This window comes from Salvelinus alpinus, chromosome 3, assembly GCF_045679555.1.
Source record: "Salvelinus alpinus chromosome 3, SLU_Salpinus.1, whole genome shotgun sequence".
In the NCBI taxonomy this organism is placed as follows: Eukaryota; Metazoa; Chordata; class Actinopteri; order Salmoniformes; family Salmonidae; genus Salvelinus; species Salvelinus alpinus.
This window is the reverse complement of record NC_092088.1, coordinates 19,275,111-19,397,006: the sequence shown is the minus strand read 5'-3', so window position 1 is coordinate 19,397,006 and position 121,896 is coordinate 19,275,111. Positions and strand designations below refer to the sequence as shown.

At 42.7% G+C, this 121,896-nt stretch overlaps 2 protein-coding genes across 11 annotated transcripts; both read left to right on the top strand.

Annotated features, from left to right (window-relative positions):
* The first annotated feature begins 325 nt into the window (after window positions 1–325).
* pemt (phosphatidylethanolamine N-methyltransferase) lies at window positions 326–101,406 on the top strand. 10 transcript variants are annotated; one of them, XM_071391816.1, is made up of 8 exons: window positions 376–629; window positions 8,693–8,800; window positions 36,179–36,294; window positions 62,445–62,590; window positions 77,035–77,146; window positions 95,579–95,626; window positions 95,881–95,955; window positions 100,899–101,406. In XM_071391816.1, exons 1-8 carry the CDS (start codon window positions 555–557, stop codon window positions 100,951–100,953), a joined length of 735 nt encoding a protein of 244 aa, XP_071247917.1. In that variant the 5' UTR covers window positions 376–554; the 3' UTR covers window positions 100,954–101,406. The 10 variants fall into 10 exon arrangements, with proteins under 10 accessions (XP_071247920.1, XP_071247926.1, XP_071247917.1 ...); XM_071391817.1 differs by lacking the exon at window positions 95,579–95,626 and adding an exon at window positions 93,731–93,827; XM_071391821.1 differs by having other exon boundaries at window positions 388–624.
* An 11,237-nt stretch (window positions 101,407–112,643) lies between these two features.
* Window positions 112,644–114,329, top strand: LOC139570191 (dexamethasone-induced Ras-related protein 1-like). Its single transcript, XM_071391815.1, has 2 exons — window positions 112,644–113,062; window positions 113,289–114,329. Exons 1-2 carry the CDS (start codon window positions 112,789–112,791, stop codon window positions 113,813–113,815), a joined length of 801 nt encoding a protein of 266 aa, XP_071247916.1. The 5' UTR covers window positions 112,644–112,788; the 3' UTR covers window positions 113,816–114,329.
* The last annotated feature ends 7,567 nt before the right edge of the window (window positions 114,330–121,896 follow it).

The window sequence follows — 121,896 nt, the reverse complement described above, 5'->3', positions numbered from 1 at the left end:
CGTGACTAATTTCCATTGTGGTCTCATTCATCCTGTGTGCCCATTCATTTATAATCATGGTTCACTGTCTACTTTAAATGAATGTAGTGTCAAAGCCTGTTGATTTAGCCTGCAAGCACTAACGGCAGTAGGCTAGATGGCAGTAGTGAGATCCAGATAATGTTTTTGAGTAATATCAATGCATGTTATACAGCAACCTGTTAGACTGTGTCTGCCTACAGACCATTTCAGTAGGCTACGCGTTATACAATGCGTTACATACTAAAATGTTGGTCATCGCAACAGTGATTCTGGTAAATAAATGGCCTACCTGGTTGTGTCTCGCGGTTCTGTCTGTCGTTGCTCAATGATGATGACCTTTGAACCGCGTTACCCAGAAAACACCGCGCTGTCGGCTTCAGTAGGTTAGAGTTGGGCTGTCGTATCTGTCTTACTACTAATCTTGGTTAAGATGTTGTCTTACATTTGGGTCAGTTATTGTGAAATGCGTTGCTATCAGCACATATAAAGCATTCACGTTCTCAGTCAGTCGTTCTTTCTACCGTGGTGTGTGTATGAGCGGCGTTGCCGACAAGACAAAGCCCGTGCTGGATTGTTGCGGAGGGCTGAATAACGTGGATTACAGTAAGGTACACGAGTGAGTGGGTGATACATATGGTACTCGTGTGTGCGCATGACATTCAGAGAGAGCAAAAATTGGGATGGTATACTCTACAACTAACTATCGTTGATTTGTTGTCACATGTTCAAATCTTTGAAGCGTCATTCGCCACACAGTAACCCGTTTTAGACAAAGAATGTATCGAAACGAATGAATTGCCACGCAACCGCTATAACGTGACATCGACCGTTATTATCTATGACAGAGACAATGTGCAGTGCACACTGCGCAGTGTTGCATTCCGTGAGTGTATGTGAGATGTGACCGAGTTGGTTTAGCAACAACACAGTGCATAACACGTTTAGGTAGTAGGCTTCAGTGTCGCCATGGTGTAGCTGCTGGAGAGTTGTGGGTCTGACAGCTCACAAATAATATTATAGCCTCTGCTTCTGAATATTGCTAGAGCCTGCATGGCTGGACCGTCTCTGGGTATCACTTTGCAACCTGGACTCCGGGGTTAGATGTAACATAGTAAATCAGGGACACTCAAACTAGAATGAAATGTTACATTTAGTAAGCTATGTATTAAAGGTAACGTGATATTTTCTAAATTACAATTTGTACAATATGTTACACATTTTCAATATGTATGATATGTTACAAACTCCAATTTGTTGTGGCTAATGCTAATGTTAGCTAGGTGGCTAACATTTATTGGGTTAGGGAAAGGGTTAACTAACATGCTAAGTAGTTGCAAAGTAGCTAAAAAGTAGTAAGTAGTTGCTAAAATGCTAAAGTTGTCCGTGATGAGATTTGAACATCCAACCTTTGGGATGCTAGACGTTTGCATTATACCCTCACCCGTCCATCACGAACAACCATCCTCCTGACGTTTGCGTTATACTCCCCCCCGACCTTCTGTCTATTGTTACGTTTGGTATGGTTACATGTCATACTAATTTGAGGTCATGAATTTTCGTTTACGATGCTACGTCTAGCCTATGAGACCAGCCTGCACTTTAGCCTTTTTTATTTTTTTATTTAACCTTTATTTAACCAGATAGGCCAGTTGAGAACAAGTTCTCATTTACAACTGCGACCTGGCCAAGATAAAGCAAAACACTGCGACAAAAACAACAACACCGAGTTACACATGGGATAAACAAACGTACAGTCAATAACACAAACAAAAATCTGTATACAGTGTCTGCAAATGAGGTAAGGCAATAAATAGGCCATAGTGGTGAAGTAATTACAATTTAGCAATTAACACTGGAGTGATAGATGTGCAGATGAGGATGTGCAAGTATAAATACTGGTGTGCAAAAGAGCAGAAAAAACAAATATGGGGATGAGGTAGGTTTAATGTCTACTTATAAACTGGCTACCTATTTAATCATGTAACCACTAGCCTCTTACATGATTAACAAAGGATTAGCCTACTGTCCTTCATAGTACAATGGTTTTGAATCTTGTTAATGACCACCAAGTGATATCTAGACTAATGCTTTACAAACAACCAGTGGATAAGAAATATCTGATAATGGTTTGGTTATAAGCAGACCTTGAACTGAAGTATTAGCCCACCTGCTTAGACCATCGTTTCCTACAACATGTTGGAAATGTAGGCTACATTTATTAGTGCAAATTATAGCGGGTGTTTAACAGAGATTCAAACCAGTAACACTTGCAGGTGGGTACACATGGTCAACTGATGTACTGTAGGCTACTTAATTCAGTATCACCACAGAGTAGGCTTGGACATGACCAGTTCAAGTGGGTTGCTGGCCTTTGCAGGCTAGGTCATTGTGTCTATGTGGGGGCGTCAAAAGCTCTTTTCAAAATGAAAAATAAAGCGTTTGCCTTGTGGTAATGGAACTCTAAACTTGACTGAACCCTGGCCCCTCTCCTCCGCCATTCCAAGCCCAGTTCAAAGTCGGGTATGTCTAAAAACAACAAGTATCAGGTGAGGAAGGCACTATGCCTCACAGTGTGGGGAAACCCAAACAAGCAGCGACGTTTGTTCATGTTTGAATTGGAGGTGGACATGGTGTCACTACTCTGTCGTGCAATGGTCTTGGGTTTGCAATAAAAAAAATATATACAGTACCAGTCAAAAGTTTGGACACCTACTCATTCAACGTTTAAAATAATAATAAAATGTGTGTATATTAACTGGTGTGCCTTGTTAAAAGTTAATTTGAGGAATTTCTTTCCTTCTTAGTGCATTTGAACCAATCAGCTGTGACAAGGTAGGGGTGGTATACAGACGAGAGCCCTGTTTTGTAAAAGACCAAGTCCATATTATGGCAAGAACAGCTCAAATAAGCAAAGAGAAATGACGGTCCATCATTACTTTAATACATTAAGGTCAGTCAATCCGGAAAATGTCAAGAACTTTGAAAGTGTCTTCAAGTGCAGTCGCAAAAACCATCAAGCGCTATCATGAGGACCGCCACAGGAAAGGAAGACCAAGAGTTACCTCTGCTGCAGATAAGTTCCTTAGAGTTACCAGCCTCAGAAATTGCAGCCCAAATAAATACTTCACAGAATTCAAGTAACAGACACATCTCAACATCAACTGTTCAGAGGAGACTGCGTGATTCAGGCTTTCATGGTCAAATTGCTGCAAAGACGCCACTACTAAAGGACACCAATAAGAAGAGACTTGCTTTGGCCAAGAAACACGATCAATGGACATTAGACTGGTGACAATCTGTCCTTTAGTCTGATGAGTCCAAAGTTTAGAATTTTGCTTCTAATCGCCATATCTTTGTGAGACGCAGAGTAGGTGAATGGATGATCTCTGCATGTGTGGTTCCCACACAACACATTGAATTATTGAACAATTCCATATTATTGAACAATTACATTTCATTTATTTTCTTAACTAGTAAACCTACACATTCTGAACAATTATAGTTTAAGCTGTGTATTGGTAGTTAGTTAACATGCTACCTAACTGATCAACAATAAGAGGTACAAGCTAATAACAAGGCATGTATGCTATGTTTTTGAACAAGCAACTTAACTTCACTAGGGTAGGGGGCAGCATTCGGAATTTTGGATGAAAAGCATGCCCAAATTAAACTGCCTGCTACTCAGCCATAAACGCTAGAATATGCATATAATTAGTAGATTTGGATAGAAAACACTCTGAAGTTTCTAAAACTGTTTGAATGATGTCTGTGAGTATAACAGAACTCATATGGCAGGCAAAAACCTGATAAAAAATCCAACCAGGAAGTGGGAAATCTGAGGTTTGTAGTTTTTCAAGTCATTGCCGATCGAATATACAGTGTCTATGGGGTCATATTGCCCTTCCTAAGGCTTCCACTAGATGTCAACAGTCTTTAGAACCTTGTTTGATGCTTCTACTGTGAAGGAGGGGGGAATGGGAGCTGAATGAGTCAGAGGTCTGCCAGTGTGACATGAGCTGATCACGCACGCTCACGTGAGAGTTAGCTTGCGTTCCATTGCATTTCTACAGACAAAGGAATTCTCCGGTTGGAAAATTATTGAAGATTTATGATAAAAACATCCTAAAGATTGATTCTATACTTCGTTTGACATGTTTCTATGAACTGTAATATGACTTTTCGGCTGAACTTTCGCCTGGACTTGCCTGCGCCTCGTGAGTTTGGATTGTGTACTAAATGCGTGAACATAAAGGAGGTATTTGGACATAAATGATGGACTTTATCGAACAAATCAAACATTTATTGTGGAACTGGGATTCCTGGGAGTGCATTCTGATGAAGATCATCAAAGGTAAGTGAATATTTATAATGCTATTTTTGACTTCTGTTGACTCCACAACATGGCGGATATCTGTATGGCTCGTTTTTGTGTCTGAGCGCTGTACTCAGATTATTGCATGGTGTCCTTTTTCCATAAAGTTTTTTTGAAATCCGACACAGCAGTTGCATTAAGGAGACGTGGATCTAAAATTCCATGCATAACAGTTGTATCTTTTAGCAATGTTTATTATGAGTATTTCTGTAAATTGATGTGGCTCTCTGCAAAATCACCGGATGTTTTGGAACTACTGAACATAACGCGCCAATGTAAACTGAGATTTTTGGATATAAATATGAACTTTACCGAACAAAACATACATGTATTGTGTAACATGAAGTCCTATGAGTGTCATCTGATGAAGATCATCAAAGGTTAGTGATTAATTCTATCTCTATTTCTGCTGTGTGTGACTCCTCTCTTTGGCTGGAAAAATGGCTGTGTTTTTCTGTGACTTGGCTCGGACATAACATAATCGTTTGGTGTGCTTTCGTCGTAAAGCCTTTTTGAAATCGGACACTGGCTGGATTTACAACAAGTGTATCTTTAAAATGGTGTAAAATACTTGTATGTTTGAGGAATTTAAATTATGGGATTTCTGTTGTTTTGAATTTGGTGCCCTGCAGTTTCACTGGCTGTTGACGAGGTGGGACGCGTCCCACATACCCAAGTGAGGTTAACTCAAATAATGATGTGTGCGCTAGGCAGCTCTCTCCAGGTTGTTGTGCTTCTTGGCTGGCTAGCTGCTCAATGGTTTCCTCCAGATATTGCCACTGTTCTCGCTCACACTGCAGTGCACACTGCCACCATCAGCTGTGTGTCTCCGCCAGTTCCAGAAAGTCCACTCCTTGCATACGTACTGTAAGTATGATGAATCATAGATTGGCAATGGAATCCTCATCTTCACTGTCCAACTGCATTGTCACGGAGCTGAAATCCAGCAGAAGAGAATGGAGTGGCCTTTAAGCTGTATGCTGCTATGGTGCCAAACTGCTGCAGAACTTCACTTGGTAGTTTATGCTGGTAACAGGTATCACCAGCCAGCTTCAGTCCATACCGCACCAGGAGTATGGACTTGAGAGTGTGCAGTGACATTCTATTTCTAAACTTTGACTTGACCACACTCATTTGGTTGAACAGCCATTCAACCTCCGCATTTGGGTTTGGCAAGGAGAGGGCAGCGAGTGCAGCTTTGCACAGTTCTTCAAATGGATTTGACCCGGAAGAGTCCGTGTAGTTATTGACTTCACTCCAAAACTCGACTGTATTTTCAGTTGAGTCCCACCTAAACCGATGGATGTTTCTCCATTGGGAAACAATTATATAAATTGTTTGGAGCTAGTACCCCAGTAACTACACTACTTTAATAATTTCAGTGGTGCCTTTATTGTGAATTAGCGTTTCCTTAACACTGAACAAGGCCATGTGTTGCAAGGCTTCTAGGTTGTCTGGGAGCGTTGCTTGCAGCTCCTTGCTTAAAACAACAATGTAGTTGATGCACTGTCCCCGAATGACCTTATTGTCCTCTGGCGCAAGACTGAGTTGGTACACCGTGCTCTCGAAAAGGTACCCAAGGTATGGTGATTGACTGAGATGTCCATCAATGGCATCCTTCAGCACATCAATTTTTGCCGTAGGGTTGACTACTCTGCTGCAAATTGATGTTAAGAGGTGTACCAGATTGTCCAAAAGCTTGACAGGATCTGTTTTCTCTCCCTCAAATGACTTCACTGCAACTTGTACGTCAGACAGGATTGATTTCAAGAATGTCAGGTAAACATAGTTGGTCTTGTACATGTAATGGAGCACATCCGCCATGTAGCAATGCTCACTGGCCTTGGTCAACTCAAAGTGGAGTTTCACTTCTTCCCACTGGCTCAATATACGAGTTACAGGCTCAATCGATAGCCAACGTGTGGCACACACTTTGGTGATCTGCAGGGGTTTCTGGCCATGGCAGAACACAGACAAGCCTGTTTTGCAGGAAATCACGCACAGAACAAGCAGTATGGCTGGTGGCATTGTCATGCTGGAGGGTCATGTCAGGATGAGCCTGCAGGAAGGGTACCACATGAGGGAGGAGGATGTCTTCCCTGTAACGCACAGCATTGAGATTGCCTGCAATGACAACAAGCTCAGTCCGATGATGCTGTGACACACCGCCCCAGACCATGACGGACCCTCCCTCTCCAAATCGATCCCGCTCCAGAGTACAGGCCTCGGTGTACCGCACATTCCTTCGACAATAAACACGAATCCGACCATCACCCCTGGTGAGACAAAACCGCGACCCGTCAGTGAAGAGCACTTTTTGCTAGTTCTGTCTGGTCCAGCCATGGTGGGTTTGTGCCCAGAGGCGACGTTGTTGCCGGTGATGTCTGGTGAGGACCTGCCTTACAACAGGCCTACACGCCCTCAGTCCAGCCTCTCTCAGCCTATTGTGTAAAGTCTGAGCACTGATGGAGGGATTGTGCGTTCCTGGTGTAACTCGGGCAGTTGTTGCCATCCTGTACCTGTCCTGCAGCTGTGATGTTCGGATGTACCGATCCTGTACAGGTGTTGTTACACGTAGTCTGCCACTGTGAGGATGATCAGCTGTCCGTCCTGTCTCCCTGTAGCGCTGTCTTAGGCAATATATTGCAATATATATATATTGCAATATATTGCCCTGGCCATATCTGCAGTCCTTATGCCTCCTTGCAGCATGCCTAAGGCACGTTCATACAGATGAGCAGGGACCCTGGGCATCTTTCTTTTGGTGTTTTTCAGAGTCATCAGAAAGGCCTCTTTAGTGTCCTAAGTTTTCATAACTGTGACCTTAATTGCCTACCGTCTGTAAGCTGTTAGTGTCTTAACGACCATTCCACAGGTGCATGTTCATTAATTGTTTATGGTTCATTGAACAGGCATGGGAAACAGTGTTTAAACCCTTTACAATGAAGATCTGTTTAGTTATTTGGATTTTTAGGAATTATCTTTGAAAGACAGGGTCCTGAAAAAGGGACGTTCCTTTTTTTTCCCTGAGTTTATATTCATTGGGTTTGTCTCGTCGAACCCATACTATTGCTGCTGCAGTCAGCCAACAATGATTTGCAATTTGCTGAAATTGCTGCTGGCCTGCTGCTGCCTGTGCACGTTGCTGTGCACGTTGCTGCTGCTGCTGTGCACGAGCTGAGCGCCTGCTGCTGACTTCACTCTCAATGCACTTTTGCAGCCAGGCACGTGTGATGTGACTGTGTGACAGAGAAAACCGTTTTTGTTTTCTTGCTTGCATTTTAACATTTGAGTCACTTTTCAAAAGTTGCTAAAGGTTCCAAATACATTTTTAAAAGTAGCTAATTTTGTTGCTAGGTGCTGTTTGAAAACAAAGTTGCCAGGGTAGTCTGAAAAGTTGCTAAATCTAGTAACAAAATTGCTACGTTCGCATCACTGGGCCTGTTCTTGCCGTAATATGGACTTGGTCTTTTACCAAATAGGGTATACCATCCCTACCTTGTCACAACACATCTGATTAACTCAAATGCATTAAGAGTAAAGAAATTCCTCAAATTATCTTTCAACAAGGCACACCTGTTAATTGAAATGTGTTCCAGGTGACTACCTCATGAAGCTGTTTGAGAGAATGCCGAGTGTGCAAAGCTGTCATCAAGGCAAAGGGTGGCTACTTTGAAGAATCTCAAATATAACATATATTTTGATTAACACTTTTTTGGTTACTACATGATTCCATATGTGTTATTTCATAGTTTTGATGTCTTCACTATTATTCTACAATGTAGAAAATAGTACAAATAAAGAAAAACCCTTGAATGATTAGGTGTGTCCAAACTTTGAATGGTACTGTATATTATTGTCACATACACCGGATAGGTGCAGTGAAATGTGTTTTACAGGGTCAGCCATAGTAGGACTGTGCCTCTGGAGCAAATTAGGGTTAAGTGCCTTGCTCAAGGGTACATTGACAGATGTACCCTTAGTTACTGGCCCAATGCTCCCGCCACTAGGCTACCTGCCGCCCTATAAATATTCTGCATAAAGCCGTGAATGATATCCAAAATGTATCACATTAGTCATATCAGTCATAATAAAATACTATTTATATACATACAGTTCATTTTCCCTTCTAGAATAGGCCTACAACTCTGTTCATATACTCAAAGAAAACCTCTAGGCACTCATCAGTAAAAAACTCCAAAGGTCAATGTTAAACTGTCTTTTGAACTTTGACATAACGTATGAACATAGAATTCTATTTCTGTGCTTCTGATATTTCTCTGTTTCTATGTCTGTCAGGTGGACATGTCAGTAATGGAGGATGTTCTGAAGCACATAGATGTCTATGACCCCAGGTTCTGTGTTGCTGTCATCGCCATCATCTTCAACCCTTTCTTCTGGAATGTGGTGAGTAATCAAAGCATAGATGTAAAATTCATAGAACAGACATTATTTCCATTCAAATTAGTGTTGATGACTAATGAGTAGCCGATGCATAGAAATATAATTAATAGAATGGACCTTCGCATTCAAATGTTTAGTGGTTGTTCTGGCGTAATTCTATTTATCAAACAACTAGAGCAGTGTTTCCCAACTCCGGTCCTCGAGTACCCCCAGTACATATTGAAAATCAAATAAGTTTATTCATCGCATACACACTTTAACAGATGCTATACAGTTGAAGTCGGAAGTTTACATACACCTTAGCCAAACGTTTCGGGTAGCCTTCCACAAGCATCCCACAATAAGTTGGGTGAATTTGGGCCCATTCCTCCTGACAGAGCTGGTGTAACTGAGTCAGGTTTGTAGGCCTCCTTGCTCGCACACGCTTTTTCAGTTCTGCCAACAAATCTTCTATAGGATTGAGGTCAGGGCTTTGTGATGGCCACTCCAATACCTTGACTTTGTTGTCCTTAAGCCATTTTGCCACAACTTTGAAAGTATGCTTGGGGTCATTGTCCATTTGGAAGACCCATTTACGACCAATCTTTAACTTCATAACTGATGTCTTGAGATGTTGCTTCAATATATCCACATAATTGTCCATCCTCATGATGCCATCTATTTTGTGAAGTGCACCAGTCCCTCCCGCAGCAAAGCACCCCCACAACATGATGCTGCCACCCCCGTGCTTCACGGTTGGGATGGTGTTCTTCGGCTTGCAAGCATCCCCCTTATTCCTCCAAACATAACGATGATCATTATGGCCAAACAGTTATATTTTTGTTTCATCAGACCAGAGGACATTTCTCCAAAAAGTACGATCTTTGTCCCCATGTGCAGTTGCAAACCGTAGTCTGGCTTTTTTATGGCGGTTTTGGAGCAGTGGCTTCTTACTTGCTGAGAAGCTTTTCAGGTTATGTCGATATAGGACTTGTTTTACTGTGGATATAGATACTTTTGTACCTGTTTCCTCCAGCATCTTCACAAGGTCCTTTGCTGCTGTTCTGGGATTGATTTGCATTTTTCGCACCAAAAGTACGTTCATCTCTAGGAGACAGAACGCATCTCCTTCCTGAGCGGTATGATGGCTGCGTGGTCCCATGGTGTTTATACTTGCGTACTATTGTATGTACAGATGAACCTGGTACCTTCAGGCATTTTGGAATTGCTCACAAGGATGAACCAGACTTGTGGAGGTTTACACTTTTTTTTCTGAGGTTTTGGCTGATTTCTTTTGATGTTCCCATGATGTCAAGCAAAGAGGCACTGAGTTTGAAGGAAGGCCTTGAAATACATCCACAGGTACACCTCCAATTGACTCAAATGATGTCAATTAGCCGATCAGAAGCTTCTAAAGCCATGACATCATTTTGGGGAATTTCCCAAGCTGTTTAAAGGCACAGTCAACTTAGTGTATGTAAACTTCTGACCCACTGGAATTGTGATGCAGTGAAATAATCTGTAAACAATTGTTGGAAAAATGACTTGTGTCATGCACAAAGCAGATGTCCTAACCGACTTTCCAAAACTATAGTTTGTTAACAAGAAATTTGTGGAGTGGTTGAAAAACGAGTTTTAATGACTCCAAACTAAGTGTATGTAAACTTCCAACTTCAACTGTAGCTGGTGCAGCGAAATGCTTTTGTACAATTTGCCGCCTACATTCCTGTAATATGAACCATTCAAATCAATAATTCCATAGTGTCCTATTGACCTCACAACGGCTTTTCAAATGATGGTAGTCCAAAAAACTGCATCTATTGATTATCCCAGCTGATCGTCATCACGTATGGCTTATCTATAATTTATGGCCTACACGACTTGCAAGGAGATGGGTATTTGATTCAAATTGAGGTATACATTTTCCTATATACAAAATTACATTCACATTGAGCACGCTCGCTCGCTGGCTCGAGGGTGTTTTTTTCCCTGGCTTGGAAATGACTCAAATTATAAAACTGTTAGTAATTTGAACATGTAGGCTAATAATATGATATCAGTGCCCAACAAAAATTGGACAGTGAACATAGTATTTACTATGGAGGGAGCGGAAAGTCCGTATTGCCCAGCGACAGCCCCGAAACCTGAAGGTCTGTATGGAGGAGTGGGCCAAAATCCCTGCTGCAGTGTGTGCAAACCTGGTCAAGAACTACAGGAAACGTATGATCTCTGTAATTGCAAACAAAGGTTTCTGTACCAAATATTAAGTTCTGCTTTTCTGATGTATCAAATACTTATGTCACGCAATAAAATGTCACGCAATAAAATGCATGTGATTTTCTGGATTTTTGTTTTAGATTCCGTCTCTCACAGTTGAAGTGTACCTATGATAAAAATTACAGACCTCTACATGCTTTGTAAGTAGGAAAACCTGCAAAATCGGCAGTGTATCAAATACTTGTTCTCCCCACTGTATATGAGAGAGAGAGAGCTCCCTGCGTGTGAAGTCTAACCTATACATATGGTACTGTAGAGACCTCTGTCCAAATGGACACACAAACTCCTCATTCCCCATTAACTGAACGGCCTTCCACAGCCTCACTGAATTATCTCCAGCGTTGCTTAGCAGAGGGAGACCTTTTCCATCACTCTTCTCTTCTTCCCTTTCTTCCATCCATGTTCTTCAAGTACATTGTATATTTTCTTCTGTTCCCTGCAGATGGTAGGAACTGAGGTAGCGAGTTAAAATGCATTGTGAGTCATATTCGCCAATATAGCCTAGTTTAAAAAGTCCTAAGATTTAAGGTACAGAGACAAATAAAGAGCATGTACTAAGTTATGTTGGGCAAGCTCCTTCTCTTTCTTGGAATGGTACAACCTGATCCGTGTATTTACATGGCTTTGGGTACAGCCTGTCTTGAGAAATCTCCATCCTTTCACCAATCCTGATTGCTATGTCATCAATCCACCATGGCCCGCTGTCACACAGACTCCGAGACAGATGAGTCTCTCATGGCGAGGGTGACGTTTGTGTGTGTGTGTGTGTCCACATTGTTGCGTGCATGCCTGTGTGTGTGCGAGTCTCTCCAGCCAGGGAACACTTGCGCCTCTCTGTTAAGCATGGGGGGGGGGGCAGAACAGCGAAGGTACAGTAACACTGTGGTCCTTGTATCGTGCGGCGAGTCTTCTGGAGCCTTCTCGTCCTGCACGGCGGTGCTCGTTGCATAACGACTAATGAAGGTGAGCACAGAACGCTGTGTTCCCCCCTGAAACCAAGACTTGGAGAGATTTGTTCCCACTGACACCCCTTGTGCATCTCATACATAATTTAGATGCATGAAGACGCACCAATACACGTGAAATAAAAACATAATATACAAGCACAGAACACACATGTAAACGCATGGGCACACACACTCTCGCTCTCTAGCGAAGTCAGGACGTACCCAACCCCACCTAGCTATCACTGATGGCTGACCTTTATACACTGTGCAGGATGCACCATGTGTATGTTCAAGGCCTTCTCCTTCCCCACCCCCTGTCCCTACCACCAACAGCTGGGAGAATAGTCTGGCTGGTTCTCTGTGTGCTGAGCAGCGGTTGTACTATTCAGGGTTATGATATTCTTGGTGTACCACATCGAAGCTGTTTTGCTGATGTTCTTGTCTTAGCTCATCAAAGCAGCACGTTGAGCTCCTTTGTCTTGTCTCTATACCAGAGGTTTAGGGTTACTGTGAATGGAAGGTGATACACCGCAGCCGCACCGCCGTGATAGGTGTGTGTGCGTGCGTGTTTCAAAGAATTATCACGGTTAGGCGAAGTGCCACTTATTTCTTAAAGAAACTACACTGAACAAAAATATACACGGAACATGTAAAGTGTTGGTCCCATGTTTCATGAGCTGAAATAAAAGATAACAGAAATGTTCCATACTCACAAAAAGCTTATTTCGCTTACGTTTTGTGCACATTTGTTTTTATACATCCCTGATAGTGAGCATTTCACCTTTGCCAAGATAATCCATCCACCTGACAGGTGTGGCATATTAAGAAGCTGATTAAACAGCATGATCATTACACAGGTGCACCTTGTGCTGGGGACAATAAAAGTTTACTCTTAAATGTGCAGTTTTGTAACAGAACTCAATGCCACAGATATTTCAAGTTTTGAAAGAGCGTGCAATTTGCAATCTGACTACAGGAATGTCCACCAGAGCGGTTGCCAGAGAATTGAATGTTAATTTCTCTACCATAAGCCACCTCCAATCTTGTTTTAGAGAATTTGGCAGTACTTCCAACTGGCCTCACAACCGCAGACCACGTGTAACCACGCCTATGATTAAGAAGTTGGAGTTCTTATCTGTCTGCGTTAACAAGGACAACACACAGGTCTTTCCATCATTGTATGATCATTGTATGATTTTGTTGTGTAAAAATGAACTCAAGTTTACGGACAGTATCAAATGTGATATAGCGAAGCACTTGAGTGTTTTGGGTGCGCAATTACACAGGTACTTTCCCGAAACGGATGACACGAAAAACTGGATTCATTATCCCTTTCATGCCCTGCCTCCAGTCCACTTATCGATATCTGAACAAGAGAGCCTCATCGAAATTGCAACAAGCGGTTCTGTGAAAAGAGAGTTTAATCAGAAACCACTGCCAGATTTCTGGATTGGGCTGCGCTCAGTGTATCCTGCCTTGGCAAAGCGTGCTGTTAAGGCACTGATGCCCTTTGCAACCACATACCTACAGTTGAAGTCGGAAGTTTACATACAACTTAGCCATATACATTTAAACTCAGTTTCCCACAATTCCTGACATTTAATCCTAATAAAAAATTCCCTGTCTTAGGTCTGTTAGGATCACCACTTTATTTTAAGAATGTGAAATGTCAGAGTAATAGTAGAGAGAATGATTTATTTATATAGCTTTTATATAGCTTTTATTTCTTTCATCACATTCCCAGTGGGTCAGAAGTTTACATACACTCAATTCGTTTTTGGTAGCATTGCCTTTAAATTGTTTAACTTGGGTCAAACGTTTCGGGTAGCCTTCCACAAGCTTCCCACAATAAGTTGGGTGAATTTTGGCCCATTCCTCCTGACAGAGCTGGTGTAACTGAGTCAGGTTAGTAGGCCTCCTTGCTCGCACACGCTTTTCAGTTCTGCCAACAAATTTTCAATATGATTGAGGTCAGGGCTTTGTGATGGCCACACCAATACCTTGACTTTGTTGTCCTTAAGCCATTTTGCCACAACTTTGGAAGTATGCTTGGGGTCATTGTCCATTTGGAAGACCCATTTGCGACCAAGCTTTAACTTCCTGACTGATGTCTTGAGATGTTGCTTCAATAGATCCACATCATTTTCCTGCCTCATGATGCCATCTATTTTGTCAAGTGCACCAGTCCCTCCTGCAGCAAAGCACCCCCACAACATGATGCTGCCACCCCCGTGCTTCAGGGTTGGGATGGTGTTCTTCAGCTTGCAAGCCTCCCCCTTTTTCCTCCAAACATAACGATGGTCATTATGGCCAAACAGTTATATTTTTGTTTCATCAGACCAGAGGACATTTCTCCAAAAAGTACAATCTTTGTCCCCATGTGCAGTTGCAAACCGTAGTCTGGCTTTTTGATGGCGGTTTTGGAGCAGTGGCTTCTTCCTTGCTGAGCAGCTTTTCAGGTTATGTCGATTTAGGACTTGTTTTACTGTGGATATAGATACTTTTGTACCCGTTCCTCCAGCATCTTCACAAGGTCCATTGCTGTTGTTCTGGGATTGATTTGCACTTTTCGCACCAAAGTACGTTCATCTCTAGGAGACAGAACGCGTCTCCTTCCTGAGCGGTATGATGGCTGTGTGGTCCCATGGTGATTATACTTGCATACTACAGTTTGTACAAATGAACGTGGTACCTTCAGGCGTTTGGAAATTGCTCCCAAGGATGAACCAGACTTGTGGAGGTCTACAATTTTTTTTCTGGGGTCTTGGCTGATTTCTTTAGATTTTCCCATGATGTCAAGCAAAGAGGCACTGAGTTTGAAGGAAGGCCTTGAAATACATCCACAGGTACACCTCCAATTGACTCAAATGATGTCAATTAGCCAGGACAGGCATCTACACAGACCGGTGCTCTATAGCCAATCAGAACTACAGCAGGCCTTTATACAAACAAGCCATTTGCCACACGGCCTGCCATCATGCACTTTGAACTGGACTGTGTTTACAGGCAGTTGCAACAGCCTGATTTTAGATCATTAGAACGCATTCGCCAAAAGCCACAAAATACACCTGAATGGATTTCTGCAAATATGTAAACACCATGGGAGTCTTCTTACATTTGAACATTTTGCTGATTAACAATGGGGAATTGTAGCCTCCTCGTCCTTCTGCAGATTGCCTGCCAATGCATGCTTGTCCCTACCAAGCACCCAAGCTAACTGGCTAAAGTTGGCTATCCTGACACGCATGCGAGAACACTTCACTCTGACCATTTACTCGCCGTAGCAGAGCTGGTTAGGATGTTTACATGTAATCTATAGCGTTCTTGATTAACTATGACTTTTTTTTCTTACGTTTACTGACACTTGTCATATTCAGCGGGTGTTGCGCGTTCGTAAAAGTATCTTTAGTTCTGCGCTCTGACACACTTAGACAAGAGTGCTCTGAAATCAGAGTAGATAGCCAGTGTGAATTTGCAAACGCAAGAGATATCCTAACTGCATAAGTCGTTCAAGTTCTTGCTAGCTATCCAAATGACACCTGCATCTTTAGCTGTGTATAGTCACCAAAAAACAATGAGGGGAAAAAGTCAGTCACTCACCACTTCCTCCTAGCAGCTAGCTAGCTAGGCTCTGTGTTTTTAGCTTGCTACATAGATACGCTAGCCTATTAGCCACGTTATGACTGACTTGTGATCATTGCTCTTGCTAGTTTGATTGTATTGACAGTGTTAGTTACATTTGTCCGTTTTTGTCCAGAATTTTGAGTCATTGAACTGAAACAGTGCACCCCCGAATGGAGGCAGCAAACAATGTACCAGGCCAGCTGTGATTTACAACCTGATAGCAATATTTTTTGGACTACCAAGAAATGTATTGGTGAATTTATATTAATCATGCATTGAACTGCGTCTATCTATTCTTCCAACAATGCCTTAGTGTATGTCACGGAATGTTGAGTCAAACAGAACCTAATTTTTAAACCTCTTATAAAGTTGGTTTTGTAGCATAAACTGTGAATTTGATATAGTTGACTAACTTCATGATTGTGTGTTTGTTTCATATCTGCAAAGTAGTTCAAACGCTTTTAGATCCACTTTAAACTTCAGGTCACCAATAACTTTGTGTGCTAAAATGCTTTTTGCAATGGGAAGTAATAGGTGTACATTTTGATTAGGAAATGTTTCATGGTTGTGTTCTTGTTTTCTTATGATTGGGACCTCCTGGCTTATTATGTCAGAGTTTATGGACTGCTTAGGCTGATTGAAAGACTGCTGTCTTTCCATCAGCCTTATGTAGTGGTGCCTGGAGAAGTGGGAGTACTCTAATTTTGCAAAAAAGTTCCCTGACGGCCCTCCCAGTGGAAGGGCACCCTGTGTGAAAAATTCGTTTTTTTTTCTTCAGATTTTCCCTTTCAAAATTCTTAGTTAAAAAAAATATAATAATAATAATTTAACCAACACCTCAGACAATTTTTTCAATACCTGGTTTGCGTACCCATTGTTGCCTCAGTTAGCATTTACTGGTAGATATCATACGTTAAAATGCATTTTCTACCCTACCTGGCTACCAATGTAATTCTTCTGTGAGCTGCTCCATGCGTAATGTATAAGTCGTATACCTCCACTAAACTACTTTGATTCGCATCAGTAGGGATTAAGAAGTGAGTATAAGCAATGCCCACTGACAAAAAAAGTGGGTATACGGCTTATACCTGCATATACCTTCCACTGCACCACTGGCCCTTTGTGTTTTGCAAAAAGTGCACTTCCCTACATGAGTGAGCTAGTATTACGCTTGCTGTCCTTTCAGAATCACGAACCTGTCACACACTGAAGGCCTATAGGTTCGCCACTGTGCAAACATGTCTATAATAGATATAAAGGCTGTTAAGATATTGCTTCAAGAAAGGAGTGTATATATTTGGCCTGGCAAAGCGGTTTTATGCTCTGACTGAATGGAAGCTGATAATTCTGACATGAAGAAATTACGAGTCTTCACTATGGAGACTGAGTCAAATGTTTCCGACGCCGAGACAAGACTTAGACACTCAATATGTAGTCTGGAGACCGCTCTCTAGTACTTCAACACTGATTCTGTCCATAGCTGTATACCATATAGTTAAAAGCCTCTCCCAACTTCTCTCTGTTACTCGCCTGTTTTTCCTGCCCATCCCCCTCCTCTCTTCACTCTGTTTTTCGCCCTCTATTTTTCCCAACCCATTTCTTTCACAGTTCCTTAGTTTACATATCAAAGCAATCAGTGTTGGAAGTTAATTCAATGAAACTGAACAAATTGATAGTTGTCTATTGGATAACATGCTGAAAGAAGTCATCTGTTTTTAAGGGCATGCCTTCAACACATTTGCAGAGACCGAGGATCTGCCCCAGGTTTTGCAGTTAGGAGGACAACATGACACGTTTATCTGGGCTGGTTATGTAAATGCACGCCCTTAACATGCATTATCAGCTGTTTATATAACGCTTTTATCTTTTAGACTCAGATGTAATATTGAAACACCTAAACAATATTGCCTTTTGAGTGATTTCCCCCGTCAACTGGTTGATAACAATAACACTTGGCACACTAAATGTCATGAAAGCGGTCATAGTTTGTCGGAATTTGTTTTGTAGCAACTAATGGTATTCTTCTAATACTAGAGTAGAGAGTTTTGGGCTAGCAGCACCAAGCCCTGGTGGTCTCTGAAGTTTGCAGCCAGTTCTTCAGGTCTTTTTTGGTGGGTCACTCAGATCTTTTTTGCCAGTCATTCATATCTGTTGTTCAGAAAATCTTAACACAAGAAACAAATTCAGCGAAACTCTCACCATATAAGTAGAGACAAAGAGGTAGAGAAATATAAACCAACTTGAGAGGTTCTGACTGTGAGAGAACATTCTAGAATTCTATTGAATCGGTACAGCACGCGTCCTCTCTCTCTGTGAGAATAACCTAAAAGCATTCAAGTGGGGCTGCGGGAAAGGCGAAAATAAAAACTCAGACAGAGGCTATTCAATAGATCTTTTATATAATTTCAGAGAAAAGGGTAGAAAGGGTAGAGCTTCTTTTCACAAACATCTTACCCAACTTTTCTTTAGCCTATAAATGTCCACTGGCCTTCAATTGAAAGTAAGATATTCTGAGCACTTATCAAAATTGTGAATGTACAAGGAGGATTTGACACCTGTATAGGGTTTGTTTGAATACCCTTTGGTTGTTGCCTTAGTGTATATAATTTGCTGAGTGCACAAAATATTAGGAACACCTTCCTAATATTGAGTTGCACCCCCTTTTGCCCCCAGAACCGCCTCAATTCGTCGGGGCATGGACTCTACAAGGTGTCGAAAGCATTTCACAGTTAGTACACTGTTGTAGTCAGACATGAGTTAGCTAGTACCACCATAGCTGCATCCAATATTTATTTGTGCCCCAGACATGAGACAAGTTTGTGTGTTCTAGCTGTGCAGAGAAGGGAAGTGAGCTCAGTGAGATATTTCAGCGCTGGTCCTCAATGGCTGCGTCCATTTACCTCTAGTTTGTCGTTCTTTTTAATCAGTGATTTGATAATGACCTGAGTAACTAGGTGTGTGCACTCAAGGCAATCACTGTGACCATAATTAATCATTGCGGGGGAGAAATGATAGTTAGCAGGTCTGTGGTTCATGAGATTTGAGTTGTGCAGCAGCCCAGCCTCAAGGTCTGGACAGGACTGTGTGCCCGCCCTACCCTTTACTGTAGAATTTGCTTACGTTCCTCTGCAGTGGGCTCAGTCAGCCATGTTGACATTGAGGTAATGGCAGGGTCAGCCTGTCCTTCTTCTTCCTTCTTATCTCTCTGACTCTATGGCTAGCTGGTGGCGCTAACATCAACCAGATTACTCAATACTTTTACTGATTACACTCTCTCTCACGACCTCTATTTCGTATCGTCTGAGATTCCCATAGATTGGAAAGCTGTCATCCCCCTCTTCAAAGGGGGAGACACTCTAGACCCAAACTGCTACAGACCTATATCTATGCTATCCTACCCTGCCTTTCTAAGGTCTTCAAAAGCCAAGTTAACAAACAGATTACCGACCATTTCGAATCACACCGTAACAACATTCTTATTGGCAGTCTCAACAGCCTTGGTTTCTCAAAATGATTGCCTCGCCTGGTTCACCAACTACTTCTCAGACAGAGTGCAGTGTGTCAAATCGGAGGGCCTGTTGTCCGGACCTCTGGCAGTCTCTATGGGGGTGCCACAGGGTTCAATTCTCGAGCCGACTCTCTTCTCTGTATACATCGATGATGTCGCTCTTGCTGCTGGTGATTATTTGATCCACCTCTACGCAGACGACACCATTCTGTATACCTCTGGCCCTTCTTTGGACACTGTGTTAACTAACCTCCAGATGAGCTTCAATGCCGTACAACTCTCCTTCCGTGGCCTCCAACTGCTCTTAAATGCAAGTAAAACTAAATGCATGCTCTTCAACCGATCGCTGCCCACACCCGCCCGCCCGTCCAGCATCACTACTTTGGACTGTTCTGACTTAGAATATGTGGACAACTACAAATACCTAGGTGTCTGGTTAGACTGTAAACTCTCCTTCCAGACTCATATTAAGCATCTCCAATCCAAAATTTAATCTAGAATCGGCTTCCTATTTCACAACAAAGCATCCTTCACTCGTGCTGCCAAACACACCCTCGTAAAACTGACCATCCTACCGATCCTCGACTTCGGCGATGTCATCTACAAAATAGCCTCCAACACTCTACTCAACAAATTGGATGCAGTCTATCACAGTGCCATCCGTTTTGTCACCAAAGCCCCATATACTACCCACCACTGCGACCTGTATGCTCTCGTTGGCTGGCCCTCGCTTCATACTCGTCGCCAAACCCACTGGTTACAGGTCATCTACAAGTCTCTGCTAGGTAAAGCCCCGCCTTATCTCAGCTCACTGGTCACCATAGCAGCACACACCCGTAGCACGCGCTCCAGCAGGTATATCTCACTGGTCACCACCAAAGCCAATTCTTCCTTTGGCCGCCTCTCCTTCCAGTTCTCTGCTGCCAATGACTACAACGAACTGCAAAAATCACTGAAGCTGGAGACCCATATCTCCCTCACTAGCTTTAAGCACCAGCTGTCAGAGCAGCTCACAGATCACTGCACCTGTACATAGCCCATCTGTAAACAGCCCATCCAACTACCTCATCCCCATACTGTATTTATTTATTTATTTATCTTGCTCCTTTGCACCCCAGTATCTCTACTTGCATATTCATCTTCTGCACATTCTACCATTCCAGTGTTTAATCGCTATATTGTAATTACTTTTCCACCATGGACTATTTATTGCCTTACCTCCCTTATCCTACCTCATTTGCACATACGGTATATAGTCTTTTTCTACTGTATTATTGATTGTATGTTTGTTTATTCCATGTGTAACTCTGTTGTATGTGTCGAACTGCTTTGCTTTATCTTGGCCAGGTCACAGTTGCAAATGAGAACTTGTTCTCAACTAGCCTACCTGGTTAAATAAATGTCAAATAAAAAAACTGATTACACTCAGGTTACAATGTCAACCAAGCTAGATTCACGACCTAGCATTAGACGATGTTGCCCTTTGCCCCAAAATGACTTTCTACACTGAAATGCAATAGGGTTTTCCCAAACTCGGTCCTCGGGACCCTAATTGCACATTCTTGTTTTTTGCCCAAGCACTACCCAGCTGATTCAACTAATCATCATGATTTGATTATTTGAATCAGCTGTGTAGTGCTAGGGCAAAAAACAAAAAACACCCCTTATCTTCTCTAGGGTATGTGGGACGGTAGCGTCTCACCTCGTCGCCAAATTCAAAACAACAGAAATCCCATAATTTAAATTCCTCAAACATACAAGTATTTTACACCATTTTAAAGATACACTTGTTGTAAATCCAGCCAGTGTCCGATTTCAAAAAGGCTTTACGACGAAAGCACACCAAACGATTATGTTAGGTATGAGCCAAGTCACAGAAAAAGACAGCCATTTTTCCAGCCAAAGAGAGCAGTAACAAAAAGCAGAAATAGAGATAAAATGAATCACTAACCTTTGATGATCTTCATCAGATGACACTCATAGGACTTCATGTTACACAATACATGTATGTTTTGTTCGGTAAAGTTCATATTTATATCCAAAAATCTGAGTTTAGGCGGGACGCTACTGTCTCACTTGGCAAAAAGCCTGAGAAAATGCAGAGCGCCAAATTTAATTAATTACTATGAAAATTACTATAAAATCAAACTTTCCTTAAATCACACATGAAAGATACCAAATTAAAGCTACACTGGTTGTGAATCCAGCCAACATGTCAGAATTCAAATAGGCTTTTCGGCGAAAGCATACGATGCTATTATCTGAGGATAGCACCATAGTAAACAAAGAGAGATAAGCATATTCAACGCTGCAGGCGCGACACAAAACGCAGAAATAAAAATATAATTAATGTCTTACCTTTGATGAGCGTCTGTTGTTGGCACTCCAATATGTCCCATAAACATCACAAATGGTCCTTTTGTTCGATTAATTCTGTCGATATATATCCAAAATGTCAATTTATTTGGCGCCGTGTGATCCAGAAAAACACAGGTTCCAACTTGCTCAAACGTGACGACAAAATATCTCAAAGGTTACCTGTAAACTTTGCCAACAAAATGTCAAACTACTTTTGTAATACAACTTTAGGTATTTTTTAACGTTAATAATCGATCAAATTGAAGACGGGATGATCTGTGTTCAATACAGGATTAAAACCAACTATAGCTAGCCTTCTGGTCTCGCGCCTCTAACAAACAGGACACGTCGAGTGACTCTCTTTCAAGATGGCCATACTTCTTCATTCCACAAAGGAATAACCTCAACCAATTTCTCAAGACTGTTGACATCCAGTGGAAGCGGTAGGAACTGCAAGCATGTCCCTTAGAAATCTGGTTTCCCAATGAAAACTCATTGCAAAGAGAGTGACCTCAACAACAACAAATCTGAATTGTTTGTCCTCGGGGTTTCGCCTGCTAAATAAGTTCTGTTATACTCACAGACATGATTCAAACAGTTTAGAAACTTCAGAGTGTTTTCTATCCAAATCTACTAATAATATGCATATCTTATCTTCTGGGGATGAGTAGCTGGCAGTTTAATTTGGGAATGCTTTTCATCCACAATTCCGAATGCTGCCCCCTACCCTAGAGAAGTTAAGGTTCGCAGGACTGAGTTTGTGAAACGCTGCCACACAGTAACAGCACAGCTTCTCCCATCAAGTTGAAGCTCGAACTGCTCCTGCACATGCTGCACACGGCTCCTGTACAGTCAATGAAAGATATCAAATTCAAATCAAATTTTATTGGCCGCATACACTGTTTAGCAGATGTTATTGCGGTTGTAGCGAAATAATATCTAACAAGTAATATTTTAACAATACACTCATTCTAAAGTTAAAGGAATGAAATTAAGAATATATAAATATTTGTACTAGCAATGTCAGAGTGGCATAGACTAAGACACAGTAGGATATAATATAGTATATACAGTTGAAGTCGGAAGTTTACATACATTTAGGTTGGAGTCATTTAAACTTGTTTTTCAACCACTAAAATTTTTTCTTGTTAACAAACTATAGTTTAGGCAAGTCGGTTAAGACATCTACTTTGTGCATGACACAAGTAATTTTTCCAACAATTGTTTACAGACAGATTATTTCACTTATAATTCACTGTATCACAATTCCAATGGGTCAGAAGTTTACAATACACTAAGTTGACTGTGCCTTTAAACAGCTTGGAAAATGATGTCATGGCTTTAGAAGCTTCTGATAGGCTAATTGACATCATTTGAGTCAATGATGTACCTGTGGAGGTGTACCTGTGGATGTATTTCAAGGCCTACCTTCAAACTCAGTGCCTCTTTGCTTGACATCATGGGAAAATCAAAAATAATCTGCCAAAACCTCTGAAAAACAATTGTAGACATCCACAAGTCTGGTTCATCCTTGGGAGCAATTTCCAAACGCCTGAAGGTACCACGTTCATTTGTACAAACTGTTGTACGCAAGTATAATCACCATGGGACCACGCAGCCATCATACCGCTCAGGAAGGAGACGCGTTCTGTCTCCTAGAGATGAACGTACTTTGGTGCAAAAAGTGCAAATCATTCCCAGAACAACAGCACAGGACCTTGTGAAGATGCTGGAGGAAACGGGTACAAAGTATCTATATCCACAGTAAAACGAGTCCTATATCGACAAAACCTTAAAGGCCACTCAGCAAGGAAGAAGCCACTGCTCCAAAACCGCCATCAGAAAGCCAGACTACGGTTTGCAACTGCACATGGGGACAAAGATCGTACTTTTTGGAGAAATGTCCTCTGGTCTGATGAAACAAAAATAGAACTGTTTGGCCATAATGATCATCGTTATGTTTGGAGTAAAAAGGGGGTGGCTTGCAAGCTGAAAAACACCATCCTAACCGTGAAGCACGGGGGTGGCAGCTCTTTACTGCAGGAGGGACTGGTGCTCTTCACAAAATGGTGGCATCATGAGGGAGGAAAATGATGTGGATCTATTGAAGCAACATCTCAAGACATCAGTCAGGAAGTTAAAGCTTGGCCGCAAATGGGTCTTCCAAATGGACAATGACCCCAAGCATACTTCCAAAGTTGTGGCAAAATGGCTTAAGGACAACAAAGTCAAGGTATTGGAGTGGCCATCACAAAGCCCTGACCTCAATCCCATAGAAAATTTGTGAGCAGAACTGAAAAGCGTGTGTGAGCAAGGAGGCCTACAAACCTGACTCAGTTACACCAGCTCTGTCAGGAGGAATGGGCCTAAATTCACCCAACTTATTGTGGGATGCGTGTGGAAGGCTACCTGAAACGTTTGACCCATGTTCAACAATTTAAATGCAATGCTACCAAATACTAATTGAGTGTATGTAAACTTCTGACCCACTGGGAATGTGATGAAAGAAATAAAAGCTGAAATAAATCATTCTCTCTATTATTGTTCTGACATTTCACATTCTTAAAGTAAAGTGGTGATCCTAAAAGACCTAAGAAAGGGAATTGTTACTAGGATTAAATGTCAGGAATTGTGAAACTGAGTTTTACATGTATTTGGCTAAGGTGTGTCGTGTCTTTGGCTATGCCTGGTTAATTGCTATGACATGCTATTCTATAAAATAATTTTCTCCATAATTAATATTACCTGATTGAACTAATCATGTAAATATAATTAACTAGAGAGGGACACCACGAAAGAATATTTATAGAGCTGTTATCTTCCGAATAAACTCTTAAAGATTTAGTAATATTTTACATCCATAGCAGTCACATTTAATCGTCATTTTATTCAGTCTCATCTGAAAGTGGTAAATCCTTGGTTATCTGCAAGAATCCTGGCTAACAAGTTGAATCAGCAATACAAAATTGGGTTTAATTATTTATTTACTAAATACCTAACTAATCACACAGAAACACACATACACAATTAAATCATAACTTGATCACAAAGTGCCGTCATAACGGAAAACGTCCCTAGCGGGCAGAATAGATATGACAGCTTGTTACACAAAGAAAAGGGGCGGGATTTTAGTGAAAGAGCGGGAGACTGGAACATAGGCGAAGCTGTGCTATCGTAAATACAGTATCTTATGCATTCTAAATTACCGCCCATTTGAAAAAGGAAAATGCAATAAATATTTACTCTGAGCTGCGCTTCAGTAGGTTGGTGGTAGATGGACGACCGTATCGCCAACCCGAGTCCTCTGTCCTTTGAAGAATGTCTCTGGTGGTCACTGGATTCGTTGGAGTAGCGTCGTGTGTAGTAGATGGGATACTCTGACTGTCCTTCCTAACCTGCGTTTGTAGCAGCTGTTGCTAACTCCGGCTAGGCGGTATCACTTCTGTAGTGAATACGAGTTCAAAGTTCATGCCATTTGCAACCAAAGTCCATGCTGATGTTGGCTTAGTTCTGTAGTTATTATCTGAACCATTCTGACATCGGATCGTCATCCTAGTGTCCCGGAACAGGAAGTTATATTTTTGTCAATGGCTTTTATAGTGGAGGGAGAGGGGTGTGTCTGAAAAGTTTATAACCCATGTCTCTTCACAGGGGCGGGCCCCTAGTTGAGCAGAAGCCCAAATTTATGAAAATCCAAATCTCTCATTTGGAAGCTAAAATTACATTTAATCTCTTCACAAATAATTTCATATTCAAACATTTGAATTGAACAACAATTCCATGTGAATCCGATACCTCTGACGTTTAGACTTTCCACAGTAGAGTTTATGTCATTCTATCATTGATGAGAATGTGTCAGAGGGCAACCGAACTGACATAATATACCTTAAGTACCACCGCATATGTTCAGTTGGTCTGATTACCAGAATATAGTTCATTCCCCCCCACTTTCTGATGTCCCCAGAATCTCTATGTTAACCAAGGAGTTTTCTTATGTCACATCAGTAGGGAAGAGAAAAAGGGGGAAAGAGGTATTTATGACTGTCATAAACCTACCCCCACTGCCAACGTCATGACAGGTGTATGTAAACTTCCGACTTCAACTGTACATATGAGATGAGTAATGCAAAATATGTAAACATTACATCACCCTAAAAGACCCTCTTCATTTATACAGTAGATGCTTAAAAGGCAACATACACTCTGTTACAGCATGCCTTTTCACCCACACAGCGCCCAAGACCTCACTAACACAATAGCATACAGACCCTTGTGGAGTTTTTGACATGACCTTTTTCGCTCATTCTCTGAGGTGAATGAGGAGGCTCGACGTAAGGTGGTGGGCGGCGGTGGTAGCATTGGAGTTATCAATCGGTGTTGAAGGAAAAACTATGTTTGCGAAAAACTGCAGTCAAACCTCTCTCCCATCCACCTTACACACTCACTACCATCACAGGTGCCTCACTCCTATGCCCATTTTAATAAGCAGCCTCTCAGGCCTTATGGTGGAAAATGCAACTGATGTACAGTAGAATGGGTGCCAGCCAATTAGCCAGCAGGGCCTAAAGACCCCTTTTCAAGCCTCTGATGTCTTATTGAGTGCCTGAGTTGGTCTGATGAGCCACAGCCCAGAACAATCAGCCAGACCATGAGTCAGCATGAATGAAAGGAGCTTAGCAGAACTAGCTGACAAAGGATAAGAAAAGAGGGGTGCGGGGGTGAAGGGATGAGAGGAGAAGCACAATATAATAAAAGGCTAGCAGGGAGATGTACTGAACATTTGGGCAGGTAAAAAATTATTCAATAATTGAAAAAAATATGTGTTTTACAGGGGGGAATAGAAAGGAAGTAAGATTACTTTTCATTTCAATGGAAAGAAGTGAAATAGAGGCGGGAGAAGGGCGAGGGAGCACATCATGAGAGGGAAGCAAAAAATGTGAAACAAAGTGAAGAGAAACATGATAGGGATTCTGCTTGAAGCCTCACATGTAATTGTCTGGTATTTAAGGTTCCACCTGTGCTCGTCTGAATGAATAGTTTGAATTCAGTATTTTCACTATAAAGCAACATTTGAGCAACTCTTCATCTTAGATGGTAGCTACTCCATGTCCTTCCATTGGCTGCCGACGTAACAATCTATTAATGTTATTATTGCCAAGGTTACTTTGTAACTACTTCAGACTGTCAAGTGGACCAGGGACATTGAGATTATTGTTGAATTTAATGGGACAATCTGCAGTTCAAACAAGATTGTGACCAACCCGCTGTTTTAGTATATGGATGGGGATGGAGAAATGTAAACACTCTCAAATTCATAGACAGTGCAATGAATGCAAGGACTGACTATCCATGAGATCAAAATGATAGTTTTAACCATGTTTTGAGACTATACAGTGTTTATTTAGATTTGAATTATTTACATGGGGTAAAACAAGCTTATATTTTGGGTTCTTATGGGATACAACAATTGATCTAAGCTCACAAGGCATTTATAAGTTATATTCTGCAATAATCAATACCATTTAATATACCATTCATTTTAAAGTCCAAAAATGCAATCACAATCACAAAATTATATTCTTATGAGCTGCTGCACCATACAGCCCTTTGCATATAATTGGGCCATCATGATCTTATCTTACATTTTAACTTAATTAGTTATATTTAGCCTAATGTATTAGCTTGGATGTTTAGCGTTCCTTTGGATATGACAGCTATAGAGCGTGCGTGTGTATGTAACAGGGTTATATTGGTGATTCCCCTTGCCACTTTATTGTTAAGCCAATGGGTTTTTGGTTTTAGTTTTGTCTTGCCTTCACCTACTCAACATGGCATCTTATTGGCTGGTTTGCGTAGCTTGCTTACGAGGGAGGATGTTTCAGTTAGAATCGTCCCAGTGAACAAGCACCAAACCAGCGGTAAGTTGTTGGTTGCAAAGCACTGTACATCAAAAGTGATTTTTATACTCCCAAGTGATGATTTAAGTGTACAATTTATATAAATGTGTTTGTAAATGTTATTCGAACATCACACATAAGATGCAGTGTTTTTTGGAGAATATTGGTTGTGCATTTTGGTTGTAAAGAATTCCCGCCAGTACTAGCTAGCAACTTACTGTGTCTGGTGGGGGGGGGGTTCATATATTTTGTACAGTGCGTGAGTGCAGAGTTGGATGGTGAGCCGTGCATTGCATGACGTGCAATTTTGTGCTGTTCCTATCAGGTACATTGTTAAAGATATTATATTGTATATTGTAATTGTATTATTTTGGTAACTATATGGCCCCAGTGAACAAGCACCAAACCAGCGTGCGTGAGTGCAGAGTTGGATGGTGAGCCGTGCATTGCATGACGTGCAATTTTGTGCTGTTCCTATCAGAATAAATCTCCATGACTGGTGCTACACTTTGGAGTTCGTGTCGAGGATTGATTGTACACAACGCAAGAAGAGTACTGTTACATGTACACTCACATTTTTTGCAGCTACCTCCGAACCCAGCCACGCATGCACACACACCCACCCACAGGTTTTTTTCCTGGCTCAAAAAGGTGCTTAAGTGGTGGGCGTGGCAGTGTCGTGGAAATGAGCGCGGTCAGCCCGTTGGCGTGGCTGAATTCGGTCCCGGGCAAGAACATTTGAGGCCCCCCATCGTGTTTTACTGCCAATTTCTTGCAATTAAAAAAATAAATATGGAGCTTAGAGAACTTTTGCAGCTTTTAAGCTAATTTCCTGCAAATCTACACATTTTACCATGGAGCTGAGATAAATGTAGCTGTTTGTTTTTTTAGCTAATTTCCTGCAATTCTATGCATTTGCCATGGCAAACATTACCACAAAACCAATACTCCAGAAGTAGTTTGTCTAGCTTCTATTTTAGTGATTTGTTAGTTCTCAAATATGTATTATAAAAAAATATATAGGTCCATTATCTCTTCGACATACTTTAAATCTGGTTTAAGTTGTTTTAAGATTACACTTAAAGCATTGATTCCATCCCGAAATTCATTAAAGTAATAAAAAAATATGTTTTTGTTTTTCACTGTTGGGACTTGCCCAATACTTTTCTATGCAGAAAATACCTACACACACACACACACACCATCCTAAGCCTGAAGAACTCCAGAGCTTTATCACTATTTGCCCTGGTTGTGAACATCCCCACCAGACACAATTGGTAGCTAGCTAGATGGAGCTCGCAGAGGGTATTTTCAGTGAGTGTATTTCGCAAGTGATTAGTTTGCATACACCACTGACTGGCTGTGGCTAAAATTAGCCTAGCTATCTAGCGTCTGCATTGTCTGCATTGAGTTGTCTGGAGAGCTTGTTTTCCCTCCCATTTCGAAATGGCCAAGAAAATCTCACAGGATCCCCAGACCTAGTGCCGTTGACATAGTCTCCAACATCCCAGACCTATGTGACCCTCTGTGTCCTCGGGAGTTAAGGTCATTGAGCTGGATGAAAGCGGTAGATCTCCATGTTTCTATCTAACTGATGATCATGGGGGATTAAGCTACCTGCCGAGCTCGAGTTTCTGACAAATCAGAATTAAGCTTACCTTAACCCAACTTTGTTTTCGGTTCACCCATATTAATTCCTCCATGACCGACATTTCAAGCTTAATCACAAAAACGTCTGTGCATCACCTACAGTGGTTGCTCCACTAAAAGTTTTGCGATGATGCCGCCAGACTCACATTAAGCATCTCCAATACAAAGTTAAATCTAGATTCGGCTTCCTATTTCGCAACAAAGCCTCCCTCGCTCATGCTGCCAAACTTACCCTCGTAAAACTGACTATCCTACTGATCCTTGACTTCGGCGATGTCATTTACAAATTAGCCTCCAACACTCTACTCAGCAAATTGGATGCAGTCTATCACAGTGCCATCAGTTTTGTCACTAAAGCCCCATATACTACCCACCACTGCGACCTGTATGCTCTCGTTGGCTGGCCCTCGCTACATATTCGTTGCGAAACCCACAGGCTCCAGGTCATCTATAAGTCTTTGCTAAGTCTCCGCCTTATCTCAGCTCACTAATCACCATAGCAATACCCACCCGTAGCACGCGCTCAGGCAGGTATATTTCACTGGTCATCCGCAAAGCCAACACCTCCTTTTGCCGCCTTTCCTTCCAGTTCTCTGCTGCCAATGAACGAATTGCAAAAATCACTGAAGTTGGAGATTTATATCTCCCTCACTAACTTTAAGCGTCAGCTGTCAGTGCAGCTTACCGATCGCTGCAGCTGTGCACAGCCCATCTGGAAATAGCCCATCCAACCATCTACCTACCTCATCCCCATATTTGTTTTGTTTTAGTTTTTCTGCTCTTTTGCACACCAGTATTTCTACTTGCACATTCTCATCTGCACATATATCACTCCAGTGTAAATTGCTAAATTGTAATTACTTCGCCACTATTGGCCTATTTATTGCCTTACCTCCTTACTTCATTTGCAAATGGTACGTTTGTTTATACCATGTGTAACTTTGTGTCTTTGTTTTTGTCGCACTGCTTTGCTTTATCTTGGCCAGGTCGCAGTTGTAAATGAGAACTTGTTCTCAACTGGCCTACCTGGTTAAATAAAGGTGAAATAAAAAACCAGCTTCACCTGGAATGCTTTTCCAACAGTCTTGAAGGAGTTCCCACAAATGCTGAACTTTTGTTGGCTGATTGTTCTTGGACCACTCTGCGGTCCAACTCATCCCAAACCATCTCAATTTGGTTGAGGTCGGGGGATTGTGGAGGCCAGGTCATCTGATGCAGCACTCCATCACTCTCCTTCTTGGTCAAATAGCCCTTCCACAGCCTGGAGGTGTGTTGGGTCATTGTCCTGTTGAAAAACAAATGATAGTCACACTAAGCCTAAACCAGATGGTATGGCGTATCGCTGCAGAAATCTGTGGTTGCCATGCTGGTTAAGTGTGCCTTGAATTCTAAATAAATCACAGACAGTGTCACCAGCAAAGTACCCCCACACTATAACACCTCCTCCATGCTTTACGGTGGGAAATACACATGCAGAGATCATCCGTTCACCCACACCGCGTCTCACAAAGACACGGCAGTTGGAACCAAAAATCTCAAATTTGGACTCCAGACCAAATGACACATTTCCACCGGTCTAATGTCCATTGCTCTTGTTTCTTGGCCCAAGCAAGTCTCTTCTTATTGGTGTCCTTTAGTATTGGTTTCTTTTCAGCAATTCGACCATGAACAGTTGATGTTAAGATGTGTCTGTTACTTGAACTCTGAAGCATTTATTTGGGCTGCAATTTCTAAGGCTGGTAACTCTAACGAACTTATCCTCTGCAGCAGAGTTAACTCTGGGTCTTCCTTTCCTGTGGCGGTCCTCATGAGAGCCAGTTTCATCATAGCGCTTGATGGTTTTTGCAACTGCACTTGAAGAAACCTTCAAAGTTCTTGAAATGTTCAGCATTGATTGACCTTCATGTCTTAAAGTAATCATGGACTGTCATTTTCTCTTTGCTTAGTTGAGCTGTTCTTGCCATAATATGGACTTGTTCGTTTTCCAAATAGGGCTATCTTCTGTATACCACCCCTACCTTGTCACAACACAACTGATTGGCTCAAACGCATTAAGAAGTTAGGAAATTCCAAAAATGAACTTTTAACAAGGCACACCTGTTAATTGAAATGCATTCCAGGTGACTACCTCATGAAGATGGTTGAGAGAATGCCAAGAGTGTGCAAAGCTGTCATCAAGGCAAAGGGTGGCTACTTTAAGAATATCAAATTATTTGTTTAACACTTTTTTGGTTACTACATGATTCCATGTGATATCTTCACTATATTCTACAATGCAGAAAATAGTACAAATAAAGAAAAACCCTTGAATGAGTAGGTGTGTCCATACTTTTGACCGGTAGTGTATATTTAGAATAAAAGTGCTTTAGATTCATGATTTCACTCTTGATTTAAAATGATTATGGATGGATGGATTACCGATTTTGATAGTCTCGATCTCCTGCTCAAATTATGCAATGTTTGTCTCCATAGCTGATTCATCCTCACGATAGCCAGTGGAGTCAGACTGTAGGAGCACAAACAACGGTTTGCATGGAAACCATTGCTGCTGGTTTTGTAGCGTTGAATTTCAATATAGGATTCAGCCCTTCTGTCTCGTCGAGTGGGGATAAGGTCACCTCTCTCTCTCTGTGTGTGTTTCATAACCATTTTGTCTACAATTCTAAACTCTGGCTTTTCTCTGCAGCCTACATGTATTATTTTCCCCAAGGCTTTGACTAGTCAGGGCTGCGTACTGTAGAATAGGTAGCCAAGTTTAAGGGCGTTGGGCCAGTAACTGAAAGGTCTCTAGTTCGAATCCCTGAACTGACTAGGTGAAAAACCTGTCTGTGCCCCTGAGCAAGGCAATTAACCCTAGTTGTTCCTGTAAGTTGCTCTGAATAAGAGCTTCTGCTAAATGACTGAAATATAAATGTCTAGTGGAACAAAGGCCACGGTGTGCTATAGATGAGGTTCACCTTGACAGGGGAGAAGGTGTTAGTATCGCGTTTTAGACAGACAAGACAGTAATGGTTTTGTCTTTTGTTTGTTTAGTTATATCAACTGTGCATCTAGACTAACTGTCGTAGGCTGACATTTCTGGTATAGTCTGTGTGATCGGATGAGATAGGATCTAATCGAAGATCTAAGACAGATGCACTCATTTGAATCGTGTGCATTACTGAAATGGTTAAACAGTAAATAGCATAGCTGTAGGAGGAGAGGAGGAGTTCTAATGTGTAGCCTGTTATGCATGTGATTAGGGCATGTTCTGTTTCCCTGGGCTGGGGACAGGGACGGAGCGCGGCCATGCATTAATACGGGGCATGAATCTCATGTGGCGATTAGGCTGGTTCTAGGGCCCTGTCAGAGAACCGGGCCCCGGGGGACTGAGCCTGCACCCACTAAGACACTCAGTACCTCTGTAATAGAGCCCACACAAACACATTTATGAGCTCCTAATGCATCATATCAGAGACGAGCCAGGACCTTGTTGTCAGAAATACACCGTGGTAAGTAACTGGATGGAGTGGCTTATCCAGGCTGTTACCTAAGCCTTGATTGAATCTGTGAATGGTGCTGGCACAGAATGCATTCACACAGTGTGGTAATGCTTTGATCTACCTGTGTATTTATAGTACCTCCTGTCATAAAGCATATACGGTACAGTTAACTGCCAAAATAATGGAAACACTTAGTAATTGAGGGATACAAAAGGAATTAAAGGCAGGTACTTCCATACATATGTGGTTCCTGAGTTAATTAAGCAATGAACATCCCATTATGCTTAGGGTCATGTATAAAATTGCTGGGCAGGGCATTATTTTGGATACCATGGCTATTCCCCCATAGGATGACAATGCCCCTATCCACAGGGCACGAGTGGTCACTGAATGGTTTGATGAGGATATAAACTCATTTGATCACTTATGGGGTATTCTGGAGCGGTGCCTGAGAACGAACACCACATGATGGAATTTCTCGTGGAAGTATGGTGTGGCATCGCTCCGATAGAGTTCCAGACACAAGGTGCAAATACTCTGTAATGTCAAAGTGAAAGAAAATTATAACATTGTTTAAAGATTAATGAAAAATGAAATGCTAATATACCTTGATTAGATAAGTATTCACCACCCGAGTCAATACATGTTAGAAATACCAACAACAGTCTTCTTGGGTAAGTCTCATAAGATACCTGTGTTGTGCAATATTTGCCGATTTTTATTATTTTCATAATTCTTCAAGCTCTGTCAAGGTGTTGGGGATCATGGCTAAACAGCCGTTTTAAATTCTTGCCAGAGATTTTCAGACAGATTTAAGTCAAAACTGTGACTTGGCCACTCTGGAACATTCACTGTCTTCTTGGTGAGAAACTCCAGTGTAGATTTGGCCTTGTGTTGTAGGTTATTGTCCTGCTGAAAGGTGAATTCCTCTTTCAGTGTCTGGTGGAAAGCAGACTGACGCATGTTTTCCTCTGGGATTTTGCCTGTGCTAAGCTCCATCCCATGTCTTTTCATCCTGAAAAATCCCCAGTCTTTGCCGATGTCAAGCATACCCATACCATGATGCAGCCACCACCATGCTTGAAATAAGGAGGTAGTTACTCAGTGATGTGTTGTGTTGGATTTGCCGCTAACATAAGGCTTTGCACTTAGGCCTAAAAGTGTATTATTAATATTTATTTTTATTTTTTATATTCTATTACTTTAGTACTTTACTTTAGTGCCTTATTGCATACATACAGGGCCTTCAGAAATATTTACCCATTGACTTTTTCCCACATTTTGTGTTAGAGCCTGACTTTAAAATGGATTACATCAAGATTTTATTTTATCACTGGCCTACAACCAATACCCCATATTGTCAAAGTGGACTTATGTTCTACAATATTGTAGTTACTCTACAATGTTAACCTAATTGACAGCGTGAAAAGAAGGAAGCCTGTACAGAATAAAAATATCCTATAAGACACTAAAGTAAAACTGCAAATAATGTGGCCATTTTTTAAATTTAAGTCCTGAATACAAAGCGTTATTTTGGGACAAATCCAACAGAACACATCACTAAGTACCACTTCATATTTTCCAGCATGAAGGTGGCTGCATCATGTTATGGGTTTGCACATTTTTACTCCCTTTTTCTCCCAATCTTGTGATTACATTCTTGTCTCATCCCTGCAACTCCCCAATGGGCTCGGGAGAGGAGAAGGTCGAGTCATGCGCCCTCCAAAACATGAAGCCAGCTGCACCAATGTGTTGGAGGAAACCCCGTTCAACTGAAGACTGAAGACCCTCACAAGGAGTCGCTAGAGTGCGATGAACCAAATAATGGCCCCCCGGCCAAACCCTCCCCTAACCCGGACGACCCTGGGCCAATTGTGCGCCGCTCTATGGGACTCGCGATCACGGCCGTTAATGACATAGCCTGTGATCGAACGCCCAAACACTGCGATGCAGTGCCTTAGACTGCGACTAGGGAGTTTTTTATGATAAAAAGAAACAGAATAGGCAAACTCCTGGAGGAAAACCTATTTCAGTCTGCTTTCCAACAGACACTGGGATACAAATTCCCCTTTCAGTAGGACAACAAAGTGTGAATAAATCCAAGGGGTATGAATACTTTTGCAAGGCACAGTAGTTTCAGTGCCAATGAGTTTTGAAGTACTTTCTGAATTCCTCTTCAGAAGAGGGCAGAGAGAGGTGACACTGATATTGCGCAGCTGAGGAACATGCTTCCTGAGAGTATACTTTTTCATATTGCAAGAAAATATACTTAAGTATACTTTCAAAAAAGTATATTTAACTTACATGTCACAAAACATATTTGAAGCATACTCAAAACAATGCATGTGCACAAACATTGGCATATTCCCCAGCATCATTTTCTGCAGTTGAAGTTTTGATTTATAATATGATATTGTTTCTCATATTTAGCTTATTCAAATATTTTGATGTTCATTTTAGAACTGAATAATGTAGTACTTTTAATTACATATACATTCCACTTTTTTTTTTTAATGATCATTTATTACCAAAAATGTATGTGAACAACTAAAGTGTGAAATCCCAATGGTGCATATATCTCAAAAGTAAATTGCTGCTCCAGCCACAACTGCTTTGTAAATAGCATCTTAACATTGGCTGAGAAGATACCTTGGTCAATCAAGGTAACCTTTACATGGCTCAATACAGTAGCTAATGTGGTTAATGAGTAGAAGTGGTATTTGTAGAAGTATACATTATAAATACACTTTTTTTTGTGAAGAAAATACAGGAATTCTGATTCAAATACCATTTTAGTATATTTCTAATTTATAAGTTGTATTTCATGTTATATTTGTTTTGCTCCTTATCTAATATAATAACAATAAACTTAAGTACAAAAAAGTGTCTCAATTTAGATCATTTTATATGTATTTAATATACTTAAATGCTAATAAAATTAACATTAAATGCATTAAATGTATTTAAAACGGTTCCAATTTAGGTCATTTTAAATATACTTAAAATATGCTCTAACATGTATTGACTCAGTGGTGGGAATACTTATGTAAATTGATTATTTCTGTGTTTCATTTTAAATAAATTCGCAAAAATGTCTAAACATTCACTTTGTCATTATGGGGTATTGTGTGCAGATGGGTGAGATTTGTTGATCCTTTTTTAATTCGGGCTGAAACGCAACAAAATGTGGAATAAATCAAGGGGTATAAATACTTTCTGAAGGAACTGTAATTGTTCAGCCCGAGTGATTGTTTTGCTTTGACAAAGTCATTTCTGAAGTTATTTATTTATCTTATGTTTTGTGTTGGAAAACTAACTGTCGAGCATAACACGTCAACCCTGTGGCCCATAGATGTGCTAGACATGTTTTAAGCTTGCATACAATTGCCACTCCCTGTTGTACACAACACTCTTCCATTCCCCCTGTCACAAGGGGATTCATGGCAGATTTATTAAGATGACATTGTCCACCCTCTTACGGTCAACCCACTCACTTTAATTGTCACCTTTTTTATTGTCATTTTTTATTTAATCTCTGGAGATGGGAAAACTTTTTATAACAATGTTGAAATAAATAGTTATTTTAGTTATATTACATATTTAGTTATATTACATGACCAAAAAGGCACTTTATTCATGAAATAAAACTTGTGTTGCAGGTGGCTCGTTGGGAGCATCGTACGAGAGGTCTGACCAGACTGTTTGGGGGTCCCTATCTGGCCTGCTACTGCCTAGGCACCCTCATCATCCTCCTCAATGTCTACCGCAGCCACAGGTTGGTGCCCATCTCTCTGCGCTCTCTGCCTCTCTGCGCTTGCTCTTTCTGCGCTCTCTCTTGCTCGCTTTCTCTAGCTCTCTCTCGCTCGCTCTCTCTAGCTCTCTCTCTAGCTCTCTCGCTCGCTCTCTCTAGCTCTCTCTCTGTGCTCTCTCTCTGCGCTTTCTTTCGCTCTCTCTTGCTGTGCTTTCTCTCGCACTGTCTCTCTCTGCGCTCTCTCTCTGCGCTCTCTCTCTCTGCTCTCTCTCTCTCTCTCTGCGCTCTCGCTCGCTCGCTTTTACTTTAAAGACAGGGAGGGGGGTGGTTACTTGCGTTTGTGTGTGTGTGAGTGGTAGTAGATCAAGGTTATGTTGTATTTATCTCTGATAGTGAAGGGAAAAACAGCCTTCTCCTTCGTCACACTCTTCGCACTTCAATTTCCGCTGTGACCAGTCATGTCAAATCCACCCTATGGTCAGTCTTATGGCTGAAGGCTGTACAACAGTAACTTTTTGTACTGGAGACCTGTAACTGCTGCAGAATTTCCGTCGTGGTGATGCACATTTGAGTTCTAAATCACTGTATATTTCTGAAGTATGTTGGAGTACAAGTGTAGCTCAAGGCTATGGCTCCCAAGACAAAGTGATCTTAAGTTATAGCTAATACCATATCTGTCTTTTTCAAGTATCACATGAAACATAGTATTAGCACAAAGTGTAGAGACTTTTAGGGGTTTCCCCAAGAAGTGACTAACTGTCTATTCTCTTTTTCCAAATCATTCGCATAGTTGGCCATTTAATGATTGAAGTGGAAAATGCTCTTTGGAAAATATACAACTTTCATTGAAATGAATGGACCTCTCAGCTCCTCTCCATATTTGGACAGAATGACCAACAGTTTACTGCTTTTGGTATTTTCCTGTTTGTGTTTGTGAGGAGTAACTTTCCATTCATAGAGAGCTACTTGTCTGACTTACTCCATCAGTTTAGACAGACCCATTTTTACATTAGTGAAACTAAATGTTGCACAAGTTACTTCTAGTTTCCTGGAATGGATGGCTTTCCCACCCCAAGACTGTCCTTGCACTAACCTGGTCGTTAGGGGTGGAGGGTGTGCCCCTTTTCCAATTAGGCAGAGCTGGTTTTGAAAAACGTATTCAGAAAGTACCCAACACCAATTTATCTGACAGTTTCAATTTCCAGCCTCCACCCTCCCATCTCTCCCTGTCTGGTAGCCCATTTAGACATAATGACAGCTCTCAGAGGTGTGGGGAGTCGAAGGGATGTAGAACACAGCTTTTTTGCTTGTATTTATAACCTGCCTTCACCTCTGACGTACTGAATGAACAGAGATTGACAGATGGAGTAGTGCGTTCAGTGTGTTAAATCCTTAAGTTAGAGTAGCGTGACCTGACCTCTTCAATTGCACAATACACACACTCTCGCTAGCTCACCTCATGGCTTAGTCTGTCGCTGGCAAAGCCCTTCTGTCCCAGCATGGTGCGTCTGAGCTCTGAGTATCCTAGAGTTAGAAAGTTAGTTTGCGTACACACACAAGCACCACGGACATGCACAGCTTATATGATTGTGAATAAATGCATGAATGCCATGCTAATTTTCTAAAAGCCATGCCAGTCCCTCTTGCCCGCAACACCACAGCTATTTTGTCACCACCTCCCTGAGGGCACCAGTCAACAACAATAACCGAGCCATGGAGAACTTCATAAATTAGCATTTTTAATGAAGACGTTTGTGAATGATTGTTCCCTCTGACCTTTAGGGATGAGATAGGAATACATTATATATACACTGCCGTTCAAAAGTTTGGGGTCACTTAGAAATGTCCTTGTTTTTGAAAGATTCTTTTTTTTTTAAATGTCAATTTAAAGTAACAAATACAGTGTAGACATTGTTAATTTACAACAGTGAAGAGGTTCCTCTGTCCAGTGTCTGTGTTCTTTTGCCCATCTTAATCTTATTTTTATTGCCCAGTATGAGATATGGCATTTTCTTTGCAACTGCCTAGAAGGCCAGCATCCCGGAGTCACCTCTTCACTGTTGATGTTGAGACTGGTGTTTTGCAGGTACTATTTAATGAAGCTGCCAGTTGAGGACTTGAGGTGTCTGTTTCTCAAACTTGACACTCTAATGTACTTGTCCTCTTGCTCAGTTGTGCACCGGGGCCTCCCACTCCTCTTTCTATTTTGGTTAGAGACAGTTTGCGCTGTTCTGTGAAGGGAGTAGTACAGAGTGCTGTACGAGATCTTCAGTTTTTTGGCAATTTCTCGCATGGAATAGCCTTCATTTCTCAGAACAAGAATAGACTGAAGAGTTTCAGAAGAAAGGTCTTTGTTTCTGGCCATTTTGAGCCATTTCGAACCCACAAATGCTGATGCTCCAGATACTCTCCAGATACTAGTCTAAAGAAGGCCAGTTTTATTGCTTCTTTAATCAGAACAACAGTTTTCAGCTGTGCTAACATAATTGCAAAAGGGTTTTCTAATGATCAATTAGCCTTTTCCTAAATGATAAACTTGGATTAGCTAACACAACGTGCCATTGGAACACAGGAGGGATGGTTGCTGATAATGGGCCTCTGTACGCCTATGTAGATACTCCATAAAAAATCTGCCGTTTCCAGCTGCAACAGTCATTTACAACATTAACAATGTCTAAACTGTATTTCTGATCAATTTTATGTTATTTTAATGGACAAAAAATGCCATTTTCTTTCAAAAACAAGGACATTTCTATGTGAAATCAGTGAATAAAAAAACGAATCAATGCCTATGAACAGCACTATACTTCTCTAAGAGCTCTTGATTTAGACTCCCTTGATGATGACTCAATTGAAGTGTCTGGATTTTTAGGACTTGTAAAGAGAGATCTACACCCGTTTCTGAGCCCTAAAAGCTCAAATGAGGATGAGGGACCCTTTGTGCTGTACTGGCACCAGAGTGCTCTCAAGGTTTTATAAACATTTACAGTGCATACGGAAATAATTCAGACCCCTTGTTACATGTTACATTACAGCCTTATTCTAAAATGGATTACATCGTTTTTCCCTCTCATCAATCTACACACAATACCCCATAATGACAAAGCAAAAACAGGTTTTTAGAAATGTTTGCAAATGTTTAAAAAACTACTGAAATATCACATTTAAATAAGTATTCAGACCCTTTACTCAGTACTTTGTTGAAGCATCTTTGGCAGCGATTACAGCCTTGAGTCCTCTTAGGTATGACGCTACAAGCTTGGCACAGCTGTGTTTGGAGTTTCTCCCATTCTTCTCTGCAGAGCTTCTCTAGCTCTGTCAGGTTGGACGGGGAGCGTCGCTGCACAGCTATTTTTAGGTCTCTCCAGAGATGTTCGATTGGGTTCAAGTCCAGGCTCTGGTTGGGCCACTCAAGGACATTGAGACTTGTCCCGAAGCCACTCCTGCGTTTTCATGGCTGTGTGCTTAGTATCATTGTCCTGTTGGAAAGTGAACCTTCGCCCCAGTCTGGAGCAGGTTTTCATCAAGCATCTCTCTGTACTTTGCTCCGTTAATCTTTCCCTCGATCCTGACTAGTGTCCCAGTCCCTGCCGCTAAAAAACATTCCCACAGCAGGATCCTGACTAGTGTCCCAGTCTCTGCCACTGAAAAACCTTCCCACAGCATGATACTGCTACCACCATGCTTCACTGTATGGATGGTGCCAGGTTTCCTCCAGGCGTTACCTTTGGAATTCAGGCCGAAGAGTTCAATGTTGGTATCATCAGACCAAAGAAACTTGTTTCTCATGGTCTGAGAGTCCTTTGGGTGCCTTTTGGCAAACTCCAAGTGGGCTGTCATGTACCTTTTACAGAGGAGTGGCTTCTGTCTGGCCACTCTACCATAAAGGCCTGTTTGGTAGAGTGCTGCAGAGATGGAACTCTGGAGCTCTGTCAGGTACCATCGGTTTCTTGGTCACCTCCCAGACCAAGACCCTTCTCCCCTGAATACTCAGTTTGGCCAGGCAGCCAGCTCTAGGAAGAGTCTTGGTGGTTCTTCCATCTAGCCTTTACTTAATACCCATCCCGGATCCGGGAGCATCCTCATCAAAAAAGCTGACTAGCATAGCCTAGCCTAACGGGACAGGGATATCATATAATATAATTTTCATGAAATCACAAGTCCAATACAGCAAATGAAAGATAAACATCTTGTGAATCCAGCCATCATTTCCGATTTTTTAAATGTTTTACAGCGAAAACACTATGTATTTCTATTAGCTAACCACAATAGCCAAAGACTCAACCGCATATTTTCACCATGTTTCTACCGCATAGGTAGCTATCACAAAACCGACCAAATAGAGATATAATTAGTCACTAACCAAGAAACAACTTCATCAGATGACAGTCTTATAACATGTTATACAATACATTTATGTTTTGTTCGAAAAATGTGCATATTTGAGGTATAAATCATAGTTTTACATTGCAGCTACCATCACAAATAGCACCGACTCAGCCAGAATAATTACAGAGAGCAACGTGAAATACATAAATACTCATCATAAAACATTTATGAAAAATACATGGTGTACAGCAAATGTGAATCCAGCCAATATTTCCGATTTTTTAAAAGTGTTTTACAGCGAAAACACAATATATATTTCTATTAGCTCACTACAGTAGCCAAACACACAACGCAATTTACTCCCCGCCAAAATAGCTTGCACAAAACCGACAGAATAGAGCTAAAATTAATCACTAACCTTGAACAACTTCATCAGATGACAGTCTTATAACATCAGGTTATACAATACACTTATGTTTTGTTTGAAAATGTGCATATTTAGAGCTGCAATCCGTGGTTATACATTGTGAAAATGTAGCAACATTTCCCCAGAATGTCCGGAGCTATTTTGGACACTCACCTAATCTGACCAAAGAACTCATCATAAACTTTACATAAAAATACTTGTTGTATAGCAAATGAAGGATACACTGGTTCTTAATGCAACCGCCGTGTTAGATTTTTAAAAATAACTTTACCATAACATACAGCTTGCGTTATTACGAGACAGCGCTCACCAAAACGGCAGAGAATAGGAATCAACATTTTCCACAGAAATATGAAATAACATCATAAATTGTTCTTACTTTTGCTGAGCTTCGATCAGAATGTTGTACAAGGAGTCCTTGGTCCAGAATTTGTTGTTTGGTTTTAGAATGTCCTTTTCTTCTGTCGAATTCGCGCCACAATGCTAGCCAATGTTGATAACGTTCCCATCTTCTCTCCTCGACGCAAAGAACGGCAAACTCAAAGTCCCAATAAACGTTGAATAATCTGATAAAACTCGGTTGAAAAAACCTACTTTACGATGTTATTATCACATGTATCAAATAAAATCAGAGCTGGAGATATTCGCCGTGTATACCGAACGCTTATCAGAAGACAATGTCGAGGTACTTCGCGCGCCCTGGTAGACAAAGAAAATTCCTGACCTGCCACTCCAAAGCTCTTGTTCGGCCTCGGATCAAGCTAGACACCCCATTCCACTTCCCACTGCCTGTTGACATCTAGTGGAAGGCGTATGAAGTGCATGCATATCGATAAATATAAGGCAATTAAATAGGCAGGCCCTGAAACAGAGTCTCGTTTTCAGATTTTTCACTTCCTGCATGGAAGTTTGCTGCAAAATGAGTTCTGTTTTACTCACAGACATAATTCAAACAGTTTTAGAAACTTCTGAGTGTTTTCTATCCAATAGTAATAATAATATGCATATTGTATGATCTAGAAAAGAGTACGAGGCCGTTTCATTTGGGCACGATTTTTTCCAAAGTGAAAACAGCGCCCCCCTATTGACAAGAACAATTGAGGCCACTGTGTTCTTGGGGACCTTCGATGTTGCAGACATTTTTTTAGTACCCTTCCCCAGATCTGTGCCTCGACACAATCCCGTCTCGGAGCTCTACGGACACTGCCTTCGACCTCATGGCTTGGTTTTTGCTCTGACATGCATTGTCAACTCTGGGACCTTATATAGACAGGTGTGTGCCTTTCCAAATCATGTCCAACCAATTGAATTTACCACAGATAGACATAAATCAAGTTGTAGAAACATCTCAAGGATGATCAATGGAAACAGGATGCATCAGAGCTCAATTTCGAGTCTCATAGGAAACGGCCTAAATACTTATGCAAATATCAAATTGTATTTGTCACATGCGCCGAATAAAACAGGTGTAGACTTCCAGTGAAATGCTTACTTACAAGCCCTTAACCAACAATGCAGTTATAAGTTAAAAAAAAATAAGAGTAGCAAATAATTTAAGGGCAGCAGTAAAATAACAATAGCGAGGCAATATACCGGGGGTATCGGTACAGAGTCAAAGTGACTATTCATAGATAATAAACAGAGTAGCAGCAGCGTAAAGGAGGGGGGGGGCAATGCAAATGTCCTGGGTAGCCAGTTGATTAGCTGTTCAGGAGTCTTATGGTTTGTGGGTAGAAGCTGTTCAGAAGTCTCTTGGACCTAGACTTGGCGCTCCGGTACCGCTTGCCGTGCAATAGCAGAGAGAACAGTCTATGACTAGGGTGGCTGGAGTCATTGATCTTTTTTAGGGCCTTCCTCTGACACTGCCTGGTATAGAGGTCCTGGATGGCAGGAAGATTGACCCCAGTGATGTACTGGACCGTTCCCACTACCCCCTGTAGTGCCTTGTGGTCGGAGGCCAAGCAGTTGCCATACCAGGCAGTGACACAATCAGTCAGGATCTGAGGACCCATACCAATTTTTTTCAGTCTCCTGAGTGTGAATAGGCTTTGTCGTGCCCTCTTCACGACCTTCTTGGTGTGTTTGTACCATGATAGTTTGTTGGTGATGTGGACACCAAGGAACTTGAAGCTCTCAACTTGCTCCGCTATGGGAATGGGGTTGTGCGCGGTCCTCCTTTTCCTGTAGTCCACAATAATCTCCTTTGTCTTGATCACTTTGAGGGGGAGGTTGTTGTCCTGGCAACACACAGTCAGGTCTTTGACCTCCTCCCTATAGGCTTTCTCATCGTTGTCGGTGATCTGGCCTCCCACTGTTGTCATCGGCAAACGTAATGGTGGTGTTGGAGTCGTGCCTGGCCATGCAGTCATAAGTGAACAAGGAGTACAGGAGGGGACTTAGCACGTACCCCTGAGGGGCCTGCATGTTATTGATCAGCATGGCAGATTTATTGTTACCTACGCTTCCCACCTGGGGGGCGGCCCGTCAGGAAGTCCAGGATCCAATTGCAGAGGGAGGTGTTTAGTCCCAGGGTCCTTAGCTTAGTGGGGGAGAGGTTGAAAATGTCAGTGAAGACACTTGCCAGTTGGTCAGTGCATGCTCAAAGTACACGTCCTGGTAATCCATCTGGCCCTGCGGCCTTGTGAATGTTGACTTGTTTGAAGGTCTTACTCACGTCGGCTACGGAGAGCGTGATGACAGTTGTCTGGAACAGCTGATGCTCTCATGCATGTTTCAGTGTTAATTGCCTCGAAGCGAGCATAGAAGTAATTTAGCTCGTCTGGTAGGCTTGTGTCACTGGGCAGCTCTTGGCTGTGCTTCCCTTCATAGTCTGTAATAGTTTGCAAACCTGCCACATCTGACTAGCGTCAGAGCCGGTGTAGTACGACTTGAATTTAGTCCTGTATTGACGCGTTGCCTGTTTGCTGGTTCGTCGGAGGGCATAGCGGGAATTCTTATAAGCTTCTGGGTTAGAGTCCTGATCCTTGAAAGCGGCAGCTCTACCCTTTAGCTCGGTGCGGATGTTGCCTGTAATCCATGGCTTCTGGTTGGGGTATGTACGTACAGTCACTGTGGGGACAATGTCATCGATGCACTTATTGATGAAGCCAGTGACTGATGCGGTGTACTCCTCAATGCCATCGGAAGAATCCCGGAACATATTCCGGTCTGTGCTAGCAAAACAGTCCTGTAGCTTAGCATCTACTTCATCTGACCACTTTCTTATTGACTGAGTCACTGGTGCTTCCTGCTTTAGATGTTGCTTGTAAGCAGGAATCAGGAGGATATAATTATGGTCAGATTTGCCAAATGGAGGGCGAGGGAGAGCTTTGTACCTGTCTCTGGTTGCACATTTAACATGCTGGTAGAAATGAGTTAAAACGGATTTAAGTTTCCCTGCATTAAAGTCCCCGGCCACTAGGAGCGCCATCTCTTGATGAGCGTCGTCCTGTTTGCTTATGGCCGTATACAGTTCATTGAGTGCGGTCTTAGTGCCAGCATCGGTTAGTGGTGGTAAATAGACATCTACAAAGAATATAGATGAACTCTCTTGGTAAATAGTGTGGTCTACAGCTTATCATGAGATACTCTACCTCAGGCGCTCAAAACCTCGAGACTTCCTTAGATTTCGTGCACCAGCTGTTGTTCACAAATATACGTAGACGGCTTTCCAGAGCTTTCCGTCTGTTCTATCCTGCCGAAAACTTGTAAATCCCGCCAGCTGTATGTTAATCATGTCGTCGTTCAGCCATGACTCAGTGAAACATAAGATATTACAGTTTTTAATGTCCCGTTGGTAGGATATACTGTGGAAATTGGAAGTTTAGATACACTTAAGTTGGAGTCATTAAAACTTGTTTTTCAACCACTCCACAAATTTCTTGTTAACAAACTATAGTTTTGGCAAGTCGGTTAGGACATTTACTTTGTGCATGACAAGTAATTTTTCCAACAATTGTTTACAGACAGATTATTTCACTTATTTCACAATTCTAGTGGGTCAGAAGTTTACATACGCTAAGTTGACTGTGCCTTTAAACAGCTTGTAAAATTCCAGAAAATAATGTCGAAGCTTCTGATAGGCTAATTGACATCATTTGAATCAATTGAAGGAAACAGGTACAAAAGTATCTATATTCACAGTAAAACAAGTCCTATATCGACATTACCTGAAAGGCCGCTCAGCAAGGAAGAAGCCACTGCTCCATAAAAAAGCCAGACTGTTTGCAACTGCACATGGGGATAAAGATCGTACTTTTGGGAGAAATGTCCTCTGGTCTGGTGAAACAAAAATAGAACTGTTTGGCCATAATGACCATTTATGTTTGGAGGAAAAAGGGGGAGGCTTGCAAGCCGAAGAACACCATCCCAACCGTGAAGCACGGAGGTGGCAGCATCATGTAATGGGGGTGCTTTGCTGCTGGAGGGACTGGTGCACTTCACAAAATAGATGGCATCATGAGGAAAGAAAATTATGTTAAGACACCAGTCAGGAAGTTAAAGCTTGGTCGCAAATGGGTCTTCCAAATGGACAATGACCCCAAGCATACTTCCAAAGTTGTGGCAAAATGGCTTAAGGACAACAAAGTCAAGGTATTGGAGTGGCCATCACAAAGCCCTGACCTCAATCCTATAGAAAATGTGTGGGCAGAACTGAAAAAGCGTGTTCGAGCAAGGAGGCCACTGGACACCAACGCTGTCCTGATATCTAGAAGCTCTTTTCGGTCATAAGATACGGTGGCGGAACATTATGTACAAAATAAGTTACCAATAACACGAAAAAACACATACAATAGCACAATTGGTTAGAGGACCGTAAAAAGGCAGACATCTCGTCCGGCGTGGTAAGGTATTTCTGTTTTCTAGTTTTAATAGATGTGCAATAATGTCTAAAAACCTGTTTTTGCTTTGTCGTTATCGGGTATTGTTTGTAGATTGAGGTAAAAAAAAAAATATTGAATCTATTTTAGAATAAGGGTGTATGGTAACAAAATGTGGAAAGGGGGAAGGGGTCTGAATACTTTCCGAAGGCACTGTGTAATGCAACGCGTGTTAGCTTGTGCGTCTATTTGTGCATGTGCAAGGATACACCACTACGTCACATAACACAAATCCGAGTGGTCTTTGTGCCTCCATTAAGTATACTCGCCCCCCATCCACCTCTCTCAATAGTGTATACAGGTGTAGCTGTCTTAAATGAAGTTATTCAAGGGTCTGGTTATAGGAAGCAATAGCTGTAATAGTTGCATAGAGGCTTCGGTTGTAATAGTGTTTGTAGATGCTTCAGTGTTTTGTCTTTTTTTTCTGTAGCCCTTAACATCATTTACGGTTCAATAATCACATCCCACCACAGGAGGTTGGTGGCACCTTGACCGGGGAGGGCGGGCTCGTGGTAATGTTTGATGCCATTCCATTCGCTCTGTTCCGGACGTTATTATGAACCGTCCACCCCTCAGCAGCAACAGCGTTCTGTGTCTAAATGAAAACCCTGCTGTCCTCAAGAGAAGCTATCTGTTATGCTGATGAATGAGGACCCAAAAGCGACGTAATAGTAACAGAGTCTTTATTCCAGTATCAAACAAACAATGATTCTCCTGGATATATCAAAGGTAAATCCAAAACAGGAAACTGAAATCCTCTCGTCAGTAGAGAGGAACGACAGGAGACGCGACCACAGACTGCAGGTCGCTTCAGGAAGGCACAGGCCGTAGCTGACATAGACACCTGCTCACACGCAGCATCTGAAGAAGGCAAAAACACGACAGGGCGGAACAAGGACACAGGAACAGCAAACATCAAACAAGAATCCGACCAGGACAGAAGCGGAAAACAGAGGGAGAAATAGGGACTCTAATCAGAGGGCAAAATAGGGGACAGGTGTGAAAGAGTAAATGAGGTCGTTAGGAGAATGAGAAACAGCTGGAAGCAGGAACGGAACGATAGAGAGAGAGAGCGGGAGAGGGAGAGAGGGAGGAGGAGAGAGAGAGAGAGAAAGAGGGAAAGAACCTAATAAGACCAGCAGAGGGAAGCACAGGGACAAGACATGAAGATCAAAGACAAAACATGACAGTACCCCCCCACTCACCGAGCGCCTCCTGGCGCACTCGAGGAGGAACCCTGGCGGCAACGAAGGAAATCATCAATCAACGAACGGTCCAGCACGTCCCGAGATGGAACCCAACTCCTCTCCTCAGGACCGTAACCCTCCCAATCCACTAAGTACTGGTGACCACGTCCCCGAGAACGCATGTCCATGATCTTTCGTACCTTGTAAATAGGAGCGCCCTCGACAAGGACGGGGGGGGGGAGGGAAGACGAACGGGGGCGCGAAGAAAAGGCTTGACACAAGAGACATGGAAGACAGGGTGGACGCGACGAAGATGTCGCGGAAGAAGCAGTCGCACAGCGACAGGATTGACGACCTGAGAGACACGGAACGGACCAATGAACCGCGGAGTCAACTTGCGAGAAGCTGTCGTAAGGGGAAGGTTACGAGTGGAAAGCCACACTCTCTGACCGCGACAATACCTAGGACTCCTAATCCTACGTTTATTGGCGGCTCTCACAGTCTGCGCCCTGTAACGGCAAAGTGCAGACCTGACCCTCCTCCAGGTGCGCTCACAACGTTGGACAAAAGCCTGAGCGGAGGGAACGCTGGACTCGGCGAGCTGGGACGAGAACAGAGGAGGCTGGTACCCAAGACTACTCTGAAACGGAGATAGCCCGGTAGCAGACGAAGGAAGCGAGTTGTGAGCGTACTCAGCCCAGGGGAGCTGTTCTGCCCAAGACGCAGGGTTTCGAAACGAAAGGCTGCGTAATATGCGACCAATCGACTGATTGGCCCTTTCTGCTTGACCGTTAGACTGGGGATGAAACCCGGAAGAGAGACTGACGGAAGCACCAATCAAACGACAGAACTCCCTCCAAAACTGTGACGTGAATTGCGGACCTCTGTCTGAAACGGCGTCTAACGGGAGGCCATGAATTCTGAACACATTCTCAATGATGATTTGTGCCGTCTCCTTAGCGGAAGGAAGCTTAGCGAGGGGAATGAAATGTGCCGCCTTAGAGAACCTATCGATAACCGTAAGAATCACAGTCTTCCCCGCAGACGAAGGCAGACCGGTAATAAAGTCTAAGGCGATGTGAGACCATGGTCGAGAAGGAATGGGAAGCGGTCTGAGACGACCGGCAGGAGGAGAGTTACCTGACTTAGTCTGCGCGCAGTCCGAACAAGCAGCCACGAAACGGCGCGTGTCCCGCTCCTGAGTAGGCCACCAAAACCGCTGGCGAATAGAAGCAAGCGTACCCCGAACGCCGGGATGGCCAGCTAACTTGGCAGAGTGAGCCCACTGAAGAACAGCCAGACGAGTAGAGACAGGAACGAACAGAAGGTTACTAGGACAAGCGCGCGGCGACGCAGTGTGAGTGAGTGCTTGCTTTACCTGTCTCTCAATTCCCCAGACAGTCAACCCGACAACACGCCCTTCAGGGAGAATCCCCTCGGGGTCGGTAGAAGCCACAGAAGAACTAAAGAGACGGGATAAGGCATCAGGCTTGGTGTTCTTATTTCCCGGACGATAGGAAATCACGAACTCGAAACGAGCGAAAAACAACGCCCAACGAGCCTGACGTGCATTAAGTCGTTTGGCAGAACGGATGTACTCAAGGTTCTTATCGTCAGTCCAAACGACAAAAGGAACGGTCGCCCCCTCCAACCACTGTCGCCATTCGCCTATGGCTAAGCGGATGGCGAGCAGTTCGCGGTTACCCACATCATAGTTGCGTTCCGATGGCGACAGGCGATGAGAAAAGTAAGCGCAAGGATGGACCTTATCGTCAGACTGGAAGCGCTGAGACAGAATGGCTCCCACGCCCACCTCTGAAGCGTCAACTTCGACAATGAATTGTTTAGTGACGTCAGGAGTAACAAGGATAGGGGCGGATGTAAAACGCTTCTTGAGGAGATCAAAAGCTCCCTGGGCGGAACCGGACCACTTAAAGCAAGTCTTGACAGAAGTCAGAGCTGTGAGAGGGGCAGCCACTTGACCGAAATTACGAATGAAACGCCGATAGAAATTAGCGAAACCGAGAAAGCGCTGCAACTCGACACGTGACTTAGGAACGGGCCAATCGCTGACAGCCTGGACCTTAGCGGGATCCATCTGAATGCCTTCAGCGGAAATAACAGAACCGAGAAATGTGACAGAGGAGACATGAAAGGCGCACTTCTCAGCCTTCACGTAGAGACAATTCTCTAAAAGGCGCTGGAGTACACGTCGAACGTGCTGAACATGAATCTCGAGTGACGGTGAAAAAATCAGGATATCGTCAAGGTAAACGAAAACAAAAATGTTCAGCATGTCTCTCAGTACATCATTAACTAATGCCTGAAAGACAGCTGGAGCATTAGCGAGACCGAACGGCAGAACCCGGTATTCAAAATGCCCTAACGGAGTGTTAAACGCCGTTTTCCACTCGTCCCCCTCTCTGATGCGTACGAGATGGTAAGCGTTACGAAGGTCCAACTTAGTAAAGAACCTGGCTCCCTGCAAAATCTCGAAGGCTGACGACATAAGGGGAAGCGGATAACGATTCTTAACCGTTATGTCATTCAGCCCTCGATAATCCACGCAGGGGCGCAGAGTACCGTCCTTCTTCTTAACAAAGAAAAATCCCGCTCCGGCGGGAGAGGAAGAAGGCACCACGGTACCGGCGTCGAGAGAAACAGACAGATAATCCTCGAGAGCCTTACGTTCGGGAGCCGACAGAGAGTATAGTCTACCCCGAGGGGGAGTGGTCCCCGGAAGGAGATCAATACAACAATCATACGACCGGTGAGGAGGAAGGGAGCTGGCTCTGGACCGACTGAAGACCGTGCGCAGATCATGATATTCCTCCGGCACTCCTGTCAAATCACCAGGTTCCTCCTGAGTAGAGGGGACAGAAGACACAGGAGGGATAGCAGACATTAAACACTTCACATGACAAGAAACGTTCCAGGATAGGATAGAATTACTAGACCAATTAATAGAAGGATTATGACATACTAGCCAGGGATGACCCAAAACAACAGGTGTAAAAGGTGAACGAAAAATCAAAAAGGAAATGGTCTCACTGTGGTTACCAGATACTGTGAGGGTTAAAGGTAGTGTCTCACATCTGATACTGGGGAGAAGACTACCATCTAAGGCGAACATGGGCGTGGGCTTCCCTAACTGTCTGAGAGGAATGTCATGTTTCCGAGCCCATGCTTCGTCCATAAAACAACCCTCAGCCCCAGAGTCTATCAAGGCACTGCAGGAAGCAGCCGAACCGGTCCAGCGTAGATGGACCGACAAGGTAGTACAGGATCTTGATGGAGAGACCTGAGTAGTAGCGCTCACCAGTAGCCCTCCGCTTACTGATGAGCTCTGGCTTTTACTGGACATGACATGACAAAATGTCCAGCAGAACCGCAATAGAGGCAAAGGCGGTTGGTGATTCTCCGTTCCCTCTCCTTAGTCGAGATGCGAATACCTCCCAGCTGCATGGGCTCAGTCTCTGAGCCGGTGGGAGGAGATGGTTGAGATGCGGAGAGGGGAAACACCGTTAACGCGAGCTCTCTTCCACGAGCTCGGTGACGAAGATCTACCCGTCGTTCTATGCGGATGGCGAGTGCAATCAAAGAGTCCACGCTGGAAGGAACCTCCCGGGAGAGAATCTCATCCTTAACCTCAGCGTGAAGTCCCTCCAGAAAACGAGCGAGCAACGCCGGCTCGTTCCAGTCACTGGAGGCAGCAAGAGTGCGAAACTCTATAGAGTAATCCGTTATGGATCGATCACCTTGACATAGGGAAGCCAGGGCCCTGGAAGCCTCCTTCCCAAAAACTGAAAGATCAAAAACCCGTATCATCTCCTCTTTAAAGTTCTGATAATCGTTAGAACACTCAGCCCTTGCCTCCCAGATAGCTGTGCCCCACTCCCGAGCCCGACCAGTAAGGAGTGATATGACGTAAGCGATCCGAGCTCTCTCTCTTGAGTACGTGTTGGGCTGGAGAGAGAACACAATATCACACTGGGTGAGAAAGGAGCGACACTCAGTGGGCTGCCCAGAGTAACATGGTGGGTTATTAACCCTAGGTTCCGGAGACTCGGAAGACCAGGAAGTAGCTGGTGGCACGAGATGAAGACTCTGAAACTGTCCAGAGAGATCGGAGACCTGAGCGGCCAGGGTCTCAACGGCATGACGAGCAGCAAACAATTCCTGCTCGTGTCTGCCGAGCATTGCTCCCTGGAACTCGACGGCAGTGTTGAGAGAATCCATAGTCGCTGGGTCCATCTTGGTCGGATTCTTCTGTTATGCTGATGAATGAGGACCCAAAAGCGACGTAATAGTAACAGAGTCTTTATTCCAGTATCAAACAAACAATGATTCTCCTGGATATATCAAAGGTAAATCCAAAACAGGAAACTGAAATCCTCTCGTCAGTAGAGAGGAACGACAGGAGACGCGACCACAGACTGCAGGTCGCTTCAGGAAGGCACAGGCCGTAGCTGACATAGACACCTGCTCACACGCAGCATCTGAAGAAGGCAAAAACACGACAGGGCGGAACAAGGACACAGGAACAGCAAACATCAAACAAGAATCCGACCAGGACAGAAGCGGAAAACAGAGGGAGAAATAGGGACTCTAATCAGAGGGCAAAATAGGGGACAGGTGTGAAAGAGTAAATGAGGTCGTTAGGAGAATGAGAAACAGCTGGAAGCAGGAACGGAACGATAGAGAGAGAGAGCGGGAGAGGGAGAGAGGGAGGAGGAGAGAGAGAGAGAGAAAGAGGGAAAGAACCTAATAAGACCAGCAGAGGGAAGCACAGGGACAAGACATGAAGATCAAAGACAAAACATGACACTATCCTCCCCAGACTCAGCCTCTCCTGGCTATTATGGCTTCTGTATTATTTCAACTGACAGGAAACGTTTGACGTGAAACGATAAATCAATAAAGTAATCAATAAATCCCTTCCTTCATAGGATAATTTTTTTTGATCTCCACTGTTCATTCACATCTATGCTCGCTCTGTCTCTCACGATGGGACCGAAGAATTGAAGGTTCTTTTGAACTGTTGAAAGTACTGTATGTATCTCAATGTCAGAGAAAAAATGTTCACTACTCACCTTCTCGACATCCCAGTTTCCTTCAGATGCTGCTTCAAGATGCTGTTATAATCAGGTCTAACTTTTTAACTGTCACAAATTGTTGCAGTATGATGACTCACTCTCTTGAGTGGGGCGAATGTTTATCAAATCTGTCATGTTTATCACCTAAGGTACCATGACAACTTTCTGTACCTCAGGAGACCCTATTCAGTCAACCAAGTGACAGGAGTCTCAAGCTGCGAGAGTGCCTTGTAAAAGTATCGAGTGTCTTACAAAAGTATTCAGACCCCTTGTATTTCTTCACATTTTGTGTTACAAAGTGGGATTAAAATTGATTGAATTGTAATTTTTTGTTAACAATCTTTGCAAAGTACTCTGTTATGTCAAAGTGGAAGAAAAAGTATATATACAGTACCTGTCAAAAGTTGGGACACACCTACTCATTCCATTTTTCTTTATTTTGACTATTTTCTGCATTGTAGAATAATAGTGAAGACATCAAAACTATGAAATAACACATGGAATCATGTAGTAACCAAAAAAGTGTTAAACAAATTATTTGAGATTCTTAAAGTAGCCACCCTTTGCCTTGACAGCTTTGCACACTCTTGGCATTCTCTCAACCAGCTTCACCTGGAATGCCAACAGTATAGAGTCACAAACCCGGATCCGGGATCCCCCCCATCAAAAAAGCTGACTAGCATAGCCTTGCCTAAAGCCACAGGGATATCATATAATCAAATGTTCATGAAATCACAAGTCCAAGACACCAAATGAAAGATACAGATCTTGTGAATCCAGCCATCATTTCCGATTTTTTAAATGTTTTACAGGGAAGACAAAATATGTATTTCTATTAGCTAACCACCATAGCAAAAGACACAACTTTTTTTTGTCCACCATTTTTTTCCTGCATCAGTAGCTATCACTAATTCGACTAAATAAAGATATATATAGCCACTAACCAAGAAACAACTTCATAAGATGACAGTCTGATAACATATTTATGGTATAGGATATGTTTTTTTAGAAAAATGTGCATTTTTCAGGTATAAATCACAGTTGTACATTGCAGCTGCAATCTGAAATTGCGTTGGAAGCAGCCGGAATAATTACAGAGACCGACGTCAATTACCAAAATACTCATCCTAAAACATTTCAGAAAAATACACAGCCTACAGCAATCGAAAGACACAGATCTTGTGAATCCAGACAATATTTCAGATTTTCTAAGTGTTTTACAGCGAAAACACAATATATCGTTATATTAGCATACCACATGAGCTAACATCACCCCAGCATTGAATCAATGCAAAAGGGGTGATAACGTTATCGCCACCAAAATATATTAATTTTTTCACTAACCTTCTCAGAATTCTTCAGATGACAGTCCTGTAACATCATATTACACAATGCATATAGAGTTTGTTCGAAAATGTGCATATTTAGCCACAAAAATCGTGGTTATACAATGAGAAAAGTAGCTAAACTGGGCAGAAAATGTCGGGCGCCATCTTGGAGAGTGACTTAGTCTAATCATTAAATAATCATAAACTTGACTAAAAAATACAGCGTGGACAGCATTTGAAAGACAAATTAGTTCTTAATGCAATCGCTGAATTACATTTTTAAAATTAACCTTACTGCGCAATACAAGTTGCGCCAAAGCGAAGCTACCCAAAAAAAAAATGGCAGCATATGCGTTTACCATTTTTCAACAGAACAACGATTTATCAGCATAAATAGTTCTTACTATTAGCTGAGCTTCCATCAGAATCTTGGGCAATGTGTCCTTTCTCCGGTCTAATCGTCTTTTGGTCGAAAGATGTCCTCTTGTCCTGTCGAAATGGCCACTAACGTTCGGCATGTACAGGGAAAGTGTCCAACTCTTGAAAGTGCGTCACAAAGAAATGCCAGAAAATCGCAATAAACTGATATAAACTGAAATAATTTGGTTCAAAATAACAAGATTATGATGTCTTTAAAGCTTATATCGAATAAAAACATGACCGGAATTATCTAAGGAGCTAAAACCAGAGCTTCCACAACGATATGCAAAGCTCCTCTTCGCGCCCGAGCGCAGATCCAAAAGAATGGCCACCGTGATTCCAATCAATTTATAAACTTTGGGAATTACACAGAGACTCCATTTCAAGTCTCCCTATTCGCTGACACCCAGGGGAAGGCGTATGCAGTGCATCTCAACCAATAGAGGACAGGCAAATTAATACACAGATCTCAGAACAGCCAGTACAATTCTGAATTCTGACATACACATAGGAAAATCGCTCTAAGTCGAGTTCTGTTTCACCCACAGACATAATTCAAACGGTTTTAGAAACTAGAGAGTGTTTTCTATCCAATAGTAATAATAATATGCATATTGTACGAGCAAGAATTGAGTACGAGGCAGTTTAATTTGGAGACGAATCTGGACTATGTCGAAATGGCACCCCCCTAGTGGCAAGATTAAAGGAGTTCACACATATGCTGAGCACTTGTTGGCTGCTTTTCCTTCACTCTGCGGTTCAACTCCTCTCAAACCATGTCAATTGGGTTGAGGTCGGGTGTTTGTGGAGGCCAGGTCATCTGATGCAGCACTCCATCACTCTCCTTCTTGGTCAAATAGCTCTTACACAGCATGGAGGTGTATTGGGTCATCGTCCTGTTGAAAAACAAATGATAGTCCCACTAAGCGCAAACCAGATGGGATGGCTTATCGCTGCAGAATGCTGTGGTAGCCATGCGCCTTGAATTCTAAGTAAATCACAGACAGTCACCAGCAAAGGACCATCACACCACCTCCGTGCCTCACGGTGGGAACCACACATGCGGAGATCATCTGTTCACCTACTCTGCGTCTCACAAAGACAGAGCAGTTGGAACCAAAAATCTCAAATTTGGACTCATCAGACCAATAGACAGATTTCCAATGGTCCAATGTCCATTGCTCATGTTTCTTGGCCCAAGCTAGTCTCTTCTTCTTATACAACACAACTGATTGGCTCAAACGCGTTAAGAAATTCAAAAAATGAACTTTTAACAAGGCACACCTGTTAATTGAAATGCATTCCAGGTGACTACCTCATGAAGATGGTTGAGAGAATGCCAAGAGTGTGCAAAGCTGTCATCAAGGCAAAGGGTGGCTACTTTGAAGAATCTCATATATAAAATATACTTTTTTGCTTACTACATGATTCCATGTGTTATTTCATTGTTTTTGATGTCTTCACTATTATGCTACAATGTAGAAAATAGTAAAAATAAATAAAAACCCTTGAATGAGTAGGTGTGTCCAGACTTTTGACTGGTACTGTAATTTACAAACGAAGCATATGTGTGTAGTGAGTCCGCCAGATCCGAGGCAGTAGGGATGACCAGGGATGTTTTTTAATTTTTTATTTTTTATTTCACCTTTATTTAACCAGGTAGGCTAGTTGAGAACAAGTTCTCATTTGCAACTGCGACCTGGCCAAGATAAAGCATAGCAGTGTGAACAGACAACAACACAGAGTTACACATGGAGTAAACAATAAACAAGTCAATAACATGGTAGAAAAAAGAGAATCTATATACAATGTGTGCAAAAGGCATGAGGAGGTAGGCAATAAATCGAATAATTACAATTTAGCAGATTAACACTGGAGTGATAAATCATCAGATGATCATGTGCAAGTAGAGATACTGGTGTGCAAAAGAGCAGAAAAGTAAATAAATAAAAGCAGTATGGGGGGGTGAGGTAGGTAAATTGGGTGGGCTATATACCGATGGACTATGTACAGCTGCAGCGATCGGTTAGCTGCTTGGATAGCAGATGTTTAAAGTTGTTGAGGGAGATAAAAGTCTCCAACTTCAGAGATTTTTGCAATTCGTTCCAGTCGCAGGCAGCAGAGAACTGGAAGGAAAGGCATCCAAATGAGGTTTTGGCTTTAGGGATGATCAGTGAGATACACCTGCTGGAGCGCGTGCTACGGGTGGGTGTAGCCATCGTGACCAGTGAACTGAGATAAGGCGGCACTTTACCTAGCATAGCCTTGTAGATGACCTGGAGCCAGTGGGTCTGACGACGAACATGTAGCGAGGGCCAGCCGACTAGGGCATACAGGTCGCAGTGGTGGGTCGTATAAGGTGCTTTAGTAACAAAACGGGTGGCACTGTGATAAACTGCATCCAGTTTGCTGAGTAGAGTATTGGAAGCTATTTTGTAGATGACATCGCCGAAGTCGAGGATCGGTAGGATAGTCAGTTTTACTAGGGTAAGTTTGGCGGCGTGAGTGAAGGAGGCTTTGTTGCGAAATAGAAAGCCGACTCTAGATTTGATTTTGGATTGGAGATGTTTGATATGAGTCTGGAAGGAGAGTTTGCAGTCTAGCCAGACACCTAGGTACTTATAGATGTCCACATATTCTAGGTCGGAACCGTCCAGGGTGGTGATGCTAGTCGGGCGTGCGGGTGCAGGCAGCGAACGGTTGAAAAGCATGCATTTGGTTTTACTAGCGTTTAAGAGCAGTTGGAGGCCACGGAAGGAGTGTTGTATGGCATTGAAGCTCGTTTGGAGGTTAGATAGCACAGTGTCCAAGGAAGGGCCAGAAGTATACAGAATGGTGTCGTCTGCGTAGAGGTGGATCAGGGAATCGCCCGCAGCAAGAGCAACATCATTGATATATACAGAGAAAAGAGTCGGCCTGAGAATTGAACCCTGTGGTACCCCCATAGAGACTGCCAGAGGACCGGACAACATGCCCTCTGATTTGACACACTGAACTCTGTCTGCAAAGTAGTTGGTGAACCAGGCAAGGCAGTCATTAGAAAAACCGAGGCTACTGAGTCTGCCGATAAGAATATGGTGATTGACAGAGTCGAAAGCCTTGGCCAGGTCGATGAAGACGGCTGCACAGTACTGTCTTTTATCGATGCCGGTTATGATATCGTTTAGTACCTTGAGCGTGGCTGAGGTGCACCCGTGACCGGCTCGGAAACCGGATTGCACAGCGGAGAAGGTACGGTGGGATTCGAGATGGTCAGTGATCTGTTTGTTGACTTGGCTTTCGAAGACCTTAGATAGGCAGGGCAGGAATGATATAGGTCTGTAACAGTTTGGGTCCAGGGTGTCTCCCCCTTTGAAGAGGGGGATGACCGCGGCAGCTTTCCAATCCTTGGGGATCTCAGATGATACGAAGGAGAGGTTGAACAGGCTGGTAATAGGGGGTGCGACAATGGCGGCGGACAGTTTCAGAAATAGGGGGTCCAGATTGTCAAGCCCAGCTGATTTGTATGGGTCCAGGTTTTCCAGCTCTTTCAGAACATCTGCGATCTGGATTTGGGTAAAGGAGAAGCTGGGGAGGCTTGGGCGAGTAGCAGTGGGGGGGGGGGCGGGGCTGTTGGCCAAGGTTGGAGTCGCCAGGAGGAAGGCATGGCCAGCCATTGAGAAATGCTTGTTGAAGTTTTCGATTATCACGGATTTATCGGTGGTGACCGTGTTACCTAGCCTCAGTGCAGTGGGCAGCTGGGAGGAGGTGCTCTTGTTTTCCATGGACTTTACAGTATCCCAGAACTTTTTGGAGTTAGAGCTACAGGATGCAAATTTCTGCTTGAAAAAGCTGGCCTTTGCTTTCCTGACTGACTGCGTGTATTGGTTCCTGACTTCCCTGAACAGTTGCATATCGCGGGGGCTCTTCGATGCTATTGCAGTTCGCCACAGGATGTTTTTGTGCTGGTCGAGGGCAGTCAGGTCTGGAGTGAACCAAGGGCTATATCTGTTCTTAGTTCTGCATTTTTTGAACGGAGCATGCTTGTCTAATATGGTGAGGAAGTAACTTTTAAAGAATGACCAGGCATCCTCAACTGACGGGATGAGGTCAATATCCTTCCAGGGTACCCGGGCCAGGTCGATTAGAAAGGCCTGCTCGCAGAAGTGTTTTAGGGAGCGTTTAACAGTGATGAGGGGTGGTCGTTTGACCGCGGACCCGTAGCGGATACAGGCAATGAGGCAGTGATCGCTGAGATCTTGATTGAAGACAGCAGAGGTGTATTTGGAGGGCAAGTTGGTCAGGATAATGTCTATTAGGGTGCCCATGTTTACGGATTTAGGGTTGTACCTGGTGGGTTCCTTGATGATTTGTGTGAGATTGAGATGTTCTGTTAAGTGCGTGAACTGAACCATTTTCCTGTCTTGCTAAGCATTCAAAATGAATACTTTTGGGTGTCAAGGAAAATGTATGAAGTAAAAAGTACATTATTTTCTTAAGGATTGTAGTGAAGTAAAAGTAGTTACAAATATAAATGGTAAAGTACAGATACCCCAAAAAACTATTAATTAGTGATTTCAAGTATTTTTACATAAGTACTTTACACCACTGCCTTGAACCCAATGGTTAGTGACAGCGCTCTCGAGCTCATCTGTGGCGATGACAGCCCGCTTGGAGTTTTCCAAAAGGCACCTAAAGACTCTTAGACCATGAGAAACAAGATTCTCTGGTCTGATGAATCCAAGATTGAACTCTTTGGCCTAAATGCCAAGTGTCACGTCTGGAGGAAAACTGGCACCATCCCTACGGTGAAGCATGGTGGTGGCAGCATCATGCTCTGGGGATGTTTTTCAGCGGCAGGGACTGGGAGACTAGTTAGGATCGAGGGAAAGATGAACAGAGCAAAGTACAGGGAGATCCTTGATGAAAACCTTCTCCAGAGCGCTCAGGACCTCCGACTGGGGCAAAGGTTCTTCCAACACAGCCAAGACAACGCTGGAGTGGCTTTGGGACAAGTCTCTGAATTTCCTTGAGTAGCCCAGCCAGACCCCGGACTTGAACCCGATCGAACATCTCTGGAGAAACCTGAAAATAGCATTGCGGCGACGCTCCCCATCCAACCTGACAGAGCTTGAGAGGATCTGCGGTGAAGAATGAGAGAAACTCCCCAAATACAGGTGTGCTAAGCTTGTAGCGTCACACCCAAGAAGACTCGAGGCTGTAATTGCTGCCAAACGTGCTTCAACAAAGTACTGAGTAAAAGGTCTGAATACTTATGTAAATTTCATTTTTTTAATACTTGTCTAAAATCCTGTTTTTGCTTTGTCATTATGGGGTATTGTGTGTAGATTGATGAGGGGGGAAAACAATTTAATCCACGTAACAAAATGTGGAAAAAGTGAAGAGGTCTGAATACATTCCAAATGCACTGTATGTGTGCCTTTCAGAGGATGAATGGACAAGACAGAAGATTTGAAGTGCCTTTTGAAAGGGGTATGGTAGTTGGTGCCAAGCGCAACGCTGCTGGGTTTTTCATGCTCAACAGTTACCCGTGTGTATCAAGAATGCTCCACCACCCAATGGACATCCAGTCAACTTGACACAACTGTGGGAAGCATTTGAGTCAACATGGGCCAGCGTCCCTGTGGAACGCTTTCGACACCTTGTAGAGTCATGCCCTGACGCATTGAGGCTTTTCTGAGGGCTAAAGGGGGTGCAACTCAATATTAGGAAGGTGTTCCTAATGTTTTGTACACTCAGTGTATATGGTGTAGGGAAAATGGCCCACTATTATTATTAGTATTATTATTATTAGTCAAATTAGTCAAGTCGGTTATTTTGTCGGACGTCTTGTCTCTGCCTGTGTTCTAAGGGGGTTTGGAATGGGTTTAGTTCACTTTTTTATTCATAATGACTCCAAGCTGACGTAGTGGCCCAGGGACCTAGAAAATAGGAGATTGAAGCTACACCCCGGCTGACTCTTCTCTCGAATCTGGAGATTCGTCATTCCTTCTGTTTCTTAATGCCCTCCATTCCATGCTTATCTGTGTCTGCATGTGTAGCTTTTGTTTGTGCATGTGTGTATGTACAGGGAACTGCCAAAATAAGGGAACACCAACATAAAGTGGGCTACCATGAGCTGCCAGAACAGCTCCAATGCGCCTTGGCATAGACTCTATAAGTGTCTGGACCTCTTGGAGGGATGCGACACCATTCTTCCATAAGGAATTCCATCATTTGGTGTTTTGTTGATGGTGGTGGGTAACGCTGTCTCAGGCGCCGCTCCAGAATCTCCCATAAGTGTTCAATTGGGTTGAGATCTGATGACAGACACACACACACCCTTTAAACCCCCTTATGCTCCTTTGAGACCCCTCTTTCAAAGTCACGGAGACCTCTTCTAGCCATGGTAGCCAAAATAATGGGCAACTGGGTATTTTATACATGATGGGATGTTAATTTGTTAATTAACTCAGGAACCACACCTGTGTGGAAGCACCTGCTTTCAATATACTTTGTATCCCTCATTTACTCAAGTGATTATTTTATTTTGGCAGTTACCTTAGCAACGTGTCTGACTTATATTCTGACTTAACATTACTTGTTTCTACTTGAATACCTGCAGTGGTCCAGTGCATGCCAAAAAGTGCAAGTTAATTAATTGCTTAATTAACTCCGGAACCTGCTTTCAATATACTTTATCTCTCACTTGCTGGAGTGTTTTCTTTATTTTGGCAGTTAACTGCAGTGCGTCCATTTTAGTCGCTTATTTGCCAAAATATGTTCCTGTGCAACCTGGAATTTTAATTTCGGAGCACCAGTGTGCCAAGAAAAATTAAGGGTTCTTTAATATTTTTTATGTTTTCATTGTGCTCCTACATTTCTTTGTGTGCACTTACATTTTTCAACTTAGCTGCAAACGTGCTCTTTGTAAAAAAAAAAAATTATAATAAGAATTTAAAGAAATAGGTTAGCATAGATGCCTGGCCTGTATGTGTGTGCGCGCATAGCTTTTGTTTGTGCATGCGTACATTATGTATGGAAAACTATGTGCCAGACCATAAGGGGAAACTAGGTTAGTATCAGAAGAAAACTAGGTTAGGAAAGCTGGCAGTAGGGTCTGTATTGTTGTGATGTGTACATTTCTGTAGCATTGCATTCAACTTCAAAGGCAGACTACCAGGAATTGTGTGTGGGTGCTGGGCTCCTGTTAGGAACACCTGCTGCCGAAGACTCACTGTGGCAGGTGTGATTTGAGATGGAAGGGGAGGAGTAACTCACTGTCTTTGTAATTCTCTGTTACTGTCATTTTCATTGGTCATTGTTCATTATTTTTGCTTCAGTTGAAGGTAAGTTTCTGTCTGTCATTTGTCACCAGCTTTTTTTGTGTGAAAATTTCAAAAATAACCAAAAAATGAATGTCACCTTTAAACTCTGTCTGGTTAACATCAACTCAGGGAGATAGTTCAAGATTGACGTCGAAGTTGGACGTCTATCCATGTCCTGAGGATGTCAGGAAATGCTTTCAAAACTGGCCACTAGAGGCAACAGTGAGCGCTATTACCATCAAGTAGGCTCAGGTTTTATTAGGGCGTTGTGAATGGGGGTGGTGCATGGGCGTAATCCTATGATCCCAGTCGTGGAAACTGCTTTTAATTTTTTTTGTTTAAACCCTATCCCAAACCTTAACTCTTACCTTAACCATTCAGAATGAGTTCCTTAACTTTTAAAAATGTTTACATTTGGAGAAATGGAAGGATACGGAACAGTAGGAGTAACAACCAACTTCGAAATGTAATGTTTGGAGAAAGTAGATGAAAGTCTAATTCTACTGTGAGACTGTGAGAGCCTGTTGCACAGTGTCCATGACAACAGGAAATAAATCACAACCAAATAAAGTAATGGGAAACATTTTCTTATCAGATCATGGGTTAAGTTGGGAGTCCTTCAAAGTTTTACTGTGTACTTTGATATTAAATGTAATCAAGATCATTCTCCGTTATATCGCTGGTGTTCCCTGATCATTTATCATGAAACTATAAACATGTTATGGGTATTGTGCGTAGAGGGCTCAGAGTATACACAGTATCTCTGTTTTTCAATCCAAACCCCTGGGAATGTTTACTTTTGGCCATCATTATCAGATACATTGCTTAAATTGTTTGTGTTTGCTCTTTTCAACAAAACATTAACCCAAGTTTAATTTCAGTGATGTGTTGACCTTAAGATACTAGGCCAGCTTTGCGTACTTCATTGACATACATGTTGAATCATCTCTCCTGTTTCATATGTATGATTATGTTAACAAAAACAAGGCTGTATGCTAATTTCTAGCCTTATCTCCCCTTTCCCCCTTCTCTGTTCTTCCTTCTCTCTTCTCTCTCCACTTCTCTCTCATCTCCCTTCGCTTCTCTCTGTTCTTTCATCTCCTCCTTTCCTCCTCTCTTCTGCTCCTCTCTATCTGCACCTTTACCTCTTCCTATCCCCTAATCCTCCCCTTCTCCCCCACGCCCCTTCCCTCTCTCCAGTATGACAGTGGCGATGAAGGCCCAGGCGAGGTGGGAGGTGATGGCCAGCCCAGAGGTGTTCTACGCGGGGGCAGCTCTCATGGCCCTGGGCTCTGTCTTGGTGGTCACCAGCTTCCTGGCTCTCGGATTCACTGGGACCTTCCTGGGTGGGTCTTAAAGTTGCTCTCCACTGCTTTTCAGAATATATTATAGACCTATTAGGTTTCTTAAATTTGCGTTTCATTTGTTTTTATCGTGGTGACGTTTGTGCAAATGCTGTGATATAGCAGAAAGGTTGTGAGACTTAGCGTTAGCACAGTAAATACATGAGACTTAAAAAGTGCAGTATGGGAGTTTCCTTTGATACATATACACTGAGAGTCCCAAAAAATTAGGAACACCTTCCTAATATTGAGTTGCACCCATTTTGCCCCCAGAACTGCTTCAATTAATCAGGGCATGGACTCTGTAAGGTGTTGAAAGCATTCCACAGGGCCCATCTCGACTCCAATGCTGTCCTTTCGGTAGTGGACCATTCTTGATACCCAGCAGCGTTGCAGTTCTTGACACACTCAAACCGGTGCGCCTGGCAACTACTACCAATGTTACCTCTAGGCTGCGGGCCTGCAGCTCCCCTCAGACTGCCGCACAGAAGAAATTAAAACTTCACTCAACTTTCTAGAGTTTTCCCCTTTAGTTAACAATATCAACGTTTCGCTCTACTGTTGGAATTGTGATCGAATCAACGCAATATTAGCCACTTTCAATGTAACATACCGTAACAAAGCAAACTATGCAAGACATAGTATGCTAAACAAACTATGCAAGAGATGTGCTTCTAGGCAGAGTGCATTGGAGTAGAATTCTATTGCATGAACAAAAGCTGAAGAACATACACACATCCAGGTACGTTTTGCAGGTGCTGGAGTTGTAGGTGAATTCATGAAAAGGGAAAATGCCGCGCACTGCTTCTCATGCTTCCAGGTGATTTTACTATAACAACATTTCGACCCTTAGGTCTTCATCAGGCATGCATATCCCAGGTGGGGGTGGAAGGTCCTATATACAGTTGAAGTCTGAAGTTTACATACACCTTAGTCAAATACATTTTAAACTCAGTTTTTCACAATTCCTGACATTTAATCAGAGTAAAAATCTATTGTCTTAGGTCAGTTAGGATCACCACTTTATTTTAAGAATGTGAAATGTCAGAATAATAGTAGAGAGAATGATTTATTTCAGCTTTTATTTCTTTCTTCACATTCCCAGTGGGTCAGACGTTTACATACACTCAATTAGTGTTTGGTAGCATTGCCTTTAAATTGTTTAACTTGGGTCAAATGTTTTCGGGTAGCCTTCCACAAGCTTCCCACAATAAGTTGGGTGAATTTTGGCCCATTCCTCCTGACAGAGCTGGTGTAACTGAGTCAGGTTTGTAGGCCTCCTTGCTCGCACACGCTTTTTCAGTTCTGCCCACATATTTTCTATGGGATTGAGGTCAGGGCTTTGTGATGGCCACTCCAATACCTCAACTTAGTTGTCCTTAAGCCATTTTGCCACAACTTTGGAAGTATGCTTTGGGTCATTGTCCATTTGGAAGACCCATTTGCGGCCAAGCTTTAACTTCCTGACTGATGTCTTGAGATGTTGCTTCAATATATCCACATAATATTCCATCCTCATGATGCCATCTATTTTGTGAAGTGCACCAGTGAAGTGCACCATCCTTCCTGAGCGGTATGACGGCTGCGTGGTCTCATGGTGTTTATACTTGCGTTCTATTGTTTGTACAGATGAACATGGTACCTTCAGGCATTTGGAAATTGCTCCCAAGGATGAACCAGACTTGTGGAGGTCTAAAATTGTTTTTCTGAGGTCTTGGCTGATTTCTTTTGATTTTCCCATGATGTCAAGCAAAGAGGCACTGAGGTTGAAGGTAGGCCTTGAAATACATCCACAGGTACACCTCCAATTGACTCAGGCTAATTGACATCATTTATCAGACGCTTCTAAAGCCATGACATAATTTTCTGGAATTTTCCAAGCTGTTTAAAGTCAACTTAGTGTTTGTAAACTTCTGACCCACTGGAATTGTGATACAGTGAATTATAAGTGAAATAATCTGTCTGTAAACAATTGTTGGAAAAATTACTTGTCATGCACAAAGTAGATGTCCTAACCGACTTGCCACAACTACAGTTTGTTAACAAGAAATGTGTGGAGTGGTTGAAAAACGAGTTTTAATGACTCCAACTTAATTGTATGTAAACTTCCGACTTCAACTGTAGTTAAAATGATTGGTAAATGTGGGCTTAGCTACAGAGGACACAGACACGACGCTGCATATAACATGGAAAACATGGCTGTCAATCATGGCTAGTTTCTTGAGCTTATGTCTGCCTACAAGAGCATGTTAGTGGTTGCATTGAGAAGAGCACGAAGCAGATGGGAAGTAAAGGAAGAGGGTCCTTGGTAACTATGACATCCAAAACAACAGCAAATAAAGTCATTGAATTCATCAGATTATTGATTCAGCAGACAGTTGCTGTTGAAGTGAGAAAGGCAGGGATGTTCTCAGTAGAAATGGACACAACACGGGATTTAACATCCAAAGACCAGTGTGCAGTAGTTCTGCGATATGTCACTGATGTTGTCCATGAGAGACTCATTGCGGTCATTGACTGTGAGTCATTGACTGGACATTACTTTGTGGACCTTGTGAAACAGACCCTTGAGAAGATGGACATAGATATCAAACAGTGTGTTGGTAATGCAACAGACGGAGCAGCTAACATGCAGGGACAATACAGGGGCTTCTCTGCATCGCTCACAGGAGAGTCTCCTAACCAAGTACACATATGGTGTTACTCGCATGTCCTCAACCTTGTGCTAACTGACACCACTGGGGTTGTTGTGGCAAGTGAATCCCTTTTCGCACTACTGAATGACATTGCAGTGTTCGTTCGAGATTCCTACAAGCGCATTAAGCTATGGGAGGAAACCAGTGAGGACAGGAGACACAGACGGCTTGATGTAATTGGTGAAACACGCTGGTGGGCAAATGACGAGGCTTTGAGGAAAGTATTTGGAAGCTTTGCAAAGCCTGACCGTGCTCTTTACATGGATGTGGTCATCACTATGGAAAGAATTGAAAAGGATGTGACCATAAAACCTGCCATACGAAGCAAGGCCCAAGGGTACAAGGATGCTCTCCTAAAGTATGAAACCATACTTACAGCTGGATTTTTGAGGAGATGTCCCCTCTCTCTAAATACTTGCAAACAAGTGGCATGGATATCGTAACAGCACAGCACTTGGTGACAGGAACAGAGGATAACCTGAGAAAGTGTGCCCGAGACTTTAAAGGTGTGAAGAGGGCAGCAGACGACTTTGTTGAGTGGGCCAATGGCATTCTGGAGGAGTATCAGGACTGTGATGCCGAAGCTCAGATTTCTCTCCCAGAGAAGAGAACAAAAAAAAGAAGAGAAAACCAGGTGAGTTGGCAGAAGACGAGCCCATTGCTAATGCAGACATGGATTACAAAATCAAGATCCACAATGTGGTACTGGACACTGTTGTTGCAGTGGGCTGTGTGCAGATGTCTCCTGCATAAATCCCACGCATTTTCCTGAGATCAGAGAAAAGGGCCTTCCAAAGACAGCCATTAAGGAGCTCAGCAAATACTTACTGGAATTTGATGAACATGCCACTGTTGAGGCATTGCAGGCTGAACTGATGCACAATGATGGGAAAGACTGAAACAGTCAGCATTGGAGGAGTACAACACCAGGGCTGCCGCCGCCAGTGATGAATCAGGGGAAGGCTTTGAGGATCCTGATGAAAGTGTGGCGTTGGTGAGCAGAAGTTGTTCCACATGTTCAAACTGCCCGATATGCTGCTATCTACTCCTGTCTCAGTACAATCTGCTCACGGATGCGTATCACATCATTGGTTTGGGCTACAAGTTCCTCCTCACCCTATCCATCACTCAGGTGGCTTGTGAGAAGACCTTCTCCACCCTGAAATTTGAAGAACTGCCTAAGAACCTTCCTCACTTGAGAACCTTGAAGCGTTCCTTTTGATGGCAACAGAGGAGATTCTTATGGGACTTGACAAAGATGACATCATTGACAAGATGGCAGAGAGCAGTGAGTTACTGCGCCGCCTACTGGTTTACTAATGGTAATTACTTATTGGTTACTCTGAAGTAGCTATGCTATGACTCTTCCTTAACAGGCTGACAAGGGTGGGGGAAAAAATCTGTGAGTTAAAGTTTTCTTTTTCTTTTTTCTTTCACCTTTATTTAACCAGGTAGGCTAGTTGAGAACAAGTTCTCATTTACAACTGTGACCTGGCCAAGATAAAGCAAAGCAGTGCAACACAAACAACAACACAGCGTTACACATGGAATAAACAAACGTACAGTCATTAATACAGAAGAAAAGTCTATATACAGTGTGTGCAAATGTGGTAGGATAAGGTACAGAGGCATGTTTTTTTGGACTTTTGTATTATACTTGCAGTTATGTAGCTGTCGTTTCTTTGGCATCATTAAAAGTGAAGACTGTTATTTTATCAAATCAATTCTCTGTAATTATTATTACGTGATTAAACTAATCATGTAAACGTAATTAACTAGGAAGTTGGGGCACCAAGGAAAATCTTCAGATTACAAAATTATAATTTTCCTAATATAACTCTTCAGATATTTTAATCTGATCAATTAATCTTCTAATTAATGAATTATTCTTTACCTCACGTCATTCTCATTCCAAAGGTCGTAAATGGTTGGTTATCTGCACGAACCCAACCTTTACTATGAATCATCCATACCCCAATTGGCTTAATCATTTATTTACTAACTAACTAATCACAGAAATGCATAAACAAACAAACAGTAGATATGGTTACAAGGAAATGATAGGGGACGTTCCCTAGTGGGCTAAGCCGATATGACGGCTTGGTGGACAAAGGAAAGTGGGTGTGGACTGAGAACATGCGGGAAAGACAAAAGGAATCCCTACACAGTTGATATTTATATTAATTGAAATGCTAATCCTTTGCACATGAACACTCACTCATTCGGGAATAATTGCAATCAATATATATTTCGCCCAGTGTGTCGTCATGATCTCTGTTGGAATCGTCAGTCCGTCTGTTGGAGAGTTAATCCGAGTCTCTTTCTCTCTCTCTCTGCTTCCCTGAAGATCAGTCTTTCGTGGTTAGAATGGATACTTTCAGAGTACCATTCAGAAATGTTCTCATAGATAGATGCTTCAGCGGTTATCGGTAACAGCATCCCAGGTTTACATAATTTCTAGCTGCAGACTAGTAATTAGTATCTAAGATTTGCTCTTATTCTGTTGGGATCGATAGTCTGAGTTTAACCATTTCCCACCGTGTAGCCAATGCTCCACGTGGTATGGTTAGGAATTCAACAACCATTGCCACCTTAGCTTACACAGAGGTTTTTGTGGTCTGAAGAGGATTTCCTCAGGAGGGCTTTTTATTTGTAACAATAGAAAAGGCGGTTCTATGATGCCAGATCATGTCTGTGTTTACAGGGGCGGGCCAATGACTTAGTTAAACTTTAAAGGGAATACAATTCTCTCAATTAAAGGTTTAACATCACATTACATAATTACACAAATAGTTTCATCTTTACTCATACATTCTATACAAGAATTAGATGCAAACCCCATAATTGAGAAATGTACAGTTTCAGAAATATAATTGTGTGTTTCCTGTCCTCTCTGAGGTCACCAAATGAAACACACTCGTCATACCCGTCCCTTAAGTGTCCACGAACCATTCCCACCTCCTCACAAGTGGACATTTTGTTTCAAATTCCCATTTTTGGGATTTAGGAGTTCACCATGTGAAATCCTTCGTTCTCTCTGTCTCCCTTTCTGCATGACCAGGGGGAGAGAGTCTCCGCCAGGAATTTATGGCCTGAGATAACAGAACCTGGGTGTAGGAGAGAGTGAGAAGCCACTATCTATACCCAGAAAGGGCCACTTCATGACATAGCCAATGTTCAATTTTATTGACTCATTTCATTGAGTGTATAGATGTGTTAATTTTTGTCCTGTTTGCTTTATGGACACTAGTGCATGAACATTGTAATTTAAAAAAAATTGTGGAGTAGTGCTTTTTCGTCTTTTTTATTATAAACTCAGCAAAATAAGAAACGTCCCTTTTTCAGGACCCTGTCTTTCAAAGATAATTCCTAAAAATCCAAACAACTTCACAGATCTTCATTGTAAAGGGTTTAAACACTGTTTCCCATGCTTGTTCAATGAACCATAAACAAGTAATCAACATGTACCTGTGGAACGGTGGTTAAGACACTAACCGCTTAAAGACGGTAGGCAATTAAGGTCACAGTTATGAAAACTTAGGACACTAAAGAGGCCTTTCTACTGACTCTGAAAAACAACAGATGTGGCCAGGGCAATAAATTCCAATGTACCTACTGTGAGATGCCTAAGACAGCGCTACAGGACGGACAGCTGATCGTCCTCGCAGTGGCAGACCACGTGTAACAACACCTGCACAGGATCAGTACATCTGAACATCACACCTGCGGGACAGTACAGGATTAGTCACAACAACTGCCCGAGTTACTCCAGGAACGCACAATCCCTTCATCAGTGCTCAGACTGTCCGCAATAGGCTGAGAGAGCTCTTATAAGTTGATCAGAAAAACCCTTTGCTGTGTTTGTGACTATTCATACACATGTTAGGCACTATACATACGTAACCTTTCAGGCAGAAATTGGTCATGTCAGTGGTTGTGCGTTCATGCTCTGTACCCCCTGCCCTCGCCTCGCTCATCTTCCTCAACCCCTGTCACCCGTCTCTTAATGCATATATACTGTACATAATACATACATAATCTGTTGTAAAGTATGGCTGACCGGACTACCAACCCCAGTACACTTTATTTTAATTCCACAGACGCAAACAAACACTTATTAACAATGGGAAAAAAACTGTATCACCAGCTGTACGTCTTTTCAAGGTCAAACCCTTCACTATCTACTATTTGTCATTCTTTATTCCGCCATTTTAGTACTGTTGCAAGGTATGACCGATCAGACTACCAGACTCATTATCCTACATTTTAAGTCCAACTTCGCAAACAAACACATTCGTATCAACAACAAACTAATATCAGAATATTACCCCCAGCTGGGCTTGTTTTCAAGGACGACCCCCTCACCACCTACTTTGAGAACCAGACTGATCTCGCGCGAGAGAGCCTGTAAGTCCAAATCGACTTACAGGAGCAATTAGGGTTAAGTGCCTTGCTCAAGGGAACATCGATAGATTTTTCACCTCGTCAGCTCGGGGATTCGAACCAGCAACTTTTCGGTTACTGGCCCGCTAGGCTACATGCTGCCCTGTGATTTACGCCGCGCTATGATTTGGTATGAAACATCCATAGGGCTCAGCTGCTTACTCAGCCTCTGTTCACGCTCAGTCTGTTGTCCTCCTAAGGCCTCGTGTTGTTGAGTAAATTTTTCGTATTGCTCAGGTCCCTCTTTCTCCCTGCCTCAGAGCTTGTTTAAAAATAACTATAAATCAATGTTGACTCACTCTGAATCCCACAATGTTTTGAAGCTCCTGAGTCCAATTCTTATGTCAGTTTCTACGTTTCTTTTTTATGTCTTCTACTGCGGAGGTCAATAGGCCCTGAAGGAAGATAAAGGTGTCAACATTACGCTTGGAATAATCGAATCAGGCAGCGGTTACTTGTGTTTACTGCCATGAGGTGTGAGTGGGTAACTGTGATTTAGAATGAGCTACAGTGCCATAGCTCCTAAAGTTAAACCAAGCCCATTGGCTGTGGAGCAGCTAAGTGAACAATGATGGCTGTTTATGAAGTTAGTGTGTATCCTCGTAACGGGTGAAGGTGGATTTTTAGGTGGGTAGACTAGGACGAATATCATACCAATTGACATGAGGGGAGGTAAACTGACGAGTTCGTTTTGAAGTGATTCCGAAGAGAGAAAATGTTTGTGGGGCCTCCAAACCTCTAAAAAGGTCATGTTGGGTGCATGCAGCTACACCGTTTCGATATTGTGTTCATAAGAGCGGGGATGATAAACAGAAAATTATCGTGACGACCGAACTGACCACTTACTGAGGATATCAGTAAATATAAATAGTTACCTATACAGAAATGTGATGTTTGAAATGAATTAAGTCTGCTAATTTGGCCAATTGCTAACGGGTACGTTGATAGCTATGCCATTCAAATTAGTAGTAGTTTTAAGGGTAATATAAAAAAGTAACGGAGGTGCACATTATTGTTATAAACGTATCATTCTAATGGGTTTTTGTCCATATACCACAGCTCTTGTGTTCATGTTTTTCTCTGAAACTCTCTTTATCATGTAGACAGAAAACATGAGCTTACCACTTATATTTTTCACCTTTAAGCCATCATGTGAATGCTGAGTGTCATTTGTTTTGTTTTTTACGTCAGAGACCGGTATTTCTAATACTCAAAGAATACATAAAGCAGAGCCACATCAGTTTGGTGGGGGGGCTTTGGTGGGGAGGCTTGGAGTCTCTAGATAATGTAGTGTACTGTAAAGAAACCCTTTGTCAACAAATCTGGGTTTGAAGACTCGTAACCAAATTGAAAAATATAGTTATCTTCTAAAGTGACGCAGAGAAAGTCAATTTAGCTTACCGTGGTTTTGTTATGACGCCCTAAAAGCCAGGTTTCTATTCAGCCAAGATTTGTTGATGTAAGTCTATCACACAGACTACATAATGTAACCCCATTAAATATAAAAAATGTATTTACCTGCCTCTTCTTACATTTGGCATTTTAAAGAGAAAATGAAAATGGCCATCTGAGTGAATTAGAAAAGATCAACGTGTGTGTTTTTCTTAGAGAGAGAGGTACTGTTTGTATGGAAAATAATTCACACTGCAGTCGAAGCCATGCAGGTTCTCCAGTTACACTGAGCTATGCCTCAGCCTACACCTTACTTTAGTGTAATCTCCCTTCGCCCCTACCGCTCTCCACCTTTCACCTACCAATCCAAACAGCTGAGGGGTATACTACGAAGCGGGATAGAGGAGCTCAACTAAATTCAGAGTTAAACTCGGGATAACCGTTGCCACGAAGGTGACTCACATTTTTGCCAGAAATCAGATTCTCTCCCTCTCGCAAAAATTACATCATCCTCCCTTTCATTTGAGGAAGGTGATCAAATATTTTGTGTTAAAAATATTAATATTAAAATTCCTATCAAACTGCAAATTTAGCAATGGCATTTTGTATGACCATTATTTGATCAATAGGATTGGGAAAAAGGGTGCCTGTTCATTGATAAGACGGCATTAACGATACGTGTAATAAAAGAAAGATGGCACTTCCAATTAAGAAATAAGGCCCGAGGGGGCGTGGTATATGGCCAATATAGCACAGCTAAGAGCTGTTCTTAAGCACGACGCAGCTCGGAGTGCCTGGATAAAGCCCTTAGCCATGTTATGTATGTTGGCAATGTACCACAAACACCCGGGGTGCCTTATTGCCATTTTAAACTGGTTACCAATGTAATTAGAGCAGAAAAAATACATGTTTTGTCATACCCATGGTAAACGGTCTGATATACCACGTCTTTCAGCCAATCAGCATTAGAGGCTCGAAACACCCAGTTTATTAACCACCATAGGCTGAATTTTCAGGATAATTTGTCTCTCATTTTGGTTTCTGAAAATATGTCACGGATTTGCCCCTACAGTAGATTGCTGTTCCAGCATTGTCTCAATGAAGAGTTTGGCATTCGACTTGTTGTGCTATACAGCTGCGACACACGTGCAGTTGCAATCCTGGTTTGAGTTAGCGGCAGGTACAGGATCAATATCCACCTTCGTAACATGGATGAAGCCTGAGTTGGAATGTGAAGCTAGCTGAAGCTGGCTCGCTTTAGAAAATCCTGACAGATCTACCTACAGTTGAAGTCTGACGTTTACATGCACCTTAGCCAAATACATTTAAACTCAGTTTTTACAATTCCTGACATTTAATCCGAGTAAAAATTCCCTGTTTTAGGTCAGTTAGGATCACCACTTTATTTTAAGAATGTGAAATATCAGAATAATAGCAGAGAGAATGATTTATTTCAGCTTTTATTTCTTTCATCACATTCCCAGTGGGTCAGAAGTTTACATACACTCAATTAGTATTTGGTAGCATTGCCTTTGATGGGTCAAACGTTTCGGGTAGCCTTCCACAAGCTTCCCACAATAAGTTGGGTGAATTTTGGCCCATTCCTCCTGACAGAGCTGGTGTAACTGAATCAGGTTTGTAGGCCTCCTTGCTCACACACGCTTTTTCAGTTCTGCCCACAAATGTTCTATAGGATTGAGGTCAGGGCTTTGTGATGGCCACTCCAATACCTTGACTTTGTTGTCCTTAAGCCATTTTGCCACAACTTTGGAAGTATGCTTTGGGTCATTGTCCATTTGGAAGACCCATTTGCGACCAAGCTTTAACTTCCTGACTGATGTCTTGAGATGTTGCTTCAATATATCCACATAATTTTCCATCCTCATGATGCCATCTATTTTGTGAAGTGCACCAGTCCCTCCTGCAGCAAAGCACCCCCACAACATGATGCTGCCACCATGCTGCCACCCCCGTACTTCACTGTTGGGATGATGTTTTCGGCTTGCAAGCCTCCCCCTTTTTCATCCAAACATAACGATGGTCATTACGGCCAAACAGTTCTATTTTTGTCTCATCAGCCCAGAGGACATTTCTCCAAAAAGTACGATCTTTGTCCCCATGTGCAGTTGCAAACTGGAGTCTGGCTTTTTTATGGCGGTTTTGGAGCAGTGGCTTCTTCCTTGCTGAGCGGCCTTTCAGGTTATGTCGATATAGGACTCGTTTTACTGTGGATATAGATACTTTTGTACCTGTTTCCTCCAGCATCTTGATAAGGTCCTTTGCTGTTGTTCTGGGATTGATTTGCACTTTTCGCACCAAAGTACGTTCATCTCTAGGAGACAGAATGCGTCTCCTTCCTGAGAGGTATGACTGCTGTGTGGTCCCATGGTGTTTATACTTGCGTACTATTGTTTGTACAGATGACTATTGTTTGTACAGATGAACCTGGTACCTTCAGGCGTTTGGAAATTGCTCCCAAGGATGCACCAGATATGTGGAGGTCTACAATAGTTTTTCTGAGGTCTTGGCTGATTTTTGGGGATTTTCCCATGATGTCAAGCAGACAGGCACTGAGTTTGAAGGTAGGCCTTGAAATACATCCACAGGTACATCTCCAATTGACTTAAATGATGTCAATTAGCCTATCAGAAGCTTCTAAAGCCATGACATAATTTTCTGGAATTTTTTCAAGCTGTTTACAGGCTTTAAACTTCTGACCCACTGGAATTGTGATACAGTGAAATAATCTGTCTGTAAACAATTGTTGGAAAAATTACTTGTGTCATGCACAAAGTAGATGTCCTAACCGACTTGCCAAAACTATAGTTTGTTAACAAGAAATGTGTGGTGTGGTTGAAAAACGAGTTTTAATGACTCCAACCTAAGTGTATGTAAACTTCCGACTTCAACTGTAACTTCATAGTATACCCCTAATGCAATAATCCAGAGATGTTGCCAAACCAACCATAATAGTGCTTTTTTGTGTAGTCTGTGTATGGTGGGAGAGCTCCCACTGGCAGGTTATGCAGTCGGCAGCCAGGTGCTCACTGAATTATGCCCCAGATCAGAGACTCCTGCCACCAGCCTCACTCATACATTCCCTCCACCTTCCTCCATTTTATAACCATCCACCTAGCCAAAATATTTAGCCATTAGCACCCTGATACAAAAGTCAACATATTCTGTACTTTTATATTCATATAATCATTCGTACTTGTATGAATGATCACTTCAATTACATGAGCAAAACATTTTCCACTTTATTTGGAATGGCAAGCCAGACAAAATTCAACGGGCCTATTTATATAATGAATATGAATTCGGCCGGCAGAAATGATTAAATATTCATGCATTAGACCTCTCACTAAAGGCTTCAGTCATACAAAACTATACTTAAATCCGAACTGGTTCTCTAGCAGATTAGCAAGAATGGCACACCCAGTGTTCAAGAATGGCCTTTTGAAAATGAATGAATCTCCAAAATATCGCTATTTTTAAAACCATTTTGGGGGTTTTATTCCACCCGAGAAGACAGAACAAATATTATGGTTCATCTCAAACATACAAATTGATTTTAAAAAAACATGATTTTTTTAGATTTATTTTTTCTTTGTCAATTTATATCATAAATCGAACTGGTGGAGTTAATGTATGGCACATGTAGTTAACAAAAATATATGGAAATGTCTGCTCTATCCGAAGTTACAACCAACTGATTGCAGCATTACCACAAAAATGGAGGAGGCAAGTGGAAGGGGGAGAAGATAAGGAACTTGTCTGTCCTGCATTAAAGACCAAAATTGGTAAAAGATTGTGATAAATAAAACTGGTGTACTTTTTTATTTAAGGACCAAAAAATGTACAGCTGCGCCATACAGGTTGCAAAATAGTTGGGAGGAGATTTTCGATGTACCGATTCCATGGCACATGGTTTATGAATTGATGCATAAAACGACGCCGGATTCAAAACTTAATTTAAATTATTAGATAAAATTCTTGCAATCAATAAAATTTTATTTATATATATATATATATATACGGGGGATACAACCATCCCAGCTCTGCAGATTTTGTTGCAAAGAGACAGAATCATTAGATCACTTGTTTTGGTACTGCCCATATGTAGCTTGTTTTGGTACTGCCCATATGTAGCTTGTTTTGGTACTGCCCATATGTAGCTTGTTTTGGTACTGCCCATATGTAGCTTGTTTTGGTACTGCCCATATGTAGCTTGTTTTGGTACTGCCCATATGTGGCTTGTTTTGGTACTGCCCATATGTGGCTTGTTTTGGTACTGCCCATATGTGGCTTGTTTTGGTACTGCCCATATGTGGCTTGTTTTGGTACTGCCCATATGTGGCTTGTTTTGGTACTGCCCATATGTGGCTTGTTTTGGTACTGCCCATATGTGGCTTGTTTTGGTACTGCCCATTTCTAGCTTGTTTTGGTACTGCCCATATGTGGCTTGTTTTTCGTGGAAGGTTCAGGAATGGTCTAAAAAAGATCAACATTTATTAGGAGCTAACTCTGCAAATAGCACTTCTGGGTGATTTGAAAAGTCATAGTCAATCAATCAGTAATATAATACAACTCTTAGCAAAACTATTTCTTTAATTTACAACCTGTAGAAACTATGAGCATATTAAGGTTCAGAACTTTTGTAAAACATTACAGCACAGAGTGGAAAATACATATATGGCAGTTAGAAATCAAAACTGGATGGTCTTAAGAGATAGATGGGAGGGGTTAAGGGTAGCTGACGGCTCGGACTAAAAACAAACAAAATATAACTGATGTAAAATATATGGTCTGTAAAATGTATATAGTATTTATAAGCGGGACGAAGAAACCTAAGTATTGTTATCCATTAGTTTACTCCAATTAGGGGAGGGGTTGTTTAAAAATATATATACAGTATTTAAAATAATATATTTACTATATATTTACAAAGAAATATACAGAAAAATATATATAAACGCAACATGCAACAATTTAAATGTTTTACTTAGTTACAGTTCATAAAAGGAAATCAGTCAATTGAAATAAATCAATTGGGCCCTAATCTATGGATTTCACATGACTGGGCAGGGGCGCAGCCTTGGTTGGGCCTGGGAGGGCATAGGCCCACCCACTTGGGAGCCAGGCCCAGCCAATTAGAATTCGTTTTTTCACCACAAAAGGGCTTTATTACAGACAGAAATACTCCTCAGTTTCATCAGCTGTACGGATTGCTGGTCTCAGACGATCCTGCAGGTGAAGAAGCTGGATGTGGAGGTCCTTGGCTGGTGTGGTTACACGTGGTCTGCGGTTGTGAGGCCGGTTGGACATACTGACAAGTTCTCTAAAATGACGTTGGAGTCGGCTTATGTTAGAGAAACTAACATTCAATTCTCTGGCAACTGCTCTGGTGGACATTCCTGCAGTCAGCATACGTATTGCACATTCCTTCAAAACGTGAGACATCTGTGGCATTGTATTGTGTGACAAAACTGCACATTTTATAGTGACTTTTTATTGTCCCCAGCACAAGGTGCACCTGTGTAATGATCATGCTGTTTAAACAGCTTCTTGATATGCCACACCTGTCAGGTGGATGGATTATCTTGGCAAAGGAGAAATGCTCACTAACAGGAATGTAAACAAATGTGTGCAATTTTCTTGTGCATATGGAACATTTCTGGGATCTTTCACTTCAGCTCATGAAACATGGACCAACACATTACATGCTGAGTTTATATTTTTTTCAGTGTATATTGGTGATTGGAAATGATGCAGACAATAACATTAATAGAGCCACAATCTATCTGCAATATTAAAGCTGATCAGTGTGGCTTGTGAGGGTAGTGGTGGGTAGTGTATCTGGTCACCTACAGTGATGTATTGAATATCTTATGTACGTACGTGTGTTTCTTCCAGGTGACTATTTTGGGATCCTGATGGAAGAGAAAGTGAAAGGTTTCCCCTTCAATGTAACTGAGAACCCTATGTACTGGGGCAGCACTGCCAACTATCTGGGACTCGCATTCATGTAAGTCTATGTGTCCGTGTCTGTGTGTGTGTGTGTGTGTGTGAGAGAGAGAGCTTGTGGGTGCGAGAGAGAGCGTGTTTGAGTGTATGTTTGTGCTAGGCGTGTGTGCATTGGTTTGTTTGTTTGTTTGGCTAGCTGAAAACCCATAATTCTCCGGTCTCTGTCCCAGATCCACTCACACTGTCTGATTGGCCAGACATAATGACAGCACTTCACTTTGTAGTGAAGTAATATTCATCATAACAGGAAGTCGGTACAATGGCTCCGTAGGACATACATTACATGACCAAAAGTATGTGAACACCTGCTCATCGAACATCTCATTCCAAAATCATGGGCATTAATATGGAGTTGGTCCCCCCTTCGCTGCTATAACAGCCTCCACTCTTCTGGGAAGGCTTTCCACTAGATGTTGGAACATTGCTGCAGGGACTTGCTTTCATTCAGCCACAAGCGTTAGTGAGGTCGGGCTGATGTTGGGCGATTAGGCCTGGCTCGCAGTCGCTGTTCCATTTCATCCCAAAGGTGTTCAATAGGGTTGAGGTCAGGGCTCTGTGCAAGCCAGTCAAGTTCTTCCACACCAATCTCGACAAACCGTTGCTGTATTGACCTCGCTTTGTGCACCGGGGCATTGTCATGCTGAAATAGGTAAGGGCCTTCCCCAAACTGTTGACACAAAGTTGGAAGCACAGAATCGTCTGGAATGTCATTGTATGCTGTAGCGTTAAGATTTCCCTTCACTGGAACTAAGGGGCCTAGCCCGAACCATGAAAAACAGCCCCAGACCATTATTCCTCCATTACCAAACTTTACAGTTGGCACTATGCATTAGGGCAGGTAGCGATCTCCTGGTGTCCGGCAAACCCAAATTCTTCCGTCAGACTGCGAGATGGAGAAGTGTGATTCATTACTCCAGAGAACGCGTTTCCACTGCTCCTGAGTCCAATGGCGGCGAGGTTTACACACCTCCATCTGATACTTGGCATCACGCATGGTGATCTTCGACTTGTGTGTGACTGCTCGGTCATGGAAACCCATTTCATGAAGCTTCCGATGAACAGTTCTTGTGCTGACGTTGCTTCCAGAGGCAGTTTGGAACTCGGTAGTACGTGCTTCAGCACTCAGCGGTCCCGTTCTGTGATCTTGTGTGGCCTACCACTTCGCAACTGAGACATTATTTCTCCTAGACGTTTCCTAGACGTTTCACAATAACAGCACTTACAGTTGACCGTGGCAGCTCTAGCAGGGCAGACATTTGACGAACTGACTTGTTGGAAAGGTGGCATCCTATGATGGTGCCACGTTGAAAGTCATTGAGCTCTTCAGTAAAGCCATTCTACTGCCAATGTTTGGCTATGGAGATTGTATGGCTATGTGCTTGATTTGATAAACCTGCTTACGTCTGTGCGTGAGAGATTTCTTTCCTCTTGACAGGGGGAGGACTGACCTGCCCTCAAGTATTGTTCTTGTGTTCCTGGGCCATTTGCCATGCGGCCCCAGGTGTCGTCCCGTGTAGCATAGTTTGTAGAGCATGGCACTTGCAACGCCAGGGTTGCGGGTTCCATTCCCACGGAGGACTAGTATGAAAAAAGTATGTAAATGTATGTTCTTACTACTGTAAGAGCGTCTGCTAAATTACTCAAATGTAAATGCATGAAAATTGTACAGGAAGCACATGAGATGGTGGGGGCTACATATTCTCCACTCATCAGACAGAGCAGGAAGGCCACAATTACCCCTAATGGAGGTCTCAGTGTGCACTAGAGCTCAGTTGGTAGCCTAGACTGCAGCTCCAAATCAGCCTGCACTCTCAGTGTAAAATACAACATATTGTCTGCTGTTGCTCTTTCCGCTGTTGTTCCTTCCTGCACACTGTCTTGTACTCTCATTATATGGAATTAGTTTGATGATGGTATAAACGGTTCGTTCTCTTGTCATTAGGATGTTAACTATTCCATCATCATGTTAAATGTGCAACCAGAGGAAAAAAAATTCTAGATCACCTGTACTCCACACACAGAGATGCTTACAAAGCTCTCCCTCGCCCTCCATTTGATAAATCCGACAACAACTCTATCCTCCTGATTCCTGCTTACAAGCAAAAATTAAAGCAGGAAGCACCCGTGACTCGGTCTATAAAAAAGTGGTCAGATGAAGCAGATGCTAAACTACAGGACTGTTTTGCTATCACAGACTGGAACATGTTCCGGGATTCTTCCGATGGCATTGAGGAGTACACCACATCAGTCACCGGCTTTATCAATAAGTGCATTGAGGACGTCGTCCCCACAGTGACTGTACGTACATAACCCAACCAGAAGCCATGGATTGATTACAGGCAACATTTGCACTGAGCTAAAGGGTAGAGTTGCCGCTTTCAAGGTGCGGGATTCTAACCCGGAAGCTTACATGAAATCCTACAATGCCCTGCGGCGAACCATCAAACAGGCAAGCGTCAATACAGGGCTAAGATTGAATCATACTACACCGGCTCCGACGCTCGTCTTATGTGGCAGGGCTTGCAAACTATTACAGACTACAAAGGGAAGCACAGCCGCGAGCTGCCTAGTGACACGAGCCTACCAGACGAGCTAAATCACTTCAATGCTCGCTTTGAGGCAAGCAACACTGAGGCATGCATGAGAGCTTCAGCTGTTCCAGGCGACTGTGTGATCACGCTCTCCGTAGCCGACGTGAGTAAGACCTTTAAACAGGTCAACATACACAAGGCTGCGGGGCCAGACGGATTACCAGGACGTGTGCTCCGGGCATGTGCTGACCAACTAGCAGGTGTCTTCACTGACATTTTCAACATGTCCCTGATTTAAGTCTGTAATACCAACATGTTTCAAGCAGACCACCATAGTCCCTGTGCCCAATAACGCAAACGCAACCTGCCTAAATGACTACAGACCCGTAGCACTCACGTCTGTAGCCATGAAGTGCTTTGAAAGGTTGGTAATGGCTCACATCAACACCATTATCCCAGAAACCCTAGACCCACTCCAATTTGCATACCGCCCAAACAGATCCATAGATGATGCAATCTCTATTGCACTCCACACTGCCCTTTCCCACCTGGACAAAAGGAACACTTACGTGAGAATGCTATTCATTGACTACAGCTCAGCGTTCAACACCATAGTACCATCAAAGCTCATCACGAAGCTAAGGATCCTGGGACTAAACACCTCCCTCTGCAACTGGATGCTGGAATTCCTGACGGGCCGCCCCCAGGTGGTAAGGGTAGGCAGCAACACATCTGCCACACTGATCCTCAACAGTGGAGCTCCCCAGTGGTGCGTGCTCAGTCCCCTCCTGTACTCCCTGTTCACCCACGACTGCATGGCCAGGCACGACTCCAACACCATCATTAAGTTTGCAGACGACACAACAGTGGTAGGCCTGATCACCGACAACGACGAGACAGCCTATAGGGAGGAAGTCAGAGACCTGGCCGGGTGGTGCCAGAATAACAACCTATCCCTCAACGTAACCAAGACTAAGGAGATCATTGTGGACTACAGGAAAAGGAGGACCGAGCACGCCCCCATTCTCATCGACGGGGCTGTAGTGGAGCAGGTTGAGAGTTTCAAGTTCCTTGGTCTCCACATCAACAACAAACTAGAATGGTCCAAACACACTAAGACAGTCGTGAAGAGGGCACAACAAAGCCTTTTCCCTCTCAGGAAACTAAAAAGATTTGGCATGGGTCCTGAGATCCTCAAAAGGTTCTACAGCTGCAACATCGAGAGCATCCTGACTGGTTGCATCACTGCCTGGTACGGCAACTGCTCGGCCTCTGATCGCAAGGCACTAGAGAGGGTAGTGCGTACGGCCCAGTACATCACTGGGGCAAAGCTGCCTGCCATCCAGGACCTCTACACCAGGCGGTGTCAGAGCAAGGCCCTAAAAATTGTCAAAGACCCCAGCCACCCCAGTCATAGACTGTTCTCTCTACTACCGCATGGCAAGTGGTACCGGAGTGCAAAGTCTAGGACAAAAAGGCTTCTCAACAGTTTTTACCCCCAAGCCATAAGACTCCTGAACAGGTAATCAAATGGCTACCCGGACTATTTGCATTGTGTGCCCCCCCACCCCAACCCCTCCTTTTATGCTGCTGCTACTCTCTGTTTATCATATATGCATAGTCATTTTAACTATACATTCATGTACATACTACCTCAATTGGGCCGACCAACCAGTGCTCCCGCACAGTGGCTAACCGGGCTATCTACATTGTGTCCCACCCGCCAACCCCTCTTTTATGCTACTGCTACTCTCTGTTCATCATATATGCATAGCCACTTCAACCATATCTACATGTACATACTACCTCAATCAGCCTGACTAACCAGTGTCTGTATGTAGCCTCGCTACTTTTTATAGCCTCGTTACTGTATATAGCCTGTCTTTATACTGTTGTTTTATTCCTTTACCTACCTATTGTTCACCTAATACCTTTTTTGCACTATTGGTTAGCACCTGTAAGTAAGCATTTCACTGTAAGGTCTACACCTGTTGTATTCAGCGCACGTGACAAATAAACTTTGATTTGATTTATTTCAGAGTGTTCATGCAGGACACAAAAAAACTCTACCTGCAGGAAAGAAGCAATTGCATTTCGGTACATGATAAAACATAGCGATGCAAAACCTTGAGGGAATTGCGTCTACTCTGTATAAATAAAGACTCAATTAGATGATAATTTTGGAGCTGGGGAACGATGACGAGCACTACAAATGTCAAACGTCACTCTGTGTATTGCTGTTTATGAGTTTCGAATCACTTCTCCTTCAGGAGCGGAAAACTGTATGTGTGTACATATGTGTGTGTGTGGTCTCCATGACAACAGTGACCAAACCACTGGTGAGTGGCTTGGCACTGTTGCTAGGCAGACACAACAGGAGAGAGCAGCCTATCGCTGCAACCTATTATCCTCCTTTCCTGCAGCTTCCTTTCTTCCCTACTTTTCTCCCTGCACTCCCTCTCTTTCCCTCCATTTTTAAATCATTTGAGCTAGGCAGCAGTATCGCCTCTGTGCCGTTTCAGCATCCCCCCGTGCTCGTGCGTCAGTAACCCCAGGGATGAAAGGGCTACAGTCGGACCTTGAGGTGTGCCGGCCACTCATATGTGAACTGGTGACCCCCACATGCACGTGAGGCACACGTGTGGCTCAGTGGTCAGATATTGGTTTCGAAAGGCTGTTTAGTCACACAAACTATAGCACTGCACCATTGTATCAATGATGCAGACTGATACAGTACTGGAGATGTTGCATTACTGCATGTTCATTCATTTCTTAACGTCACATGACTGTTCAACAGTTATGAGCCTTCTTCTCCTGGGATCATTTAACAGGTTCCTGGTGCCTAGTTTTTTTTCGGGATTTGACCACCTCTCTGTCTCCATTGCCATAAAATAGATTTTCACGTAGGCTACATTTTCTGCTTCCCTTGCTCTCCTTAGCTCATCCAGGCAAAGCACCATCACACACACACTCACCCAACTGCACCCCCCCCCCCACACACACACAAACACACACACATCCACTTACTCTACCTCCGTCCATCCCATGACCTAAAGGAGATTAGCAGATGCATTGAGACTGATGCAGTATTGTCACAAGTAGGTTTTAACACTTTACCTGCTATACATATACATCTGGCTCTAACAGAGAGACCTCCCTCATTCACCAGCACCTGGAAACCGTCCTCCTGTGTTTGTCAACCCCCGATACACTCTCGCCATCATCACCGTATAACATTCTTCACACCTCATCTCCCTCCTTTTCCCTTGCACTCCTAATATCCTTCCTGACTCTGCACATACAGTGCCTTCAGAGAGTATTCAGACCCCAGACCTTTTCCACATTTTGTTACGTTACAGCCATATTGTAAAATTTGATTAAATCGGGGGGTTTTCTCGTCAATACCCCATAATGACAAAGCAAAAAAAATATTTTTTGCTGATTTATAAATTAAATGTAAACTGAAATATTACATTTGCATAAGTATTCAGACCCTTTAATCAGTACTTTGTTGAAGCACTTTTGGCAGCGATTACAGCATCAAGTCTTCTTGGGTATGAAGCAACAAGCTTGGCACACCTGTATTTGGGGAGTTTTTCCATTCTTCTCTGCAGATCCTCTCAAGCTCTGTCAGGTTGAATGGGAAGCGTTGCTGTTTTCAGGTCTCTCCAGAGATGTTAGATCGGGTTCAAGTCCGGGCTCTGGCTGAGCCACTCAAGGACATTCAGAGACTTGTCCCTAAGCCACTCTTGTGTTGTCTTAGCAGTGTGCTTAGTGTCGTTGTCCTGTTGGAAGGTGAACCTTTGCCTCAGCCTGAGCACTCTGGAGAAGGTTTTCATCAATGATCTCTCTGTACTTTGCTACGTTCATCTTTGCCTGGATCCTGACTAGTCTCCCAGTCCCTGCGGCTGAAAAACACACCCACAGCATGATGCTGCCACCACCATGCTTCACTGTAGGGATGGTGCCAGGTTTCCACCAGACGTAACGTTTGGCATTCAGGCCAAAGAGTTGAATCTTGTTTTCATCAGACCAGAGAATCTTGTTTCTCATGGTCTTAGAGTCTTTAGGTGCCTTTGGCAAACTCCAAGCGGGCTGTCATGTACCTTTTACTGAGGATGATTGGCTTCCGTCTGGCCTCTCTACCATAAAGGCCTGATTGGTGGAGTGCTGCAGAGATGGTTGTCCTTCTGGTAGGTTCTCCCATTTCCACAGAGGAACTCTGGAGCTCTGTCAGAGTGACCATCGGGTTCTTGGTCACCTCCTTGACCAAGGCCCTTCTTCCCTGATTGCTCAGTTTAGCCGGGCGGCCAGCTCTAGGAATCTTGGTATTTCCACATTTCTTCCATTTAAGAATGATGACGGCCACTGTTCTTTGGGACCTTCAATGCTGGAGACATGTTTTGGTACCCTTCCCCAGATCTGTGCCTTGACACAATGCTGTCTCGGAGCACTATGGACAATTCCTTCGACCTCATGGCTTGGTTTTTGCTCTGACATGCACTGTCAACTGTGGGACCTAATATAGACAGGTGTGTGCCTTTCCAAATCATGTCCAATCAATTGAATTTACCACAGGTGGACTCCAATCAAGTTGTAGAAACATCTCAAGGATGATCAATGGAAACAGGATACACCTGAGCTCAATTACGAGTCTCATAGCAAAGGGTCTGAATACTTATGTAAATAAGGTATTTCATTTTTTTCCCCTTTTTCATTTTCAAAAATGTCAACTTGTTTTCGATTTGTCATTATGGGGTATTGTGTGTAGATTTCAGAGGATTTTTATTTATTTATTTATTTATTTTAGAATAAGGCTGTAAGAGAGAAATAAGAGGGGGGGAAAACAATTTAATCCATTTTGAGTTCAGGCTGTAACACAACAAAATGTGGAAAAAGTCTAGGGCTGAATACTGTGGATGGATTAAATTGTTTTCTCTCACCCATCTACACACAATACGCCATAATGAAAAGTGACATTTTTGCACATTTATTGAAAATGAAATACAGAAATATCTAATTTACATAGGTATTCACACATCTTTGTAGAGGCACCTTTTGTAGAAGCAACTCTCAATACTTTGTAGAAGCACCTTTGGCAGTGATTTCAGAGTCTTTCTGGATAAGTCTCTAGGAGCTTTCCACACCTGGATTATGTTTCGAGCTCTGTCAAATGGTTCTTGATCATTGATAGGCAACCATCTTCACGTCTTGCCTTAGATTTTCAAGTAGATTTAAGTCAAAACTGTAGCTCGGCCACTCAGTAACATTTACTGTCTACATGGTAAGCAACTCCAGTGTAGATTTGGCCTTGTGTTTTAGGTTATTGTCCTGCTGAAAGGTGAATTCCCCTGCCAGTGTCTGGTGGAAAGCAGACTGAACCAGGTCTTACTCTAGGATTTTGCCTGTGCTTAGTTCCATTCCGTTTCTTTTTTATCCTGAAAAATTCCCAAGTCCTTAATGATTACAAGCATATCCATAACATGATGCAGCCAGCACTATGCTTGAAAATATGGAGAGTGGTACTCAGTATTGTACCACCTGTATTGGATTTATCCCAAACAACACTTTGTATTCAGGACAAAAAGTGAATTGCTTTGCCACATTTTTTGCAGTATTACTTTAGTACCTTGTTGCAAACAGGATGCATGTTTTCGAATATTTGTATTCTGTACAGGCTTCCTTCTTTTCACTCTGTCAATTAGGTTAGTATTGTGGAGTAACTACAATGTTGTTGTTGATCTATCTTCAGTTTTCTCCTATCACAGCCATTCAACTCTATATAACTGTTTTAAAGTCACCGTTGGCCTCATGATTAAATCCCTGAGCGATTTCCTTCATCTCCAGCTACTGAGTTAGGAAGGACGCCTGTATCTTTGTAGTGACTGGGTGTATTGATACACCATCCAAATGGTAATTACTAATTTTTCATGGGATATTAAATGTCTGCTTTTTGTTTTACCCACGTCCCAATAGGTGCCCTTCTTTGCAAGTACTGGCATTGGAAAACCTCCCTGGTCTTTGTGGTTGAATCTGTGTTTGAAATTCACTGCTCGACTGAGGGACCTTACAGATAATTGTATGTGTGGGGTACAGAGATAAGTAATCATTCAAAAATCATGTTAAACATTACTATTGCACCATTATTGCACACAGGACCCTGAACAGCTTCTACCCCCAAGACTGCTAAATAGTAAGTTAAATTGTTAACCAACAGCTACCCGGACTATTGACCTTTTTTGCACTCTTTTGACTCATCACATACGCTGCTGCTACTGTTTATTATCTCTCATGTTGCCTAGTCACTTTACCCCTACCTACAGTATACATACATATCTAAACACAAATACCCTTGTACCCCTGGACATCGACTCGGTACTGGTACTCTGTGTATATAGCCAATCGTTACTCATTGTGTATTTCTTCCTTGTTGTTTTTTTTTTCTCTCTTTTTTTGTCTCTGCATTGTTGGGAAGACCCGTAAACTAAGTATTTCACTATTAGTTTACTACACCTGTTGTTTATGTATGACAAATAAAAATGTATATGATTTAGTTTAGTCTTAAATCCCCCAGCATATCGTTTTATTTTGGTCTCAAATCCCGTAGCATGTCATTTGCTTTTTATTTTGGTCTTAAATCCCCCAGCATATCATCTAGGTTTTATTTTGGTCTTAAATCCCCCAGCATATCATCTAGGTTTTATTTTGGTCTTAAATCCCCCAGCATGTCATCTAGGTTTTATTTTGGTCTCAATCCCCCAGCATGTCATCTAGGTTTTATTTTGGTTTCAAATCCCCTAAATGTAGGTTTTATTTTGGTCTTAAATCCCCCAGCATATCATCTAGGTTTTATTTTGGTCTTAAATCCCCCAGCATGTCATCTAGGTTTTATGTTGGTCTCAAATCCCCCAGGTTTTCCCTTCTATTCAAGTCTCAATCCCTCTGTTACCTTCTCCTCCTTCCTATCCGCTCCTCTCTCTCCTGTGGTCATCCTGGGGCCATGCCGTTGCTGTTCTAGCCAGCTGTCCCTGACTGAGGCCTTCCACCCTGCCTGCATGGCGGATGGACACGTATTGAACAGAATGGAAAAAAGGTCCGTATTGAGCAGAGCGTTAGCATGAGTCACCCACCCAGCGATCTGGTCTGCAGCGACAACACCGACAACCTGTCGCGCTGTTCCCTCGACGGAATCTCATTGACCTACTTTCTGCTGTTCAATTTGAGATGACACTTTCCCTAGGTGACGGCCATTATGTGTGTGTGGGGGAGTTGTGTGTGTGTGTGTGGGGGGGAGGGGGGGGTTCAGTGTTTGCACTCGCTTTTCTGTAGTGATAATACATGTGCAAAGGCGTTTGTTAGATTAGCTCTTGTGCTGAATTTTGAGTCTATAATCTTTGTCATTTTGGCACAATAAGTTCAGGATGTTTTTACACAATGGGTAACTTCAGTAGGTTGTGAAGCAAAACAGAGGACCACAGCAATTCCCAGGTAGTCACTGTTCTCATACAGTTATTCTGAATTTACCTCTGTGTGAGTGTCTGTGGGTGTTCTCATTCATTTGCAGTTTCTGAGCATGTGGGGATATGCGTACACGTTTGTTGTATTCCAAAGGTGGGTGGCTTGGTCACGTCATCAGACAAAGAGTGTCCTTCAGGTGTGTCGTGGTCACCTTGACCCAAGTATCCAAACCTCCTCATCTACCCACCGACTTTCATTCACTCTCATCTTCTCTCCCTCTTATTTTGTCTCCTCCTCTCTGTCATCCACCTCTCTCCTGGCCCAGAACAGGACAGCAGGAATCAAATTAACATTGATCCCACTGCTCCAATTAAGAAAGGTAATCAAATAACATGAGATATAAAGATGAATGGAACTCAATGAAATGCAGAGGAGGGATCCTCCCTTGGGTGAGAACCGGCCTGGTTACATCTGCTGGCCTGGTTGCATCTACCTTCATGGTTACATCTACCGGCCTGGTTGCGTCTGCCGGCCTGGCAGCCATTCCAGGTCAGGTCCTCCTTTACCGTCTAAAGCAATGATAATGTATCCTTTCATAATGGAAAGAATACTGTAGGTTGTTTGTTATCCAACCCACACACTGTATATGTACAGTATATGTAACACATTGCCTAGAGATACAACTTTGAAAATGGAGAAGGACAAAAACGAATCCCTTTTTCCTATAGGTGGGAATGAGAATGTCTATTGTCATGTCCTCCCAGCGATATCTCCAAAGTTACACGAGAGATAAAGGATTACCTTTTTTTACCTGACATCACAAATGTCATATTTCTCTGGGCGGAGATTGGGGAAAAGGGTCGAAAAGCAATAGGAAGATTGATTTCAAATTGTGACCCCCAAAGGCTATTGAAGAAGGGTGCGCACCGTTTCGGGGAAACGTGTTGTTCAGTACAAACCGACACACAACGTAGCAAAACATTGAGGTGAATTGAATTGCTTCACGATGTCCACCATTGTTCCTGTACCCAGAAAGCGAAGGTAACTGAACTTAATGTCTATCGCCCAGTAGCACTGACTTCTATCATCATGGAGGGCTTTGAGGCTAGGACCATATCACCTCCACCTTATCCGACACCCTATACCCACTGCAATTTGCATACCGCCCCAATAGATCCACGGGTGATGCAACCGCCATCGCACTGCACACTGCCCTATCCCATCTGGACAAGAGGACTACCTATGTAAGAATGCTGTTCATTGACAACAGCTCAGCCTTCAACACCATAGTATCCCCGAAGCTCATCATTAAGCTCGGGACCCTGGGTCTGAATCCTGCCCTGTGAAAATGGGTCCTGAACTTCCTGACGGGCCGCTTTAATGGTGAAGGTAGGCAATAACACTACCACTACGCTGTTCCTCAATACAGGGGCCCCACAAGGGTGCATGCTCAGCCCCCTCCTGTACTCCCTGTTTACCCATGACTGCGTGGCCATGCACGCCTCCAACTCAATCGTCAAGTTTGCAGACGACACAACAGTGGTAGGCTTGATTACCAACAACGAGGAGATAGCCTACAGGGAGGAGGTGAGAACCCTGGTGGAGTGGTGCCAGGAAAATACTCTCCCTCAACAAAATGAAGGGGCTGATCGTGGACTTCAGGAGAGGGAGCATGCAGTGGAGCAGGTGAAAATGCTTCAAGATCCTCTGTGTACACATCACTGACAATCTGAAATGGTCCACCCACACAAACAGTGTGGCGAAGAAGGCACAACAGCGCCTCTTCAACCTCGGGAGGCTGAAGAAATTGTCTTGGCCCCTAAGACCCTCACAAACTTGTACAGATGCACCATTGAGAGGGTGGTGCGGTCAGCCCAACACATCACTGGGAGCACACTACCTGTCCTTCAGGACATCTACAGCACCCGGTGTCACAGGAAGGCCAAGAAGATCATCAAGGACCTCAACCACCCGAGCCACAGCCTGTTTACCCCGCTATCACCCAGAACGTGAGGTCAGTACAGGTGCTTTAAAGCTGGGACCGAGAGACTGAAAAACAGCTTTCTTCTCAAGGCCGTCCAGACTGCCACTAGCCGGCCTCCACCCACTACGCTGCCCTGAACTTGGTCACTGTCACTATCCGGCTACCACCTGGTTACTGATCCCTGCACCTTAGAGGCTGCTGCCTATGTACATAGACATGGAACACTGGTCATTTTAATGTTAAATACTGTTTGGCATATGAAAATGGGTATATACTGTATTCTAGTTAAGGCCATCCTATTCAAATATTTCTGTGCATATACTAGATAGTATATCTGAAGAATACATGGATAGAATAGTATATGTACAGCAATAGTTGAATAGGATGGCCTTGACGAGAATACAGTATATACAGTTGAAGTCGGAAGTTTAAATACACCTTAGCCAAATACATTTAAACTCAGTTTTTCACAATTTGACATTTAATCCAAGTAAAAATTCCCTGTCTTAGGTCAGTTAGGATCATTTATTTTAAGAATGTATAATGTCAGAATAATAGTAGAGAGAATGATTTATTTCAGCTTTTATTTCTTTCATCACATTCCCAGTGGGTCAGAAGTTTACATACACTCAATTAGTATTTGATAGCATAGCCTTTAAATTGTTTAACTTGGGTCAAACGTTTCAGGTAGCCTTCTACAAGCTTCCCACAATAAGTTGGGTGAATTTTGGCCCATTCCACTCCAATACCTTGACTTTGTTGTCCTTAAGCCATTTTGCCACAACTTTGGAAGTATGCTTGGGGTCATTGTCCATTTGGAAGACCCATTTGTGATCAAGCTTTAACTTCCTGACTGATGTCTTGAGATGTTGCTTCAGTATATCAACATAATATTCCATCCTCATGATGCCATTTATTTTGTGAAGTGCACCAGTCCCTCCTGCAGCAAAGCACCCCCACAACATGATACTGCCACCCCCGTGCTTCAACGGTTGGGATGGTGTTTTTCGGCTTGCAAGCATCCCCCTTTTTCCTCCAAACATAACGATGGCCATTATGCCCAAAAGGTTCTATTGCTGATTCATCAGGCCAGAGGACATTTCTCCAAAAAGTATGATCTTTGTCCCCATGTGCAGTTGCAAACCATAGTCTGGCTTTTTTTATGGCTGTTTTGGAGCAGTGGCTTCTTCCTTGCTGAGAGGCCTTTCAGGTTATGTCGATATAGGACTTGTTTTACTGTGGATATAGATACGTTTGTACCGGTTTCCTCCAGTATCTTCACACGGTCCTTTGCTGTTGTTCTGGGATTGATTTGCACTTTTCACACCAAAGTACGAGGAGGAGTACTTGGAGACAGAACGCGTCTCCTTCCTGAGCGGTATGACGGCTGCGTGGTCCCATGGTGTTTATACTTGTGTACTATTGTTTGTACAGATTAACCTGGTACCTTCAGGGGTTTGGAAATTGCTCCCAAGGATGAACCAGACTTCTATTTCTGATGTCTTGGCTGATTTCTTTAGATTTTCCCATGATGTCAAGCAAAGAGGCACTGAGTTTGAAGGTAGGCCTTGAAATATATTCACAGGTACACCTTCGATTGTCTCAAATTATGTCAATTAGCCTATCAGAAGCTAAAGCCATGACATCATTTTCTGGGATTTTCCAAGCTGTTTAAAGGCACAGTCAACTTAGTGTATGTAAACTTCTGACCCACTGGAATTGTGATACAGTGAATTATTGTCACGCCCTGATCTTAGAGAGCCTTTTTATGTCTCTATTTGGTTTAGTCAGGGTGTGATTTGGGGTGGGCATTCTATGTTTTGGCCGGGTATGGTTCTCAATCAGGGACAGCTGTCTATCGTTGTCTCTGATTGGGAACCATACTTAGGTAGCCCTTTTTCCTCCTTTCTTTGTGGGAAGTTAACTTTGTTTGTGGCACATAGCCCTTAAGCTTCACGGTTGTTTTGTATTGTTTATTGTTTTTGTCGGCGTCATTTCTAATAAATAGGAATATGTACCCTCACCACGCTGCGCTTTGGTCTACTTCATTCGACGGCCGTGACAATTATAAGTGAAATAATCTGTCTGTAAACAATTGTTGGAAAAATTACTTGTGTCATGCACAAAGTAGATGTCCTAACCGACTTGCCAAAACTATAGTTTGTTAACAAGAAATTTGTGGAATGGTTGAAAAACAAGTTTTAATGACTCCAACCTAAGTGTATGTAAACTTCCGACTTCAACTGCACGTAAACATTATTAACGTGACCTGTGTGTGTGTGTGTGTCTATATATATATATATATAATAATTTTTCCACTGTTAATTTTTCCCATGGGGAATTTTAGAAACACTTAATATAAGGCTTACCCTGGCGATGTTTTGATAACCATGTAAATCTCTCTCGGACAAGGTGACGTCTATCAATATATTCGCCACTATTTACTCTCAGATCAGAAAATGATCATTAGCATCAAAGTAGACATCATGCAAGACTACAAGCTTCTGCACATCATCTCTTGCTGACACCTTTGCTAACAGGTATTATGTTAAGTTAAAACTTGCACAAGACAGTTCACAGAATTGTCAATTTAATGAAATTTTGCCAATTTATTAATTAGAATCTAGAGATTCTCACCTTTGCCTCGATTTGGCAGTCTCGTCCAGATCATAATGGCATTTGTAGTTCTTTATGATAGCCACATTAGCAGCTAATTAGCATTTCATGTTTGGGGGGTAAATACATTGATAAGTCACCTTTTCTTAGAGAGAATTTTCACGGTTATCAAAACGTCAAACAAATGTAAGCCTACATGAAACACAGCCCTTATTTTAAGTGTTTCTAAAATCCCCTATGGGATAAATGAATGGTGGGGAAATAATTGGAACCATTTCCTTGTTTGACTACTAGGTTTTATGTGTATTATGACTCGTACTTTGGTACTCTATGCACCCCAGATCTATATGTGTTTTAGCCGAATGGAATGACAACAGTAGGCAAAAGTTTTCTAAAGATTTTATATAGATCTTAGAGCACCAAACCACTACTCTCTATAAAATTGACCAAAGTCACATAAGGCTATAGTCTAAAAGTAGTACACCATAGGGAATGTCATTTGACATGTAGCCACAGTCTGTAGTAGAGGCCCGACAAACAGCTCATACTAATATGCAGACCATGTTGTGTGGCATTCAGTCACGTCCAGACTGGGTGAGTCTGACACATGCTGCTGTTCTGAGTCAGTGAAAAGCTCTAGTTACAGTACTTTACATGTCTGGCTCTGCACGGCCAATTCACGGCTCATGTGACGTTGAACAGTAAGACAGTGTGGGATGTAGGGATGTAGGGCAATGGGATGTCAAAATATAGCTAGTGACCCATATTATCGAGTGGGCTTTGTCAGCTGCGTAGAATAGATAGATATTTATTTGATCTGTATAATGAATGTGGCTCACTTCTGGTTCTGGTGCTGAATAAGGTATTTATTTATTATATGTTTGCACCAGATGGTAACAGAAAAGTCCAACAACAACAAGTCCTTGTTTGCACTTTCCTTGAAGAGGTAGTTTCTCGAGCCAATGCTAACTAGCATTAGCGCGATGACTGGAGGTCTATGGGTATCCACTAGCGTGCAGATACCCATAGACTTCCAGTCATTGCGCTAACGCTAGTTAGCATTGACTTGCGAAACTGCCTTCATACTGGACACACTTTGTCTTACAATTGTCTCTGAATGAAATTCAATGGAAAAGGGCACTTTGACCAACAATGCCCATGTTTCGTTTACCCCGCAGCAGAACTTCAGCCAGGTCAAGAGAAGTTAGGCAGCAAGTGTGTGTGTGTGTGCGCGCCTTCCATTTCGTTCCCAAAAGCCTCTCATATCTCATCCCTCACTGTAAATGCTACCGCTGCTCAATATGTGTGTGATTAGTGCCTAATTGAGTCCACATGAAGCGTGGCCAGACTCCATCTGAAAGCAGAGTGGTCATTTGCTCCCTTAGTAATCGCTTGTGCAGAAAATAAATAGTCTTCAGTTGTTCCCCAAACCAGGTTGAAAGATATCTTAAAATAGAGGATATGTAAGCCCTAGTAACTCTCTCTCTCTCTCTCTCCTTCTCTTGTTGTCCAGCTCGTTACAACTTCTTTCAGCTTTGTCCATATCCTCTATAATTACTATAATTGCCGATAACACAGGCGCCTGAAATTGACATCCGATTACAAAACACATGGCTTGAATCCAGCCTGATCATCTCCTGTTGTTTGTCATCCCAATGATCCCACAACCTCATACATTCACACTCCCCCTTTAAAAACACTTTATATAATCAGCTAGTATCATGAAAGTATCATCTACATCAGTGGTGGGGAACCTTTTTGCTATCAAGGGCCATTTGGATATTTATAAATTAATTCAGGGGCCTTATTATTAAAATGTGCTATTTTCTGCTTTGTTCATGTTTTAATGTGACTTTAATCACTGACATTGGTTTTATAGTTTAAATGTGACTTTTATGACGTTTCTTGTGTCCTTGAGTATTTAGAAAAGTGCAAATCCAATTAAAATAAATATTAGTATTGTAAATAATGTTGTTATTATGATTACTTGTTCAAGCTCACCTCTAATGCGATGGCTGAAACTGCTTGTCTTTGACGAGGCGTTTGATGTCAGCTGGCAGAGAAGACGACGCTACTCGCAGCTGGTTTTCCAGGTTTGTGTCAGTTAGTCTTGAGCGGAATCGAGTCTTTGCAAGAGTCAGTTTGGTTGTCCCGAACACAGATGCAAATTTAAGTGCACGTCTCCTCAGAACAGGAAACTGCTCAGCGCTAACATTACATTTTGTAGAACTCAAGGAGAGGGAGGTTGTTGTACCTTGCTTTGAGCTCGTTATTGCTTTGCAGCTCAATGACTTCGTGTTGTAGGCCATCCGGCACATCCGCTGGTTCGACGTTGCAAATATGTTCAACTCCAGTTGTTTACTTTTCACATCCTTAAATCGCTCACAAAATGTCCCGAACACAGATGCAAATTTAAGTGCACGTCTCCTCAGAACAGGAAACTGCTCAGCGCTAACATTACATTTTGTAGAACTCAAGGAGAGGGAGGTTGTTGTACCTTGCTTTGAGCTCGTTATTGCTTTGCAGCTCAATGACTTCGTGTTGTAGGCCATCCGGCACATCCGCTGGTTCGACGTTGCAAATATGTTCAACTCCAGTTGTTTACTTTTCACATCCTTAAATCGCTCACAAAATGCCTTGGCGAGCTTTCCATACTCACCGGCATATTCCCCCGTCATCTCAGGCTCTTGTCCTTGCGGAGTAGGAAAATGAACTGTGTTACCCGTTTCTAGTTGGACTTGCCACAGCTTTAATTTCGCTTCGAACGATTTCACATTTGACAGCAGATCGCTGAGAAGCTGGTTCGGCCCTTGAAGCTTGACGTTCAAGTCATGTCCACCATGAAGGCCAAATCACACATCCACTTGTCATCACTCAGTTCCACTACAGGTTTCCCCTTCATCTCCATGAAGAGATCAGTCCGTAAAACCGCACGAGTATGTTTCCACGGCTCAACCATCGCACCTCACAGTGGTAAATTAGATCACCATACTCCGATTCAAGATCACTCAATAGCTCCTTAAATTGGCGGTTGTTCAGCCTTTGCTTTTGATAAAATGAATGGTCGACACTACAGTTGCCATTACATTGTTCGCCTTCAGGGACTGTACACACAGATTTTCTTGATGTATGATGCAGTTGCATACACTTGGATCAAGACTGAGATGACTCATGTCTTTTTTCACTAATGAGGTTAACCCCTTTTTCGAGCCAACCATGGCTGGCGCTCCATCTGTAGTAAGGCCACATAATTTTTCAAACCGTAGCTCAAATTTGCTCATAGCCGAGACAAGTCTCTCAAACAAGTCCGCACCTCTGGTGATGCCATGCATGGCTTCCAAAGACAGCAATTCCTCCCATGTTTCAAACTCAGCGGTAATCCCACGCACAAAAATTGCAAATTGGGTGGTTTTTGTTATGTCAGTCGTTGCATCACATGCCAAAGAAATTTCTTGCGGAGTCCTTCAGTGTTTTTTCCTTCCGAATGATGCTTCAGTTTCTTTGCGATAAGCTCGCTCACCACAAAACTTGCTTGCATAACATTTTCCTCATCCAAATGAGGTTTTGTAAATGCGGCTTGTTGGGCACCCACGCCCCACTGAAGAGCAATGACTTTATCCACACTAAGTTGTCCTTGCAGCTCATTCAGTTTAGCATGTTTCGAGCTGTAATGACGCTCCAAATTCGCCTTTTTCACTACTGCAAGTACATCCCCACAAACTAGGCATACATGTTTGCCTTTCACTTCGACCAAAAAATATTCATTTGTCCATTTGTCTTGGAAAGCGTGACACTCCTCATCTACTTTTCTTTTCTTTACTGTAGCCATTTTTATGATCTACAGGTGCTCGATGATGACGAGCTGTCTGGTACCGCCAAAGCTTTGGGGGAGGTGTGTGGTGGATTTTTTAAACATTTTATTTTTGTGGAAAAACAGATTTTTGTATATATTTTTTTTAAATGTATGAATTGGCTCGGGGGCCTGATCAAACGGTCTCGTAGGCCGTATACGGCCCGGAGGCCGGACGTTCCCCACCCCTGATCTACATAATCAGATTGTATCATTTGCCAGTGGAATAACATATTTACTTTATGAATAAATGTACATATTGTGAATATATTATAATGCTCCTCTCCCTCCTCCAGGAATGCCAGTCCGGTGGGGTTGGTGCTGACAGCAGTGGTAGCCATTTCATACAAAGTGGCCATCATCTTTGAGGGGTAAGTATCTCTCTTGTTTTCTGTCTGTTCACTGTGGCTATCTTATCACACTCTTCTGTCTCAGCGGTGAACAGGGTTCGTAGCCTTGAGAGGCGCTGAACAAGCAGGCTGCGTCAATGCAGACACTATCAGATCACATCCAGTTAAATGGACTGACACGTACAGGGCAGCAGGTAGCCTAGTTAAGAGTGTCGGGCCATTAACCGAAAGGTCTCTGGTTCAAATTCCCGAGCTGACTAGTTTAAAAATCTGTCGATGTGCCCTTGCGCAAGGCACTTAACCCTAATTGCTCCTGTATGTCGCTCTGGATAAGAGCATCTGCTAAATCAGCTATTCTCAAGTGGTGAGTCACAATCCACATTTTTTTAATGGGTCACCGGTGTCTTGAGTAACAAATGATTATAAAAAAAATCTGGTGAAAAAATTCTCCAGTCTGAACGTTAAGCCAGGTCGAAAGTGAGTAGAAATGACAATGAACTTACATTGTTTTATACTTTAATATCAGAAAAATGTTTCTTCAATCACAGTATTTTCAATATAGAGCTATTAGCAGCACTATTTTGGTTGATTTTGTGGTCTCAAGCCAGTGAGTTTAACATTCTTCATCAAAAATATGAGCAAAATTGTATTATTGACAATGAAAGAGCTGGGGGTGTTGTTCTCTTGTCATATAATTGCTACATTTACTATCAACATAGCATAAAAAAATATTTTCCATGTATTTTGTCAATTTGTTTTTGCGACTGAAACAACCTGGTTCAATTTGGGTCCCGAGGCAAAACCAGTTGAGAGCCACTGTGCTAAATGACTAAAATTGACATAAATAAAGTTACATGTTGATCTCCTTGATTGGCCTTGGCCTTGTTAAGTTTGGTTGTTTCTTAGCATGTGTTGCATCAGATCAATGTGATTTATGTGATACCCCTCCCTATGGGGTTTGCCCTCGGTGCTTACAATGACAGAAGTTTAACTTTACAGTCACAGTTTAGTTACAAGTGACAGAAGTGTTTCTATAACAGTTCTTACTGTTAGCAGACCAACATCTGTCTCAGTGCTGAGGCACATCAAGCCCATACAAATCCACACTCCCTCGTGCTGCACACATGAAAGGATTGAGTGAGGATAAAGAGAAACGTTTTGTCTTCCTGTCTCTTATCAAACTCCCCCGCATGCGTTCTTAAACGTTATATTAGTGAGAGAGGGAGTGAGCAGACAGGTTCAGAATCTGTAGGTAATATGCGATTTGACAAAAAACCAAAACAATTTAAATGTTTATTTTTATCCTCCAAAGAGGTGGATGGGTAATTTTATATATATATACACTACCGTTCAAAAGTTTGGGCTTCCTTAGAAATGTTCTTGTTTTTGAAAGAAAAGCAATTTTTTTTGTTCATTAAAATAACATCAAATTGATAAAAAGTACAGTGTAGACATTGTTAATGTTGTAATTGACTATTGTAGCGAGAAACGGCAGATGTGTTATTTTTTTTAAACTTTTTTTAATGGAATATCTACATAGGCGTACAGAGGCCCATTATCAGCAACCATCACTCCTGTGTTCCAATGGCACGTTGTGTTAGCTAATACAAGTTTATCATTTTAAAAGGCTAATTGATCATTACCCCTTTTGCAGTTATGTTAGCTCAGCTGAAAACTGTTGTTCTGATTAAAGAAGCAATAAAACTGGCCTTCTTTAGACTAGTTGAGTATCTGGAGCATCAGCATTTGTGGATTCGATTACAGGCTCAAAATGGCCAGAAACAAATAACTTTGTTCTGAGAAATGAAGGCTATTCCATGCGAGAAATTGCCAAGAAACTGAAGATTTCGTACAATGCTGTGCACTACTCCCTTCACAGAACAGAGCAAACGGGCTCTAACCAGAATAGAAAGAGGATGGGCTACGCGCTTCAGCACTTGGCGGTCCCGTTCTGTGAGCTTGTGTGGCCTACATCTTCGCGGCTGAGCCGTTGTTGCTCCTAGATGTTTCCACTTCCCAATAACAGCACTTACAGTTGACCAGGGCAGCTCTAGCAAGGCAGAAATTTGACAAACTGACTTGTTGGAAAGGTGGCATCCTATGACGGTGCCTCATCGAAAGTCACTGAGCTCTTCAGTAAGGCCATTCTACTGCCAATGTTTTGTCTATGGGGATTGCATGGCTGTGTATTCGATTTCATTCATACACCTGTCAGCAACGGTTGTGGCTGAAATAGCCGAATCCACTCATTTGAATGGGTGTCCACATACATACACTGTATGTATGTACTTTCGGAAAGTATTTAAACCCCTTGACCCTTTCCACATTTTGTTACGTTACAGCCTTATTCCAAAATGGATTAAGTTGTTTTTTTCCCACGTCAATCTACACACAATACCCTCATGACAAAGCAAAAATATCACAAGTATTCAGACCGTTTACTCAGTACTTTGGCAGCGATTACAGCCTTGAGTCTTCTTGGGTATGACACTACAAGCTTGGATGGAGAGTGTCAGAGATGGAAGAACGTTCCAGAAGGCACACACCTGCCTAAATAAGGTCCAACAGTTTACAGTGCATGTCAGCACTCTGGGACAGGATTGTGTCGAGGCACAGATCTGGGGAAGGGCAACCATCTCTGCAGCACTCCACCATTCTGGCCTTTTCTGGTAGAGTGGCCAGACGGAAGCCACTCCTCAGTAAAAGGCACATGACAGCCGACTAGGAGTTTGCAACAACCCTAAGCAAACAGCAAAGACAATGCAGGAATGGCTTTGGGACAAGTCTCTGATCCGGCAGGGCTCCCGAGTGGGTCAGCGATCAAAGGCACTGCATCTCAGTGCTAGAAGCGTCACTACAGACCCTGGTTCGATCCGGGGCTGTATCACAACCGGCCGTGATCAGGAGTCCCATAGGGCGGCGCACAATTGGCCCAGCTTCGTCCGGGTTATGGGAGGGTTTGGCCAGGGTAGGCCGAAATTGTAAATAAGAATTTGTTCTTAACTGTCTTGCTTAGTTACATAAAGGCTAAATAAATAAAAAGAAGGCGGATGTGGAGGTCCTTTGGTCCTTTGGTATGTTTTATTTCACCTCATGAAACATGGGACCAACACTTTATATGTTGCGTTTATATTTTAGTTTAGTACAATACCAGTCAAAAGTTTGGACACACCTACTCATTCAAGGGTTTTTCTTTATTTTGACTATTTTCTACATTGTGGAATAATAGTGAAGACATCAAAACTATGAAATACTACATCATGTTGTAACCAAAAAAGTGTTAATCAAAATATATTTTATATTCTTCAAAGTAGCCACCCTTTGCCTTGATGACTGCTTTGCACACTCTTGGCATTCTCTCAACCAGCTTCACCTGGAATGCTTTTCCAACATCCTTGAAGGAGTTCCCACATATGCTGCACACTTGTTGGCTGCTTTTTCTTCACTCTGCAGTCCAACTCATCTCAAACCATCTCAATTGGGTTGAGGTCGGGGGATTGTGGAGGCCAGGTCATCTGTTGCAGCACTCCATAACTCTCCTTCTTTGTCAAATAGCCCTTACGCTGCCTGGATGTGTGTTGGGTCATTGTCCTGTTGAAAGAAATGATAGTTCCACTAAGTGCAAACCAGATGGGATGGCGTATCTCTGCAGAATGCTGTGGTAGCCATGCTGGTTAAGTGTGCCTTGAATTCTAAATAAATCACAGACAGTGTCACCAGCAAAGCACCCTCACACCTCCTCCTCCATGCTTCACGGTGGGAATCACACATGCAGAGATCATCCGTTCACCTACTCTGCGTCTCACAAAGACACAGCGGTTGGAGCCAAAGGACAGATTTCCACCGCTCTAATGTCCATTGCTCGTGTTTCTTGGCGCAAGCAAATCTCTTCTTCTTATTGGTGTCCTTTAGCAGTGGTTCCTTTGCAGGAATTTGACCATGAAGGCCTGATTCACGCAGTCTCCTCTGAACAGTTGATGTTGAGATGTGTCTGTTATTTGAATTCTGTTAACCATTTATTCATTTTGGATGCAATTTATGAGGCTGGTAACTCTAATGAACTTATCCTCTGCAGCAGAGGTAACTCTGGGTCTTCCTTTGCAGTGGCAGTCCTCATGAGAGCGTGTGTGTGCGGTCGGGGGAGCGTGTGGGTGTGGTGTGTGTGTGCGTGCTGTCGGTGGAGCATGTGGGTGTGTGTGAGCAAGAGACATCAACACCCCAGTGATAGACAACAGAAAGGTGATTGTTAGCTGCCTGTCTTTGGATGACACACCAGACCGGTCATCGACACATAAAGACATACTCATTTACTCACCTATCAAAACAAACATCAAGGAGACTCAGGGAAGAAGATATCCATCAGAAGAAGCTGAGATTGCATTTCCCTGATACTGCATTCACAACCACTCTACATGAAACCTAAGTGTGTGTCAATCAAGTCCGTGTTCTATTTCAGTCGGGTGCCAGTGCACTGCAGAACTAGGATGAGATTACATTTCTATGCCATTGTATTCCCTCTCAAGGCGTTCACAGATATTGTTGATTCACATTGAATTTAAATAAGCGTTATTGTTAACATACGTAAGCTCCATTCTCATCCCAAACATCCCTCAATATTTCATGTCCTACCTCCTCCCACTCCTTTACAGACTAGAAAATAATAGGTAGCTCTGTTTACTGTCCCTGTCCTTCCCACTCAAAACATATCCCTCCCCAGTCTCCACCTACCTGTTGCCAGTCCATCGGTAGGGAGGGAGAGAGGCCCTGCAGTCAAATTTCTGTATAAGACATGGCCTTAGAGGGAGGCTCAATGGTGCAGAATATTGTACATCAATGGATAACATGCAGGATGAGGGACACCTTTTACAGACACACACGGGGCTCCAGGCACGGGTTGGTACGGTGGAGGAACAGTAATACTCTCTTCCCCTGTTTATGTGGAGTTTTTTCTCTGGTTTTTGCAGACCTTTCACCGAGGATATCTATCGACAGAGAGCACAGTGCTGCAAGCACAAATAAAGAGGAAGGATGGATTGTGTTTGTCCAAGGATCATACCTACAGATCAGAGACTACCAGACTGACTACCAGGCCACACACCACATCAGCCTGCTACACAGAGCACGAGAGGTGGGCTAGAGAGAAGGGAGGTGTTTTTGCCTTTCTGGCAAAGATCAAGTACAAAGTCTTCCTCCTGGCCCAATTCCAAGATATTCTACTTCTCTTTATAAAAACTTTGATCCCTGCTTGCAGTATTTTAATAGCAAGTCTTAACAATGCAAGGGCTGGATCAATGGTTTTCAGCTTTTAAATGGAATGCGCTGTAGTTTTCATATTTCACACTATTTAGTCGTGTAGTTGACATTTTTATCTCAAAAGCCAATGACAATCATTCCATAATGTCTTCTGCATGGCTATGTTGGCAGAGTCCCATGTATCTCAATGAAACTGTAAATACAGATCTGATCCCATAACTCCCTGACCTGTTGTTTCATTACCAGTCTGTCTGTCTTGTGTTCTGTGTTGTTGATTAACACACCATCAACATTATAACTGAGGTATATGTTCTAAATAGCACCGTATCCCCTATTAAGTGCACTACTTTTGACCAGAGACCGTTGTTGCTTATACAGTGCCTTGCAAAAGTACTCACCCCCCTTGGCGTTTCTCCTATTTTGTTGCATTACAACCTGTAATTTAAATAGATTTTTATTTGGATTTCATGTCATGGACATTCACAAAATAGTCCACATTGGTGAACTGAAATGAAAAAAATTACTTGTTTAAAAAAAAATCTAAAAAATAAACAGGAAAGTGGTGCGTGCATATGTATTCACCCCCTTTCAGCCCCTAATTAAGATCTGGTGCAACCAATTACCTTCAGAAGTCACATAATTAGTTAAATAAAGTCCATCTGTGTGCAATCTAAGTGTCACATGATATGTTACATGATCTCAGTATATTTACACCTGTTCTGAAAGGCCCCAGAGTCTGCAACATCACTAAGCAAGGGGCACCACCAAGCAAGCGGCACCATGAAGACCAAGGAGCTCTCCAAACAGGTCAGGGACAAAGTTGTGGAGAAGTACAGGTATCAGAAACTTTGAACATCCCAAGGAGCACCATTTAAAGCCGTTATTAAAAAATAGAAAGAATATGGCACCACAACAAACCTGCCAAGAGAGGGCTGCACACCAAAACTCACGGACCAGGCAAGGGGGGCATTAATCAGAGGCAAAAACAGACCAAAGATAACCCTGAAGGAGCTGCAAAGCTCCACAGAGGAGATTGGAGTATCTGTCCATAGGACCACTTTAAGCCATACACTCCACAGAGCTGGGCTTTACAGAAGAGTGGCCAGAAAAAAGCCATTGCTTAAAGAAAAAAATAAGCATACACGTTTTGTGTTTGTCAAAAGGCATGTGGGAGACTCCTCAAACATATGGAAGGAGGTACTCTGGTCAGATGAGACTAAAATTGAGCTTTTTTGCCATCAAGGAAAATGCTATGTCTGGCGCAAACCCAACACCTCTCATCACGCCGAGAACACCATCCCCACAGTGAAGCATGGTGGTGGCAGCATGTTGTGGGGATGTTTTTCATCGGCAGGGACTGGGAAACTGGTCAGAATTGAAGGAATGATGGATAGCGCTAAATACGTGGAAATTCTTGAGGGAAACCTGTTTCAGTCTTCCAGAGATTTGAGACTGGGACGGAGGTTCACCTTCCAGCAGGACAATGAACCTAAGCATACTGCTAAAGCAACACTCGAGTGGTTGAAGTCGAAACATTTAAATGTCTTGGAATGGCCTAGTCAAAGCCCAGACCTCAATCCAATTGAGAATCTGTGGTATGATTTTAAAGATTGCTGTACACCAGCGGAACCCATCTAACTTGAAGGAGCTGGAGCAGTTTTGCCTTGAAGAATGGGCAAAAACCCCAGTGGCTAGATGTGCCAAGCTTATAGAGACATACCCCAAGAGGCTTGCAGCTGTAATTGCTGCAAAAGGTGGCTCTACAAAGTATTAACTTTGGGGGGGTGAATAGTTATGCAAGCTCAAGTGTTCTGTTTTTTTCTCTTATTTCTCATTTGTTTCACAATAAAAAATATTTTGCATCTTCAAAGTGGTAGGCATGATGTGTAAATCAAATGATACAAACCCCCAAAAAATCTATTTTAATTCCAGGTTGTAAGGCAACAAAATAGGAAAAATACCAAGGGGGGTGAATACTTTTGCAAGCCACTGTATTTAGCATAACTATCCTAGGATCGATGAGAAGCACACTTACTCATTGAGGTTTTAAATGGACCTGTGTGAAGCGGCCACTGATTAAAGGGTTGGGGAAAGTCATATAAATAGATCAATGTGAGGCTGTGGTCAGACAGATGGTTTTGCTTTTTCATCTCAAGTTATGGATGGAGAAACCTTTACTGTGGCCAATTCAGGCTCACTCTGGAAGAGAGAGTGAAAGATAGGGAGGGAGAGAGAAAGGGAGGAGAAAATGTACATTTAAAATTGACCATTTACAGAGCTGTAGTTCCCCTGTGGTGCAGCACTGTGTCCCTGGGGGGAGTTGACATTGCCATTGTATTCACTGAGTCGTTCTGAACTTCTGACGTGGGTGGGATATAAGGACAGGTGTGATTTCAGTGACAATGACCGTAACAGCAGCTGCTCACTGATTTGCTCCAACACAGTTACGCCGCCGAAAGAAGTATACCAGACCATTTATTAACCAGTCTGTTTACAATCAGACCAAGAAATCTGACCAATGAAGACTCTCCCAGACGCTCTTAAGCACACTTGCAAGATTGATTGCTTGATTGATGTTATTATTTGAATAATAGTATGTAATTATTAAGTCTGCTTGTTATTTAGTTAACTGGGTTACGATGGGACCAGGTAGTCACACACAGTCACCCTGATGAAGACAGCTTGTCTGTCGAAACGTTGGACATTACATTTTTGCATCTGAGCTCCTAGAGTGTGCGGCTCTCCTTTATTTTCACGTTTTCCACTCCGCTAGACAGCACCTCGCCTAATAGGTGTGTCACGTTCGTCGTAGTGAGGAGACCAAGGCGCAGCGTGATGTGAATACATTCTTTTTTAATAAACGAATTAACAAACTAACAAAAACAACTAAACGAACGTGAAGCTATAAATAACAGAGTGCTGACATGCAACTACACAGACAACTACCCACACAGACAGGTGGGAAAAGGCAACCTAAGTATGGTTCTCAATCAGAGACAACGATAGACAGCTTCCTCTGATTGAGAACCACACCCGGCCAAACACACAGAAATACAAATCATAGAAAAAAAACATAGAATGCCCACCCAAATCACACCCTGACCAAAACAAAATAGAAACATAAAAAGCTCTCTACGGTCAGGGCGTGACAAGGTGTGCGTTTGTTTTTCTTCTAGATAGTCACACACAGTCAGACTTGTTGCTATGCAAACCCTTAATAAACATTGATGGAACAGCAGCACTGCCATGAGTCATGGTCTGGGGTTCTGTCTGGAAGGGATATTTGGGTGCAGGGAAGGTATAACTAGACCCTAAAAACTACCAAAAATGGTATAGACACACACTAGAAACTACCAGATACATGAACGTTCACTTCACCAATGGCCATAAGGTGTTTGAACATGTCTGGAAGAGGTGCATGCAGAGAAGGTATATTAGAAACTAGTGGCATCTACTGAACATTACAAAACTGATTGCGTAACTTACACCAGGGCTCTCCAACCCTTTTCCTGTTCACTCCAACCCTAATCTAGCGCACCTGATTCTAATAATTAGCTGGTTGATCAGCTGAATCAGGTTAGTTACAACTGGGGTTGGAGTGAAAACGTATAAGAGGAGGGTAGCTCTCCAGGAAAAGGGTCGGAGAGCCCTGTGACTTACAGAATTACATCTGCTTACAAAAAAACTGTCTCAAACATCAGATCAACACACCTCCTGCATCCAGCAGCTGGCCAGTGTTAATATGTGTAATGTGCACACTGGACACCCCATGTTTTGCAGCTTGTGGGAACCGTGTTTGTACAGAGCAACTTCCCAGTATGAGTGTTGTATTCCCATCACCGTCTGTGTAGCAATCCCCCAGCATGGCTGCAGCTGCTGATGCACCAAGCTGTGTGTCCCCTGCCTGCCTCTGCTTCTCTCTGTCCCACACATCCAAAGTCCTTGGTAACCCGGCTGTTTGAAGTCCTCTATTTGCTTTGTACATTTTGTGTTCCACATTATTCTCCTCCATCGCCTCTGGACCAGTAACCAGGTACCTGCATCATTGTCTTCTCCTATCACAGATCGTTATCTGACATTAAAATGGCCTAATGGTCATCTTTTGTCTATGTGTGTTTTGTGGTCTTGCTCCCTGCGTTTTTTCACAATCACAGGGAAAGTAAATATGTAATTTCTTCCTCTCATTGGTAATGTGAAACGAAGGAGTGAGGTGAAGGATGGATGGATGCAGTAGTGGGAAATTGGATCCTGTCTTTCATATCAGGGCACTGTCTCCTTCCCTGGTTCCCTCCTACAGTGTTAAAGAGAGATCACCTCTCCTTCTCTGTGTCAATGTTCTGTCTCATCCCTTAGCTCTGTAATAAAGGCCCTCTGTGTCCACCGTTACCTAACCGGTTATATAACAGTTATTTTTTGAACTCCATTTTAATGTGTCATGTCTTGTCTGCATTCACTGTCATTTCTTAGAAATCCTTCGCCATGCTATCGGAAAGGGCTCTTTTTATTTAGCTCTGCTTGAATGTCTCTTCTGCAGCCTCTCTCACACACAATATCATATTTATACAGTCGATTGTTTGTTCTAGTCTGTTGCGTGAAATAAACATGCATAATGCATCATGATTAAAAGGTTCCGTTCTTCTGCTGTTTCCGTGGAGCCATTGGCACTGGCTATGTGCCTGTATTGCTTTAGAGACGAGGGCGTAACTTTTGATTGCATATTGGAGGGTTGACATCCAAAAATGTCCTGATAATTTGGTCAATATACCCCAATCACAAATGAAATACCAATTTTTTTCTATATTACTTTTACTGTGTTCTTAGGTGGCAGGTAACCTAGTGGTTAGAGCGTTTGGCCAGTAACCAAAAGGTTGCTGGATCGAATCCCAGTGCTGACATGGTAAAAATCTGTCGTCCTACCCCTGAGCAAGGCAGTTAACCCACTGTTCGCCGGGCGCCAAAGACGTGGATGTCGATTAAAGGCAGCCCCCCCCACCTCTCTGATTCAGAGGGGTTGGGTTAAATGTGGAAGACACATTTCAGTTGAAGGCATTGTTGTACAACTGACTAGGTATCCCCCTTTCCCCTTACTCTTAAAGGCCCAAATTCTGTTTTCCTGTGTTTTGTATAATATTATACAACAGCTGATGCAACTAAGGGCTCTATAAAATCTGCATTGCAGAAGTTCAGCTTTACAGCGTGATGTCAATTTGAAGGCAATGTTCCTGCTTTAGCAGAGACTGTATTCACGATAAACGCTGCATATGTCGGTTCAATCACAAATGAACTTAAAATGTATATTTTGAACTCTGCAACGTTTTAGCTTTACAGATTGAATAGAGACATTTTTTATCATTGTACTTTCAACCAGCAAGAGTTTTGGCTTGCCTGGTGTCATCACCAGGCAGAAAATTGGTTAATAGACCGACAACAAAGAGTTACAAACCGCTCTGCCAATAACAGCTAGTTTTCAGTTTTCCCCTCTCCACTCCGACCACTCCCAGACAGTCCTAGCAAAATTCTTGCTTGAGAAAGTTTTTTGTTAATTTTATTAGAAAATTATTACATTAAGGTACTTAATTGTGACCCAGAAATGATTTGATATTGATATAAAAACAGCTGCATTGAGCCTTTAAAGACATGCTCCGGAACTTTGGCAACTAGTAAATATTTTCTAAATATGAGACTTTGGGTTAGATGTGTCAATGTTTAGTTCATACAGTACATGCATAATCTATGAGCAGAATTGCTGTTTTACCTCAAATAGCCACAAAATCCCTAGTTGTAAAGCGACTGTTTTCTGGACGCTGTGCTGCGCCATTTTCTCCATATTTTCCCCCATGTAGTCCAGCCTCCTAGCAATTCGAGTTTCAGCCAATGAGCTTCAGCCCCTCGCCATTTGAGTGACAGCTAGCAAGATGCACACACAGAAGAGTGAGAGAGTGAGCAGTGACTTGGTGCATATATCTGAACATATGTGACATAGTACGCAATTTTCAGGGACCAGTTTTGGCTCATGAGAGCTACTTTCAGAACTACTGACTAAAAAGTTCCCGGAGAATCTCTTTAACAGTTCAGAAAGTCACCACCACACCCCATCTTTATACATTTAGGCCTAGATTCAATCAGGTCAAGCGTTAACCAGTAATAGCAGACACCCAGATATTTTGGCAGTGTCAGAAGTTGGAAGCGTCCAATCGGTGAGCAGCTGCTCTCGCGATCATTGTCACGAAGCTACATCCACCCCACTCCTGTTATTAGAACGAGAAAGTGTAGGCTATATGGAAATAATTCAGCTCAAATTGAAAAATCATTAAAGGAAATAATTAGGATTTGTGTCAACCTAATCGAGGTGTAGGTTACATCTGACATTCCAGTGTTCGTAAACAAGGCTGCATGGGATTTCTGGCAATGTCCGCTTTAGGTGTAATGCCAGGAGCCACTTGTGGATTTGACAGCTCTAACCCAGTTCCAGCTCTATGAGGATGTTGGCTAAAGCAGATCTGATTGAATTGAGCCCTTTAATGTCAAAACCAATTATTCTTTGTGTACCCTTCACCACACTTCCCTCTCACTCTGACCCCTACCATGACAACCAAATTAAATCAGAATGTAGGCAACAGTTGTTATAGCACTTGGGCTATAGTCAGCAAAGATGAGGAGTTGAACTGATAGTGCCTTATAATTGAAAATGTCACCTGATGACCTGTTCGTCCTCTCCCTGCCTCAGCATGGGTGACGCTCTCTCACTCTCACTACTGCCTGTCTTTGACCCCTGCCATAATAATAGGACCAAATACCATTATCACATGACAAAAAATGGATGGGGTTAGCTTATTAACACACATTAGATTCTGCTTTTATTAGCTAAATTATTTATTTACTGGCTGGCAATATGTATAGCTAGCAATATGTATAGCTAGCTAGCTGACTACATAGTACCAGTCTATTACAGAGCAGCAGGTAGCCAAGCAGTTAAAAGCGTTGGGCCAATAACCGAGGTTTCAAGCAGACTACTTGAAAAAATCTGGAACTTAACGCTAAATCCTCCTATAAGTCACTCTTTATAAGAGTGATGGATAAGAGTAACTGCTAAATGACTCAAATAAAATGAAGCTGCAGTAGAAAAAGGGAAGATCCAGATACAGTGCAAGCTAAAATAGGCAACCTTTTTACCAAATATTATCTCATCACCAATATTTCGCTAGTCATAGGAATACAACATAGGAACATTTACATTTATGAAATGCTTGTTTTAAACTTTCAAAACATGTATACATTGGAGCACTCGTGAATATACGGTGCATTCGGAAAGTATTCAGATCCCTTGACTTTTTCCACATTTTGTTATGTTATAGTATTATTCTAAAATGTATTAAATTGTTTTTTCCCCTCATCAATCTACACACAATACCCCATAATGACAAAGCAAAAACAGTTTTTTAGACATTTTTGCAAATGTATTAAAAATAAGAAACGTAAATGAAGGCTATTCCATGCGAGAAATTGATAGGAAACTGAAGATCTCGTACAGCGCTGTGTACTACTCCCTTCACAGAACAGCCCAAAGAAGAGTGGGAGGCCCCGGTGCACAACTGAGCAAGAAGACAAGTACATTAGAGTGTGTAGTTTGAGAAACAGACGCCTCACAAGTCCTCAACTGGCAGCTTCATTAAATAGTACCCGCAAAACACCAGTCTCAACGTCAACAGTGAAGAGGCGACTCCGGGATGCTGGCCATCTAGGCAGAGTTACAAAGAAAAAGCCATATCTCAGACTGGCCAATAAAAAGAAAAGATTAAGATGGGCAAAAGAACACAGACACTGGACAGAGGAAGATTGGAACAAAGTGTTATGGACAGACAAATCTAAGTTTGAGGTGTTCGGATCACAAAGAAGAACATTTGTGAGACGCAGAAAAAATGAAAAGATGCTGGAGGATTGCTTGACGCCATCTGTCATCATGGTGGAGGCAATGTGATGGTCTGGGGGTGCTTAGGTGGTGGTAAAGTGGGAGATATGCACAGGGTAAAGGGATCTTGAAGAAGGAAGGCTGTCACTCCATTTTGCAATGCCATGCCATACCCTGTGGACAGCGCTTAATTGGAGCCAATTTCCTCCTACAACAGGACAATGACCCAAAGCACAGCTCCCAACTAAGCAAGAAATATTTAGGGAAGAAGCAGTCAGCTGGTATTCTGTCTATAATGGAGTGGCCAGCACAGTCACCGGATCTCAACCCTATTGAGCTGTTGTGGGAGCAGCTTGACCATATGGTACGTAAGAAGTGCCCATCAAGCCAATCCAACTTGTGGAACGTGCTTCAGGAAGCATGGGGTGAAATCTCGTCAGATTACCTCAACAAATTGACAACTAGACTGCCAAAGGTCTGCAAGGCTGTAATTGCTGCAAATGGAGGATTATTTGACGAAGCAAAGTTTGAAGGACACAATTATTATTTCAATTAAAAATCATTATTTATAATCTTGTCAATGTCTTGACTATATTTCCTATTCATTTTGCAACTAATTTCATGTACGTTTTCATGGAAAACAAGGACATTTCTAAGTGACCCCAAACTGTGATATTTCAGGTTTTTTATTTTTATGCATTTGCAAAAATGTATAACCTGTTTTCGCTTTGTCATTATGGGGTATAGTGAGGAAAAATCTATATTTAATCAATTTTATAATAAGGCAGTAGCAAACGATGTGGAAAAAAGGGAAGGGGTCTGAATACTTTCCGAATGCACCGTACAGTAGCTACCTCTCCTCAGCACACACCGCAAAGAGCGAGAGCGGTTAGTGAGCTGTTACTGCAGACCAGAGCAATACATTACCAACCGATGAAAAGGGAACAAGAGGTTCATTTCCTTTCCCCCCGTTCTTCTTACGAGCTGTGCTCAACTCTTTTTCCTGTTTACCACGAGGCTGGCCGGCTGCCTCTGGGGACCGGGCACAATCAAAAGCTATTTAGCAGCGGGGGACACTGAGGAGCCCTGTGGTGCGAAACCACATAAAGCCAGTAGCTGCTTAACGCTTTACAGTGGGGATTTTTTTTCTTCAATCAATCAAACTCATCATGGTATATTATTGACCTGTTTCTAATATTGGGTCATTACCCCCCCATCACTCCGCAAGTTACGTGCCTAAATTAGAGACCTGTGCACCAGGCTCCGGGTCAGAGAGACCCTGGGTAAGTCATCATGAACAGGTTGTGGGTACATTGGGTCACAGTACCTCTGGATTCTCTCTTTCATAACCCACCAGGGGTTTCGTCCCACTTGGAAGTCCACTTCAGTGAGTCAGCCAGCGGGGGATGCCTCTGCCACCCTCCACCTCAGGGAGGGTTGAAGTTACATACTGATTACTAGGCTAGTGGCCAATCATCAAAAACACCTTCCTCGATAGGCCCACTCCACTAGTTCAAATTTTGCAATATCTGCACTAATGGGTTACATGAATTTATGTTGCTAATCCCCCTTCCAGCCAGGCATATTCTGTACTTTTTGAGTGTGTGTCACAATATCTATAAATTTAACGACTTTTGCAGTGAAATATTTCGAAGCAACCATCCATTTCATATACGGTTATTAGGCATGTGAAAAAACATAGTTGTGTTTTGTTCTACCTTGGTTAGGGGTATCTAAAAAAACGTGGGGGGCCTTGCCTCTAGCCTATACCTAGTCTCTCGTGGACGGGCAAACGTAACAGGAAGGTATCTGGATGCGACAACTATCGAAGAACTTTGTTCGCATATTTCGAATTTCGGGACGGAGAGGGGACATTTGGCCCATGCTTTGGGTGCATTCCTCTGCCCAGGCGTAGCTGACGTGTGCTTGATCTTACAATGCCTGGATAGCTATTTTATGTAGCAGCTAACCCCATATGTTATAGCAATCTGTCAGTCGATTACATACTTTATGACGTGGCACGCAACCATTGGTTGATGTATGCAACGTCTGAGCAAGGGGAACGGGTTCTTTGGCTGAGAGTGCTTTGGTGAAGACTTCACTACTATCTTTTCTCATACATCTCATAAACCTAATCCAGCATCTGATGCAATTACGCAAGGTTTGTGTTTTGGGTTTCCGAGATTTCTAATTATTGGGTTCTTAACATTAGTACACAATTTCCTTAAGCAGGTGCAGGTTTAAATAATCATAGAGACACATGCTTGCATACTGGGCGGCAGGTAGACTAGCGGTTAGAGTTTTGGTCCAGTAGTAACTGATCGGTTGCTAGTTCGAATCCCCTAGCTGACAAGTTAAAACGAAATCTGTTGATCTGCCCTTGAGTAAGGCACTTAACCCTAATTGCTCTAGGGTTTCTGTCAACAATGGCTGATCCTTGGCTGTGACCCTAGTCTCAGAGGGAGTTGGGATATGCAAAAAAAACACATTTCCATTTCACACCTCACACTTGTACATGCAGTGAAACAGGACAAATACGCGTACAGGAACACATGTAAGGGCAGATGTGTGTACACACAATGGCTATGCATTATGCAGCCACACACTGAGGGAACCATCTCTAAATACTGCTTCTATGGCTAATAATCACACAAAGCATGTTTGCCAAGGCACATGTGTGGGTCATAACATGAGTGCCCCCTTGTGGTAGGCTTTGTAAATACACATGTGCACAACAACACTTTCTTGACAGTGCCCAGGTAAACAAAACCAAAGCATGGATTGCTGTCATACCTTATCCATAGACTGCTTACAGGGTAGGAAACCAATATGTCCCTTTAACAAAACGTATTAGTGTTAGCTTAATAGTAATCAACTAAGTGCACTGTTGAATAATACAAGGCTACATTTTGTTACACTTGAATTCAATTACTTCAGTGCAATATCTAGAATGACAATTTCATTTCCACCTATCTGAATGTGCATGGACAGTTTTCCTTTTAATCACACAAACGATCTGACACAGTTAAATAGTAAAAGGACAGATTGTGTAGGCCCACTGCTCTGACGCATAGGAATTGGCTGGTATGGAGAGGGTTATTTTGAGTCACAAGTCCACTTCCGTTCTGTAGATTTAGTATTACTAAAGTTGTCCAAGGTCCATCATCATTCCAAACAGAATGTCCCAGAGTAGTCTAAATGACGGAAATTGTGTAATTTATTAACAATGTAATATTGCAGAAAGCGGACATTACGCACAATATTACTAACAATAGATGAAGATAAATATGCGGATGCCCAACTGTCAAAGTCGAGTCAATGCTTTGTTTCTCCGTCTTCTCGTGTGCTTTAAGCTACAATGCATAGCTGTCCCAGTCCCCAAGGTAGTTAGTTGGTCAGCCGTTCTCAGTCTCAGACTGGAACTGACTGATGCATCAGTGGGCACCTATTACATTTTACATTCTGCTCAATGGAGCACTGAATACCGTGACGTCAGGAGAGGGAGGGCTCCGCTTTCACCTTAAATATCAGGCGCTCGCTATAGTTCAGACAGACGCAACAGAGCAGCACACTAAGAACTTTGGAACGATAGCCTACTGTTGAATCCAACTTTGGCTGAATCTATCAAACGAAACGAAGTGTCCGAACACATTTGACTCAATCTAGGCAACTATTTGGGCTACTTTAAAATCATGATCAAGAAAATGTCTCCTTCAGAGAACGATTTCGATATCCCGGCAAAGAATTGCTGCAGGATGGTGATTTTGGGATCCACCAAGGTGGGCAAAACAGCCATCGTGTCCCGGTTTCTGAACGGAAGATTCGATGAGGAAAAGTACACGCCGACCATCGAGGACTTTCACAGGAAACTGTATAGCATTAAGGGAGATGTATACCAACTGGACATATTGGATACCTCAGGCAACCACCCGTTCCCTGCAATGAGGAGACTATCCATACTGACAGGTAAATATTCCATCTCTAGTTAATGCGACTCGAAGCGTGCATGTCCAATAGCAATCTGTAGTCGTGCATTTTTGTAGCTTCAAGGGTGTATGCACTGTGCGCGCATTTTGCATTGGCTGCACAACGCGCCACGGGTGCCACTACGCATGTAAATACTGTAGCCTATGTCAATGTGTTTCTTAGAAGCTAAGATACTAAATGCGTTGCTCCTCTTGTTTCCCTTCAGGTGATGTCTTTATCCTGGTCTTCAGCTTAGACAACAGAGACTCTTTCCAGGAGGTGCAGAGGCTCAAGCAACAGATCATTGAGACCAAATCGTGCCTGAAAAACAAGACCAAGGAGAACATTGACGTTCCTCTGGTTATCTGCGGAAACAAGGGCGACCGGGAGTTTTACCGCGAGGTGCAGAAGGAAGAGATTGAGCAGTTGGTGGCGGGAGACGAGCAGTGCGCATACTTTGAGATCTCAGCCAAGCGCAACACCAACGTGGATCAAATGTTCCAGACCCTATTCACCATGGCCAAGCTACCCAATGAGATGAGCCCAGACCTCCACCGTAAGGTCTCGGTGCAGTACTGCGACATGCTTCGCAGTAAGTCCTTGAAAAATAAGAACAAGAAGGACAATGGAGACGCCTACGGCATCGTGGCACCATTCGCCCGGCGCCCGAGCGTCCACAGTGATTTGATGTACATCAAGGAGAAGGCGATCGGTGGACAGGGAAAGGATAAAGAGAGATGTACTATCAGTTAAGACTGAGATGAATCTTATAGATCTTGAAACCAAAAAGGTTGTCCTTCATTTGTGATGCATCTGACAGACGGGGATGGGCGCGCAATGCTGCCCATGCCGCTTACCGTCGCTCCGTAGTGGGGACACTTGAGACAGCGATGCCGAGAACCGATGTGCTCCGGGCGCAATGACACTGACTAGATTCAGACACTCCGCACACGTGGAAGCGCATGGCCACGAGACTTTTAAGAATGTTACTTTGTTCTGTTAAGAGCCTTATGTGATGTGGCTTAAAATATTGTGATATTCTTCACAAATGCGTAAAATGTGTTGTTTTGACATCTGCCTTTACAGACGGGCGAGAAAAGTGACTTTGGCGTGTGCAATGTTGAGAATAGTTTTACATTTTGTTACACATTTTATAACAGATAATTAATACTTGAATGTTGCAACCTGAAACATTTTAAATTGTGAATGTATATTTTGTGTCAGTCAATTTTTCCACAAAAAAAAATAAAAAAATGAAAAAAATAAATATACATAATCTGAATCTTCCGTTTCTTCATGTTTTTTCTTCTCTTACAAGTGTTTTGAAATGGCCCACACTTCACTCATCCCTCCATACACCTACCTAGTAGTAGGCCTAGAGATCCAGGGAAACTACTTAGGCTAAACATCAAAGCATGAATTAATGACATAAGCTGCAATAAGCAGTTTAGCATTAAAGACAATTGCTAGCCAAATGGTCCCCTACCACACCACATATTAGTGATTGATAAAGAATGTAGCCTAATTGATGTCAGAACTATAATGATGGAACATACACTACATAGCCAAAAGTATGTGGACACCTGCTCGTCGAACATCTCATCCCCAAATCATGGGCATTAATATGGAGTTGGTCCCTCTTTGCTGCTATAACTGCCTCCACTCTTCTGGGAAGGTTTTCTACTAGATGTTGGAACATTGCTGCTGGGTCTTGCTTTCATTCAGCCACAAGAGCATTAATGAGGTCAGGCACTAATGTTCAGCGATTTGGCCTGGCTCGCAGTCAGTGTTCCAATTCATTCCGAAGGTGTTCGATGGGGTTGAGATCAGGGCTCTGTTCAGGCCAGTCAAGTTCTTACACACTGATCTCGACACACCATTAATTTATAGACCTGGCTTTGTGCACAGGGGTATTTTTATGCTGAAACAGGAAAGGGCGTTCCCAAAACTGTTGCCACAAAGTTGGAAGCACAGAATTGTCTAGAATTTCATTGTATACCGTAGCATTAAGATATCCCTTCACTGGAACTAAGGGGCCGAGCCCGAACCATGAAAACAGCCCCAGACCATTATTCCTCCAAAACCAAACTTTTCAGTTGTCTTTATGCATTCGGGCAGGTAGCGTTCTCCTGGCATCCACTAAACCAGGATTCGTCCGTCGGACTGTCAGATGGTGAAGTGTGATTCATCACTCCAGATAATGTGTTTTACTCTGCTCCACAGTCCAATGGTTGTGAGCTTTACACCACTCCAGCCGACGCTTGGCATTGCGCATGATGATCTTAGGCTTGTGTGTGACTGCTCGGCCATGGAAACTAATTTCATGAAGTTCCCGGCAAGCAGTTCTTGTGCTGATGTTTCTTCCAGAGGCAGTTTGGAACTTGCTAGTGAACATTGCAACCAAGGACAGACGATTTTTACACGGTATGCGGTTCAGCACTCAATGGTCTCGTTCTGTGAGCTTGTGTGGCCTACCACTTCGCCCTGAGCCATTGTTGCTCCTAGACATTTCCACCTCACAATAACAGCACTGACAGCTGCCCGGGGAAGCTCTAGCAGGGCAGAAATTTGACGAACTGACTTTTTGGAAAGGTGGCATCCTATGACGGTGCTACGTTGAAAGTCACTGAGCTCTTCAGTAAGGCCATTCTACTGTCAATGTTCGTCTATGGAGATTGCATGGCGGTGTGCTCAATTTTATACACCTGTCAGCAACGGGTGTGGCTGAAATAGCCAAATCCACTAATTTGAAGGGGTGTCCACACCTGTTTTTGTGTATTTAAAGGGACATGCACAATCTCAGCTTTTTCACCTCTTGCACTATTGTTTTTTTCTAGGCCTACATACTACTATATATATATATTTAGGCCTACGTACTACTATATATATATATATTTAGGCCTACATACTGCAATAAATATATATTTTTGATGTCTCTCTCCTTGGTGCCAGACACAAACGTGTGAAATTTCACACAATAAAGCATGGAAATAATGTATAGCCTAGAACAGGGGTATTCAACTCTTACCCAAAAAGGTCCGGAGCCTGCTGGCCCTGTTCTACCTGAGCAGCACCCACCTGATGTCCCAGGTCTAAATAAGTCCCTTATTAGAGGGGAACAATGAAACAAAAGAGTGGAACTGGCTTCAAGGTCCAGAGTTGAATTTTAGAGGCCTAGGCCTATATGCCTCTGCCCACACCATGGCACAGAAAACATAACTCTCCTACCAGACTAAAACACATACTGTAGTCCTGTTCTAAACCAACATCCAACCAGAAACATTTCAACACATCAAATTCAGCCTAATTCTGTGTATCCTGTAAATTCATACACAAGAACGGTGACATGTCTTGATTATTCTACGAAGACTGGGACAAGATCTTCTATAACCATTCCAACAAAATAATCCCCCTGCTTTCTGTAACATTCTGTTTGTCCCTCTGGTTTAATCGCTGAAATGCATTATTACGACGCTGATTAATATGCACAGTTCTCTCTTGGCAGGTGACTGCTTTGTGTTTGCCAATATTATTTAGCGCTCTATGATGCCTTATCATAGGACACAAGCAGGTTGTACTATTGGCCAACTGCCTAGAACCAATATAGGCCATGTACCATCCTGTATTAAATAGATCTTATTGAAATTTTCCAAAGACCACAGTGTCCCAAAATGTAACATTACAATATGAACAATTCTGGGACGAAATTCACAGCCCCCACCCCCATTTGTACAGAAATGACACACATTGTAAATATGGATGGGTGTGAATTCCCGGCACTGCGCATAAAGTACAGCACCTGAACAATAAAGATACTTCAATGGGCTAGGCCTGTCTAGGAATTTGCTTTGCTATGTCTAACAATCATTGTTATCAGCGAATACTTCAGATAGCATACATGACTGAGGAGAAAAAAAATATTCCTACAATGAGAATGTTTATTTCTACAATATGTCATAAATACAACCGTACAATCTGCAAAATATATACTATTTAACACCTCTTATCAGCTGTTATTCATGATAATTCTGTTCTCTAACTGCCCTATATTACAGTGGTTCCCAACTCCTCTAGTTGCCCAACATCACACATTTTTGTTATAGCCCCAGATAAAAACACCTGATTCAACTCATTGAGAGCTTGATGATTATTTGACAAGTTGAATCAGGTGTGCTTGTCCGGGGCTGCAACAAAAATGTGTACTGTTGGGGGTACTGGAGGACCAGGGTTACAATCTAAATGTGTACTGTTGGGGTACTGGAGGACCAGGGTTACAATCTAAATGTGTACTGTTGGGGTACTGGAGGACCAGGGTTACAATCTAAATGTGTACTGTTGGGGGTACTGGAGAACCAGGGTTACAATCTAAATGTGTACTGTTGGGGTACTGGAGGACCAGGGTTACAATCTAAATGTGTACTGTTGGGGGTACTGGAGGACCAGGGCTACAATCTAAATGTGTACTGTTGGGGTACTGGAGGACCAGGGTTACAATCTAAATGTGTACTGTTGGGGTACTGGAGGACCAGGGTTACAATCTAAATGTGTACTGTTGGGGTACTGGAGGACCAGGGTTACAATCTAAATGTGTACTGTTGGGGGTACTGGAGGACCAGGGTTACAATCTAAATGTGTACTGTTGGGGGTACTGGAGGACCAGGGCTACAATCTAAATGTGTACTGTTGGGGTACTGGAGGACCAGGGTTACAATCTAAATGTGTACTGTTGGGGTACTGGAGGACCAGGGTTACAATCTAAATGTGTACTGTTGGGGGTACTGGAGGACCAGGGCTACAATCTAAATGTGTACTGTTGGGGTACTGGAGGACCAGGGTTACAATCTAAATGTGTACTGTTGGGGTACTGGAGGACCAGGGTTACAATCTAAATGTGTACTGTTGGGGTACTGGAGGACCAGGGTTACAATCTAAATGTGTACTGTTGGGGGTACTGGAGGACCAGGGTTACAATCTAAATGTGTACTGTTGGGGGTACTGGAGGACCAGGGTTACAATCTAAATGTGTACTGTTGGGGGTACTGGAGGACCAGGGTTACAATCTAAATGTGTACTGTTGGGGGTACTGGAGGACCAGGGTTACAATCTAAATGTGTACTGTTGGGGTACTGGAGGACCAGGGTTACAATCTAAATGTGTACTGTTGGGGGTACTGGAGGACCAGGGTTACAATCTAAATGTGTACTGTTGGAGTACTGGAGGACCAGGGTTACAATCTAAATGTGTACTGTTGGAGTACTGGAGGACCAGGGTTACAATCTAAATGTGTACTGTTGGGGTACTGGAGGACCAGGGTTACAATCTAAATGTGTACTGTTGGGGTACTGGAGGACCAGGGTTACAATCTAAATGTGTACTGTTGGGGGTACTGGAGGACCAGGGTTACAATCTAAATGTGTACTGTTGGGGTACTGGAGGACCAGGGTTACAATCTAAATGTGTACTGTTGGGGGTACTGGAGGACCAGGGTTACAATCTAAATGTGTACTGTTGGGGGTACTGGAGGACCAGGGTTACAATCTAAATGTGTACTGTTGGAGGTACTGGAGGACCAGGGTTACAATCTAAATGTGTACTGTTGGGGGTACTGGAGGACCAGGGTTACAATCTAAATGTGTACTGTTGGGGTACTGGAGGACCAGGGTTACAATCTAAATGTGTACTGTTGGGGTACTGGAGGACCAGGGTTACAATCTAAATGTGTACTGTTGGGGTACTGGAGGACCAGGGTTACAATCTAAATGTGTACTGTTGGGGGTACTGGAGGACCAGGGTTACAATCTAAATGTGTACTGTTGGGGTACTGGAGGACCAGGGTTACAATCTAAATGTGTACTGTTGGGGTACTGGAGGACCAGGGTTACAATCTAAATGTGTACTGTTGGGGTACTGGAGGACCAGGGTTACAATCTAAATGTGTACTGTTGGGGGTACTGGAGGACCAGGGTTACAATCTAAATGTGTACTGTTGGGGTACTGGAGGACCAGGGTTACAATCTAAATGTGTACTGTTGGGGTACTGGAGGACCAGGGTTACAATCTAAATGTGTACTGTTGGGGTACTGGAGGACCAGGGTTACAATCTAAATGTGTACTGTTGGGGGTACTGGAGGACCAGGGTTACAATCTAAATGTGTACTGTTGGGGGTACTGGAGGACCAGGGTTACAATCTAAATGTGTACTGTTGGGGTACTGGAGGACCAGGGTTACAATCTAAATGTGTACTGTTGGGGGTACTGGAGGACCAGGGTTACAATCTAAATGTGTACTGTTGGGGGTACTGGAGGACCAGGGTTACAATCTAAATGTGTACTGTTGGGGTACTGGAGGACCAGGGTTACAATCTAAATGTGTACTGTTGGAGGTACTGGAGGACCAGGGTTACAATCTAAATGTGTACTGTTGGGGTACTGGAGGACCAGGGTTACAATCTAAATGTGTACTGTTGGGGTACTGGAGGACCAGGGTTACAATCTAAATGTGTACTGTTGGGGTACTGGAGGACAAAGGTTACAATCTAAATGTGTACTGTTGGGGTACTGGAGGACCAGGGTTACAATCTAAATGTGTACTGTTGGGGTACTGGAGGACCAGGGTTACAATCTAAATGTGTACTGTTGGGGTACTGGAGGACCAGGGTTACAATCTAAATGTGTACTGTTGGGGTACTGGAGGACTGGAGTTGGGAAACACAGCTCATAACACAGTCAGTGTGTAACTAAAAAAAGCAACCAGGCTATGAATTCACTGAATGATGAACACATTTGGCCTCATAAGCTCAGTCTTTTGTAGCCTTGTTAAACTAGACTGAACGCTGCACGTACGTGCCACTATTTCACTTGAAGTTTAACAACAGTGAAACCAATTTGCATGACATGCTTCGCCTTTGCAGTTCAGCCCTGATAATCTATTCATCATAATGTTGTCCCCATCCCTCTATGATTTGGAAAGTCAAACACACAGAGGCCCTTGTATTTTTGTAGGAGCTGTGTCGTGGTGTCCACCAGAGGAGGCTGGTGGGAGGAGCTATAGGAGGACGGGCTCATTGTAATGGCTGGAATGGAATCAGTTGAATGGTATCAAACATATGGAAACCACGTTGGACTCCGTTCCATTTATACCATTCCAGCCATTACAATAAGTGTGTCCTCCTATATCTCCTCCCACCAGCCTCCACTCGTGTCTACCTGCTCTCTCAAGGTCCTCAGCTGCTCCTGCTGCTGCTGGGGGACTGGATATTTCAGTAAGACTTTAGGCAACATAGTAATTCATTATGAAGTGTTATTGGCTGAAAGGTGTAGCTCTGGTCCAGGGCGCTACGTGCGGCTTGCAAATGCTGAGCCCAGCCTTCCTGTTAAAACATTGTAACAGAAACGCGTATAACTACATGGGGGAAAAATGTCAACTAAAAGAGAATTACTACTTTATACAAGACAAAGGATATAATAAGGTCAAGCACATTGAGAAATGGTTGGAGCTTAAGTAAATTAATGTCAAGAACATAATAATAGCCTACTGGTAAAAAATGTAGAAACGTCAAAATAAATCATTATTGAGATTGTATGATTCCTGTTTATTAACTGGTGCTATTGTTCAAGGATGGAATTTTGAAATGTAATGTTTACGTAAAGTTTTAATGTATTCTTGTTGTATTGCACAGACAAATTGCACTGTACAGGAAAAATTATTGATTGTGTGTCCATAAAACCAGGGCCTAGTCTACTCACTAGTGTCACGCCCTGACCTTAGAGAGCATTTTTATGTCTCTATTTGGTTTGGTCAGGGTGTGATTTGGGGTGGGCATTCTATGCTTTGTTTTCTATGTTTCTTATTTCTATGTTTTGGCCGTGTATGGTTCTCAATCAGGGACAGCTGTCTATCGTTGTCTCTGATTGGGAATCATACTTAGGTAGCCCTTTTCCCTCCTTTCAGTTTGGGTAGTTAACTTTGTTTGTGGCACTATAGCCGTGTAAGCTTCACGGTTGTTTCTTTCGTTTGTTGTTTTGTTGGCGACATTTTAAAATAAAATAAAATGTGCGCTCACCACGCTGCACTTTGGTCCAGTTCTTTCGACGGCCGTGACAACTAGGGTCCCTAGAATCCAAATCAGATGAGTTAGAACAAAAAGCTAGGTCATAGGAAGTGTTTCTGGACTTTTACTGTGCTCGAACAGCTTAAAATGGGGTGCCTGGACAATATGGTACACATATAGCACTGTACCTCAAAAACGATTAATTGTGCTGATGTAAAAGTGGGGTGAGGAGTACTCAGCAGGATCTGTAGAATGTATATGGTGTCATTTCACGGGGCTCTGAATAATACGGAGTGTTGCCGGCCTTTTACTCAACCCATTCCATTGGCCACAATGCGATTCACTGTATATGGAATACATATTGGCTTATAGAGCAAAAACTATTCTAGGTTCCACAGTAAAAGTATTTGAGGGAATACTAAGTAGCGTCTGTACAATCCATATATGTTGTCAATTTGAGTTGATTTCATGGGACACTGAATAATACGGTGTGTTGCTGGACTTTTACTGTGGTCAAACAGCTTAAAGTGGGTTACCTGGTCACTATACAGTACAAATATAGCACTGTACTGGGAAAACAATTGATTGTGAGTCCATACTACACACTAGAGTCCCTAGAATACAAAACAGGTGAGTTTGAACAAAAATCTACAGTACCAGTCAAAAGTTTGGACACACCTACTCATTCCAGGGTTTTATTTATTTTTACTATTATTCTACATTGTAGAATACATCAAAACTATAAAATAACACATATGGAATCATGTAATCAAATCAAATTAT

Bases quoted from the DNA above. Each gene is read 5' to 3' on its own strand.
- pemt (XM_071391816.1), top strand. From the start codon at position 555: ATGAGCGGCGTTGCCGACAAGACAAAGCCCGTGCTGGATTGTTGCGGA. The intron at 77,147-95,578 runs GTAAGTCTATGT...TATGATCTACAG, and splicing joins TATCTGGGACTCGCATTCAT to GTGCTCGATGATGACGAGCT. The intron at 95,627-95,880 runs GTGTGTGGTGGA...TCCCTCCTCCAG, and splicing joins CCGCCAAAGCTTTGGGGGAG to GAATGCCAGTCCGGTGGGGT.
- LOC139570191 (XM_071391815.1), top strand. From the start codon at position 112,789: ATGATCAAGAAAATGTCTCCTTCAGAGAACGATTTCGATATCCCGGCA. The intron at 113,063-113,288 runs GTAAATATTCCA...GTTTCCCTTCAG, and splicing joins GAGACTATCCATACTGACAG to GTGATGTCTTTATCCTGGTC.